The sequence below is a fragment of the Pipistrellus hanaki genome (assembly GCF_964339955.1).
Source record: "Pipistrellus hanaki genome assembly, chromosome: 5".
NCBI classification, from domain to species: Eukaryota; Metazoa; Chordata; class Mammalia; order Chiroptera; family Vespertilionidae; genus Pipistrellus; species Pipistrellus hanaki.
The window spans coordinates 98,312,109-98,456,287 of NC_140507.1; positions in this window are offsets into that span (position 1 = coordinate 98,312,109).

Sequence of the window (144,179 nt, forward strand, 5' to 3'; positions counted from 1 at the left end):
AGGAAACTACATGAAAACATGAATAATTCATTGAAAATGACTGTAAACAGAGGATAACTTGTTTAGAACAGCTGAAAGAGAATCTCCAAGTCAGTTCTTAGTATAGAAAAGGTAGCTCAGATAAGGGAAATCCTTAATTCGAGTTAAGATCACATGAAACACTGTATGAATCCTATATTCTTTACTTAAAGGAGACTAGAGTGGTAAATGTGTGTTATACAAGGCAGAATACCATTGAAATAGAGAAAGAAACACGTTCGGCAGCTTTGGAAAGCCTTACACTTCACTGAAATGTAGTACTACACTCTATCACACAGTTGAGAGACAATGTTCCCTAGCTGCCTCAGTTCATAACAGTGTGTAGGAAGTTGTTTGATAAAGTGGGCAAAGCTTATACTTGGACCAGAAGGCAGAATATAGGAAACTACATGAAAACATGAATAATTCAGTGAAAATGACTGTAAACAGATGAGAACTTGTTTAGAACAGCTGAAAGAGAATCTCCAAGTCAGTTCTTCGTGTAGAAAAGGTAGCTAAGATAAGGGAAATCCTTAATTCGAGTTAAGATAACATCAAACACTGTATGAATCCTATATTGTTTACTTAAAGGAGACTAGAGTGGTAAATGTGTGTTATACAAGGCAGAATACCATTGAAATAGAGAAAGAAACACGTTCGGCAGCTTTGGAAAGCCTTACACTTCACTGAAATGTAGTACTACACTCTATCACACAGTTGAGAGACAATGTTCCCTAGCTGCCTCAGTTCATAACAGTGTGTAGGAAGTTGTTTGATAAAGTGGGCAAAGCTTATACTTGGACCAGAAGGCAGAATATAGGAAACTACATGAAAACATGAATAATTCAGTGAAAATGACTGTAAACAGATGAGAACTTGTTTAGAACAGCTGAAAGAGAATCTCCAAGTCAGTTCTTAGTGTAGAAAAGGTAACTAAGATAAGGGAAATCCTTAATTCGAGTTAAGATAACATTAAACACTGTATGAATCCTATATTCATTACTTTAAGGAGACTAGAGTGGTAAATGTGTGTTATACAAGGCAGAATACCATTGAAATAGAGAAAGAAACACGTTCGGCAGCTTTGGAAAGCCTTACACTTCACTGAAATGTAGTACTACACTCTATCACACAGTTGAGAGACAATGTTCCCGAGCTGCCTCAGTTCATAACAGTGTGTAGGAAGTTGTTTGATAAAGTGGGCAAAGCTTATACTTGGACCAGAAGGCAGAATATAGGAAATTACATGAAAACATGAATAATTCAGTGAAAATGACTGTAAACAGATGATAACTTGTTTAGAACAGCTGAAAGAGATTCTCCAAGTCAGTTCTTAGTGTAGAAAAGGTAGCTAAGATAAGGGAAATCCGTAATTCCAGTTAAATTCACATGAAACACTGTATGAATCCTATATTCTTTACTTAAAGGAGACTAGAGTGGTAAATGTGTGTTATACAAGGCAGAATACCATTGAAATAGAGAAAGAAACACGTTCGGCAGCTTTGGAAAGCCTTACACCTCACTGAAATGTAGTACTACACTCTATAACACAGTTGAGAGACAATGTTCCCTAGCTGCCTCAGTACATAACAGTGTGTAGGAAGTTGTTTGATAAAGTGGGCAAAGCTTATACTTGGACCAGAAGGCAGAATATAGGAAACTACATGAAAACATGAATAATTCATTGAAAATGACTGTAAACAGATGAGAACTTGTTTAGAACAGCTGAAAGAGAATCTCCAAGTCAGTTCTTAGTATAGAAAAGGTAGCTAAGATAAGGGAAATCCTTAATTCGAGTTAAGATCACATGAAACATTGTATGAATCCTATATTCATTACTTAAAGGAGACTAGAGTGGTAAATGTGTGTTATACAAGGCAGAATACCATTGAAATAGAGAAAGAAACACGTTCGGCAGCTTTGGAAAGCCTTACACTTCACTGAAATGTAGTACTACACTCTATCACACAGTTGAGAGACAATGTTCCCGAGCTGCCTCAGTTCATAACAGTGTGTAGAAAGTTGTTTGATAAAGTGGGCAAAGCTTATACTTGGGCCAGAAGGCAGAATATAGGAAACTACATGAAAACATGAATAATTCAGTGAAAATGACTGTAAACAGATGAGAACTTGTTTAGAACAGCTGAAAGAGATTCTCCAAGTCTGTTCTTAATGTAGAAAAGGTAGCTAAGATCCGGGAAATCCTTAATTCGAGTTAAGATCACATGAAACACTGTATGAATCCTATATTCTTTACTTAAAGGAGACTAGAGTGGTAAATGTGTGTTATACAACGCAGAATACCATTGAAATAGAGAAAGAAACACGTTCGGCAGCTTTGGAAAGCCTTACACTTCACTGAAATGTAGTACTACACTCTATAACACAGTTGAGAGACAATGTTCCCTAGCTGCCTCAGTTCATAACAGTGTGTAGGAAGTTGTTTGATAAAGTGGGCAAAGCTTATACTTGGACCAGAAGGCAGAATATAGGAAACTACATGAAAACATGAATAATTCATTGAAAATGACTGTAAACAGATGATAACTTGTTTAGAACAGCTGAAAGAGAATCTCCAAGTCAGTTCTTAGTATAGAAAAGGTAGCTCAGATAAGGGAAATCCTTAATTCGAGTTAAGATCACATGAAACACTGTATGAATCCTATATTCTTTACTTAAAGGAGACTAGAGTGGTAAATGTGTGTTATACAAGGCAGAATACCATTGAAATAGAGAAAGAAACACGTTCGGCAGCTTTGGAAAGCCTTACACTTCACTGAAATGTAGTACTACACTCTATCACACAGTTGAGAGACAATGTTCCCGAGCTGCCTCAGTTCATAACAGTGTGTAGGAAGTTGTTTGATAAAGTGGGCAAAGCTTATACTTGGACCAGAAGGCAGAATATAGGAAACTACATGAAAACATGAATAATTCAGTGAAAATGACTGTAAACAGATGAGAACTTGTTTAGAACAGCTGAAAGAGATTCTCCAAGTCAGTTCTTAGTGTAGAAAAGGTAGCTAAGATAAGGGAAATCCGTAATTCCAGTTAAATTCACATGAAACACTGTATGAATCCTATATTCTTTACTTAAAGGAGACTAGAGTGGTAAATGTGTGTTATACAAGGCAGAATACCATTGAAATAGAGAAAGAAACACGTTCGGCAGCTTTGGAAAGCCTTACACCTCACTGAAATGTAGTACTACACTCTATAACACAGTTGAGAGACAATGTTCCCTAGCTGCCTCAGTACATAACAGTGTGTAGGAAGTTGTTTGATAAAGTGGGCAAAGCTTATACTTGGACCAGAAGGCAGAATATAGGAAACTACATGAAAACATGAATAATTCATTGAAAATGACTGTAAACAGATGAGAACTTGTTTAGAACAGCTGAAAGAGAATCTCCAAGTCAGTTCTTAGTATAGAAAAGGTAGCTAAAATAAGGGAAATCCTTAATTCGAGTTAAGATCACATGAAACACTGTATGAATCCTATATTCTTTACTTAAAGGAGACTAGAGTGGTAAATGTGTGTTATACAAGGCAGAATACCATTGAAATAGAGAAAGAAACACGTTCGGCAGCTTTGGAAAGCCTTACACTTCACTGAAATGTAGTACTACACTCTATCACACAGTTGAGAGACAATGTTCCCTAGCTGCCTCAGTTCATAACAGTGTGTAGGAAGTTGTTTGATAAAGTGGGCAAAGCTTATACTTGGACCAGAAGGCAGAATATAGGAAACTACATGAAAACATGAATAATTCAGTGAAAATGACTGTAAACAGATGAGAACTTGTTTAGAACAGCTGAAAGAGAATCTCCAAGTCAGTTCTTCGTGTAGAAAAGGTAGCTAAGATAAGGGAAATCCTTAATTCGAGTTAAGATAACATCAAACACTGTATGAATCCTATATTGTTTACTTAAAGGAGACTAGAGTGGTAAATGTGTGTTATACAAGGCAGAATACCATTGAAATAGAGAAAGAAACACGTTCGGCAGCTTTGGAAAGCCTTACACTTCACTGAAATGTAGTACTACACTCTATCACACAGTTGAGAGACAATGTTCCCTAGCTGCCTCAGTTCATAACAGTGTGTAGGAAGTTGTTTGATAAAGTGGGCAAAGCTTATACTTGGACCAGAAGGCAGAATATAGGAAACTACATGAAAACATGAATAATTCAGTGAAAATGACTGTAAACAGATGAGAACTTGTTTAGAACAGCTGAAAGAGTATCTCCAAGTCAGTTCTTAGTGTAGAAAAGGTAACTAAGATAAGGGAAATCCTTAATTCGAGTTAAGATAACATTAAACACTGTATGAATCCTATATTCATTACTTTAAGGAGACTAGAGTGGTAAATGTGTGTTATACAAGGCAGAATACCATTGAAATAGAGAAAGAAACACGTTCGGCAGCTTTGGAAAGCCTTACACTTCACTGAAATGTAGTACTACACTCTATCACACAGTTGAGAGACAATGTTCCCGAGCTGCCTCAGTTCATAACAGTGTGTAGGAAGTTGTTTGATAAAGTGGGCAAAGCTTATACTTGGACCAGAAGGCAGAATATAGGAAATTACATGAAAACATGAATAATTCAGTGAAAATGACTGTAAACAGATGATAACTTGTTTAGAACAGCTGAAAGAGATTCTCCAAGTCAGTTCTTAGTGTAGAAAAGGTAGCTAAGATAAGGGAAATCCGTAATTCCAGTTAAATTCACATGAAACACTGTATGAATCCTATATTCTTTACTTAAAGGAGACTAGAGTGGTAAATGTGTGTTATACAAGGCAGAATACCATTGAAATAGAGAAAGAAACACGTTCGGCAGCTTTGGAAAGCCTTACACCTCACTGAAATGTAGTACTACACTCTATAACACAGTTGAGAGACAATGTTCCCTAGCTGCCTCAGTACATAACAGTGTGTAGGAAGTTGTTTGATAAAGTGGGCAAAGCTTATACTTGGACCAGAAGGCAGAATATAGGAAACTACATGAAAACATGAATAATTCATTGAAAATGACTGTAAACAGATGAGAACTTGTTTAGAACAGCTGAAAGAGAATCTCCAAGTCAGTTCTTAGTATAGAAAAGGTAGCTAAGATAAGGGAAATCCTTAATTCGAGTTAAGATCACATGAAACATTGTATGAATCCTATATTCATTACTTAAAGGAGACTAGAGTGGTAAATGTGTGTTATACAAGGCAGAATACCATTGAAATAGAGAAAGAAACACGTTCGGCAGCTTTGGAAAGCCTTACACTTCACTGAAATGTAGTACTACACTCTATCGCACAGTTGAGAGACAATGTTCCCGAGCTGCCTCAGTTCATAACAGTGTGTAGAAAGTTGTTTGATAAAGTGGGCAAAGCTTATACTTGGGCCAGAAGGCAGAATATAGGAAACTACATGAAAACATGAATAATTCAGTGAAAATGACTGTAAACAGATGAGAACTTGTTTAGAACAGCTGAAAGAGATTCTCCAAGTCTGTTCTTAATGTAGAAAAGGTAGCTAAGATCCGGGAAATCCTTAATTCGAGTTAAGATCACATGAAACACTGTATGAATCCTATATTCTTTACTTAAAGGAGACTAGAGTGGTAAATGTGTGTTATACAACGCAGAATACCATTGAAATAGAGAAAGAAACACGTTCGGCAGCTTTGGAAAGCCTTACACTTCACTGAAATGTAGTACTACACTCTATAACACAGTTGAGAGACAATGTTCCCTAGCTGCCTCAGTTCATAACAGTGTGTAGGAAGTTGTTTGATAAAGTGGGCAAAGCTTATACTTGGACCAGAAGGCAGAATATAGGAAACTACATGAAAACATGAATAATTCATTGAAAATGACTGTAAACAGATGATAACTTGTTTAGAACAGCTGAAAGAGAATCTCCAAGTCAGTTCTTAGTATAGAAAAGGTAGCTCAGATAAGGGAAATCCTTAATTCGAGTTAAGATCACATGAAACACTGTATGAATCCTATATTCTTTACTTAAAGGAGACTAGAGTGGTAAATGTGTGTTATACAAGGCAGAATACCATTGAAATAGAGAAAGAAACACGTTCGGCAGCTTTGGAAAGCCTTACACTTCACTGAAATGTAGTACTACACTCTATCACACAGTTGAGAGACAATGTTCCCGAGCTGCCTCAGTTCATAACAGTGTGTAGGAAGTTGTTTGATAAAGTGGGCAAAGCTTATACTTGGACCAGAAGGCAGAATATAGGAAACTACATGAAAACATGAATAATTCAGTGAAAATGACTGTAAACAGATGAGAACTTGTTTAGAACAGCTGAAAGAGATTCTCCAAGTCAGTTCTTAGTGTAGAAAAGGTAGCTAAGATAAGGGAAATCCGTAATTCCAGTTAAATTCACATGAAACACTGTATGAATCCTATATTCTTTACTTAAAGGAGACTAGAGTGGTAAATGTGTGTTATACAAGGCAGAATACCATTGAAATAGAGAAAGAAACACGTTCGGCAGCTTTGGAAAGCCTTACACCTCACTGAAATGTAGTACTACACTCTATAACACAGTTGAGAGACAATGTTCCCTAGCTGCCTCAGTACATAACAGTGTGTAGGAAGTTGTTTGATAAAGTGGGCAAAGCTTATACTTGGACCAGAAGGCAGAATATAGGAAACTACATGAAAACATGAATAATTCATTGAAAATGACTGTAAACAGATGAGAACTTGTTTAGAACAGCTGAAAGAGAATCTCCAAGTCAGTTCTTAGTATAGAAAAGGTAGCTAAAATAAGGGAAATCCTTAATTCGAGTTAAGATCACATGAAACACTGTATGAATCCTATATTCTTTACTTAAAGGAGACTAGAGTGGTAAATGTGTGTTATACAAGGCAGAATACCATTGAAATAGAGAAAGAAACACGTTCGGCAGCTTTGGAAAGCCTTACACTTCACTGAAATGTAGTACTACACTCTATCACACAGTTGAGAGACAATGTTCCCTAGCTGCCTCAGTTCATAACAGTGTGTAGGAAGTTGTTTGATAAAGTGGGCAAAGCTTATACTTGGACCAGAAGGCAGAATATAGGAAACTACATGAAAACATGAATAATTCAGTGAAAATGACTGTAAACAGATGAGAACTTGTTTAGAACAGCTGAAAGAGAATCTCCAAGTCAGTTCTTCGTGTAGAAAAGGTAGCTAAGATAAGGGAAATCCTTAATTCGAGTTAAGATAACATCAAACACTGTATGAATCCTATATTGTTTACTTAAAGGAGACTAGAGTGGTAAATGTGTGTTATACAAGGCAGAATACCATTGAAATAGAGAAAGAAACACGTTCGGCAGCTTTGGAAAGCCTTACACTTCACTGAAATGTAGTACTACACTCTATCACACAGTTGAGAGACAATGTTCCCTAGCTGCCTCAGTTCATAACAGTGTGTAGGAAGTTGTTTGATAAAGTGGGCAAAGCTTATACTTGGACCAGAAGGCAGAATATAGGAAACTACATGAAAACATGAATAATTCAGTGAAAATGACTGTAAACAGATGAGAACTTGTTTAGAACAGCTGAAAGAGTATCTCCAAGTCAGTTCTTAGTGTAGAAAAGGTAACTAAGATAAGGGAAATCCTTAATTCGAGTTAAGATAACATTAAACACTGTATGAATCCTATATTCATTACTTTAAGGAGACTAGAGTGGTAAATGTGTGTTATACAAGGCAGAATACCATTGAAATAGAGAAAGAAACACGTTCGGCAGCTTTGGAAAGCCTTACACTTCACTGAAATGTAGTACTACACTCTATCACACAGTTGAGAGACAATGTTCCCGAGCTGCCTCAGTTCATAACAGTGTGTAGGAAGTTGTTTGATAAAGTGGGCAAAGCTTATACTTGGACCAGAAGGCAGAATATAGGAAATTACATGAAAACATGAATAATTCAGTGAAAATGACTGTAAACAGATGATAACTTGTTTAGAACAGCTGAAAGAGATTCTCCAAGTCAGTTCTTAGTGTAGAAAAGGTAGCTAAGATAAGGGAAATCCGTAATTCCAGTTAAATTCACATGAAACACTGTATGAATCCTATATTCTTTACTTAAAGGAGACTAGAGTGGTAAATGTGTGTTATACAAGGCAGAATACCATTGAAATAGAGAAAGAAACACGTTCGGCAGCTTTGGAAAGCCTTACACCTCACTGAAATGTAGTACTACACTCTATAACACAGTTGAGAGACAATGTTCCCTAGCTGCCTCAGTACATAACAGTGTGTAGGAAGTTGTTTGATAAAGTGGGCAAAGCTTATACTTGGACCAGAAGGCAGAATATAGGAAACTACATGAAAACATGAATAATTCATTGAAAATGACTGTAAACAGATGAGAACTTGTTTAGAACAGCTGAAAGAGAATCTCCAAGTCAGTTCTTAGTATAGAAAAGGTAGCTAAGATAAGGGAAATCCTTAATTCGAGTTAAGATCACATGAAACATTGTATGAATCCTATATTCATTACTTAAAGGAGACTAGAGTGGTAAATGTGTGTTATACAAGGCAGAATACCATTGAAATAGAGAAAGAAACACGTTCGGCAGCTTTGGAAAGCCTTACACTTCACTGAAATGTAGTACTACACTCTATCACACAGTTGAGAGACAATGTTCCCGAGCTGCCTCAGTTCATAACAGTGTGTAGAAAGTTGTTTGATAAAGTGGGCAAAGCTTATACTTGGGCCAGAAGGCAGAATATAGGAAACTACATGAAAACATGAATAATTCAGTGAAAATGACTGTAAACAGATGAGAACTTGTTTAGAACAGCTGAAAGAGATTCTCCAAGTCTGTTCTTAATGTAGAAAAGGTAGCTAAGATCCGGGAAATCCTTAATTCGAGTTAAGATCACATGAAACACTGTATGAATCCTATATTCTTTACTTAAAGGAGACTAGAGTGGTAAATGTGTGTTATACAACGCAGAATACCATTGAAATAGAGAAAGAAACACGTTCGGCAGCTTTGGAAAGCCTTACACTTCACTGAAATGTAGTACTACACTCTATAACACAGTTGAGAGACAATGTTCCCTAGCTGCCTCAGTTCATAACAGTGTGTAGGAAGTTGTTTGATAAAGTGGGCAAAGCTTATACTTGGACCAGAAGGCAGAATATAGGAAACTACATGAAAACATGAATAATTCATTGAAAATGACTGTAAACAGATGATAACTTGTTTAGAACAGCTGAAAGAGAATCTCCAAGTCAGTTCTTAGTATAGAAAAGGTAGCTCAGATAAGGGAAATCCTTAATTCGAGTTAAGATCACATGAAACACTGTATGAATCCTATATTCTTTACTTAAAGGAGACTAGAGTGGTAAATGTGTGTTATACAAGGCAGAATACCATTGAAATAGAGAAAGAAACACGTTCGGCAGCTTTGGAAAGCCTTACACTTCACTGAAATGTAGTACTACACTCTATCACACAGTTGAGAGACAATGTTCCCGAGCTGCCTCAGTTCATAACAGTGTGTAGGAAGTTGTTTGATAAAGTGGGCAAAGCTTATACTTGGACCAGAAGGCAGAATATAGGAAACTACATGAAAACATGAATAATTCAGTGAAAATGACTGTAAACAGATGAGAACTTGTTTAGAACAGCTGAAAGAGATTCTCCAAGTCAGTTCTTAGTGTAGAAAAGGTAGCTAAGATAAGGGAAATCCGTAATTCCAGTTAAATTCACATGAAACACTGTATGAATCCTATATTCTTTACTTAAAGGAGACTAGAGTGGTAAATGTGTGTTATACAAGGCAGAATACCATTGAAATAGAGAAAGAAACACGTTCGGCAGCTTTGGAAAGCCTTACACCTCACTGAAATGTAGTACTACACTCTATAACACAGTTGAGAGACAATGTTCCCTAGCTGCCTCAGTACATAACAGTGTGTAGGAAGTTGTTTGATAAAGTGGGCAAAGCTTATACTTGGACCAGAAGGCAGAATATAGGAAACTACATGAAAACATGAATAATTCATTGAAAATGACTGTAAACAGATGAGAACTTGTTTAGAACAGCTGAAAGAGAATCTCCAAGTCAGTTCTTAGTATAGAAAAGGTAGCTAAAATAAGGGAAATCCTTAATTCGAGTTAAGATCACATGAAACACTGTATGAATCCTATATTCTTTACTTAAAGGAGACTAGAGTGGTAAATGTGTGTTATACAAGGCAGAATACCATTGAAATAGAGAAAGAAACACGTTCGGCAGCTTTGGAAAGCCTTACACTTCACTGAAATGTAGTACTACACTCTATCACACAGTTGAGAGACAATGTTCCCTAGCTGCCTCAGTTCATAACAGTGTGTAGGAAGTTGTTTGATAAAGTGGGCAAAGCTTATACTTGGACCAGAAGGCAGAATATAGGAAACTACATGAAAACATGAATAATTCAGTGAAAATGACTGTAAACAGATGAGAACTTGTTTAGAACAGCTGAAAGAGAATCTCCAAGTCAGTTCTTCGTGTAGAAAAGGTAGCTAAGATAAGGGAAATCCTTAATTCGAGTTAAGATAACATCAAACACTGTATGAATCCTATATTGTTTACTTAAAGGAGACTAGAGTGGTAAATGTGTGTTATACAAGGCAGAATACCATTGAAATAGAGAAAGAAACACGTTCGGCAGCTTTGGAAAGCCTTACACTTCACTGAAATGTAGTACTACACTCTATCACACAGTTGAGAGACAATGTTCCCTAGCTGCCTCAGTTCATAACAGTGTGTAGGAAGTTGTTTGATAAAGTGGGCAAAGCTTATACTTGGACCAGAAGGCAGAATATAGGAAATTACATGAAAACATGAATAATTCAGTGAAAATGACTGTAAACAGATGATAACTTGTTTAGAACAGCTGAAAGAGATTCTCCAAGTCAGTTCTTAGTGTAGAAAAGGTAGCTAAGATAAGGGAAATCCGTAATTCCAGTTAAATTCACATGAAACACTGTATGAATCCTATATTCTTTACTTAAAGGAGACTAGAGTGGTAAATGTGTGTTATACAAGGCAGAATACCATTGAAATAGAGAAAGAAACACGTTCGGCAGCTTTGGAAAGCCTTACACCTCACTGAAATGTAGTACTACACTCTATAACACAGTTGAGAGACAATGTTCCCTAGCTGCCTCAGTACATAACAGTGTGTAGGAAGTTGTTTGATAAAGTGGGCAAAGCTTATACTTGGACCAGAAGGCAGAATATAGGAAACTACATGAAAACATGAATAATTCATTGAAAATGACTGTAAACAGATGAGAACTTGTTTAGAACAGCTGAAAGAGAATCTCCAAGTCAGTTCTTAGTATAGAAAAGGTAGCTAAGATAAGGGAAATCCTTAATTCGAGTTAAGATCACATGAAACATTGTATGAATCCTATATTCATTACTTAAAGGAGACTAGAGTGGTAAATGTGTGTTATACAAGGCAGAATACCATTGAAATAGAGAAAGAAACACGTTCGGCAGCTTTGGAAAGCCTTACACTTCACTGAAATGTAGTACTACACTCTATTACACAGTTGAGAGACAATGTTCCCGAGCTGCCTCAGTTCATAACAGTGTGTAGAAAGTTGTTTGATAAAGTGGGCAAAGCTTATACTTGGGCCAGAAGGCAGAATATAGGAAACTACATGAAAACATGAATAATTCAGTGAAAATGACTGTAAACAGATGAGAACTTGTTTAGAACAGCTGAAAGAGATTCTCCAAGTCTGTTCTTAATGTAGAAAAGGTAGCTAAGATCCGGGAAATCCTTAATTCGAGTTAAGATCACATGAAACACTGTATGAATCCTATATTCTTTACTTAAAGGAGACTAGAGTGGTAAATGTGTGTTATACAACGCAGAATACCATTGAAATAGAGAAAGAAACACGTTCGGCAGCTTTGGAAAGCCTTACACTTCACTGAAATGTAGTACTACACTCTATAACACAGTTGAGAGACAATGTTCCCTAGCTGCCTCAGTTCATAACAGTGTGTAGGAAGTTGTTTGATAAAGTGGGCAAAGCTTATACTTGGACCAGAAGGCAGAATATAGGAAACTACATGAAAACATGAATAATTCATTGAAAATGACTGTAAACAGATGATAACTTGTTTAGAACAGCTGAAAGAGAATCTCCAAGTCAGTTCTTAGTATAGAAAAGGTAGCTCAGATAAGGGAAATCCTTAATTCGAGTTAAGATCACATGAAACACTGTATGAATCCTATATTCTTTACTTAAAGGAGACTAGAGTGGTAAATGTGTGTTATACAAGGCAGAATACCATTGAAATAGAGAAAGAAACACGTTCGGCAGCTTTGGAAAGCCTTACACTTCACTGAAATGTAGTACTACACTCTATCACACAGTTGAGAGACAATGTTCCCGAGCTGCCTCAGTTCATAACAGTGTGTAGGAAGTTGTTTGATAAAGTGGGCAAAGCTTATACTTGGACCAGAAGGCAGAATATAGGAAACTACATGAAAACATGAATAATTCAGTGAAAATGACTGTAAACAGATGAGAACTTGTTTAGAACAGCTGAAAGAGATTCTCCAAGTCAGTTCTTAGTGTAGAAAAGGTAGCTAAGATAAGGGAAATCCGTAATTCCAGTTAAATTCACATGAAACACTGTATGAATCCTATATTCTTTACTTAAAGGAGACTAGAGTGGTAAATGTGTGTTATACAAGGCAGAATACCATTGAAATAGAGAAAGAAACACGTTCGGCAGCTTTGGAAAGCCTTACACCTCACTGAAATGTAGTACTACACTCTATAACACAGTTGAGAGACAATGTTCCCTAGCTGCCTCAGTACATAACAGTGTGTAGGAAGTTGTTTGATAAAGTGGGCAAAGCTTATACTTGGACCAGAAGGCAGAATATAGGAAACTACATGAAAACATGAATAATTCATTGAAAATGACTGTAAACAGATGAGAACTTGTTTAGAACAGCTGAAAGAGAATCTCCAAGTCAGTTCTTAGTATAGAAAAGGTAGCTAAAATAAGGGAAATCCTTAATTCGAGTTAAGATCACATGAAACACTGTATGAATCCTATATTCTTTACTTAAAGGAGACTAGAGTGGTAAATGTGTGTTATACAAGGCAGAATACCATTGAAATAGAGAAAGAAACACGTTCGGCAGCTTTGGAAAGCCTTACACTTCACTGAAATGTAGTACTACACTCTATCACACAGTTGAGAGACAATGTTCCCTAGCTGCCTCAGTTCATAACAGTGTGTAGGAAGTTGTTTGATAAAGTGGGCAAAGCTTATACTTGGACCAGAAGGCAGAATATAGGAAACTACATGAAAACATGAATAATTCAGTGAAAATGACTGTAAACAGATGAGAACTTGTTTAGAACAGCTGAAAGAGAATCTCCAAGTCAGTTCTTCGTGTAGAAAAGGTAGCTAAGATAAGGGAAATCCTTAATTCGAGTTAAGATAACATCAAACACTGTATGAATCCTATATTGTTTACTTAAAGGAGACTAGAGTGGTAAATGTGTGTTATACAAGGCAGAATACCATTGAAATAGAGAAAGAAACACGTTCGGCAGCTTTGGAAAGCCTTACACTTCACTGAAATGTAGTACTACACTCTATCACACAGTTGAGAGACAATGTTCCCTAGCTGCCTCAGTTCATAACAGTGTGTAGGAAGTTGTTTGATAAAGTGGGCAAAGCTTATACTTGGACCAGAAGGCAGAATATAGGAAACTACATGAAAACATGAATAATTCAGTGAAAATGACTGTAAACAGATGAGAACTTGTTTAGAACAGCTGAAAGAGAATCTCCAAGTCAGTTCTTAGTGTAGAAAAGGTAACTAAGATAAGGGAAATCCTTAATTCGAGTTAAGATAACATTAAACACTGTATGAATCCTATATTCATTACTTTAAGGAGACTAGAGTGGTAAATGTGTGTTATACAAGGCAGAATACCATTGAAATAGAGAAAGAAACACGTTCGGCAGCTTTGGAAAGCCTTACACTTCACTGAAATGTAGTACTACACTCTATCACACAGTTGAGAGACAATGTTCCCGAGCTGCCTCAGTTCATAACAGTGTGTAGGAAGTTGTTTGATAAAGTGGGCAAAGCTTATACTTGGACCAGAAGGCAGAATATAGGAAATTACATGAAAACATGAATAATTCAGTGAAAATGACTGTAAACAGATGATAACTTGTTTAGAACAGCTGAAAGAGATTCTCCAAGTCAGTTCTTAGTGTAGAAAAGGTAGCTAAGATAAGGGAAATCCGTAATTCCAGTTAAATTCACATGAAATACTGTATGAATCCTATATTCTTTACTTAAAGGAGACTAGAGAGGTAAATGTGTGTTATACAAGGCAGAATACCATTGAAATAGAGAAAGAAACACGTTCGGCAGCTTTGGAAAGCCTTACACTTCACTGAAATGTAGTACTACACTCTATCACACAGTTGAGAGACAATGTTCCCTAGCTGCCTCAGTTCATAACAGTGTGTAGGAAGTTGTTTGATAAAGTGGGCAAAGCTTCTACTTGGACCAGAAGGCAGAATATAGGAAACTACATGAAAACATGAATAATTCAGTGAAAATGACTGTAAACAGATGAGAACTTGTTTAGAACAGCTGAAAGAGATTCTCCAAGTCTGTTCTTAATGTAGAAAAGGTAGCTAAGATCCGGGAAATCCTTAATTCAAGTTAAGATCACATGAAACACTGTATGAATCCTATATTCTTTACTTAAAGGGGACTAGAGTGGTAAATGTGTGTTATACAAGGCAGAATACCATTGAAATAGAGAAAGAAACACGTTCGGCAGCTTTGGAAAGCCTTACACTTCACTGAAATGTAGTACTACACTCTATAACACAGTTGAGAGACAATGTTCCCTAGCTGCCTCAGTACATAACAGTGTGTAGGAAGTTGTTTGATAAAGTGGGCAAAGCTTATACTTGGACCAGAAGGCAGAATATAGGAAACTACATGAAAACATGAATAATTCATTGAAAATGACTGTAAACAGATGAGAACTTGTTTAGAACAGCTGAAAGAGAATCTCCAAGTCAGTTCTTAGTGTAGAAAAGGTAGCTAAGATAAGAGAAATCCTTAATTCGAGTTAAGATAACATCAAACACTGTATGAATCCTATATTGTTTATTTAAAGGAGACTAGAGTGGTAAATGTGTGTTATATAAGGCAGAATACCATTGAAATAGAGAAAGAAACACGTTCGGCAGCTTTGGAAAGCCTTACACCTCACTGAAATGTAGTACTACACTCTATAACACAGTTGAGAGACAATGTTCCCTAGCTGCCTCAGTTCATAACAATGTGTAGGAAGTTGTTTGATAAAGTGGGCAAAGCTTATACTTGGACCAGAAGGCAGAATATAGGAAACTACATGAAAACATGAATAATTCATTGAAAATGACTGTAAACAGATGAGAACTTGTTTAGAACAGCTGAAAGAGAATCTCCAAGTCAGTTCTTAGTATAGAAAAGGTAGCTAAGATAAGGGAAATCCTTAATTCGAGTTAAGATCACATGAAACACTGTATGAATCCTATATTCTTTACTTAAAGGTGACTAGAGTGGTAAATGTGTGTTATACAAGGCAGAATACCATTGAAATAGAGAAAGAAACACGTTCGGCAGCTTTGGAAAGCCTTACACCTCACTGAAATGTAGTACTACACTCTATAACACAGTTGAGAGACAATGTTCCCTAGCTGCCTCAGTACATAACAGTGTGTAGGAAGTTGTTTGATAAAGTGGGCAAAGCTTATACTTGGACCAGAAGGCAGAATATAGGAAACTACATGAAAACATGAATAATTCATTGAAAATGACTGTAAACAGATGAGAACTTGTTTTGAACAGCTGAAAGAGAATCTCCAAGTCAGTTCTTAGTATAGAAAAGGTAGCTAAGATAAGGGAAATCCTTAATTCGAGTTAAGATCACATGAAACACTGTATGAATCCTATATTCTTTACTTAAAGGAGACTAGAGTGGTAAATGTGTGTTATACAAGGCAGAATACCATTGAAATAGAGAAAGAAACACGTTCGGCAGCTTTGGAAAGCCTTAGACTTCACTGAAATGTAGTACTACACTCTATCACACAGTTGAGAGACAATGTTCCCTAGCTGCCTCAGTTCATAACAGTGTGTAGGAAGTTGTTTGATAAAGTGGGCAAAGCTTATACTTGGACCAGAAGGCAGAATATAGGAAACTACATGAAAACATGAATAATTCAGTGAAAATGACTGTAAACAGATGAGAACTTGTTTAGAACAGCTGAAAGAGAATCTCCAAGTCAGTTCTTAGTGTAGAAAAGGTAGCTAAGATAAGGGAAATCCTTAATTCGAGTTAAGATGACATTAAACACTGTATGAATCCTATATTCATTACTTAAAGGAGACTAGAGTGGTAAATGTGTGTTATACAAGGCAGAATACCATTGAAATAGAGAAAGAAACACGTTCGGCAGCTTTGGAAAGCCTTACACTTCACTGAAATGTAGTACTACACTCTATCACACAGTTGAGAGACAATGTTCCCGAGCTGCCTCAGTTCATAACAGTGTGTAGGAAGTTGTTTGATAAAGTGGGCAAAGCTTATAATTGGACCAGAAGGCAGAATATAGGAAATTACATTAAAACATGAATAATTCAGTGAAAATGACTGTAAACAGATGAGAACTTGTTTAGAACAGCTGAAAGAGATTCTCCAAGTCAGTTCTTAGTGTAGAAAAGGTAGCTAAGATAAGGGAAATCCGTAATTCCAGTTAAATTCACATGAAACACTGTATGAATCCTATATTCTTTACTTAAAGGAGACTAGAGAGGTAAATGTGTGTTATACAAGGCAGAATACCATTGAAATAGAGAAAGAAACACGTTTGGCAGCTTTGGAAAGCCTTACACTTCACTGAAATGTAGTACTACACTCTATCACACAGTTGAGAGACAATGTTCCCTAGCTGCCTCAGTTCATAACAGTGTGTAGGAAGTTGTTTGATAAAGTGGGCAAAGCTTATACTTGGACCAGAAGGCAGAATATAGGAAACTACATGAAAACATGAATAATTCAGTGAAAATGACTGTAAACAGATGAGAACTTGTTTAGAACAGCTGAAAGAGAATCTCCAAGTCAGTTCTTAGTGTAGAAAAGGTAGCTAAGATAAGGGAAATCCTTAATTCGAGTTAAGATAACATCAAACACTGTATGAATCCTATATTCATTACTTAAAGGAGACTAGAGTGGTAAATGTGTGTTATACAAGGCAGAATACCATTGAAATAAAGAAAGAAACACGTTCGGCAGCTTTGGAAAGCCTTACAATTCACTGAAATGTAGTACTACACTCGATAACACAGTTGAGAGACAATGTTCCCGAGCTGCCTCAGTTCATAACATTGTGTAGGAAATTGTTTGATAAAGTGGGCAAAGCTTATACTTGGGCCAGAAGGCAGAATATAGGAAACTACATGAAAACATGAATAATTCAGTGAAAATGACTGTAAACAGATGAGAACTTGTTTAGAACAGCTGAAAGAGATTCTCCAAGTCTGTTCTTAATGTAGAAAAGGTAGCTAAGATCCGGGAAATCCTTAATTCGAGTTAAGATCACATGAAACACTGTATGAATCCTATATTCTTTACTTAAAGGAGACTAGAGTGGTAAATGTGTGTTATACAAGGCAGAATACCATTGAAATAGAGAAAGAAACACGTTCGGCAGCTTTGGAAAGCCTTACACTTCACTGAAATGTAGTACTGCACTCTATAACACAGTTTAGAGACAATGTTCCCTAGCTGCCTCAGTACATAACAGTGTGTAGGAAGTTGTTTGATAAAGTGGGCAAAGCTTATACTTGGACCAGAAGGCAGAATATAGGAAACTACATGAAAACATGAATAATTCATTGAAAATGACTGTAAACAGATGAGAACTTGTTTAGAACAGCTGAAAGAGATTCTCCAAGTCTGTTCTTAATGTAGAAAAGGTAGCTAAGATCCGGGAAATCCTTAATTCGAGTTAAGATCACATGAAACACTGTATGAATCCTATATTCTTTACTTAAAGGAGACTAGAGTGGTAAATGTGTGTTATACAAGGCAGAATACCATTGAAATAGAGAAAGAAACACGTTCGGCAGATTTGGAAAGCCTTACACTTCACTGAAATGTAGTACTACACTCTATAACACAGTTGAGAGACAATGTTCCCTAGCTGCCTCAGTACATAACAGTGTGTAGGAAGTTGTTTGATAAAGTGGGCAAAGCTTATACTTGGACCAGAAGGCAGAATATAGGAAACTACATGAAAACATGAATAATTCATTGAAAATGACTGTAAACAGATGAGAACTTGTTTAGAACAGCTGAAAGAGAATCTCCAAGTCAGTTCTTAGTGTAGAAAAGGTAGCTAAGATAAGAGAAATCCTTAATTCGAGTTAAGATAACATCAAACACTGTATGAATCCTATATTGTTTACTTAAAGGAGACTAGAGTGGTAAATGTGTGTTATATAAGGCAGAATACCATTGAAATAGAGAAAGAAACACGTTCGGCAGCTTTGGAAAGCCTTACACCTCACTGAAATGTAGTACTACACTCTATAACACAGTTGAGAGACAATGTTCCCTAGCTGCCTCAGTTCATAACAGTGTGTAGGAAGTTGTTTGATAAAGTGGGCAAAGCTTATACTTGGACCAGAAGGCAGAATATAGGAAACTACATGAAAACATGAATAATTCATTGAAAATGACTGTAAACAGATGAGAACTTGTTTAGAACAGCTGAAAGAGAATCTCCAAGTCAGTTCTTAGTATAGAAAAGGTAGCTAAGATAAGGGAAATCCTTAATTCGAGTTAAGATCACATGAAACACTGTATGAATCCTATATTCTTTACTTAAAGGTGACTAGAGTGGTAAATGTGTGTTATACAAGGCAGAATACCATTGAAATAGAGAAAGAAACACGTTCGGCAGCTTTGGAAAGCCTTACACCTCACTGAAATGTAGTACTACACTCTATAACACAGTTGAGAGACAATGTTCCCTAGCTGCCTCAGTACATAACAGTGTGTAAGAAGTTGTTTGATAAAGTGGGCAAAGCTTATACTTGGACCAGAAGGCAGAATATAGGAAACTACATGAAAACATGAATAATTCATTGAAAATGACTGTAAACAGATGAGAACTTGTTTTGAACAGCTGAAAGAGAATCTCCAAGTCAGTTCTTAGTATAGAAAAGGTAGCTAAGATAAGGGAAATCCTTAATTCGAGTTAAGATCACATGAAACACTGTATGAATCCTATATTCTTTACTTAAAGGAGACTAGAGTGGTAAATGTGTGTTATACAAGGCAGAATACCATTGAAATAGAGAAAGAAACACGTTCGGCAGCTTTGGAAAGCCTTACACTTCACTGAAATGTAGTACTACACTCTATCACACAGTTGAGAGACAATGTTCCCTAGCTGCCTCAGTTCATAACAGTGTGTAGGAAGTTGTTTGATAAAGTGGGCAAAGCTTATACTTGGACCAGAAGGCAGAATATAGGAAACTACATGAAAACATGAATAATTCAGTGAAAATGACTGTAAACAGATGAGAACTTGTTTAGAACAGCTGAAAGAGAATCTCCAAGTCAGTTCTTAGTGTAGAAAAGGTAGCTAAGATAAGGGAAATCCTTAATTCGAGTTAAGATAACATCAAACACTGTATGAATCCTATATTCATTACTTAAAGGAGACTAGAGTGGTAAATGTGTGTTATACAAGGCAGAATACCATTGAAATAAAGAAAGAAACACGTTCGGCAGCTTTGGAAAGCCTTACAATTCACTGAAATGTAGTACTACACTCGATAACACAGTTGAGAGACAATGTTCCCGAGCTGCCTCAGTTCATAACATTGTGTAGGAAATTGTTTGATAAAGTGGGCAAAGCTTATACTTGGGCCAGAAGGCAGAATATAGGAAACTACATGAAAACATGAATAATTCAGTGAAAATGACTGTAAACAGATGAGAACTTGTTTAGAACAGCTGAAAGAGATTCTCCAAGTCTGTTCTTAATGTAGAAAAGGTAGCTAAGATCCGGGAAATCCTTAATTCGAGTTAAGATCACATGAAACACTGTATGAATCCTATATTCTTTACTTAAAGGAGACTAGAGTGGTAAATGTGTGTTATACAAGGCAGAATACCATTGAAATAGAGAAAGAAACACGTTCGGCAGCTTTGGAAAGCCTTACACTTCACTGAAATGTAGTACTGCACTCTATAACACAGTTTAGAGACAATGTTCCCTAGCTGCCTCAGTACATAACAGTGTGTAGGAAGTTGTTTGATAAAGTGGGCAAAGCTTATACTTGGACCAGAAGGCAGAATATAGGAAACTACATGAAAACATGAATAATTCATTGAAAATGACTGTAAACAGATGAGAACTTGTTTAGAACAGCTGAAAGAGATTCTCCAAGTCTGTTCTTAATGTAGAAAAGGTAGCTAAGATCCGGGAAATCCTTAATTCGAGTTAAGATCACATGAAACACTGTATGAATCCTATATTCTTTACTTAAAGGAGACTAGAGTGGTAAATGTGTGTTATACAAGGCAGAATACCATTGAAATAGAGAAAGAAACACGTTCGGCAGATTTGGAAAGCCTTACACTTCACTGAAATGTAGTACTACACTCTATAACACAGTTGAGAGACAATGTTCCCTAGCTGCCTCAGTTCATAACAGTGTGTAGGAAGTTGTTTGATAAAGTGGGCAAAGCTTATACTTGGACCAGAAGGCAGAATATAGGAAACTACATGAAAACATGAATAATTCATTGAAAATGACTGTAAACAGATGAGAACTTGTTTAGAACAGCTGAAAGAGAATCTCCAAGTCAGTTCTTAGTATAGAAAAGGTAGCTAAGATAAGGGAAATCCTTAATTCGAGTTAAGATCACATGAAACACTGTATGAATCCTATATTCTTTACTTAAAGGTGACTAGAGTGGTAAATGTGTGTTATACAAGGCAGAATACCATTGAAATAGAGAAAGAAACACGTTCGGCAGCTTTGGAAAGCCTTACACCTCACTGAAATGTAGTACTACACTCTATAACACAGTTGAGAGACAATGTTCCCTAGCTGCCTCAGTACATAACAGTGTGTAAGAAGTTGTTTGATAAAGTGGGCAAAGCTTATACTTGGACCAGAAGGCAGAATATAGGAAACTACATGAAAACATGAATAATTCATTGAAAATGACTGTAAACAGATGAGAACTTGTTTTGAACAGCTGAAAGAGAATCTCCAAGTCAGTTCTTAGTATAGAAAAGGTAGCTAAGATAAGGGAAATCCTTAATTCGAGTTAAGATCACATGAAACACTGTATGAATCCTATATTCTTTACTTAAAGGAGACTAGAGTGGTAAATGTGTGTTATACAAGGCAGAATACCATTGAAATAGAGAAAGAAACACGTTCGGCAGCTTTGGAAAGCCTTACACTTCACTGAAATGTAGTACTACACTCTATCACACAGTTGAGAGACAATGTTCCCTAGCTGCCTCAGTTCATAACAGTGTGTAGGAAGTTGTTTGATAAAGTGGGCAAAGCTTATACTTGGACCAGAAGGCAGAATATAGGAAACTACATGAAAACATGAATAATTCAGTGAAAATGACTGTAAACAGATGAGAACTTGTTTAGAACAGCTGAAAGAGAATCTCCAAGTCAGTTCTTAGTGTAGAAAAGGTAGCTAAGATAAGGGAAATCCTTAATTCGAGTTAAGATGACATTAAACACTGTATGAATCCTATATTCATTACTTAAAGGAGACTAGAGTGGTAAATGTGTGTTATACAAGGCAGAATACCATTGAAATAGAGAAAGAAACACGTTCGGCAGCTTTGGAAAGCCTTACACTTCACTGAAATGTAGTACTACACTCTATCACACAGTTGAGAGACAATGCTCCCGAGCTGCCTCAGTTCATAACAGTGTGTAGGAAGTTGTTTGATAAAGTGGGCAAAGCTTATACTTGGACCAGAAGGCAGAATATAGGAAATTACATTAAAACATGAATAATTCAGTGAAAATGACTGTAAACAGATGAGAACTTGTTTAGAACAGCTGAAAGAGATTCTCCAAGTCAGTTCTTAGTGTAGAAAAGGTAGCTAAGATAAGGGAAATCCGTAATTCCAGTTAAATTCACATGAAACACTGTATGAATCCTATATTCTTTACTTAAAGGAGACTAGAGAGGTAAATGTGTGTTATACAAGGCAGAATACCATTGAAATAGAGAAAGAAACACGTTCGGCAGCTTTGGAAAGCCTTACACTTCACTGAAATGTAGTACTACACTCTATCACACAGTTGAGAGACAATGTTCCCTAGCTGCCTCAGTTCATAACAGTGTGTAGGAAGTTGTTTGATAAAGTGGGCAAAGCTTATACTTGGACCAGAAGGCAGAATATAGGAAACTACATGAAAACATGAATAATTCAGTGAAAATGACTGTAAACAGATGAGAACTTGTTTAGAACAGCTGAAAGAGAATCTCCAAGTCAGTTCTTAGTGTAGAAAAGGTAGCTAAGATAAGGGAAATCCTTAATTCGAGTTAAGATAACATCAAACACTGTATGAATCCTATATTCATTACTTAAAGGAGACTAGAGTGGTAAATGTGTGTTATACAAGGCAGAATACCATTGAAATAAAGAAAGAAACACGTTCGGCAGCTTTGGAAAGCCTTACAATTCACTGAAATGTAGTACTACACTCGATAACACAGTTGAGAGACAATGTTCCCGAGCTGCCTCAGTTCATAACATTGTGTAGGAAATTGTTTGATAAAGTGGGCAAAGCTTATACTTGGGCCAGAAGGCAGAATATAGGAAACTACATGAAAACATGAATAATTCAGTGAAAATGACTGTAAACAGATGAGAACTTGTTTAGAACAGCTGAAAGAGATTCTCCAAGTCTGTTCTTAATGTAGAAAAGGTAGCTAAGATCCGGGAAATCCTTAATTCGAGTTAAGATCACATGAAACACTGTATGAATCCTATATTCTTTACTTAAAGGAGACTAGAGTGGTAAATGTGTGTTATACAAGGCAGAATACCATTGAAATAGAGAAAGAAACACGTTCGGCAGCTTTGGAAAGCCTTACACTTCACTGAAATGTAGTACTGCACTCTATAACACAGTTTAGAGACAATGTTCCCTAGCTGCCTCAGTACATAACAGTGTGTAGGAAGTTGTTTGATAAAGTGGGCAAAGCTTATACTTGGACCAGAAGGCAGAATATAGGAAACTACATGAAAACATGAATAATTCATTGAAAATGACTGTAAACAGATGAGAACTTGTTTAGAACAGCTGAAAGAGAATCTCCAAGTCCGTTCTTAGTATAGAAAAGGTAGCTAAGATAAGGGAAATCCTTAATTCGAGTTAAGATCACATGAAACACTGTATGAATCCTATATTCTTTACTTAAAGGTGACTAGAGTGGTAAATGTGTGTTATACAAGGCAGAATACCATTGAAATAGAGAAAGAAACACGTTAGGCAGCTTTGGAAAGCCTTACACCTCACTGAAATGTAGTACTACACTCTATAACACAGCTGAGAGACAATGTTCCCTAGCTGCCTCAGTACATAACAGTGTGTAGGAAGTTGTTTGATAAAGTGGGCAAAGCTTATACTTGGACCAGAAGGCAGAATATAGGAAACTACATGAAAACATGAATAATTCATTGAAAATGACTGTAAACAGATGAGAACTTGTTTAGAACAGCTGAAAGAGAATCTCCAAGTCAGTTCTTAGTATAGAAAAGGTAGCTAAGATAAGGGAAATCCTTAATTCGAGTTAAGATCACATGAAACACTGTATGAATCCTATATTCTTTACTTAAAGGAGACTAGAGTGGTAAATGTGTGTTATACAAGGCAGAATACCATTGAAATAGAGAAAGAAACACGTTCGGCAGCTTTGGAAAGCCTTACACTTCACTGAAATGTAGTACTACACTCTATCACACAGTTGAGAGACAATGTTCCCTAGCTGCCTCAGTTCATAACAGTGTGTAGGAAGTTGTTTGATAAAGTGGGCAAAGCTTATACTTGGACCAGAAGGCAGAATATAGGAAACTACATGAAAACATGAATAATTCAGTGAAAATGACTGTAAACAGATGAGAACTTGTTTAGAACAGCTGAAAGAGAATCTCCAAGTCAGTTCTTAGTGTAGAAAAGGTAGCTAAGATAAGGGAAATCCTTAATTCGAGTTAAGATAACATTAAACACTGTATGAATCCTATATTCATTACTTAAAGGAGACTAGAGTGGTAAATGTGTGTTATACAAGGCAGAATACCATTGAAATAGAGAAAGAAACAGGTTAGGCAGCTTTGGAAAGCCTTACACCTCACTGAAATGTAGTACTACACTCTATAACACAGTTGAGAGACAATGTTCCCTAGCTGCCTCAGTACATAACAGTGTGTAGGAAGTTGTTTGATAAAGTGGGCAAAGCTTATACTTGGACCAGAAGGCAGAATATAGGAAACTACATGAAAACATGAATAATTCATTGAAAATGACTGTAAACAGATGAGAACTTGTTTAGAACAGCTGAAAGAGAATCTCCAAGTCAGTTCTTAGTATAGAAAAGGTAGCTAAGATAAGGGAAATCCTTAATTCGAGTTAAGATCACATGAAACACTGTATGAATCCTATATTCTTTACTTAAAGGAGACTAGAGTGGTAAATGTGTGTTATACAAGGCAGAATACCATTGAAATAGAGAAAGAAACACGTTCGGCAGCTTTGGAAAGCCTTACACTTCACTGAAATGTAGTACTACACTCTATCACACAGTTGAGAGACAATGTTCCCTAGCTGCCTCAGTTCATAACAGTGTGTAGGAAGTTGTTTGATAAAGTGGGCAAAGCTTATACTTGGACCAGAAGGCAGAATATAGGAAACTACATGAAAACATGAATAATTCAGTGAAAATGACTGTAAACAGATGAGAACTTGTTTAGAACAGCTGAAAGAGAATCTCCAAGTCAGTTCTTAGTGTAGAAAAGGTAGCTAAGATAAGGGAAATCCTTAATTCGAGTTAAGATAACATTAAACACTGTATGAATCCTATATTCATTACTTAAAGGAGACTAGAGTGGTAAATGTGTGTTATACAAGGCAGAATACCATTGAAATAGAGAAAGAAACACGTTCGGCAGCTTTGGAAAGCCTTACACTTCACTGAAATGTAGTACTACACTCTATCACACAGTTGAGAGACAATGTTCCCGAGCTGCCTCAGTTCATAACAGTGTGTAGGAAGTTGTTTGATAAAGTGGGCAAAGCTTATACTTGGACCAGAAGGCAGAATATAGGAAATTACATGAAAACATGAATAATTCAGTGAAAATGACTGTAAACAGATGAGAACTTGTTTAGAACAGCTGAAAGAGATTCTCCAAGTCAGTTCTTAGTGTAGAAAAGGTAGCTAAGATAAGGGAAATCCTTAATTCGAGTTAAGATAACATCAAACACTGTATGAATCCTATATTCATTACTTTAAGTAGACTAGAGTGGTAAATGTGTGTTATACAAGGCAGAATACCATTGAAATAGAGAAAGAAACACGTTCGGCAGCTTTGGAAAGCCTTACCCTTCACTGAAATGTAGTACTACACTCTATAACACAGTTGAGAGACAATGTTCCCGAGCTGCCTCAGTTCATAACAGTGTGTAGGAAGTTGTTTGATAAAGTGGGCAAAGCTTATACTTGGGCCAGAAGGCAGAATATAGGAAACTACATGAAAACATGAATAATTCAGTGAAAATGACTGTAAACAGATGAGAACTTGTTTAGAATAGCTGAAAGAGATTCTCCAAGTCTGTTCTTAATGTAGAAAAGGTAGCTAAGATCCGGGAAATCCTTAATTCGAGTTAAGATCACATGAAACACTGTATGAATCCTATATTCTTTACTTAAGGGAGACTAGAGTGGTAAATGTGTGTTATACAAGGCAGAATACCATTGAAATAGAGAAAGAAACACGTTCGGCAGCTTTGGAAAGCCTTACACTTCACTGAAATGTAGTACTACACTCTATAACACAGTTGAGAGACAATGTTCCCTAGCTGCCTCAGTTCATAACAGTGTGTAGGAAGTTGTTTGATAAAGTGGGCAAAGCTTATACTTGGACCAGAAGGCAGAATATAGGAAACTACATGAAAACATGAATAATTCAGTGAAAATGACTGTAAACAGATGAGAACTTGTTTAGAACAGCTGAAAGAGAATCTCCAAGTCAGTTCTTAGTGTAGAAAAGGTAGCTAAGATAAGGGAAATCCTTAATTCGAGTTAAGATAACATCAAACACTGTATGAATCCTATATTCATTACTTAAAGGAGACTAGAGTGGTAAATGTGTGTTATACAAGGCAGAATACCATTGAAATAGAGAAAGAAACACGTTCGGCAGCTTTGGAAAGCCTTATACTTCACTGAAATGTAGTACTACACTCTATAACACAGTTGAGAGACAATGTTCCCTAGCTGCCTCAGTTCATAACAGTGTGTAGGAAGTTGTTTGATAAAGTGGGCAAAGCTTATACTTGGACCAGAAGGCAGAATATAGGAAACTACATGAAAACATGAATAATTCATTGAAAATGACTGTAAACAGATGAGAACTTGTTTAGAACAGCTGAAAGAGAATCTCCAAGTCAGTTCTTAGTATAGAAAAGGTAGCTAAGATAAGGGAAATCCTTAATTCGAGTTAAGATCACATGAAACACTGTATGAATCCTATATTCTTTACTTAAAGGAGACTAGAGTGGTAAATGTGTGTTATACAAGGCAGAATACCATTGAAATAGAGAAAGAAACACGTTCGGCAGCTTTGGAAAGCCTTACACTTCACTGAAATGTAGTACTACACTCTATCACACAGTTGAGAGACAATGTTCCCTAGCTGCCTCAGTTCATAACAGTGTGTAGGAAGTTGTTTGATAAAGTGGGCAAAGCTTATACTTGGACCAGAAGGCAGAATATAGGAAACTACATGAAAACATGAATAATTCAGTGAAAATGACTGTAAACAGATGAGAACTTGTTTAGAACAGCTGAAAGAGAATCTCCAAGTCAGTTCTTAGTGTAGAAAAGGTAGCTAAGATAAGGGAAATCCTTAATTCGAGTTAAGATAACATTAAACACTGTATGAATCCTATATTCATTACTTAAAGGAGACTAGAGTGGTAAATGTGTGTTATACAAGGCAGAATACCATTGAAATAGAGAAAGAAACACGTTCGGCAGCTTTGGAAAGCCTTACACTTCACTGAAATGTAGTACTACACTCTATCACACAGTTGAGAGACAATGTTCCCGAGCTGCCTCAGTTCATAACAGTGTGTAGGAAGTTGTTTGATAAAGTGGGCAAAGCTTATACTTGGACCAGAAGGCAGAATATAGGAAATTACATGAAAACATGAATAATTCAGTGAAAATGACTGTAAACAGATGAGAACTTGTTTAGAACAGCTGAAAGAGATTCTCCAAGTCAGTTCTTAGTGTAGAAAAGGTAGCTAAGATAAGGGAAATCCTTAATTCGAGTTAAGATAACATCAAACACTGTATGAATCCTATATTCATTACTTTAAGTAGACTAGAGTGGTAAATGTGTGTTATACAAGGCAGAATACCATTGAAATAGAGAAAGAAACACGTTCGGCAGCTTTGGAAAGCCTTACCCTTCACTGAAATGTAGTACTACACTCTATAACACAGATGAGAGACAATGTTCCCGAGCTGCCTCAGTTCATAACAGTGTGTAGGAAGTTGTTTGATAAAGTGGGCAAAGCTTATACTTGGGCCAGAAGGCAGAATATAGGAAACTACATGAAAACATGAATAATTCAGTGAAAATGACTGTAAACAGATGAGAACTTGTTTAGAATAGCTGAAAGAGATTCTCCAAGTCTGTTCTTAATGTAGAAAAGGTAGCTAAGATCCGGGAAATCCTTAATTCGAGTTAAGATCACATGAAACACTGTATGAATCCTATATTCTTTACTTAAGGGAGACTAGAGTGGTAAATGTGTGTTATACAAGGCAGAATACCATTGAAATAGAGAAAGAAACACGTTCGGCAGCTTTGGAAAGCCTTACACTTCACTGAAATGTAGTACTACACTCTATAACACAGTTGAGAGACAATGTTCCCTAGCTGCCTCAGTTCATAACAGTGTGTAGGAAGTTGTTTGATAAAGTGGGCAAAGCTTATACTTGGACCAGAAGGCAGAATATAGGAAACTACATGAAAACATGAATAATTCAGTGAAAATGACTGTAAACAGATGAGAACTTGTTTAGAACAGCTGAAAGAGAATCTCCAAGTCAGTTCTTAGTGTAGAAAAGGTAGCTAAGATAAGGGAAATCCTTAATTCGAGTTAAGATAACATCAAACACTGTATGAATCCTATATTCATTACTTAAAGGAGACTAGAGTGGTAAATGTGTGTTATACAAGGCAGAATACCATTGAAATAGAGAAAGAAACACGTTCGGCAGCTTTGGAAAGCCTTATACTTCACTGAAATGTAGTACTACACTGTATAACACAGTTGAGAGACAATGTTCCCTAGCTGCCTCAGTTCATAACAGTGTGTAGGAAGTTGTTTGATAAAGTGGGCAAAGCTTATACTTGGACCAGAAGGCAGAATATAGGAAACTACATGAAAACATGAATAATTCATTGAAAATGACTGTAAACAGATGAGAACTTGTTTAGAACAGCTGAAAGAGAATCTCCAAGTCAGTTCTTAGTATAGAAAAGGTAGCTAAGATAAGGGAAATCCTTAATTCGAGTTAAGATCACATGAAACACTGTATGAATCCTATATTCTTTACTTAAAGGAGACTAGAGTGGTAAATGTGTGTTATACAAGGCAGAATACCATTGAAATAGAGAAAGAAACACGTTCGGCAGCTTTGGAAAGCCTTACACTTCACTGAAATGTAGTACTACACTCTATCACACAGTTGAGAGACAATGTTCCCTAGCTGCCTCAGTTCATAACAGTGTGTAGGAAGTTGTTTGATAAAGTGGGCAAAGCTTATACTTGGACCAGAAGGCAGAATATAGGAAACTACATGAAAACATGAATAATTCAGTGAAAATGACTGTAAACAGATGAGAACTTGTTTAGAACAGCTGAAAGAGAATCTCCAAGTCAGTTCTTAGTGTAGAAAAGGTAGCTAAGATAAGGGAAATCCTTAATTCGAGTTAAGATAACATTAAACACTGTATGAATCCTATATTCATTACTTAAAGGAGACTAGAGTGGTAAATGTGTGTTATACAAGGCAGAATACCATTGAAATAGAGAAAGAAACACGTTCGGCAGCTTTGGAAAGCCTTACACTTCACTGAAATGTAGTACTACACTCTATCACACAGTTGAGAGACAATGTTCCCGAGCTGCCTCAGTTCATAACAGTGTGTAGGAAGTTGTTTGATAAAGTGGGCAAAGCTTATACTTGGACCAGAAGGCAGAATATAGGAAATTACATGAAAACATGAATAATTCAGTGAAAATGACTGTAAACAGATGAGAACTTGTTTAGAACAGCTGAAAGAGATTCTCCAAGTCAGTTCTTAGTGTAGAAAAGGTAGCTAAGATAAGGGAAATCCTTAATTCGAGTTAAGATAACATCAAACACTGTATGAATCCTATATTCATTACTTTAAGTAGACTAGAGTGGTAAATGTGTGTTATACAAGGCAGAATACCATTGAAATAGAGAAAGAAACACGTTCGGCAGCTTTGGAAAGCCTTACCCTTCACTGAAATGTAGTACTACACTCTATAACACAGTTGAGAGGCAATGTTCCCCAGCTCCCTCAGTTCATAACAGTGTGTAGGAAGTTGTTTGATAAAGTGGGCAAAGCTTATACTTGGACTAGAAGGCAGAATATAGGAAACTACATGAAAACATGAATAATTCATTGAAAATGACTGTAAACAGATGAGAACTTGTTTAGAACAGCTGAAAGAGAATCTCCAACTCAGTTCTTAGTATAGAAAAGGTAGCTAAGATAAGGGAAATCCTTAATTCGAGTTAAGATCACATGAAACACTGTATGAATCCTATATTCTTTACTTAAAGGTGACTAGAGTGGTAAATGTGTGTTATACAAGGCAGAATACCATTGAAATAGAGAAAGAAACACGTTAGGCAGCTTTGGAAAGCCTTACACCTCACTGAAATGTAGTACTACACTCTATAACACAGTTGAGAGACAATGTTCCCTAGCTGCCTCAGTACATAACAGTGTGTAGGAAGTTGTTTGATAAAGTGGGCAAAGCTTATACTTGGACCAGAAGGCAGAATATAGGAAACTACATGAAAACATGAATAATTCAGTGAAAATGACTGTAAACAGATGAGAACTTGTTTAGAACAGCTGAAAGAGAATCTCCAAGTCAGTTCTTAGTGTAGAAAAGGTAGCTAAGATAAGGGAAATCCTTAATTCGAGTTAAGATAACATCAAACACTGTATGAATCCTATATTCATTACTTAAAGGAGACTAGAGTGGTAAATGTGTGTTATACAAGGCAGAATACCATTGAAATAGAGAAAGAAACACGTTCGGCAGCTTTGGAAAGCCTTATACTTCACTGAAATGTAGTACTACACTCGATAACACAGTTGAGAGACAATGTTCCCGAGCTGCCTCAGTTCATAACAGTGTGTAGGAAGTTGTTTGATAAAGTGGGCAAAGCTTATACTTGGGCCAGAAGGCAGAATATAGGAAACTACATGAAAACATGAATAATTCAGTGAAAATGACTGTAAACAGATGAGAACTTGTTTAGAACAGCTGAAAGAGATTCTCCAAGTCTGTTCTTAATGTAGAAAAGGTAGCTAAGATCCGGGAAATCCTTAATTCGAGTTAAGATCACATGAAACACTGTATGAATCCTATATTCTTTACTTAAAGGAGACTAGAGTGGTAAATGTGTGTTATACAAGGCAGAATACCATTGAAATAGAGAAAGAAACACGTTCGGCAGCTTTGGAAAGCCTTACACTTCACTGAAATGTAGTACTACACTCTATCACACAGTTGAGAGACAATGTTCCCTAGCTGCCTCAGTTCATAACAGTGTGTAGGAAGTTGTTTGATAAAGTGGGCAAAGCTTATACTTGGACCAGAAGGCAGAATATAGGAAACTACATGAAAACATGAATAATTCAGTGAAAATGACTGTAAACAGATGAGAACTTGTTTAGAGCAGCTGAAAGAGAATCTCCAAGTCAGTTCTTAGTGTAGAAAAGGTAGCTAAGATAAGGGAAATCCTTAATTCGAGTTAAGATAACATTAAACACTGTATGAATCCTATATTCATTACTTAAAGGAGACTAGAGTGGTAAATGTGTGTTATACAAGGCAGAATACCATTGAAATAGAGAAAGAAACACGTTCGGCAGCTTTGGAAAGCCTTACACTTCACTGAAATGTAGTACTACACTCTATCACACAGTTGAGAGACAATGTTCCCGAGCTGCCTCAGTTCATAACAGTGTGTAGGAAGTTGTTTGATAAAGTGGGCAAAGCTTATATTTGAACCAGAAGGCAGAATATAGGAAAATACATGAAAACATGAATAATTCAGTGAAAATGACTGTAAACAGATGAGAACTTGTTTAGAACAGCTGAAAGAGAATCTCCAAGTCAGTTCTTAGTGTAGAAAAGGTAGCTAAGATAAGGGAAATCCTTAATTCGAGTTAAGATAACATCAAACACTGTATGAATCCTATATTGTTTACTTAAAGGAGACTAGAGTGGTAAATGTGTGTTATATAAGGAGAATACCATTGAAATAGAGAAAGAAACACTTTCGGCAGCTTTGGAAAGCCTTACACTTCACTGAAATGTAGTACTACACTCTATAACACAGTTGAGAGGCAATGTTCCCCAGCTCCCTCAGTTCATAACAGTGTGTAGGAAGTTGTTTGATAAAGTGGGCAAAGCTTATACTTGGACTAGAAGGCAGAATATAGGAAACTACATGAAAACATGAATAATTCAGTGAAAATGACTGTAAACAGATGAGAACTTGTTTAGAACAGCTGAAAGAGAATCTCCAAGTCAGTTCTTAGTGTAGAAAAGGTAGCTAAGATAAGGGAAATCCTTAATTCGAGTTAAGATAACATCAAACACTGTATGAATCCTATATTCATTACTTAAAGGAGACTAGAGTGGTAAATGTGTGTTATACAAGGCAGAATACCATTGAAATAGAGAAAGAAACACGTTCGGCAGCTTTGGAAAGCCTTATACTTCACTGAAATGTAGTACTACACTCGATAACACAGTTGAGAGACAATGTTCCCGAGCTGCCTCAGTTCATAACAGTGTGTAGGAAGTTGTTTGATAAAGTGGGCAAAGCTTATACTTGGGCCAGAAGGCAGAATATAGGAAACTACATGAAAACATGAATAATTCAGTGAAAATGACTGTAAACAGATGAGAACTTGTTTAGAACAGCTGAAAGAGAATCTCCAAGTCAGTTCTTAGTGTAGAAAAGGTAGCTAAGATAAGGGAAATCCTTAATTCGAGTTAAGATAACATCAAACACTGTATGAATCCTATATTCATTACTTAAAGGAGACTAGAGTGGTAAATGTGTGTTATACAAGGCAGAATACCATTGAAATAGAGAAAGAAACACGTTCGGTAGCTTTGGAAAGCCTTATACTTCACTGAAATGTAGTACTACACTCGATAACACAGTTGAGAGACAATGTTCCCGAGCTGCCTCAGTTCATAACAGTGTGTAGGAAGTTGTTTGATAAAGTGGGCAAAGCTTATACTTGGGCCAGAAGGCAGAATATAGGAAACTACATGAAAACATGAATAATTCAGTGAAAATGACTGTAAACAGATGAGAACTTGTTTAGAACAGCTGAAAGAGATTCTCCAAGTCTGTTCTTAATGTAGAAAAGGTAGCTAAGATCCGGGAAATCCTTAATTCGAGTTAAGATCACATGAAACACTGTATGAATCCTATATTCTTTACTTAAAGGAGACTAGAGTGGTAAATGTGTGTTATACAAGGCAGAATACCATTGAAATAGAGAAAGAAACACGTTCGGCAGCTTTGGAAAGCCTTACACTTCACTGAAATGTAGTACTACACTCTATCACACAGTTGAGAGACAATGTTCCCTAGCTGCCTCAGTTCATAACAGTGTGTAGGAAGTTGTTTGATAAAGTGGGCAAAGCTTATACTTGGACCAGAAGGCAGAATATAGGAAACTACATGAAAACATGAATAATTCAGTGAAAATGACTGTAAACAGATGAGAACTTGTTTAGAACAGCTGAAAGAGAATCTCCAAGTCAGTTCTTAGTGTAGAAAAGGTAGCTAAGATAAGGGAAATCCTTAATTCGAGTTAAGATAACATTAAACACTGTATGAATCCTATATTCATTACTTAAAGGAGACTAGAGTGGTAAATGTGTGTTATACAAGGCAGAATACCATTGAAATAGAGAAAGAAACACGTTCGGCAGCTTTGGAAAGCCTTACACTTCACTGAAATGTAGTACTACATTCTATCACACAGTTGAGAGACAATGTTCCTGAGCTGCCTCAGTTCATAACAGTGTGTAGGAAGTTGTTTGATAAAGTGGGCAAAGCTTATACTTGGACCAGAAGGCAGAATATAGGAAAATACATGAAAACATGAATAATTCAGTGAAAATGACTGTAAACAAATGAGAACTTGTTTAGAACAGCTGAAAGAGAATCTCCAAGTCAGTTTTTAGTGTAGAAAAGGTAGCTAAGATAAGGGAAATCCTTAATTCGAGTTAAGATAACATCAAACACTGTATGAATCCTATATTGTTTACTTAAAGGAGACTAGAGTGGTAAATGTGTGTTATATAAGGAGAATACCATTGAAATAGAGAAAGAAACACTTTCGGCAGCTTTGGAAAGCCTTACACTTCACTGAAATGTAGTACTACACTCTATAACACAGTTGAGAGGCAATGTTCCCCAGCTCCCTCAGTTCATAACAGTGTGTAGGAAGTTGTTTGATAAAGTGGGCAAAGCTTATACTTGGACTAGAAGGCAGAATATAGGAAACTACATGAAAACATGAATAATTCAGTGAAAATGACTGTAAACAGATGAGAACTTGTTTAGAACAGCTGAAAGAGAATCTCCAAGTCAGTTCTTAGTGTAGAAAAGGTAGCTAAGATAAGGGAAATCCTTAATTCGAGTTAAGATAACATCAAACACTGTATGAATCCTATATTCATTACTTAAAGGAGACTAGAGTGGTAAATGTGTGTTATACAAGGCAGAATACCATTGAAATAGAGAAAGAAACACGTTCGGCAGCTTTGGAAAGCCTTATACTTCACTGAAATGTAGTACTACACTCGATAACACAGTTGAGAGACAATGTTCCCGAGCTGCCTCAGTTCATAACAGTGTGTAGGAAGTTGTTTGATAAAGTGGGCAAAGCTTATACTTGGGCCAGAAGGCAGAATATAGGAAACTACATGAAAACATGAATAATTCAGTGAAAATGACTGTAAACAGATGAGAACTTGTTTAGAACAGCTGAAAGAGATTCTCCAAGTCTGTTCTTAATGTAGAAAAGGTAGCTAAGATCCGGGAAATCCTTAATTCGAGTTAAGATCACATGAAACACTGTATGAATCCTATATTCTTTACTTAAAGGAGACTAGAGTGGTAAATGTGTGTTATACAAGGCAGAATACCATTGAAATAGAGAAAGAAACACGTTCGGCAGCTTTGGAAAGCCTTACACTTCACTGAAATGTAGTACTACACTCTATCACACAGTTGAGAGACAATGTTCCCTAGCTGCCTCAGTTCATAACAGTGTGTAGGAAGTTGTTTGATAAAGTGGGCAAAGCTTATACTTGGACCAGAAGGCAGAATATAGGAAACTACATGAAAACATGAATAATTCAGTGAAAATGACTGTAAACAGATGAGAACTTGTTTAGAGCAGCTGAAAGAGAATCTCCAAGTCAGTTCTTAGTGTAGAAAAGGTAGCTAAGATAAGGGAAATCCTTAATTCGAGTTAAGATAACATTAAACACTGTATGAATCCTATATTCATTACTTAAAGGAGACTAGAGTGGTAAATGTGTGTTATACAAGGCAGAATACCATTGAAATAGAGAAAGAAACACGTTCGGCAGCTTTGGAAAGCCTTACACTTCACTGAAATGTAGTACTACACTCTATCACACAGTTGAGAGACAATGTTCCCGAGCTGCCTCAGTTCATAACAGTGTGTAGGAAGTTGTTTGATAAAGTGGGCAAAGCTTATATTTGAACCAGAAGGCAGAATATAGGAAAATACATGAAAACATGAATAATTCAGTGAAAATGACTGTAAACAGATGAGAACTTGTTTAGAACAGCTGAAAGAGAATCTCCAAGTCAGTTCTTAGTGTAGAAAAGGTAGCTAAGATAAGGGAAATCCTTAATTCGAGTTAAGATAACATCAAACACTGTATGAATCCTATATTGTTTACTTAAAGGAGACTAGAGTGGTAAATGTGTGTTATATAAGGAGAATACCATTGAAATAGAGAAAGAAACACTTTCGGCAGCTTTGGAAAGCCTTACACTTCACTGAAATGTAGTACTACACTCTATAACACAGTTGAGAGGCAATGTTCCCCAGCTCCCTCAGTTCATAACAGTGTGTAGGAAGTTGTTTGATAAAGTGGGCAAAGCTTATACTTGGACTAGAAGGCAGAATATAGGAAACTACATGAAAACATGAATAATTCAGTGAAAATGACTGTAAACAGATGAGAACTTGTTTAGAACAGCTGAAAGAGAATCTCCAAGTCAGTTCTTAGTGTAGAAAAGGTAGCTAAGATAAGGGAAATCCTTAATTCGAGTTAAGATAACATCAAACACTGTATGAATCCTATATTCATTACTTAAAGGAGACTAGAGTGGTAAATGTGTGTTATACAAGGCAGAATACCATTGAAATAGAGAAAGAAACACGTTCGGCAGCTTTGGAAAGCCTTATACTTCACTGAAATGTAGTACTACACTCGATAACACAGTTGAGAGACAATGTTCCCGAGCTGCCTCAGTTCATAACAGTGTGTAGGAAGTTGTTTGATAAAGTGGGCAAAGCTTATACTTGGGCCAGAAGGCAGAATATAGGAAACTACATGAAAACATGAATAATTCAGTGAAAATGACTGTAAACAGATGAGAACTTGTTTAGAACAGCTGAAAGAGAATCTCCAAGTCAGTTCTTAGTGTAGAAAAGGTAGCTAAGATAAGGGAAATCCTTAATTCGAGTTAAGATAACATCAAACACTGTATGAATCCTATATTCATTACTTAAAGGAGACTAGAGTGGTAAATGTGTGTTATACAAGGCAGAATACCATTGAAATAGAGAAAGAAACACGTTCGGCAGCTTTGGAAAGCCTTATACTTCACTGAAATGTAGTACTACACTCGATAACACAGTTGAGAGACAATGTTCCCGAGCTGCCTCAGTTCATAACAGTGTGTAGGAAGTTGTTTGATAAAGTGGGCAAAGCTTATACTTGGGCCAGAAGGCAGAATATAGGAAACTACATGAAAACATGAATAATTCAGTGAAAATGACTGTAAACAGATGAGAACTTGTTTAGAACAGCTGAAAGAGATTCTCCAAGTCTGTTCTTAATGTAGAAAAGGTAGCTAAGATCCGGGAAATCCTTAATTCGAGTTAAGATCACATGAAACACTGTATGAATCCTATATTCTTTACTTAAAGGAGACTAGAGTGGTAAATGTGTGTTATACAAGGCAGAATACCATTGAAATAGAGAAAGAAACACGTTCGGCAGCTTTGGAAAGCCTTACACTTCACTGAAATGTAGTACTACACTCTATCACACAGTTGAGAGACAATGTTCCCTAGCTGCCTCAGTTCATAACAGTGTGTAGGAAGTTGTTTGATAAAGTGGGCAAAGCTTATACTTGGACCAGAAGGCAGAATATAGGAAACTACATGAAAACATGAATAATTCAGTGAAAATGACTGTAAACAGATGAGAACTTGTTTAGAACAGCTGAAAGAGAATCTCCAAGTCAGTTCTTAGTGTAGAAAAGGTAGCTAAGATAAGGGAAATCCTTAATTCGAGTTAAGATAACATTAAACACTGTATGAATCCTATATTCATTACTTAAAGGAGACTAGAGTGGTAAATGTGTGTTATACAAGGCAGAATACCATTGAAATAGAGAAAGAAACACGTTCGGCAGCTTTGGAAAGCCTTACACTTCACTGAAATGTAGTACTACACTCTATCACACAGTTGAGAGACAATGTTCCTGAGCTGCCTCAGTTCATAACAGTGTGTAGGAAGTTGTTTGATAAAGTGGGCAAAGCTTATACTTGGACCAGAAGGCAGAATATAGGAAAATACATGAAAACATGAATAATTCAGTGAAAATGACTGTAAACAAATGAGAACTTGTTTAGAACAGCTGAAAGAGAATCTCCAAGTCAGTTCTTAGTGTAGAAAAGGTAGCTAAGATAAGGGAAATCCTTAATTCGAGTTAAGATAACATCAAACACTGTATGAATCCTATATTGTTTACTTAAAGGAGACTAGAGTGGTAAATGTGTGTTATATAAGGAGAATACCATTGAAATAGAGAAAGAAACACTTTCGGCAGCTTTGGAAAGCCTTACACTTCACTGAAATGTAGTACTACACTCTATAACACAGTTGAGAGGCAATGTTCCCCAGCTCCCTCAGTTCATAACAGTGTGTAGGAAGTTGTTTGATAAAGTGGGCAAAGCTTATACTTGGACTAGAAGGCAGAATATAGGAAACTACATGAAAACATGAATAATTCAGTGAAAATGACTGTAAACAGATGAGAACTTGTTTAGAACAGCTGAAAGAGAATCTCCAAGTCAGTTCTTAGTGTAGAAAAGGTAGCTAAGATAAGGGAAATCCTTAATTCGAGTTAAGATAACATCAAACACTGTATGAATCCTATATTCATTACTTAAAGGAGACTAGAGTGGTAAATGTGTGTTATACAAGGCAGAATACCATTGAAATAGAGAAAGAAACACGTTCGGCAGCTTTGGAAAGCCTTATACTTCACTGAAATGTAGTACTACACTCGATAACACAGTTGAGAGACAATGTTCCCGAGCTGCCTCAGTTCATAACAGTGTGTAGGAAGTTGTTTGATAAAGTGGGCAAAGCTTATACTTGGGCCAGAAGGCAGAATATAGGAAACTACATGAAAACATGAATAATTCAGTGAAAATGACTGTAAACAGATGAGAACTTGTTTAGAACAGCTGAAAGAGATTCTCCAAGTCTGTTCTTAATGTAGAAAAGGTAGCTAAGATCCGGGAAATCCTTAATTCGAGTTAAGATCATATGAAACACTGTATGAATCCTATATTCTTTACTTAAAGGAGACTAGAGTGGTAAATGTGTGTTATACAAGGCAGAATACCATTGAAATAGAGAAAGAAACACGTTCGGCAGCTTTGGAAAGCCTTACACTTCACTGAAATGTAGTACTACACTCTATCACACAGTTGAGAGACAATGTTCCCTAGCTGCCTCAGTTCATAACAGTGTGTAGGAAGTTGTTTGATAAAGTGGGCAAAGCTTATACTTGGACCAGAAGGCAGAATATAGGAAACTACATGAAAACATGAATAATTCAGTGAAAATGACTGTAAACAGATGAGAACTTGTTTAGAGCAGCTGAAAGAGAATCTCCAAGTCAGTTCTTAGTGTAGAAAAGGTAGCTAAGATAAGGGAAATCCTTAATTCGAGTTAAGATAACATTAAACACTGTATGAATCCTATATTCATTACTTAAAGGAGACTAGAGTGGTAAATGTGTGTTATACAAGGCAGAATACCATTGAAATAGAGAAAGAAACACGTTCGGCAGCTTTGGAAAGCCTTACACTTCACTGAAATGTAGTACTACACTCTATCACACAGTTGAGAGACAATGTTCCCGAGCTGCCTCAGTTCATAACAGTGTGTAGGAAGTTGTTTGATAAAGTGGGCAAAGCTTATATTTGAACCAGAAGGCAGAATATAGGAAAATACATGAAAACATGAATAATTCAGTGAAAATGACTGTAAACAGATGAGAACTTGTTTAGAACAGCTGAAAGAGAATCTCCAAGTCAGTTCTTAGTGTAGAAAAGGTAGCTAAGATAAGGGAAATCCTTAATTCGAGTTAAGATAACATCAAACACTGTATGAATCCTATATTGTTTACTTAAAGGAGACTAGAGTGGTAAATGTGTGTTATATAAGGAGAATACCATTGAAATAGAGAAAGAAACACTTTCGGCAGCTTTGGAAAGCCTTACACTTCACTGAAATGTAGTACTACACTCTATAACACAGTTGAGAGGCAATGTTCCCCAGCTCCCTCAGTTCATAACAGTGTGTAGGAAGTTGTTTGATAAAGTGGGCAAAGCTTATACTTGGACTAGAAGGCAGAATATAGGAAACTACATGAAAACATGAATAATTCAGTGAAAATGACTGTAAACAGATGAGAACTTGTTTAGAACAGCTGAAAGAGAATCTCCAAGTCAGTTCTTAGTGTAGAAAAGGTAGCTAAGATAAGGGAAATCCTTAATTCGAGTTAAGATAACATCAAACACTGTATGAATCCTATATTCATTACTTAAAGGAGACTAGAGTGGTAAATGTGTGTTATACAAGGCAGAATACCATTGAAATAGAGAAAGAAACACGTTCGGCAGCTTTGGAAAGCCTTATACTTCACTGAAATGTAGTACTACACTCGATAACACAGTTGAGAGACAATGTTCCCGAGCTGCCTCAGTTCATAACAGTGTGTAGGAAGTTGTTTGATAAAGTGGGCAAAGCTTATACTTGGGCCAGAAGGCAGAATATAGGAAACTACATGAAAACATGAATAATTCAGTGAAAATGACTGTAAACAGATGAGAACTTGTTTAGAACAGCTGAAAGAGAATCTCCAAGTCAGTTCTTAGTGTAGAAAAGGTAGCTAAGATAAGGGAAATCCTTAATTCGAGTTAAGATAACATCAAACACTGTATGAATCCTATATTCATTACTTAAAGGAGACTAGAGTGGTAAATGTGTGTTATACAAGGCAGAATACCATTGAAATAGAGAAAGAAACACGTTCGGCAGCTTTGGAAAGCCTTATACTTCACTGAAATGTAGTACTACACTCGATAACACAGTTGAGAGACAATGTTCCCGAGCTGCCTCAGTTCATAACAGTGTGTAGGAAGTTGTTTGATAAAGTGGGCAAAGCTTATACTTGGGCCAGAAGGCAGAATATAGGAAACTACATGAAAATATGAATAATTCAGTGAAAATGACTGTAAACAGATGAGAACTTGTTTAGAACAGCTGAAAGAGATTCTCCAAGTCTGTTCTTAATGTAGAAAAGGTAGCTAAGATCCGGGAAATCCTTAATTCGAGTTAAGATCACATGAAACACTGTATGAATCCTATATTCTTTACTTAAAGGAGACTAGAGTGGTAAATGTGTGTTATACAAGGCAGAATACCATTGAAATAGAGAAAGAAACACGTTCGGCAGCTTTGGAAAGCCTTACACTTCACTGAAATGTAGTACTACACTCTATCACACAGTTGAGAGACAATGTTCCCTAGCTGCCTCAGTTCATAACAGTGTGTAGGAAGTTGTTTGATAAAGTGGGCAAAGCTTATACTTGGACCAGAAGGCAGAATATAGGAAACTACATGAAAACATGAATAATTCAGTGAAAATGACTGTAAACAGATGAGAACTTGTTTAGAGCAGCTGAAAGAGAATCTCCAAGTCAGTTCTTAGTGTAGAAAAGGTAGCTAAGATAAGGGAAATCCTTAATTCGAGTTAAGATAACATTAAACACTGTATGAATCCTATATTCATTACTTAAAGGAGACTAGAGTGGTAAATGTGTGTTATACAAGGCAGAATACCATTGAAATAGAGAAAGAAACACGTTCGGCAGCTTTGGAAAGCCTTACACTTCACTGAAATGTAGTACTACACTCTATCACACAGTTGAGAGACAATGTTCCCGAGCTGCCTCAGTTCATAACAGTGTGTAGGAAGTTGTTTGATAAAGTGGGCAAAGCTTATATTTGGACCAGAAGGCAGAATATAGGAAAATACATGAAAACATGAATAATTCAGTGAAAATGACTGTAAACAGATGAGAACTTGTTTAGAACAGCTGAAAGAGAATCTCCAAGTCAGTTCTTAGTGTAGAAAAGGTAGCTAAGATAAGGGAAATCCTTAATTCGAGTTAAGATAACATCAAACACTGTATGAATCCTATATTGTTTACTTAAAGGAGACTAGAGTGGTAAATGTGTGTTATATAAGGAGAATACCATTGAAATAGAGAAAGAAACACTTTCGGCAGCTTTGGAAAGCCTTACACTTCACTGAAATGTAGTACTACACTCTATAACACAGTTGAGAGGCAATGTTCCCCAGCTCCCTCAGTTCATAACAGTGTGTAGGAAGTTGTTTGATAAAGTGGGCAAAGCTTATACTTGGACCAGAAGGCAGAATATAGGAAACTACATGAAAACATGAATAATTCAGTGAAAATGACTGTAAACAGATGAGAACTTGTTTAGAACAGCTGAAAGAGAATCTCCAAGTCAGTTCTTAGTGTAGAAAAGGTAGCTAAGATAAGGGAAATCCTTAATTCGAGTTAAGATAACATCAAACACTGTATGAATCCTATATTCATTACTTAAAGTAGACTAGAGTGGTAAATGTGTGTTATACAAGGCAGAATACCATTGAAATAGAGAAAGAAACACGTTCGGCAGATTTGGAAAGCCTTACCCTTCACTGAAATGTAGTACTACACTCTATAACACAGTTGAGAGACAATGTTCCCGAGCTGCCTCAGTTCATAACAGTGTGTAGGAAGTTGTTTGATAAAGTGGGCAAAGCTTATACTTGGGCCAGAAGGCAGAATATAGGAAACTACATGAAAACATGAATAATTCAGTGAAAATGACTGTAAACAGATGAGAACTTGTTTAGAATAGCTGAAAGAGATTCTCCAAGTCTGTTCTTAATGTAGAAAAGGTAGCTAAGATCCGGGAAATCCTTAATTCGAGTTAAGATCACATGAAACACTGTATGAATCCTATATTCTTTACTTAAGGGAGACTAGAGTGGTAAATGTGTGTTATACAAGGCAGAATACCATTGAAATAGAGAAAGAAACACGTTAGGCAGCTTTGGAAAGCCTTACACCTCACTGAAATGTAGTACTACACTCTATAACACAGTTGAGAGACAATGTTCCCTAGCTGCCTCAGTACATAACAGTGTGTAGGAAGTTGTTTGATAAAGTGGGCAAAGCTTATACTTGGACCAGAAGGCAGAATATAGGAAACTACATGAAAACATGAATAATTCATTGAAAATGACTGTAAACAGATGAGAACTTGTTTAGAACAGCTGAAAGAGAATCTCCAAGTCAGTTCTTAGTATAGAAAAGGTAGCTAAGATAAGGGAAATCCTTAATTCGAGTTAAGATCACATGAAACACTGTATGAATCCTATATTCTTTACTTACAGGAGACTAGAGTGGTAAATGTGTGTTATACAAGGCAGAATACCATTGAAATAGAGAAAGAAACACGTTCGGCAGCTTTGGAAAGCCTTACACTTCACTGAAATGTAGTACTACACTCTATCACACAGTTGAGAGACAATGTTCCCTAGCTGCCTCAGTTCATAACAGTGTGTAGGAAGTTGTTTGATAAAGTGGGCAAAGCTTATACTTGGACCAGAAGGCAGAATATAGGAAACTACATGAAAACATGAATAATTCAGTGAAAATGACTGTAAACAGATGAGAACTTGTTTAGAACAGCTGAAAGAGAATCTCCAAGTCAGTTCTTAGTGTAGAAAAGGTAGCTAAGATAAGGGAAATCCTTAATTCGAGTTAAGATAACATTAAACACTGTATGAATCCTATATTCATTACTTAAAGGAGACTAGAGTGGTAAATGTGTGTTATACAAGGCAGAATACCATTGAAATAGAGAAAGAAACACGTTCGGCAGCTTTGGAAAGCCTTACACTTCACTGAAATGTAGTACTACACTCTATCACACAGTTGAGAGACAATGTTCCCGAGCTGCCTCAGTTCATAACAGTGTGTAGGAAGTTGTTTGATAAAGTGGGCAAAGCTTATACTTGGACCAGAAGGCAGAATATAGGAAATTACATGAAAACATGAATAATTCAGTGAAAATGACTGTAAACAGATGAGAACTTGTTTAGAACAGCTGAAAGAGATTCTCCAAGTCAGTTCTTAGTGTAGAAAAGGTAGCTAAGATAAGGGAAATCCTTAATTCGAGTTAAGATAACATCAAACACTGTATGAATCCTATATTCATTACTTTAAGTAGACTAGAGTGGTAAATGTGTGTTATACAAGGCAGAATACCATTGAAATAGAGAAAGAAACACGTTCGGCAGCTTTGGAAAGCCTTACCCTTCACTGAAATGTAGTACTACACTCTATAACACAGATGAGAGACAATGTTCCCGAGCTGCCTCAGTTCATAACAGTGTGTAGGAAGTTGTTTGATAAAGTGGGCAAAGCTTATACTTGGGCCAGAAGGCAGAATATAGGAAACTACATGAAAACATGAATAATTCAGTGAAAATGACTGTAAACAGATGAGAACTTGTTTAGAATAGCTGAAAGAGATTCTCCAAGTCTGTTCTTAATGTAGAAAAGGTAGCTAAGATCCGGGAAATCCTTAATTCGAGTTAAGATCACATGAAACACTGTATGAATCCTATATTCTTTACTTAAGGGAGACTAGAGTGGTAAATGTGTGTTATACAAGGCAGAATACCATTGAAATAGAGAAAGAAACACGTTCGGCAGCTTTGGAAAGCCTTACACTTCACTGAAATGTAGTACTACACTCTATAACACAGTTGAGAGACAATGTTCCCTAGCTGCCTCAGTTCATAACAGTGTGTAGGAAGTTGTTTGATAAAGTGGGCAAAGCTTATACTTGGACCAGAAGGCAGAATATAGGAAACTACATGAAAACATGAATAATTCAGTGAAAATGACTGTAAACAGATGAGAACTTGTTTAGAACAGCTGAAAGAGAATCTCCAAGTCAGTTCTTAGTGTAGAAAAGGTAGCTAAGATAAGGGAAATCCTTAATTCGAGTTAAGATAACATCAAACACTGTATGAATCCTATATTCATTACTTAAAGGAGACTAGAGTGGTAAATGTGTGTTATACAAGGCAGAATACCATTGAAATAGAGAAAGAAACACGTTCGGCAGCTTTGGAAAGCCTTATACTTCACTGAAATGTAGTACTACACTCTATAACACAGTTGAGAGACAATGTTCCCTAGCTGCCTCAGTTCATAACAGTGTGTAGGAAGTTGTTTGATAAAGTGGGCAAAGCTTATACTTGGACCAGAAGGCAGAATATAGGAAACTACATGAAAACATGAATAATTCATTGAAAATGACGGTAAACAGATGAGAACTTGTTTAGAACAGCTGAAAGAGAATCTCCAAGTCAGTTCTTAGTATAGAAAAGGTAGCTAAGATAAGGGAAATCCTTAATTCGAGTTAAGATCACATGAAACACTGTATGAATCCTATATTCTTTACTTAAAGGAGACTAGAGTGGTAAATGTGTGTTATACAAGGCAGAATACCATTGAAATAGAGAAAGAAACACGTTCGGCAGCTTTGGAAAGCCTTACACTTCACTGAAATGTAGTACTACACTCTATCACACAGTTGAGAGACAATGTTCCCTAGCTGCCTCAGTTCATAACAGTGTGTAGGAAGTTGTTTGATAAAGTGGGCAAAGCTTATACTTGGACCAGAAGGCAGAATATATGAAACTACATGAAAACATGAATAATTCAGTGAAAATGACTGTAAACAGATGAGAACTTGTTTAGAACAGCTGAAAGAGAATCTCCAAGTCAGTTCTTAGTGTAGAAAAGGTAGCTAAGATAAGGGAAATCCTTAATTCGAGTTAAGATAACATTAAACACTGTATGAATCCTATATTCATTACTTAAAGGAGACTAGAGTGGTAAATGTGTGTTATACAAGGCAGAATACCATTGAAATAGAGAAAGAAACACGTTCGGCAGCTTTGGAAAGCCTTACACTTCACTGAAATGTAGTACTACACTCTATCACACAGTTGAGAGACAATGTTCCCGAGCTGCCTCAGTTCATAACAGTGTGTAGGAAGTTGTTTGATAAAGTGGGCAAAGCTTATACTTGGACCAGAAGGCAGAATATAGGAAAATACATGAAAACATGAATAATTCAGTGAAAATGACTGTAAACAAATGAGAACTTGTTTAGAACAGCTGAAAGAGAATCTCCAAGTCAGTTCTTAGTGTAGAAAAGATAGCTAAGATAAGGGAAATCCTTAATTCGAGTTAAGATAACATCAAACACTGTATGAATCCTATATTGTTTACTTAAAGGAGACTAGAGTGGTAAATGTGTGTTATATAAGGAGAATACCATTGAAATAGAGAAAGAAACACTTTCGGCAGCTTTGGAAAGCCTTACACTTCACTGAAATGTAGTACTACACTCTATAACACAGTTGAGAGGCAATGTTCCCCAGCTCCCTCAGTTCATAACAGTGTGTAGGAAGTTGTTTGATAAAGTGGGCAAAGCTTATACTTGGACTAGAAGGCAGAATATAGGAAACTACATGAAAACATGAATAATTCAGTGAAAATGACTGTAAACAGATGAGAACTTGTTTAGAACAGCTGAAAGAGAATCTCCAAGTCAGTTCTTAGTGTAGAAAAGGTAGCTAAGATAAGGGAAATCCTTAATTCGAGTTAAGATAACATCAAACACTGTATGAATCCTATATTTATTACTTAAAGGAGACTAGAGTGGTAAATGTGTGTTATACAAGGCAGAATACCATTGAAATAGAGAAAGAAACACGTTCGGCAGCTTTGGAAAGCCTTATACTTCACTGAAATGTAGTACTACACTCGATAACACAGTTGAGAGACAATGTTCCCGAGCTGCCTCAGTTCATAACAGTGTGTAGGAAGTTGTTTGATAAAGTGGGCAAAGCTTATACTTGGGCCAGAAGGCAGAATATAGGAAACTACATGAAAACATGAATAATTCAGTGAAAATGACTGTAAACAGATGAGAACTTGTTTAGAACAGCTGAAAGAGATTCTCCAAGTCTGTTCTTAATGTAGAAAAGGTAGCTAAGATCCGGGAAATCCTTAATTCGAGTTAAGATCACATGAAACACTGTATGAATCCTATATTCTTTACTTAAAGGAGACTAGAGTGGTAAATGTGTGTTATACAAGGCAGAATACCATTGAAATAGAGAAAGAAACACGTTCGGCAGCTTTGGAAAGCCTTACACTTCACTGAAATGTAGTACTACACTCTATAACACAGTTGAGAGACAATGTTCCCTAGCTGCCTCAGTTCATAACAGTGTGTAGGAAGTTGTTTGATAAAGTGGGCAAAGCTTATACTTGGACCAGAAGGCAGAATATAGGAAACTACATGAAAACATGAATAATTCATTGAAAATGACTGTAAACAGATGAGAACTTGTTTAGAACAGCTGAAAGAGAATCTCCAAGTCAGTTCTTAGTATAGAAAAGGTAGCTAAGATAAGGGAAATCCTTAATTCGAGTTAAGATCACATGAAACACTGTATGAATCCTATATTCTTTACTTAAAGGAGACTAGAGTGGTAAATGTGTGTTATACAAGGCAGAATACCATTGAAATAGAGAAAGAAACACGTTCGGCAGCTTTGGAAAGCCTTACACTTCACTGAAATGTAGTACTACACTCTATCACACAGTTGAGAGACAATGTTCCCTAGCTGCCTCAGTTCATAACAGTGTGTAGGAAGTTGTTTGATAAAGTGGGCAAAGCTTATACTTGGACCAGAAGGCAGAATATAGGAAACTACATGAAAACATGAATAATTCAGTGAAAATGACTGTAAACAGATGAGAACTTGTTTAGAGCAGCTGAAAGAGAATCTCCAAGTCAGTTCTTAGTGTAGAAAAGGTAGCTAAGATAAGGGAAATCCGTAATTCCAGTTAAATTCACATGAAACACTGTATGAATCCTATATTCTTTACTTAAAGGAGACTAGAGAGGTAAATGTGTGTTATACAAGGCAGAATACCATTGAAATAGAGAAAGAAACACGTTCGGCAGCTTTGGAAAGCCTTACACTTCACTGAAATGTAGTACTACACTCTATCACACAGTTGAGAGACAATGTTCCCTAGCTGCCTCAGTTCATAACAGTGTGTAGGAAGTTGTTTGATAAAGTGGGCAAAGCTTATACTTGGACCAGAAGGCAGAATATAGGAAACTACATGAAAACATGAATAATTCAGTGAAAATGACTGTAAACAGATGAGAACTTGTTTAGAACAGCTGAAAGAGAATCTCCAAGTCAGTTCTTAGTGTAGAAAAGGTAGCTAAGATAAGGGAAATCCTTAATTCGAGTTAAGATAACATCAAACACTGTATGAATCCTATATTCATTACTTAAAGGAGACTAGAGTGGTAAATGTGTGTTATACAAGGCAGAATACCATTGAAATAAAGAAAGAAACACGTTCGGCAGCTTTGGAAAGCCTTACAATTCACTGAAATGTAGTACTACACTCGATAACACAGTTGAGAGACAATGTTCCCGAGCTGCCTCAGTTCATAACATTGTGTAGGAAGTTGTTTGATAAAGTGGGCAAAGCTTATACTTGGACCAGAAGGCAGAATATAGGAAACTACATGAAAACATGAATAATTCAGTGAAAATGACTGTAAACAGATGAGAACTTGTTTAGAACAGCTGAAAGAGATTCTCCAAGTCAGTTCTTAGTGTAGAAAAGGTAGCTAAGATAAGGGAAATCCGTAATTCCAGTTAAATTCACATGAAACACTGTATGAATCCTATATTCTTTACTTAAAGGAGACTAGAGAGGTAAATGTGTGTTATACAAGGCAGAATACCATTGAAATAGAGAAAGAAACACGTTCGGCAGCTTTGGAAAGCCTTACACTTCACTGAAATGTAGTACTACACTCTATCACACAGTTGAGAGACAATGTTCCCTAGCTGCCTCAGTTCATAACAGTGTGTAGGAAGTTGTTTGATAAAGTGGGCAAAGCTTATACTTGGACCAGAAGGCAGAATATAGGAAACTACATGAAAACATGAATAATTCAGTGAAAATGACTGTAAACAGATGAGAACTTGTTTAGAACAGCTGAAAGAGAATCTCCAAGTCAGTTCTTAGTGTAGAAAAGGTAGCTAAGATAAGGGAAATCCTTAATTCGAGTTAAGATAACATCAAACACTGTATGAATCCTATATTCATTACTTAAAGGAGACTAGAGTGGTAAATGTGTGTTATACAAGGCAGAATACCATTGAAATAAAGAAAGAAACACGTTCGGCAGCTTTGGAAAGCCTTACAATTCACTGAAATGTAGTACTACACTCGATAACACAGTTGAGAGACAATGTTCCCGAGCTGCCTCAGTTCATAACATTGTGTAGGAAGTTGTTTGATAAAGTGGGCAAAGCTTATACTTGGACCAGAAGGCAGAATATAGGAAACTACATGAAAACATGAATAATTCAGTGAAAATGACTGTAAACAGATGAGAACTTGTTTAGAACAGCTGAAAGAGAATCTCCAAGTCAGTTCTTAGTGTAGAAAAGGTAGCTAAGATAAGGGAAATCCTTAATTCGAGTTAAGATAACATCAAACACTGTATGAATCCTATATTCATTACTTAAAGGAGACTAGAGTGGTAAATGTGTGTTATACAAGGCAGAATACCATTGAAATAGAGAAAGAAACACGTTCGGCAGCTTTGGAAAGCCTTACACTTCACTGAAATGTAGTACTACACTCTATAACACAGTTGAGAGACAATGTTCCCTAGCTGCCTCAGTTCATAACAGTGTGTAGGAAGTTGTTTGATAAAGTGGGCAAAGCTTATACTTGGACCAGAAGGCAGAATATAGGAAACTACATGAAAACATGAATAATTCAGTGAAAATGACTGTAAACAGATGAGAACTTGTTTAGAACAGCTGAAAGAGAATCTCCAAGTCAGTTCTTAGTGTAGAAAAGGTAGCTAAGATAAGGGAAATCCTTAATTCGAGTTAAGATAACATCAAACACTGTATGAATCCTATATTCATTACTTAAAGTAGACTAGAGTGGTAAATGTGTGTTATACAAGGCAGAATACCATTGAAATAGAGAAAGAAACACGTTCGGCAGATTTGGAAAGCCTTACCCTTCACTGAAATGTAGTACTACACTCTATAACACAGTTGAGAGACAATGTTCCCGAGCTGCCTCAGTTCATAACAGTGTGTAGGAAGTTGTTTGATAAAGTGGGCAAAGCTTATACTTGGGCCAGAAGGCAGAATATAGGAAACTACATGAAAACATGAATAATTCAGTGAAAATGACTGTAAACAGATGAGAACTTGTTTAGAATAGCTGAAAGAGATTCTCCAAGTCTGTTCTTAATGTAGAAAAGGTAGCTAAGATCCGGGAAATCCTTAATTCGAGTTAAGATCACATGAAACACTGTATGAATCCTATATTCTTTACTTAAGGGAGACTAGAGTGGTAAATGTGTGTTATACAAGGCAGAATACCATTGAAATAGAGAAAGAAACACGTTAGGCAGCTTTGGAAAGCCTTACACCTCACTGAAATGTAGTACTACACTCTATAACACAGTTGAGAGACAATGTTCCCTAGCTGCCTCAGTACATAACAGTGTGTAGGAAGTTGTTTGATAAAGTGGGCAAAGCTTATACTTGGACCAGAAGGCAGAATATAGGAAACTACATGAAAACATGAATAATTCATTGAAAATGACTGTAAACAGATGAGAACTTGTTTAGAACAGCTGAAAGAGAATCTCCAAGTCAGTTCTTAGTATAGAAAAGGTAGCTAAGATAAGGGAAATCCTTAATTCGAGTTAAGATCACATGAAACACTGTATGAATCCTATATTCTTTACTTACAGGAGACTAGAGTGGTAAATGTGTGTTATACAAGGCAGAATACCATTGAAATAGAGAAAGAAACACGTTCGGCAGCTTTGGAAAGCCTTACACTTCACTGAAATGTAGTACTACACTCTATCACACAGTTGAGAGACAATGTTCCCTAGCTGCCTCAGTTCATAACAGTGTGTAGGAAGTTGTTTGATAAAGTGGGCAAAGCTTATACTTGGACCAGAAGGCAGAATATAGGAAACTACATGAAAACATGAATAATTCAGTGAAAATGACTGTAAACAGATGAGAACTTGTTTAGAACAGCTGAAAGAGAATCTCCAAGTCAGTTCTTAGTGTAGAAAAGGTAGCTAAGATAAGGGAAATCCTTAATTCGAGTTAAGATAACATTAAACACTGTATGAATCCTATATTCATTACTTAAAGGAGACTAGAGTGGTAAATGTGTGTTATACAAGGCAGAATACCATTGAAATAGAGAAAGAAACACGTTCGGCAGCTTTGGAAAGCCTTACACTTCACTGAAATGTAGTACTACACTCTATCACACAGTTGAGAGACAATGTTCCCGAGCTGCCTCAGTTCATAACAGTGTGTAGGAAGTTGTTTGATAAAGTGGGCAAAGCTTATACTTGGACCAGAAGGCAGAATATAGGAAATTACATGAAAACATGAATAATTCAGTGAAAATGACTGTAAACAGATGAGAACTTGTTTAGAACAGCTGAAAGAGATTCTCCAAGTCAGTTCTTAGTGTAGAAAAGGTAGCTAAGATAAGGGAAATCCTTAATTCGAGTTAAGATAACATCAAACACTGTATGAATCCTATATTCATTACTTTAAGTAGACTAGAGTGGTAAATGTGTGTTATACAAGGCAGAATACCATTGAAATAGAGAAAGAAACACGTTCGGCAGCTTTGGAAAGCCTTACCCTTCACTGAAATGTAGTACTACACTCTATAACACAGATGAGAGACAATGTTCCCGAGCTGCCTCAGTTCATAACAGTGTGTAGGAAGTTGTTTGATAAAGTGGGCAAAGCTTATACTTGGGCCAGAAGGCAGAATATAGGAAACTACATGAAAACATGAATAATTCAGTGAAAATGACTGTAAACAGATGAGAACTTGTTTAGAATAGCTGAAAGAGATTCTCCAAGTCTGTTCTTAATGTAGAAAAGGTAGCTAAGATCCGGGAAATCCTTAATTCGAGTTAAGATCACATGAAACACTGTATGAATCCTATATTCTTTACTTAAGGGAGACTAGAGTGGTAAATGTGTGTTATACAAGGCAGAATACCATTGAAATAGAGAAAGAAACACGTTCGGCAGCTTTGGAAAGCCTTACACTTCACTGAAATGTAGTACTACACTCTATAACACAGTTGAGAGACAATGTTCCCTAGCTGCCTCAGTTCATAACAGTGTGTAGGAAGTTGTTTGATAAAGTGGGCAAAGCTTATACTTGGACCAGAAGGCAGAATATAGGAAACTACATGAAAACATGAATAATTCAGTGAAAATGACTGTAAACAGATGAGAACTTGTTTAGAACAGCTGAAAGAGAATCTCCAAGTCAGTTCTTAGTGTAGAAAAGGTAGCTAAGATAAGGGAAATCCTTAATTCGAGTTAAGATAACATCAAACACTGTATGAATCCTATATTCATTACTTAAAGGAGACTAGAGTGGTAAATGTGTGTTATACAAGGCAGAATACCATTGAAATAGAGAAAGAAACACGTTCGGCAGCTTTGGAAAGCCTTATACTTCACTGAAATGTAGTACTACACTCTATAACACAGTTGAGAGACAATGTTCCCTAGCTGCCTCAGTTCATAACAGTGTGTAGGAAGTTGTTTGATAAAGTGGGCAAAGCTTATACTTGGACCAGAAGGCAGAATATAGGAAACTACATGAAAACATGAATAATTCATTGAAAATGACTGTAAACAGATGAGAACTTGTTTAGAACAGCTGAAAGAGAATCTCCAAGTCAGTTCTTAGTATAGAAAAGGTAGCTAAGATAAGGGAAATCCTTAATTCGAGTTAAGATCACATGAAACACTGTATGAATCCTATATTCTTTACTTAAAGGAGACTAGAGTGGTAAATGTGTGTTATACAAGGCAGAATACCATTGAAATAGAGAAAGAAACACGTTCGGCAGCTTTGGAAAGCCTTACACTTCACTGAAATGTAGTACTACACTCTATCACACAGTTGAGAGACAATGTTCCCTAGCTGCCTCAGTTCATAACAGTGTGTAGGAAGTTGTTTGATAAAGTGGGCAAAGCTTATACTTGGACCAGAAGGCAGAATATAGGAAACTACATGAAAACATGAATAATTCAGTGAAAATGACTGTAAACAGATGAGAACTTGTTTAGAACAGCTGAAAGAGAATCTCCAAGTCAGTTCTTAGTGTAGAAAAGGTAGCTAAGATAAGGGAAATCCTTAATTCGAGTTAAGATAACATTAAACACTGTATGAATCCTATATTCATTACTTAAAGGAGACTAGAGTGGTAAATGTGTGTTATACAAGGCAGAATACCATTGAAATAGAGAAAGAAACACGTTCGGCAGCTTTGGAAAGCCTTACACTTCACTGAAATGTAGTACTACACTCTATCACACAGTTGAGAGACAATGTTCCCGAGCTGCCTCAGTTCATAACAGTGTGTAGGAAGTTGTTTGATAAAGTGGGCAAAGCTTATACTTGGACCAGAAGGCAGAATATAGGAAAATACATGAAAACATGAATAATTCAGTGAAAATGACTGTAAACAAATGAGAACTTGTTTAGAACAGCTGAAAGAGAATCTCCAAGTCAGTTCTTAGTGTAGAAAAGATAGCTAAGATAAGGGAAATCCTTAATTCGAGTTAAGATAACATCAAACACTGTATGAATCCTATATTGTTTACTTAAAGGAGACTAGAGTGGTAAATGTGTGTTATATAAGGAGAATACCATTGAAATAGAGAAAGAAACACTTTCGGCAGCTTTGGAAAGCCTTACACTTCACTGAAATGTAGTACTACACTCTATAACACAGTTGAGAGGCAATGTTCCCCAGCTCCCTCAGTTCATAACAGTGTGTAGGAAGTTGTTTGATAAAGTGGGCAAAGCTTATACTTGGACTAGAAGGCAGAATATAGGAAACTACATGAAAACATGAATAATTCAGTGAAAATGACTGTAAACAGATGAGAACTTGTTTAGAACAGCTGAAAGAGAATCTCCAAGTCAGTTCTTAGTGTAGAAAAGGTAGCTAAGATAAGGGAAATCCTTAATTCGAGTTAAGATAACATCAAACACTGTATGAATCCTATATTTATTACTTAAAGGAGACTAGAGTGGTAAATGTGTGTTATACAAGGCAGAATACCATTGAAATAGAGAAAGAAACACGTTCGGCAGCTTTGGAAAGCCTTATACTTCACTGAAATGTAGTACTACACTCGATAACACAGTTGAGAGACAATGTTCCCGAGCTGCCTCAGTTCATAACAGTGTGTAGGAAGTTGTTTGATAAAGTGGGCAAAGCTTATACTTGGGCCAGAAGGCAGAATATAGGAAACTACATGAAAACATGAATAATTCAGTGAAAATGACTGTAAACAGATGAGAACTTGTTTAGAACAGCTGAAAGAGATTCTCCAAGTCTGTTCTTAATGTAGAAAAGGTAGCTAAGATCCGGGAAATCCTTAATTCGAGTTAAGATCACATGAAACACTGTATGAATCCTATATTCTTTACTTAAAGGAGACTAGAGTGGTAAATGTGTGTTATACAAGGCAGAATACCATTGAAATAGAGAAAGAAACACGTTCGGCAGCTTTGGAAAGCCTTACACTTCACTGAAATGTAGTACTACACTCTATAACACAGTTGAGAGACAATGTTCCCTAGCTGCCTCAGTTCATAACAGTGTGTAGGAAGTTGTTTGATAAAGTGGGCAAAGCTTATACTTGGACCAGAAGGCAGAATATAGGAAACTACATGAAAACATGAATAATTCATTGAAAATGACTGTAAACAGATGAGAACTTGTTTAGAACAGCTGAAAGAGAATCTCCAAGTCAGTTCTTAGTATAGAAAAGGTAGCTAAGATAAGGGAAATCCTTAATTCGAGTTAAGATCACATGAAACACTGTATGAATCCTATATTCTTTACTTAAAGGAGACTAGAGTGGTAAATGTGTGTTATACAAGGCAGAATACCATTGAAATAGAGAAAGAAACACGTTCGGCAGCTTTGGAAAGCCTTACACTTCACTGAAATGTAGTACTACACTCTATCACACAGTTGAGAGACAATGTTCCCTAGCTGCCTCAGTTCATAACAGTGTGTAGGAAGTTGTTTGATAAAGTGGGCAAAGCTTATACTTGGACCAGAAGGCAGAATATAGGAAACTACATGAAAACATGAATAATTCAGTGAAAATGACTGTAAACAGATGAGAACTTGTTTAGAGCAGCTGAAAGAGAATCTCCAAGTCAGTTCTTAGTGTAGAAAAGGTAGCTAAGATAAGGGAAATCCGTAATTCCAGTTAAATTCACATGAAACACTGTATGAATCCTATATTCTTTACTTAAAGGAGACTAGAGAGGTAAATGTGTGTTATACAAGGCAGAATACCATTGAAATAGAGAAAGAAACACGTTCGGCAGCTTTGGAAAGCCTTACACTTCACTGAAATGTAGTACTACACTCTATCACACAGTTGAGAGACAATGTTCCCTAGCTGCCTCAGTTCATAACAGTGTGTAGGAAGTTGTTTGATAAAGTGGGCAAAGCTTATACTTGGACCAGAAGGCAGAATATAGGAAACTACATGAAAACATGAATAATTCAGTGAAAATGACTGTAAACAGATGAGAACTTGTTTAGAACAGCTGAAAGAGAATCTCCAAGTCAGTTCTTAGTGTAGAAAAGGTAGCTAAGATAAGGGAAATCCTTAATTCGAGTTAAGATAACATCAAACACTGTATGAATCCTATATTCATTACTTAAAGGAGACTAGAGTGGTAAATGTGTGTTATACAAGGCAGAATACCATTGAAATAAAGAAAGAAACACGTTCGGCAGCTTTGGAAAGCCTTACAATTCACTGAAATGTAGTACTACACTCGATAACACAGTTGAGAGACAATGTTCCCGAGCTGCCTCAGTTCATAACATTGTGTAGGAAGTTGTTTGATAAAGTGGGCAAAGCTTATACTTGGACCAGAAGGCAGAATATAGGAAACTACATGAAAACATGAATAATTCAGTGAAAATGACTGTAAACAGATGAGAACTTGTTTAGAACAGCTGAAAGAGATTCTCCAAGTCAGTTCTTAGTGTAGAAAAGGTAGCTAAGATAAGGGAAATCCGTAATTCCAGTTAAATTCACATGAAACACTGTATGAATCCTATATTCTTTACTTAAAGGAGACTAGAGAGGTAAATGTGTGTTATACAAGGCAGAATACCATTGAAATAGAGAAAGAAACACGTTCGGCAGCTTTGGAAAGCCTTACACTTCACTGAAATGTAGTACTACACTCTATCACACAGTTGAGAGACAATGTTCCCTAGCTGCCTCAGTTCATAACAGTGTGTAGGAAGTTGTTTGATAAAGTGGGCAAAGCTTATACTTGGACCAGAAGGCAGAATATAGGAAACTACATGAAAACATGAATAATTCAGTGAAAATGACTGTAAACAGATGAGAACTTGTTTAGAACAGCTGAAAGAGAATCTCCAAGTCAGTTCTTAGTGTAGAAAAGGTAGCTAAGATAAGGGAAATCCTTAATTCGAGTTAAGATAACATCAAACACTGTATGAATCCTATATTCATTACTTAAAGGAGACTAGAGTGGTAAATGTGTGTTATACAAGGCAGAATACCATTGAAATAAAGAAAGAAACACGTTCGGCAGCTTTGGAAAGCCTTACAATTCACTGAAATGTAGTACTACACTCGATAACACAGTTGAGAGACAATGTTCCCGAGCTGCCTCAGTTCATAACATTGTGTAGGAAGTTGTTTGATAAAGTGGGCAAAGCTTATACTTGGACCAGAAGGCAGAATATAGGAAACTACATGAAAACATGAATAATTCAGTGAAAATGACTGTAAACAGATGAGAACTTGTTTAGAACAGCTGAAAGAGAATCTCCAAGTCAGTTCTTAGTGTAGAAAAGGTAGCTAAGATAAGGGAAATCCTTAATTCGAGTTAAGATAACATCAAACACTGTATGAATCCTATATTCATTACTTAAAGGAGACTAGAGTGGTAAATGTGTGTTATACAAGGCAGAATACCATTGAAATAGAGAAAGAAACACGTTCGGCAGCTTTGGAAAGCCTTACACTTCACTGAAATGTAGTACTACACTCTATAACACAGTTGAGAGACAATGTTCCCTAGCTGCCTCAGTTCATAACAGTGTGTAGGAAGTTGTTTGATAAAGTGGGCAAAGCTTATACTTGGACCAGAAGGCAGAATATAGGAAACTACATGAAAACATGAATAATTCAGTGAAAATGACTGTAAACAGATGAGAACTTGTTTAGAACAGCTGAAAGAGAATCTCCAAGTCAGTTCTTAGTGTAGAAAAGGTAGCTAAGATAAGGGAAATCCTTAATTCGAGTTAAGATAACATCAAACACTGTATGAATCCTATATTCATTACTTAAAGTAGACTAGAGTGGTAAATGTGTGTTATACAAGGCAGAATACCATTGAAATAGAGAAAGAAACACGTTCGGCAGATTTGGAAAGCCTTACCCTTCACTGAAATGTAGTACTACACTCTATAACACAGTTGAGAGACAATGTTCCCGAGCTGCCTCAGTTCATAACAGTGTGTAGGAAGTTGTTTGATAAAGTGGGCAAAGCTTATACTTGGGCCAGAAGGCAGAATATAGGAAACTACATGAAAACATGAATAATTCAGTGAAAATGACTGTAAACAGATGAGAACTTGTTTAGAATAGCTGAAAGAGATTCTCCAAGTCTGTTCTTAATGTAGAAAAGGTAGCTAAGATCCGGGAAATCCTTAATTCGAGTTAAGATCACATGAAACACTGTATGAATCCTATATTCTTTACTTAAGGGAGACTAGAGTGGTAAATGTGTGTTATACAAGGCAGAATACCATTGAAATAGAGAAAGAAACACGTTAGGCAGCTTTGGAAAGCCTTACACCTCACTGAAATGTAGTACTACACTCTATAACACAGTTGAGAGACAATGTTCCCTAGCTGCCTCAGTACATAACAGTGTGTAGGAAGTTGTTTGATAAAGTGGGCAAAGCTTATACTTGGACCAGAAGGCAGAATATAGGAAACTACATGAAAACATGAATAATTCATTGAAAATGACTGTAAACAGATGAGAACTTGTTTAGAACAGCTGAAAGAGAATCTCCAAGTCAGTTCTTAGTATAGAAAAGGTAGCTAAGATAAGGGAAATCCTTAATTCGAGTTAAGATCACATGAAACACTGTATGAATCCTATATTCTTTACTTACAGGAGACTAGAGTGGTAAATGTGTGTTATACAAGGCAGAATACCATTGAAATAGAGAAAGAAACACGTTCGGCAGCTTTGGAAAGCCTTACACTTCACTGAAATGTAGTACTACACTCTATCACACAGTTGAGAGACAATGTTCCCTAGCTGCCTCAGTTCATAACAGTGTGTAGGAAGTTGTTTGATAAAGTGGGCAAAGCTTATACTTGGACCAGAAGGCAGAATATAGGAAACTACATGAAAACATGAATAATTCAGTGAAAATGACTGTAAACAGATGAGAACTTGTTTAGAACAGCTGAAAGAGAATCTCCAAGTCAGTTCTTAGTGTAGAAAAGGTAGCTAAGATAAGGGAAATCCTTAATTCGAGTTAAGATAACATTAAACACTGTATGAATCCTATATTCATTACTTAAAGGAGACTAGAGTGGTAAATGTGTGTTATACAAGGCAGAATACCATTGAAATAGAGAAAGAAACACGTTCGGCAGCTTTGGAAAGCCTTACACTTCACTGAAATGTAGTACTACACTCTATCACACAGTTGAGAGACAATGTTCCCGAGCTGCCTCAGTTCATAACAGTGTGTAGGAAGTTGTTTGATAAAGTGGGCAAAGCTTATACTTGGACCAGAAGGCAGAATATAGGAAATTACATGAAAACATGAATAATTCAGTGAAAATGACTGTAAACAGATGAGAACTTGTTTAGAACAGCTGAAAGAGATTCTCCAAGTCAGTTCTTAGTGTAGAAAAGGTAGCTAAGATAAGGGAAATCCTTAATTCGAGTTAAGATAACATCAAACACTGTATGAATCCTATATTCATTACTTTAAGTAGACTAGAGTGGTAAATGTGTGTTATACAAGGCAGAATACCATTGAAATAGAGAAAGAAACACGTTCGGCAGCTTTGGAAAGCCTTACCCTTCACTGAAATGTAGTACTACACTCTATAACACAGATGAGAGACAATGTTCCCGAGCTGCCTCAGTTCATAACAGTGTGTAGGAAGTTGTTTGATAAAGTGGGCAAAGCTTATACTTGGGCCAGAAGGCAGAATATAGGAAACTACATGAAAACATGAATAATTCAGTGAAAATGACTGTAAACAGATGAGAACTTGTTTAGAATAGCTGAAAGAGATTCTCCAAGTCTGTTCTTAATGTAGAAAAGGTAGCTAAGATCCGGGAAATCCTTAATTCGAGTTAAGATCACATGAAACACTGTATGAATCCTATATTCTTTACTTAAGGGAGACTAGAGTGGTAAATGTGTGTTATACAAGGCAGAATACCATTGAAATAGAGAAAGAAACACGTTCGGCAGCTTTGGAAAGCCTTACACTTCACTGAAATGTAGTACTACACTCTATAACACAGTTGAGAGACAATGTTCCCTAGCTGCCTCAGTTCATAACAGTGTGTAGGAAGTTGTTTGATAAAGTGGGCAAAGCTTATACTTGGACCAGAAGGCAGAATATAGGAAACTACATGAAAACATGAATAATTCAGTGAAAATGACTGTAAACAGATGAGAACTTGTTTAGAACAGCTGAAAGAGAATCTCCAAGTCAGTTCTTAGTGTAGAAAAGGTAGCTAAGATAAGGGAAATCCTTAATTCGAGTTAAGATAACATCAAACACTGTATGAATCCTATATTCATTACTTAAAGGAGACTAGAGTGGTAAATGTGTGTTATACAAGGCAGAATACCATTGAAATAGAGAAAGAAACACGTTCGGCAGCTTTGGAAAGCCTTATACTTCACTGAAATGTAGTACTACACTCTATAACACAGTTGAGAGACAATGTTCCCTAGCTGCCTCAGTTCATAACAGTGTGTAGGAAGTTGTTTGATAAAGTGGGCAAAGCTTATACTTGGACCAGAAGGCAGAATATAGGAAACTACATGAAAACATGAATAATTCATTGAAAATGACTGTAAACAGATGAGAACTTGTTTAGAACAGCTGAAAGAGAATCTCCAAGTCAGTTCTTAGTATAGAAAAGGTAGCTAAGATAAGGGAAATCCTTAATTCGAGTTAAGATCACATGAAACACTGTATGAATCCTATATTCTTTACTTAAAGGAGACTAGAGTGGTAAATGTGTGTTATACAAGGCAGAATACCATTGAAATAGAGAAAGAAACACGTTCGGCAGCTTTGGAAAGCCTTACACTTCACTGAAATGTAGTACTACACTCTATCACACAGTTGAGAGACAATGTTCCCGAGCTGCCTCAGTTCATAACAGTGTGTAGGAAGTTGTTTGATAAAGTGGGCAAAGCTTATACTTGGACCAGAAGGCAGAATATAGGAAAATACATGAAAACATGAATAATTCAGTGAAAATGACTGTAAACAAATGAGAACTTGTTTAGAACAGCTGAAAGAGAATCTCCAAGTCAGTTCTTAGTGTAGAAAAGGTAGCTAAGATAAGGGAAATCCTTAATTCGAGTTAAGATAACATCAAACACTGTATGAATCCTATATTGTTTACTTAAAGGAGACTAGAGTGGTAAATGTGTGTTATATAAGGAGAATACCATTGAAATAGAGAAAGAAACACTTTCGGCAGCTTTGGAAAGCCTTACACTTCACTGAAATGTAGTACTACACTCTATAACACAGTTGAGAGGCAATGTTCCCCAGCTCCCTCAGTTCATAACAGTGTGTAGGAAGTTGTTTGATAAAGTGGGCAAAGCTTATACTTGGACTAGAAGGCAGAATATAGGAAACTACATGAAAACATGAATAATTCAGTGAAAATGACTGTAAACAGATGAGAACTTGTTTAGAACAGCTGAAAGAGAATCTCCAAGTCAGTTCTTAGTGTAGAAAAGGTAGCTAAGATAAGGGAAATCCTTAATTCGAGTTAAGATAACATCAAACACTGTATGAATCCTATATTCATTACTTAAAGGAGACTAGAGTGGTAAATGTGTGTTATACAAGGCAGAATACCATTGAAATAGAGAAAGAAACACGTTCGGCAGCTTTGGAAAGCCTTATACTTCACTGAAATGTAGTACTACACTCGATAACACAGTTGAGAGACAATGTTCCCGAGCTGCCTCAGTTCATAACAGTGTGTAGGAAGTTGTTTGATAAAGTGGGCAAAGCTTATACTTGGGCCAGAAGGCAGAATATAGGAAACTACATGAAAACATGAATAATTCAGTGAAAATGACTGTAAACAGATGAGAACTTGTTTAGAACAGCTGAAAGAGATTCTCCAAGTCTGTTCTTAATGTAGAAAAGGTAGCTAAGATCCGGGAAATCCTTAATTCGAGTTAAGATCACATGAAACACTGTATGAATCCTATATTCTTTACTTAAAGGAGACTAGAGTGGTAAATGTGTGTTATACAAGGCAGAATACCATTGAAATAGAGAAAGAAACACGTTCGGCAGCTTTGGAAAGCCTTACACTTCACTGAAATGTAGTACTACACTCTATAACACAGTTGAGAGACAATGTTCCCTAGCTGCCTCAGTTCATAACAGTGTGTAGGAAGTTGTTTGATAAAGTGGGCAAAGCTTATACTTGGACCAGAAGGCAGAATATAGGAAACTACATGAAAACATGAATAATTCAGTGAAAATGACTGTAAACAGATGAGAACTTGTTTAGAGCAGCTGAAAGAGAATCTCCAAGTCAGTTCTTAGTGTAGAAAAGGTAGCTAAGATAAGGGAAATCCTTAATTCGAGTTAAGATAACATTAAACACTGTATGAATCCTATATTCATTACTTAAAGGAGACTAGAGTGGTAAATGTGTGTTATACAAGGCAGAATACCATTGAAATAGAGAAAGAAACACGTTCGGCAGCTTTGGAAAGCCTTACACTTCACTGAAATGTAGTACTACACTCTATCACACAGTTGAGAGACAATGTTCCCGAGCTGCCTCAGTTCATAACAGTGTGTAGGAAGTTGTTTGATAAAGTGGGCAAAGCTTATATTTGGACCAGAAGGCAGAATATAGGAAAATACATGAAAACATGAATAATTCAGTGAAAATGACTGTAAACAGATGAGAACTTGTTTAGAACAGCTGAAAGAGAATCTCCAAGTCAGTTCTTAGTGTAGAAAAGGTAGCTAAGATAAGGGAAATCCTTAATTCGAGTTAAGATAACATCAAACACTGTATGAATCCTATATTGTTTACTTAAAGGAGACTAGAGTGGTAAATGTGTGTTATATAAGGAGAATACCATTGAAATAGAGAAAGAAACACTTTCGGCAGCTTTGGAAAGCCTTACACTTCACTGAAATGTAGTACTACACTCTATAACACAGTTGAGAGGCAATGTTCCCCAGCTCCCTCAGTTCATAACAGTGTGTAGGAAGTTGTTTGATAAAGTGGGCAAAGCTTATACTTGGACCAGAAGGCAGAATATAGGAAACTACATGAAAACATGAATAATTCAGTGAAAATGACTGTAAACAGATGAGAACTTGTTTAGAACAGCTGAAAGAGAATCTCCAAGTCAGTTCTTAGTGTAGAAAAGGTAGCTAAGATAAGGGAAATCCTTAATTCGAGTTAAGATAACATCAAACACTGTATGAATCCTATATTCATTACTTAAAGTAGACTAGAGTGGTAAATGTGTGTTATACAAGGCAGAATACCATTGAAATAGAGAAAGAAACACGTTCGGCAGATTTGGAAAGCCTTACCCTTCACTGAAATGTAGTACTACACTCTATAACACAGTTGAGAGACAATGTTCCCGAGCTGCCTCAGTTCATAACAGTGTGTAGGAAGTTGTTTGATAAAGTGGGCAAAGCTTATACTTGGGCCAGAAGGCAGAATATAGGAAACTATATGAAAACATGAATAATTCAGTGAAAATGACTGTAAACAGATGAGAACTTGTTTAGAATAGCTGAAAGAGATTCTCCAAGTCTGTTCTTAATGTAGAAAAGGTAGCTAAGATCCGGGAAATCCTTAATTCGAGTTAAGATCACATGAAACACTGTATGAATCCTATATTCTTTACTTAAGGGAGACTAGAGTGGTAAATGTGTGTTATACAAGGCAGAATACCATTGAAATAGAGAAAGAAACACGTTCGGCAGCTTTGGAAAGCCTTACACTTCACTGAAATGTAGTACTACACTCTATAACACAGTTGAGAGACAATGTTCCCTAGCTGCCTCAGTTCATAACAGTGTGTAGGAAGTTGTTTGATAAAGTGGGCAAAGCTTATACTTGGACCAGAAGGCAGAATATAGGAAACTACATGAAAACATGAATAATTCAGTGAAAATGACTGTAAACAGATGAGAACTTGTTTAGAACAGCTGAAAGAGAATCTCCAAGTCAGTTCTTAGTATAGAAAAGGTAGCTAAGATAAGGGAAATCCTTAATTCGAGTTAAGATCACATGAAACACTGTATGAATCCTATATTCTTTACTTAAAGGAGACTAGAGTGGTAAATGTGTGTTATACAAGGCAGAATACCATTGAAATAGAGAAAGAAACACGTTCGGCAGCTTTGGAAAGCCTTACACTTCACTGAAATGTAGTACTACACTCTATCACACAGTTGAGAGACAATGTTCCCTAGCTGCCTCAGTTCATAACAGTGTGTAGGAAGTTGTTTGATAAAGTGGGCAAAGCTTATACTTGGACCAGAAGGCAGAATATAGGAAACTACATGAAAACATGAATAATTCAGTGAAAATGACTGTAAACAGATGAGAACTTGTTTAGAGCAGCTGAAAGAGAATCTCCAAGTCAGTTCTTAGTGTAGAAAAGGTAGCTAAGATAAGGGAAATCCTTAATTCGAGTTAAGATAACATCAAACACTGTATGAATCCTATATTGTTTACTTAAAGGAGACTAGAGTGGTAAATGTGTGTTATATAAGGAGAATACCATTGAAATAGAGAAAGAAACACTTTCGGCAGCTTTGGAAAGCCTTACACTTCACTGAAATGTAGTACTACACTCTATAACACAGTTGAGAGGCAATGTTCCCCAGCTCCCTCAGTTCATAACAGTGTGTAGGAAGTTGTTTGATAAAGTGGGCAAAGCTTATACTTGGACCAGAAGGCAGAATATAGGAAACTACATGAAAACATGAATAATTCAGTGAAAATGACTGTAAACAGATGAGAACTTGTTTAGAACAGCTGAAAGAGAATCTCCAAGTCAGTTCTTAGTGTAGAAAAGGTAGCTAAGATAAGGGAAATCCTTAATTCGAGTTAAGATAACATCAAACACTGTATGAATCCTATATTCATTACTTAAAGTAGACTAGAGTGGTAAATGTGTGTTATACAAGGCAGAATACCATTGAAATAGAGAAAGAAACACGTTCGGCAGATTTGGAAAGCCTTACCCTTCACTGAAATGTAGTACTACACTCTATAACACAGTTGAGAGACAATGTTCCCGAGCTGCCTCAGTTCATAACAGTGTGTAGGAAGTTGTTTGATAAAGTGGGCAAAGCTTATACTTGGGCCAGAAGGCAGAATATAGGAAACTACATGAAAACATGAATAATTCAGTGAAAATGACTGTAAACAGATGAGAACTTGTTTAGAATAGCTGAAAGAGATTCTCCAAGTCTGTTCTTAATGTAGAAAAGGTAGCTAAGATCCGGGAAATCCTTAATTCGAGTTAAGATCACATGAAACACTGTATGAATCCTATATTCTTTACTTAAGGGAGACTAGAGTGGTAAATGTGTGTTATACAAGGCAGAATACCATTGAAATAGAGAAAGAAACACGTTCGGCAGCTTTGGAAAGCCTTACACTTCACTGAAATGTAGTACTACACTCTATAACACAGTTGAGAGACAATGTTCCCTAGCTGCCTCAGTTCATAACAGTGTGTAGGAAGTTGTTTGATAAAGTGGGCAAAGCTTATACTTGGACCAGAAGGCAGAATATAGGAAACTACATAAAAACATGAATAATTCAGTGAAAATGACTGTAAACAGATGAGAACTTGTTTAGAACAGCTGAAAGAGAATCTCCAAGTCAGTTCTTAGTGTAGAAAAGGTAGCTAAGATAAGGGAAATCCTTAATTCGAGTTAAGATAACATCAAACACTGTATGAATCCTATATTCATTACTTAAAGGAGACTAGAGTGGTAAATGTGTGTTATACAAGGCAGAATACCATTGAAATAGAGAAAGAAACACGTTCGGCAGCTTTGGAAAGCCTTATACTTCACTGAAATGTAGAACTACACTCGATAACACAGTTGAGAGACAATGTTCCCGAGCTGCCTCAGTTCATAACAGTGTGTAGGAAGTTGTTTGATAAAGTGGGCAAAGCTTATACTTGGGCCAGAAGGCAGAATATAGGAAACTACATGAAAACATGAATAATTCATTGAAAATGACTGTAAACAGATGATAACTTGTTTAGAACAGCTGAAAGAGAATCTCCAAGTCAGTTCTTAGTATAGAAAAGGTAGCTCAGATAAGGGAAATCCTTAATTCGAGTTAAGATCACATGAAACACTGTATGAATCCTATATTCTTTACTTAAAGGAGACTAGAGTGGTAAATGTGTGTTATACAAGGCAGAATACCATTGAAATAGAGAAAGAAACACGTTCGGCAGCTTTGGAAAGCCTTACACTTCACTGAAATGTAGTACTACACTCTATCACACAGTTGAGAGACAATGTTCCCGAGCTGCCTCAGTTCATAACAGTGTGTAGGAAGTTGTTTGATAAAGTGGGCAAAGCTTATACTTGGACCAGAAGGCAGAATATAGGAAACTACATGAAAACATGAATAATTCAGTGAAAATGACTGTAAACAGATGAGAACTTGTTTAGAACAGCTGAAAGAGATTCTCCAAGTCAGTACTTAGTGTAGAAAAGGTAGCTAAGATAAGGGAAATCCTTAATTCGAGTTAAGATAACATCAAACACTGTATGAATCCTATATTCATTACTTAAAGTAGACTAGAGTGGTAAATGTGTGTTATACAAGGCAGAATACCATTGAAATAGAGAAAGAAACACGTTTGGCAGATTTGGAAAGCCTTACCCTTCACTGAAATGTAGTACTACACTCTATAACACAGTTGAGAGACAATGTTCCCGAGCTGCCTCAGTTCATAACAGTGTGTAGGAAGTTGTTTGATAAAGTGGGCAAAGCTTATACTTGGGCCAGAAGGCAGAATATAGGAAACTACATGAAAACATGAATAATTCAGTGAAAATGACTGTAAACAGATGAGAACTTGTTTAGAACAGCTGAAAGAGAATCTCCAAGTCAGTTCTTAGTATAGAAAAGGTAGCTAAGATAAGGGAAATCCTTAATTCGAGTTAAGATCAGATGAAACACTGTATGAATCCTATATTCTTTACTTAAAGGAGACTAGAGTGGTAAATGTGTGTTATACAAGGCAAAATACCATTGAAATAGAGAAAGAAACACGTTCGGCAGCTTTGGAAAGCCTTACACTTCACTGAAATGTAGTACTACACTCTATAACACAGTTGAGAGACAATGTTCCCTAGCTGCCTCAGTTCATAACACTGTGTAGGAAGTTGTTTGATAAAGTGGGCAAAGCTTATACTTGGACCAGAAGGCAGAATATAGGAAACTACATGAAAACATGAATAATTCATTGAAAATGACTGTAAACAGATGATAACTTGTTTAGAACAGCTGAAAGAGAATCTCCAAGTCAGTTCTTAGTATAGAAAAGGTAGCTCAGATAAGGGAAATCCTTAATTCGAGTTAAGATCACATGAAACACTGTATGAATCCTATATTCTTTACTTAAAGGAGACTAGAGTGGTAAATGTGTGTTATACAAGGCAGAATACCATTGAAATAGAGAAAGAAACACGTTCGGCAGCTTTGGAAAGCCTTACACTTCACTGAAATGTAGTACTACACTCTATCACACAGTTGAGAGACAATGTTCCCGAGCTGCCTCAGTTCATAACAGTGTGTAGGAAGTTGTTTGATAAAGTGGGCAAAGCTTATACTTGGACCAGAAGGCAGAATATAGGAAATTACATCAAAACATGAATAATTCAGTGAAAATGACTGTAAACAGATGAGAACTTGTTTAGAACAGCTGAAAGAGATTCTCCAAGTCAGTTCTTAGTGTAGAAAAGGTAGCTAAGATAAGGGAAATCCGTAATTCCAGTTAAATTCACATGAAACACTGTATGAATCCTATATTCTTTACTTAAAGGAGACTAGAGAGGTAAATGTGTGTTATACAAGGCAGAATACCATTGAAATAGAGAAAGAAACACGTTCGGCAGCTTTGGAAAGCCTTACACTTCACTGAAATGTAGTACTACACTCTATCACACAGTTGAGAGACAATGTTCCCTAGCTGCCTCAGTTCATAACAGTGTGTAGGAAGTTGTTTGATAAAGTGGGCAAAGCTTATACTTGGACCAGAAGGCAGAACATAGGAAACTACATGAAAACATGAATAATTCAGTGAAAATGACTGTAAACAGATGAGAACTTGTTTAGAACAGCTGAAAGAGAATCTCCAAGTCAGTTCTTAGTGTAGAAAAGGTAGCTAAGATAAGGGAAATCCTTAATTCGAGTTAAGATAACATCAAACACTGTATGAATCCTATATTCATTACTTAAAGGAGACTAGAGTGGTAAATGTGTGTTATACAAGGCAGAATACCATTGAAATAAAGAAAGAAACACGTTCGGCAGCTTTGGAAAGCCTTACAATTCACTGAAATGTAGTACTACACTCGATAACACAGTTGAGAGACAATGTTCCCGAGCTGCCTCAGTTCATAACATTGTGTAGGAAGTTGTTTGATAAAGTGGGCAAAGCTTATACTTGGACCAGAAGGCAGAATATAGGAAACTACATGAAAACATGAATAATTCAGTGAAAATGACTGTAAACAGATGAGAACTTGTTTAGAACAGCTGAAAGAGAATCTCCAAGTCAGTTCTTAGTGTAGAAAAGGTAGCTAAGATAAGGGAAATCCTTAATTCGAGTTAAGATAACATCAAACACTGTATGAATCCTATATTCATTACTTAAAGGAGACTAGAGTGGTAAATGTGTGTTATACAAGGCAGAATACCATTGAAATAGAGAAAGAAACACGTTCGGCAGCTTTGGAAAGCCTTACACTTCACTGAAATGTAGTACTACACTCTATAACACAGTTGAGAGACAATGTTCCCTAGCTGCCTCAGTTCATAACAGTGTGTAGGAAGTTGTTTGATAAAGTGGGCAAAGCTTATACTTGGACCAGAAGGCAGAATATAGGAAACTACATGAAAACATGAATAATTCAGTGAAAATGACTGTAAACAGATGAGAACTTGTTTAGAACAGCTGAAAGAGAATCTCCAAGTCAGTTCTTAGTGTAGAAAAGGTAGCTAAGATAAGGGAAATCCTTAATTCGAGTTAAGATAACATCAAACACTGTATGAATCCTATATTCATTACTTAAAGGAGACTAGAGTGGTAAATGTGTGTTATACAAGGCAGAATACCATTGAAATAGAGAAAGAAACACGTTCGGCAGCTTTGGAAAGCCTTATACTTCACTGAAATGTAGTACTACACTCTATAACACAGTTGAGAGACAATGTTCCCTAGCTGCCTCAGTTCATAACAGTGTGTAGGAAGTTGTTTGATAAAGTGGGCAAAGCTTATACTTGGACCAGAAGGCAGAATATAGGAAACTACATGAAAACATGAATAATTCATTGAAAATGTCTGTAAACAGATGAGAACTTGTTTAGAAGAGCTGAAAGAGAATCTCCAAGTCAGTTCTTAGTGTAGAAAAGGTAGCTAAGATAAGGGAAATCCTTGATTCGAGTTAAGATAACATCAAACACTGTATGAATCCTATATTGTTTACTTAAAGGAGACTAGAGTGGTAAATGTGTGTTATATAAGGAGAATACCATTGAAATAGAGAAAGAAACACTTTCGGCAGCTTTGGAAAGCCTTACACTTCACTGAAATGTAGTACTACACTCTATAACACAGTTGAGAGGCAATGTTCCCCAGCTCCCTCTGTTCATAACAGTGTGTAGGAAGTTGTTTGATAAAGTGGGCAAAGCTTATACTTGGACCAGAAGGCAGAATATAGGAAACTACATGAAAACATGAATAATTCAGTGAAAATGACTGTAAACAGATGAGAACTTGTTTAGAACAGCTGAAAGAGAATCTCCAAGTCAGTTCTTAGTGTAGAAAAGGTAGCTAAGATAAGGGAAATCCTTAATTCGAGTTAAGATAACATCAAACACTGTATGAATCCTATATTCATTACTTAAAGTAGACTAGAGTGGTAAATGTGTGTTATACAAGGCAGAATACCATTGAAATAGAGAAAGAAACACGTTCGGCAGCTTTGGAAAGCCTTACCCTTCACTGAAATGTAGTACTAAACTCTATAACACAGTTGAGAGACAATGTTCCCGAGCTGCCTCAGTTCATAACAGTGTGTAGGAAGTTGTTTGATAAAGTGGGCAAAGCTTATACTTGGGCCAGAAGGCAGAATATAGGAAACTACATGAAAACATGAATAATTCAGTGAAAATGACTGTAAACAGATGAGAACTTGTTTAGAATAGCTGAAAGAGATTCTCCAAGTCTGTTCTTAATGTAGAAAAGGTAGCTAAGATCCGGGAAATCCTTAATTCGAGTTAAGATCACATGAAACACTGTATGAATCCTATATTCTTTACTTAAGGGAGACTAGAGTGGTAAATGTGTGTTATACAAGGCAGAATACCATTGAAATAGAGAAAGAAACACGTTCGGCAGCTTTGGAAAGCCTTACACTTCACTGAAATGTAGTACTACACTCTATAACACAGTTGAGAGACAATGTTCCCTAGCTGCCTCAGTTCATAACAGTGTGTAGGAAGTTGTTTGATAAAGTGGGCAAAGCTTATACTTGGACCAGAAGGCAGAATATAGGAAACTACATGAAAACATGAATAATTCAGTGAAAATGACTGTAAACAGATGAGAACTTGTTTAGAACAGCTGAAAGAGAATCTCCAAGTCAGTTCTTAGTGTAGAAAAGGTAGCTAAGATAAGGGAAATCCTTAATTCGAGTTAAGATAACATCAAACACTGTATGAATCCTATATTCATTACTTAAAGGAGACTAGAGTGGTAAATGTGTGTTATACAAGGCAGAATACCATTGAAATAGAGAAAGAAACACGTTCGGCAGCTTTGGAAAGCCTTATACTTCACTGAAATGTAGTACTACACTCGATAACACAGTTGAGAGACAATGTTCCCGAGCTGCCTCAGTTCATAACAGTGTGTAGGAAGTTGTTTGATAAAGTGGGCAAAGCTTATACTTGGGCCAGAAGGCAGAATATAGGAAACTACATGAAAACATGAATAATTCAGTGAAAATGACTGTAAACAGATGAGAACTTGTTTAGAACAGCTGAAAGAGATTCTCCAACTCTGTTCTTAATGTAGAAAAGGTAGCTAAGATCCGGGAAATCCTTAATTCGAGTTAAGATCACATGAAACACTGTATGAATCCTATATTCTTTACTTAAGGGAGACTAGAGTGGTAAATGTGTGTTATACAAGGCAGAATACCATTGAAATAGAGAAAGAAACACGTTCGGCAGCTTTGGAAAGCCTTATACTTCACTGAAATGTAGTACTACACTCTATAACACAGTTGAGAGACAATGTTCCCTAGCTGCCTCAGTTCATAACAGTGTGTAGGAAGTTGTTTGATAAAGTGGGCAAAGCTTATACTTGGACCAGAAGGCAGAATATAGGAAACTACATGAAAACATGAATAATTCAGTGAAAATGACTGTAAACAGATGAGAACTTGTTTAGAACAGCTGAAAGAGAATCTCCAAGTCAGTTCTTAGTGTAGAAAAGGTAGCTAAGATAAGGGAAATCCTTAATTCGAGTTAAGATAACATCAAACACTGTATGAATCCTATATTCATTACTTAAAGGAGACTAGAGTGGTAAATGTGTGTTATACAAGGCAGAATACCATTGAAATAGAGAAAGAAACACGTTCGGCAGCTTTGGAAAGCCTTATACTTCACTGAAATGTAGTACTACACTCTATAACACAGTTGAGAGACAATGTTCCCTAGCTGCCTCAGTTCATAACAGTGTGTAGGAAGTTGTTTGATAAAGTGGGCAAAGCTTATACTTGGACCAGAAGGCAGAATATAGGAAACTACATGAAAACATGAATAATTCATTGAAAATGTCTGTAAACAGATGAGAACTTGTTTAGAAGAGCTGAAAGAGAATCTCCAAGTCAGTTCTTAGTGTAGAAAAGGTAGCTAAGATAAGGGAAATCCTTGATTCGAGTTAAGATAACATCAAACACTGTATGAATCCTATATTGTTTACTTAAAGGAGACTAGAGTGGTAAATGTGTGTTATATAAGGAGAATACCATTGAAATAGAGAAAGAAACACGTTCGGCAGCTTTGGAAAGCCTTACCCTTCACTGAAATGTAGTACTAAACTCTATAACACAGTTGAGAGATAATGTTCCCGAGCTGCCTCAGTTCATAACAGTGTGTAGGAAGTTGTTTGATAAAGTGGGCAAAGCTTATACTTGGGCCAGAAGGCAGAATATAGGAAACTACATGAAAACATGAATAATTCAGTGAAAATGACTGTAAACAGATGAGAACTTGTTTAGAATAGCTGAAAGAGATTCTCCAAGTCTGTTCTTAATGTAGAAAAGGTAGCTAAGATCCGGGAAATCCTTAATTCGAGTTAAGATCACATGAAACACTGTATGAATCCTATATTCTTTACTTAAGTGAGACTAGAGTGGTAAATGTGTGTTATACAAGGCAGAATACCATTGAAATAGAGAAAGAAACACGTTCGGCAGCTTTGGAAAGCCTTACACTTCACTGAAATGTAGTACTACACTCTATAACACAGTTGAGAGACAATGTTCCCTAGCTGCCTCAGTTCATAACAGTGTGTAGGAAGTTGTTTGATAAAGTGGGCAAAGCTTATACTTGGACCAGAAGGCAGAATATAGGAAACTACATGAAAACATGAATAATTCAGTGAAAATGACTGTAAACAGATGAGAACTTGTTTAGAACAGCTGAAAGAGAATCTCCAAGTCAGTTCTTAGTGTAGAAAAGGTAGCTAAGATAAGGGAAATCCTTAATTCGAGTTAAGATAACATCAAACACTGTATGAATCCTATATTCATTACTTAAAGGAGACTAGAGTGGTAAATGTGTGTTATACAAGGCAGAATACCATTGAAATAGAGAAAGAAACACGTTCGGCAGCTTTGGAAAGCCTTATACTTCACTGAAATGTAGTACTACACTCGATAACACAGTTGAGAGACAATGTTCCCGAGCTGCCTCAGTTCATAACAGTGTGTAGGAAGTTGTTTGATAAAGTGGGCAAAGCTTATACTTGGGCCAGAAGGCAGAATATAGGAAACTACATGAAAACATGAATAATTCAGTGAAAATGACTGTAAACAGATGAGAACTTGTTTAGAACAGCTGAAAGAGATTCTCCAAGTCTGTTCTTAATGTAGAAAAGGTAGCTAAGATCCGGGAAATCCTTAATTCGAGTTAAGATCACATGAAACACTGTATGAATCCTATATTCTTTACTTAAGGGAGACTAGAGTGGTAAATGTGTGTTATACAAGGCAGAATACCATTGAAATAGAGAAAGAAACACGTTCGGCAGCTTTGGAAAGCCTTACACTTCACTGAAATGTAGTACTACACTCTATAACACAGTTGAGAGACAATGTTCCCTAGCTGCCTCAGTTCATAACAGTGTGTAGGAAGTTGTTTGATAAAGTGGGCAAAGCTTATACTTGGACCAGAAGGCAGAATATAGGAAACTACATGAAAACATGAATAATTCATTGAAAATGACTGTAAACAGATGAGAACTTGTTTAGAACAGCTGAAAGAGAATCTCCAAGTCAGTTCTTAGTGTAGAAAAGGTAGCTAAGATAAGAGAAATCCTTAATTCGAGTTAAGATAACATCAAACACTGTATGAATCCTATATTGTTTACTTAAAGGAGACTAGAGTGGTAATTGTGTGTTATATAAGGCAGAATACCATTGAAATAGAGAAAGAAACACGTTCGGCAGCTTTGGAAAGCCTTACACTTCACTGAAATGTAGTACTACACTCTATCACACAGTTGAGAGACAATGTTCCCTAGCTGCCTCAGTTCATAACAGTGTGTAGGAAGTTGTTTGATAAAGTGGGCAATGCTTATACTTGGACCAGAAGGCAGAATATAGGAAACTACATGAAAACATGAATAATTCATTGAAAATGACTGTAAACAGATGAGAACTTGTTTAGAACAGCTGAAAGAGAATCTCCAAGTCAGTTCTTAGTATAGAAAAGGTAGCTAAGATAAGGGAAATCCTTAATTCGAGTTAAGATCAGATGAAACACTGTATGAATCCTATATTCTTTACTTAAAGGAGACTAGATTGGTAAATGTGTGTTATACAAGGCAAAATACCATTGAAATAGAGAAAGAAACACGTTCGGCAGCTTTGGAAAGCCTTACACTTCACTGAAATGTAGTACTACACTCTATAACACAGTTGAGAGACAATGTTCCCTAGCTGCCTCAGTTCATAACAGTGTGTAGGAAGTTGTTTGATAAAGTGGGCAAAGCTTATACTTGGACCAGAAGGCAGAATATAGGAAACTACATGAAAACATGAATAATTCATTGAAAATGACTGTAAACAGATGATAACTTGTTTAGAACAGCTGAAAGAGAATCTCCAAGTCAGTTCTTAGTATAGAAAAGGTAGCTCAGATAAGGGAAATCCTTAATTCGAGTTAAGATCAGATGAAACACTGTATGAATCCTATATTCTTTACTTAAAGGAGACTAGAGTGGTAAATGTGTGTTATACAAGGCAGAATACCATTGAAATAGAGAAAGAAACACGTTCGGCAGCTTTGGAAAGCCTTACACTTCACTGAAATGTAGTACTACACTCTATCACACAGTTGAGAGACAATGTTCCCGAGCTGCCTCAGTTCATAACAGTGTGTAGGAAGTTGTTTGATAAAGTGGGCAAAGCTTATACTTAGACCAGAAGGCAGAATATAGGAAACTACATGAAAACATGAATAATTCAGTGAAAATGACTGTAAACAGATGAGAACTTGTTTAGAACAGCTGAAAGAGATTCTCCAAGTCAGTACTTAGTGTAGAAAAGGTAGCTAAGATAAGGGAAATCCGTAATTCCAGTTAAATTCACATGAAACACTGTATGAATCCTATATTCTTTACTTAAAGGAGACTAGAGTGGTAAATGTGTGTTATACAAGGCAGAATACCATTGAAATAGAGAAAGAAACACGTTCGGCAGCTTTGGAAAGCCTTATACTTCACTGAAATGTAGTACTACACTCGATAACACAGTTGAGAGACAATGTTCCCGAGCTGCCTCAGTTCATAACAGTGTGTAGGAAGTTGTTTGATAAAGTGGGCAAAGCTTATACTTGGGCCAGAAGGCAGAATATAGGAAACTACATGAAAACATGAATAATTCAGTGAAAATGACTGTAAACAGATGAGAACTTGTTTAGAACAGCTGAAAGAGATTCTCCAAGTCTGTTCTTAATGTAGAAAAGGTAGCTAAGATCCGGGAAATCCTTAATTTGAGTTAAGATCACATGAAACACTGTATGAATCCTATATTCTTTACTTAAGGGAGACTAGAGTGGTAAATGTGTGTTATACAAGGCAGAATACCATTGAAATAGAGAAAGAAACACGTTCGGCAGCTTTGGAAAGCCTTACACTTCACTGAAATGTAGTACTACACTCTATAACACAGTTGAGAGACAATGTTCCCTAGCTGCCTCAGTTCATAACAGTGTGTAGGAAGTTGTTTGATAAAGTGGGCAAAGCTTATACTTGGACCAGAAGGCAGAATATAGGAAACTACATGAAAACATGAATAATTCATTGAAAATGACTGTAAACAGATGAGAACTTGTTTAGAACAGCTGAAAGAGAATCTCCAAGTCAGTTCTTAGTGTAGAAAAGGTAGCTAAGATAAGAGAAATCCTTAATTCGAGTTAAGATAACATCAAACACTGTATGAATCCTATATTGTTTACTTAAAGGAGACTAGAGTGGTAATTGTGTGTTATATAAGGCAGAATACCATTGAAATAGAGAAAGAAACACGTTCGGCAGCTTTGGAAAGCCTTACACTTCACTGAAATGTAGTACTACACTCTATCACACAGTTGAGAGACAATGTTCCCTAGCTGCCTCAGTTCATAACAGTGTGTAGGAAGTTGTTTGATAAAGTGGGCAATGCTTATACTTGGACCAGAAGGCAGAATATAGGAAACTACATGAAAACATGAATAATTCATTGAAAATGACTGTAAACAGATGAGAACTTGTTTAGAACAGCTGAAAGAGAATCTCCAAGTCAGTTCTTAGTATAGAAAAGGTAGCTAAGATAAGGGAAATCCTTAATTCGAGTTAAGATCAGATGAAACACTGTATGAATCCTATATTCTTTACTTAAAGGAGACTAGAGTGGTAAATGTGTGTTATACAAGGCAAAATACCATTGAAATAGAGAAAGAAACACGTTCGGCAGCTTTGGAAAGCCTTACACTTCACTGAAATGTAGTACTACACTCTATAACACAGTTGAGAGACAATGTTCCCTAGCTGCCTCAGTTCATAACAGTGTGTAGGAAGTTGTTTGATAAAGTGGGCAAAGCTTATACTTGGACCAGAAGGCAGAATATAGGAAACTACATGAAAACATGAATAATTCATTGAAAATGACTGTAAACAGATGATAACTTGTTTAGAACAGCTGAAAGAGAATCTCCAAGTCAGTTCTTAGTATAGAAAAGGTAGCTCAGATAAGGGAAATCCTTAATTCGAGTTAAGATCACATGAAACACTGTATGAATCCTATATTCTTTACTTAAAGGAGACTAGAGTGGTAAATGTGTGTTATACAAGGCAGAATACCATTGAAATAGAGAAAGAAACACGTTCGGCAGCTTTGGAAAGCCTTACACTTCACTGAAATGTAGTACTACACTCTATCACACAGTTGAGAGACAATGTTCCCGAGCTGCCTCAGTTCATAACAGTGTGTAGGAAGTTGTTTGATAAAGTGGGCAAAGCTTATACTTGGACCAGAAGGCAGAATATAGGAAACTACATGAAAACATGAATAATTCAGTGAAAATGACTGTAAACAGATGAGAACTTGTTTAGAACAGCTGAAAGAGATTCTCCAAGTCAGTACTTAGTGTAGAAAAGGTAGCTAAGATAAGGGAAATCCGTAATTCCAGTTAAATTCACATGAAACACTGTATGAATCCTATATTCTTTACTTAAAGGAGACTAGAGTGGTAAATGTGTGTTATACAAGGCAGAATACCATTGAAATAGAGAAAGAAACACGTTCGGCAGCTTTGGAAAGCCTTACACCTCACTGAAATGTAGTACTACACTCTATAACACAGTTGAGAGACAATGTTCCCTAGCTGCCTCAGTACATAACAGTGTGTAGGAAGTTATTTGATAAAGTGGGCAAAGCTTATACTTGGACCAGAAGGCAGAATATAGGAAACTACATGAAAACATGAATAATTCATTGAAAATGACTGTAAACAGATGAGAACTTGTTTAGAACAGCTGAAAGAGAATCTCCAAGTCAGTTCTTAGTGTAGAAAAGGTAGCTAAGATAAGAGAAATCCTTAATTCGAGTTAAGATAACATCAAACACTGTATGAATCCTACATTGTTTACTTAAAGGAGACTAGAGTGGTAAATGTGTGTTATATAAGGCAGAATACCATTGAAATAGAGAAAGAAACACGTTCGGCAGCTTTGGAAAGCCTTACACCTCACTGAAATGTAGTACTACACTCTATAACACAGTTGAGAGACAATGTTCCCTAGCTGCCTCAGTTCATAACAGTGTGTAGGAAGTTGTTTGATAAAGTGGGCAAAGCTTATACTTGGACCAGAAGGCAGAATATAGGAAACTACATGAAAACATGAATAATTCATTGAAAATGACTGTAAACAGATGAGAACTTGTTTAGAACAGCTGAAAGAGAATCTCCAAGTCAGTTCTTAGTATAGAAAAGGTAGCTAAGATAAGGGAAATCCTTAATTCGAGTTAAGATCAGATGAAACACTGTATGAATCCTATATTCTTTACTTAAAGGAGACTAGAGTGGTAAATGTGTGTTATACAAGGCAGAATACCATTGAAATAGAGAAAGAAACACGTTCGGCAGCTTTGGAAAGCCTTACACTTCACTGAAATGTAGTACTACACTCTATCACACAGTTGAGAGACAATGTTCCCGAGCTGCCTCAGTTCATAACAGTGTGTAGGAAGTTGTTTGATAAAGTGGGCAAAGCTTATACTTGGACCAGAAGGCAGAATATAGGAAACTACATGAAAACATGAATAATTCAGTGAAAATGACTGTAAACAGATGAGAACTTGTTTAGAACAGCTGAAAGAGATTCTCCAAGTCAGTACTTAGTGTAGAAAAGGTAGATAAGATAAGGGAAATCCGTAATTCCAGTTAAATTCACATGAAACACTGTATGAATCCTATATTCTTTACTTAAAGGAGACTAGAGTGGTAAATGTGTGTTATACAAGGCAGAATACCATTGAAATAGAGAAAGAAACACGTTCGGCAGCTTTGGAAAGCCTTACACTTCACTGAAATGTAGTACTACACTCTATAACACAGTTGAGAGACAATGTTCCCTAGCTGCCTCAGTTCATAACAGTGTGTAGGAAGTTGTTTGATAAAGTGGGCAAAGCTTATACTTGGACCAGAAGGCAGAATATAGGAAACTACATGAAAACATGAATAATTCATTGAAAATGACTGTAAACAGATGAGAACTTGTTTAGAACAGCTGAAAGAGAATCTCCAAGTCAGTTCTTAGTGTAGAAAAGGTAGCTAAGATAAGAGAAATCCTTAATTCGAGTTAAGATAACATCAAACACTGTATGAATCCTATATTGTTTACTTAAAGGAGACTAGAGTGGTAATTGTGTGTTATATAAGGCAGAATACCATTGAAATAGAGAAAGAAACACGTTCGGCAGCTTTGGAAAGCCTTACACTTCACTGAAATGTAGTACTACACTCTATCACACAGTTGAGAGACAATGTTCCCTAGCTGCCTCAGTTCATAACAGTGTGTAGGAAGTTGTTTGATAAAGTGGGCAATGCTTATACTTGGACCAGAAGGCAGAATATAGGAAACTACATGAAAACATGAATAATTCATTGAAAATGACTGTAAACAGATGAGAACTTGTTTAGAACAGCTGAAAGAGAATCTCCAAGTCAGTTCTTAGTATAGAAAAGGTAGCTAAGATAAGGGAAATCCTTAATTCGAGTTAAGATCAGATGAAACACTGTATGAATCCTATATTCTTTACTTAAAGGAGACTAGAGTGGTAAATGTGTGTTATACAAGGCAAAATACCATTGAAATAGAGAAAGAAACACGTTCGGCAGCTTTGGAAAGCCTTACACTTCACTGAAATGTAGTACTACACTCTATAACACAGTTGAGAGACAATGTTCCCTAGCTGCCTCAGTTCATAACAGTGTGTAGGAAGTTGTTTGATAAAGTGGGCAAAGCTTATACTTGGACCAGAAGGCAGAATATAGGAAACTACATGAAAACATGAATAATTCATTGAAAATGACTGTAAACAGATGATAACTTGTTTAGAACAGCTGAAAGAGAATCTCCAAGTCAGTTCTTAGTATAGAAAAGGTAGCTCAGATAAGGGAAATCCTTAATTCGAGTTAAGATCACATGAAACACTGTATGAATCCTATATTCTTTACTTAAAGGAGACTAGAGTGGTAAATGTGTGTTATACAAGGCAGAATACCATTGAAATAGAGAAAGAAACACGTTCGGCAGCTTTGGAAAGCCTTACACTTCACTGAAATGTAGTACTACACTCTATCACACAGTTGAGAGACAATGTTCCCGAGCTGCCTCAGTTCATAACAGTGTGTAGGAAGTTGTTTGATAAAGTGGGCAAAGCTTATACTTGGACCAGAAGGCAGAATATAGGAAACTACATGAAAACATGAATAATTCAGTGAAAATGACTGTAAACAGATGAGAACTTGTTTAGAACAGCTGAAAGAGATTCTCCAAGTCAGTACTTAGTGTAGAAAAGGTAGCTAAGATAAGGGAAATCCGTAATTCCAGTTAAATTCACATGAAACACTGTATGAATCCTATATTCTTTACTTAAAGGAGACTAGAGTGGTAAATGTGTGTTATACAAGGCAGAATACCATTGAAATAGAGAAAGAAACACGTTCGGCAGCTTTGGAAAGCCTTACACCTCACTGAAATGTAGTACTACACTCTATAACACAGTTGAGAGACAATGTTCCCTAGCTGCCTCAGTACATAACAGTGTGTAGGAAGTTGTTTGATAAAGTGGGCAAAGCTTATACTTGGACCAGAAGGCAGAATATAGGAAACTACATGAAAACATGAATAATTCATTGAAAATGACTGTAAACAGATGAGAACTTGTTTAGAACAGCTGAAAGAGAATCTCCAAGTCAGTTCTTAGTGTAGAAAAGGTAGCTAAGATAAGAGAAATCCTTAATTCGAGTTAAGATAACATCAAACACTGTATGAATCCTACATTGTTTACTTAAAGGAGACTAGAGTGGTAAATGTGTGTTATATAAGGCAGAATACCATTGAAATAGAGAAAGAAACACGTTCGGCAGCTTTGGAAAGCCTTACACCTCACTGAAATGTAGTACTACACTCTATAACACAGTTGAGAGACAATGTTCCCTAGCTGCCTCAGTTCATAACAGTGTGTAGGAAGTTGTTTGATAAAGTGGGCAAAGCTTATACTTGGACCAGAAGGCAGAATATAGGAAACTACATGAAAACATGAATAATTCATTGAAAATGACTGTAAACAGATGAGAACTTGTTTAGAACAGCTGAAAGAGAATCTCCAAGTCAGTTCTTAGTATAGAAAAGGTAGCTAAGATAAGGGAAATCCTTAATTCGAGTTAAGATCAGATGAAACACTGTATGAATCCTATATTCTTTACTTAAAGGAGACTAGAGTGGTAAATGTGTGTTATACAAGGCAGAATACCATTGAAATAGAGAAAGAAACACGTTCGGCAGCTTTGGAAAGCCTTACACTTCACTGAAATGTAGTACTACACTCTATCACACAGTTGAGAGACAATGTTCCCGAGCTGCCTCAGTTCATAACAGTGTGTAGGAAGTTGTTTGATAAAGTGGGCAAAGCTTATACTTGGACCAGAAGGCAGAATATAGGAAACTACATGAAAACATGAATAATTCAGTGAAAATGACTGTAAACAGATGAGAACTTGTTTAGAACAGCTGAAAGAGATTCTCCAAGTCAGTACTTAGTGTAGAAAAGGTAGATAAGATAAGGGAAATCCGTAATTCCAGTTAAATTCACATGAAACACTGTATGAATCCTATATTCTTTACTTAAAGGAGACTAGAGTGGTAAATGTGTGTTATACAAGGCAGAATACCATTGAAATAGAGAAAGAAACACGTTCGGCAGCTTTGGAAAGCCTTACACCTCACTGAAATGTAGTACTACACTCTATAACACAGTTGAGAGACAATGTTCCCTAGCTGCCTCAGTACATAACAGTGTGTAGGAAGTTGTTTGATAAAGTGGGCAAAGCTTATACTTGGACCAGAAGGCAGAATATAGGAAACTACATGAAAACATGAATAATTCATTGAAAATGACTCTAAACAGATGAGAACTTGTTTAGAACAGCTGAAAGAGAATCTCCAAGTCAGTTCTTAGTATAGAAAAGGTAGCTAAGATAAGGGAAATCCTTAATTCGAGTTAAGATCACATGAAACACTGTATGAATCCTATATTCTTTACTTAAAGGAGACTAGAGTGGTAAATGTGTGTTATACAAGGCAGAATACCATTGAAATAGAGAAAGAATCACGTTCGGCAGCTTTGGAAAGCCTTACACTTCACTGAAATGTAGTACTACACTCTATCACACAGTTGAGAGACAATGTTCCCGAGCTGCCTCAGTACATAACAGTGTGTAGGAAGTTGTTTGATAAAGTGGGCAAAGCTTATACTTCGGCCAGAAGGCAGAATATAGGAAACTACATGAAAACATGAATAATTCAGTGAAAATGACTGTAAACAGATGAGAACTTGTTTAGAACAGCTGAAAGAGATTCTCCAAGTCTGTTCTTAATGTAGAAAAGGTAGCTAAGATCCGGGAAATCCTTAATTCGAGTTAAGATCACATGAAACACTGTATGAATCCTATATTCTTTACTTAAGGGAGACTAGAGTGGTAAATGTGTGTTATACAAGGCAGAATACCATTGAAATAGAGAAAGAAACACGTTCGGCAGCTTTGGAAAGCCTTACACTTCACTGAAATGTAGTACTACACTCTATAACACAGTTGAGAGACAATGTTCCCTAGCTGCCTCAGTTCATAACAGTGTGTAGGAAGTTGTTTGATAAAGTGGGCAAAGCTTATACTTGGACCAGAAGGCAGAATATAGGAAACTACATGAAAACATGAATAATTCATTGAAAATGACTGTAAACAGATGAGAACTTGTTTAGAACAGCTGAAAGAGAATCTCCAAGTCAGTTCTTAGTATAGAAAAGGTAGCTAAGATAAGGGAAATCCTTAATTCGAGTTAAGATCAGATGAAACACTGTATGAATCCTATATTCTTTACTTAAAGGAGACTAGAGTGGTAAATGTGTGTTATACAAGGCAAAATACCATTGAAATAGAGAAAGAAACACGTTCGGCAGCTTTGGAAAGCCTTACACTTCACTGAAATGTAGTACTACACTCTATAACACAGTTGAGAGACAATGTTCCCTAGCTGCCTCAGTTCATAACAGTGTGTAGGAAGTTGTTTGATAAAGTGGGCAAAGCTTATACTTGGACCAGAAGGCAGAATATAGGAAACTACATGAAAACATGAATAATTCATTGAAAATGACTGTAAACAGATGATAACTTGTTTAGAACAGCTGAAAGAGAATCTCCAAGTCAGTTCTTAGTATAGAAAAGGTAGCTCAGATAAGGGAAATCCTTAATTCGAGTTAAGATCACATGAAACACTGTATGAATCCTATATTCTTTACTTAAAGGAGACTAGAGTGGTAAATGTGTGTTATACAAGGCAGAATACCATTGAAATAGAGAAAGAAACACGTTCGGCAGCTTTGGAAAGCCTTACACTTCACTGAAATGTAGTACTACACTCTATCACACAGTTGAGAGACAATGTTCCCGAGCTGCCTCAGTTCATAACAGTGTGTAGGAAGTTGTTTGATAAAGTGGGCAAAGCTTATACTTGGACCAGAAGGCAGAATATAGGAAACTACATGAAAACATGAATAATTCAGTGAAAATGACTGTAAACAGATGAGATCTTGTTTAGAACAGCTGAAAGAGATTCTCCAAGTCAGTACTTAGTGTAGAAAAGGTAGCTAAGATAAGGGAAATCCGTAATTCCAGTTAAATTCACATGAAACACTGTATGAATCCTATATTCTTTACTTAAAGGAGACTAGAGTGGTAAATGTGTGTTATACAAGGCAGAATACCATTGAAATAGAGAAAGAAACACGTTCGGCAGCTTTGGAAAGCCTTACACCTCACTGAAATGTAGTACTACACTCTATAACACAGTTGAGAGACAATGTTCCCTAGCTGCCTCAGTACATAACAGTGTGTAGGAAGTTGTTTGATAAAGTGGGCAAAGCTTATACTTGGACCAGAAGGCAGAATATAGGAAACTACATGAAAACATGAATAATTCATTGAAAATGACTGTAAACAGATGAGAACTTGTTTAGAACAGCTGAAAGAGAATCTCCAAGTCAGTTCTTAGTATAGAAAAGGTAGCTAAGATAAGGGAAATCCTTAATTCGAGTTAAGATCAGATGAAACACTGTATGAATCCTATATTCTTTACTTAAAGGAGACTAGAGTGGTAAATGTGTGTTATACAAGGCAAAATACCATTGAAATAGAGAAAGAAATACGTTCGGCAGCTTTGGAAAGCCTTACACTTCACTGAAAAGTAGTACTACACTCTATAACACAGTTGAGAGACAATGTTCCCTAGCTGCCTCAGTTCATAACAGTGTGTAGGAAGTTGTTTGATAAAGTGGGCAAAGCTTATACTTGGACCAGAAGGCAGAATATAGGAAACTACATGAAAACATGAATAATTCATTGAAAATGACTGTAAACAGATGATAACTTGTTTAGAACAGCTGAAAGAGAATCTCCAAGTCAGTTCTTAGTATAGAAAAGGTAGCTAAGATAAGGGAAATCCTTAATTCGAGTTAAGATCACATGAAACACTGTATGAATCCTATATTCTTTACTTAAAGGAGACTAGAGTGGTAAATGTGTGTTATACAAGGCAGAATACCATTGAAATAGAGAAAGAAACACGTTCGGCAGCTTTGGAAAGCCTTACACTTCACTGAAATGTAGTACTACACTCTATCACACAGTTGAGAGACAATGTTCCCGAGCTGCCTCAGTTCATAACAGTGTGTAGGAAGTTGTTTGATAAAGTGGGCAAAGCTTATACTTGGACCAGAAGGCAGAATATAGGAAACTACATGAAAACATGAATAATTCAGTGAAAATGACTGTAAACAGATGAGAACTTGTTTAGAACAGCTGAAAGAGATTCTCCAAGTCAGTACTTAGTGTAGAAAAGGTAGATAAGATAAGGGAAATCCGTAATTCCAGTTAAATTCACATGAAACACTGTATGAATCCTATATTCTTTACTTAAAGGAGACTAGAGTGGTAAATGTGTGTTATCCAAGGCAGAATACCATTGAAATAGAGAAAGAAACACGTTCGGCAGCTTTGGAAAGCCTTACACCTCACTGAAATGTAGTACTACACTCTATAACACAGTTGAGAGACAATGTTCCCTAGCTGCCTCAGTACATAACAGTGTGTAGGAAGTTGTTTGATAAAGTGGGCAAAGCTTATACTTGGACCAGAAGGCAGAATATAGGAAACTACATGAAAACATGAATAATTCATTGAAAATGACTGTAAACAGATGAGAACTTGTTTAGAACAGCTGAAAGAGAATCTCCAAGTCAGTTCTTAGTATAGAAAAGGTAGCTAAGATAAGGGAAATCCTTAATTCGAGTTAAGATCACATGAAACACTGTATGCATCCTATATTCTTTACTTAAAGGAGACTAGAGTGGTAAATGTGTGTTATACAAGGCAGAATACCATTGAAATAGAGAAAGAAACACGTTCGGCAGCTTTGGAAAGCCTTACACTTCACTGAAATGTAGTACTACACTCTATCACACAGTTGAGAGACAACGTTCCCTAGCTGCCTCAGTTCATAACAGTGTGTAGGAAGTTGTTTGATAAAGTGGGCAAAGCTTATACTTGGACCAGAAGGCAGAATATAGGAAACTACATGTAAACATGAATAATTCAGTGAAAATGACTGTAAACAGATGAGAACTTGTTTAGAACAGCTGAAAGAGAATCTCCAAGTTAGTTCTTAGTGTAGTAAAGGTAGCTAAGATAAGGGAAATCCTTAATTCGAGTTAAGATAACATCAAACACTGTATGAATCCTATATTGTTTACTTAAAGGAGACTAGAGTGGTAAATGTGTGTTATACAAGGCAGAATACCATTGAAATAAAGAAAGAAACACGTTCGGCAGCTTTGGAAAGCCTTACACTTCACTGCAATGTAGTACTACACTCTATCACACAGTTGAGAGACAATGTTCCCGAGCTGCCTCAGTTCATAACAGTGTGTAGGAAGTTGTTTGATAAAGTGGGCAAAGCTTATACTTGGACCAGAAGGCAGAATATAGGAAAATACATGAAAACATGAATAATTCATTGAAAATGACTGTAAACAGATGAGAACTTGTTTAGAACAGCTGAAAGAGAATCTCCAAGTCAGTTCTTAGTGTAGAAAAGGTAGCTAAGATAAGAGAAATCCTTAATTCGAGTTAAGATAACATCAAACACTGTATGAATCCTATATTGTTTACTTAAAGGAGACTAGAGTGGTAAATGTGTGTTATATAAGGCAGAATACCATTGAAATAGAGAAAGAAACACGTTCGGCAGCTTTGGAAAGCCTTACACCTCACTGAAATGTAGTACTACACTCTATAACACAGTTGAGAGACAATGTTCCCTAGCTGCCTCAGTTCATAACAGTGTGTAGGAAGTTGTTTGATAAAGTGGGCAAAGCTTATACTTGGACCAGAAGGCAGAATATAGGAAACTACATGAAAACATGAATAATTCATTGAAAATGACTGTAAACAGATGAGAACTTGTTTAGAACAGCTGAAAGAGAATCTCCAAGTCAGTTCTTAGTATAGAAAAGGTAGCTAAGATAAGGGAAATCCTTAATTCGAGTTAAGATTAGATGAAACACTGTATGAATCCTATATTCTTTACTTAAAGGAGACTAGAGTGGTAAATGTGTGTTATACAAGGCAAAATACCATTGAAATAGAGAAAGAAACACGTTCGGCAGCTTTGGAAAGCCTTACACTTCACTGAAATGTAGTACTACACTCTATAACACAGTTGAGAGACAATGTTCCCTAGCTGCCTCAGTTCATAACAGTGTGTAGGAAGTTGTTTGATAAAGTGGGCAAAGCTTATACTTGGACCAGAAGGCAGAATATAGGAAACTACATGAAAACATGAATAATTCATTGAAAATGACTGTAAACAGATGATAACTTGTTTAGAACAGCTGAAAGAGAATCTCCAAGTCAGTTCTTAGTATAGAAAAGGTAGCTCAGATAAGGGAAATCCTTAAATCGAGTTAAGATCACATGAAACACTGTATGAATCCTATATTCTTTACTTAAAGGAGACTAGAGTGGTAAATGTGTGTTATACAAGGCAGAATACCATTGAAATAGAGAAAGAAACACGTTCGGCAGCTTTGGAAAGCCTTACACTTCACTGAAATGTAGTACTACACTCTATCACACAGTTGAGAGACAATGTTCCCGAGCTGCCTCAGTTCATAACAGTGTGTAGGAAGTTGTTTGATAAAGTGGGCAAAGCTTATACTTGGACCAGAAGGCAGAATATAGGAAACTACATGAAAACATGAATAATTCAGTGAAAATGACTGTAAACAGATGAGAACTTGTTTAGAACAGCTGAAAGAGATTCTCCAAGTCAGTACTTAGTGTAGAAAAGGTAGATAAGATAAGGGAAATCCGTAATTCCAGTTAAATTCACATGAAACACTGTATGAATCCTATATTCTTTACTTAAAGGAGACTAGAGTGGTAAATGTGTGTTATACAAGGCAGAATACCATTGAAATAGAGAAAGAAACACGTTCGGCAGCTTTGGAAAGCCTTACACCTCACTGAAATGTAGTACTACACTCTATAACACAGTTGAGAGACAATGTTCCCTAGCTGCCTCAGTACATAACAGTGTGTAGGAAGTTGTTTGATAAAGTGGGCAAAGCTTATACTTGGACCAGAAGGCAGAATATAGGAAACTACATGAAAACATGAATAATTCATTGAAAATGACTGTAAACAGATGAGAACTTGTTTAGAACAGCTGAAAGAGAATCTCCAAGTCAGTTCTTAGTATAGAAAAGGTAGCTAAGATAAGGGAAATCCTTAATTCGAGTTAAGATCACATGAAACACTGTATGAATCCTATATTCTTTACTTAAAGGAGACTAGAGTGGTAAATGTGTGTTATACAAGGCAGAATACCATTGAAATAGAGAAAGAAACACGTTCGGCAGCTTTGGAAAGCCTTACACTTCACTGAAATGTAGTACTACACTCTATCACACAGTTGAGAGACAACGTTCCCTAGCTGCCTCAGTTCATAACAGTGTGTAGGAAGTTGTTTGATAAAGTGGGCAAAGCTTATACTTGGACCAGAAGGCAGAATATAGGAAACTACATGAAAACATGAATAATTCAGTGAAAATGACTGTAAACAGATGAGAACTTGTTTAGAACAGCTGAAAGAGAATCTCCAAGTCAGTTCTTAGTGTAGTAAAGGTAGCTAAGATAAGGGAAATCCTCAATTCGAGTTAAGATAACATCAAACACTGTATGAATCCTATATTGTTTACTTAAAGGAGACTAGAGTGGTAAATGTGTGTTATACAAGGCAGAATACCATTGAAATAAAGAAAGAAACACGTTCGGCAGCTTTGGAAAGCCTTACACTTCACTGCAATGTAGTACTACACTCTATCACACAGTTGAGAGACAATGTTCCCGAGCTGCCTCAGTTCATAACAGTGTGTAGGAAGTTGTTTGATAAAGTGGGCAAAGCTTATACTTGGACCAGAAGGCAGAATATAGGAAAATACATGAAAACATGAATAATTCAGTGAAAATGACTGTAAACAGATGAGAACTTGTTTAGAACAGCTGAAAGAGAATCTCCAAGTCAGTTCTTAGTGTAGAAAAGGTAGCTAAGATAAGGGAAATCCTTAATTCGAGTTAAGATAACATCAAACACTGTATGAATCCTATATTGTTTACTTAAAGGAGACTAGAGTGGTAAATGTGTGTTATATAAGGAGAATACCATTGAAATAGAGAAAGAAACACTTTCGGCAGCTTTGGAAAGCCTTACACTTCACTGAAATGTAGTACTACACTCTATAACACAGTTGAGAGACAATGTTCCCCAGCTCCCTCAGTTCATAACAGTGTGTAGGAAGTTGTTTGATAAAGTGGGCAAAGCTTATACTTGGACCAGAAGGCAGAATATAGGAAACTACATGAAAACATGAATAATTCATTGAAAATGACTGTAAACAGATGAGAACTTGTTTAGAACAGCTGAAAGAGAATCTCCAAGTCAGTTCTTAGTATAGAAAAGGTAGCTAAGATAAGGGAAATCCTTAATTCGAGTTAAGATCAGATGAAACACTGTATGAATCCTATATTCTTTACTTAAAGGAGACTAGAGTGGTAAATGTGTGTTATACAAGGCAAAATACCATTGAAATAGAGAAAGAAACACGTTCGGCAGCTTTGGAAAGCCTTACACTTCACTGAAATGTAGTACTACACTCTATAACACAGTTGAGAGACAATGTTCCCTAGCTGCCTCAGTTCATAACAGTGTGTAGGAAGTTGTTTGATAAAGTGGGCAAAGCTTATACTTGGACCAGAAGGCAGAATATAGGAAACTACATGAAAACATGAATAATTCATTGAAAATGACTGTAAACAGATGATAACTTGTTTAGAACAGCTGAAAGAGAATCTCCAAGTCAGTTCTTAGTATAGAAAAGGTAGCTCAGATAAGGGAAATCCTTAATTCGAGTTAAGATCACATGAAACACTGTATGAATCCTATATTCTTTACTTAAAGGAGACTAGAGTGGTAAATGTGTGTTATACAAGGCAGAATACCATTGAAATAGAGAAAGAAACACGTTCGGCAGCTTTGGAAAGCCTTACACTTCACTGAAATGTAGTACTACACTCTATCACACAGTTGAGAGACAATGTTCCCGAGCTGCCTCAGTTCATAACAGTGTGTAGGAAGTTGTTTGATAAAGTGGGCAAAGCTTATACTTAGACCAGAAGGCAGAATATAGGAAACTACATGAAAACATGAATAATTCAGTGAAAATGACTGTAAACAGATGAGAACTTGTTTAGAACAGCTGAAAGAGATTCTCCAAGTCAGTACTTAGTGTAGAAAAGGTAGCTAAGATAAGGGAAATCCGTAATTCCAGTTAAATTCACATGAAACACTGTATGAATCCTATATTCTTTACTTAAAGGAGACTAGAGTGGTAAATGTGTGTTATACAAGGCAGAATACCATTGAAATAGAGAAAGAAACACGTTCGGCAGCTTTGGAAAGCCTTACACCTCACTGAAATGTAGTACTACACTCTATAACACAGTTGAGAGACAATGTTCCCTAGCTGCCTCAGTACATAACAGTGTGTAGGAAGTTGTTTGATAAAGTGGGCAAAGCTTATACTTGGACCAGAAGGCAGAATATAGGAAACTACATGAAAACATGAATAATTCATTGAAAATGACTGTAAACAGATGAGAACTTGTTTAGAACAGCTGAAAGAGAATCTCCAAGTCAGTTCTTAGTGTAGAAAAGGTAGCTAAGATAAGAGAAATCCTTAATTCGAGTTAAGATAACATCAAACACTGTATGAATCCTACATTGTTTACTTAAAGGAGACTAGAGTGGTAAATGTGTGTTATATAAGGCAGAATACCATTGAAATAGAGAAAGAAACACGTTCGGCAGCTTTGGAAAGCCTTACACCTCACTGAAATGTAGTACTACACTCTATAACACAGTTGAGAGACAATGTTCCCTAGCTGCCTCAGTTCATAACAGTGTGTAGGAAGTTGTTTGATAAAGTGGGCAAAGCTTATACTTGGACCAGAAGGCAGAATATAGGAAACTACATGAAAACATGAATAATTCATTGAAAATGACTGTAAACAGATGAGAACTTGTTTAGAACAGCTGAAAGAGAATCTCCAAGTCAGTTCTTAGTATAGAAAAGGTAGATAAGATAAGGGAAATCCTTAATTCGAGTTAAGATCAGATGAAACACTGTATGAATCCTATATTCTTTACTTAAAGGAGACTAGAGTGGTAAATGTGTGTTATACAAGGCAGAATACCATTGAAATAGAGAAAGAAACACGTTCGGCAGCTTTGGAAAGCCTTACACTTCACTGAAATGTAGTACTACACTCTATCACACAGTTGAGAGACAATGTTCCCGAGCTGCCTCAGTTCATAACAGTGTGTAGGAAGTTGTTTGATAAAGTGGGCAAAGCTTATACTTGGACCAGAAGGCAGAATATAGGAAACTACATGAAAACATGAATAATTCAGTGAAAATGACTGTAAACAGATGAGAACTTGTTTAGAACAGCTGAAAGAGATTCTCCAAGTCAGTACTTAGTGTAGAAAAGGTAGATAAGATAAGGGAAATCCGTAATTCCAGTTAAATTCACATGAAACACTGTATGAATCCTATATTCTTTACTTAAAGGAGACTAGAGTGGTAAATGTGTGTTATACAAGGCAGAATACCATTGAAATAGAGAAAGAAACACGTTCGGCAGCTTTGGAAAGCCTTACACCTCACTGAAATGTAGTACTACACTCTATAACACAGTTGAGAGACAATGTTCCCTAGCTGCCTCAGTACATAACAGTGTGTAGGAAGTTGTTTGATAAAGTGGGCAAAGCTTATACTTGGACCAGAAGGCAGAATATAGGAAACTACATGAAAACATGAATAATTCATTGAAAATGACTGTAAACAGATGAGAACTTGTTTAGAACAGCTGAAAGAGAATCTCCAAGTCAGTTCTTAGTATAGAAAAGGTAGCTAAGATAAGGGAAATCCTTAATTCGAGTTAAGATCACATGAAACACTGTATGAATCCTATATTCTTTACTTAAAGGAGACTAGAGTGGTAAATGTGTGTTATACAAGGCAGAATACCATTGAAATAGAGAAAGAAACACGTTCGGCAGCTTTGGAAAGCCTTACACTTCACTGAAATGTAGTACTACACTCTATCACACAGTTGAGAGACAATGTTCCCGAGCTGCCTCAGTACATAACAGTGTGTAGGAAGTTGTTTGATAAAGTGGGCAAAGCTTATACTTGGGCCAGAAGGCAGAATATAGGAAACTACATGAAAACATGAATAATTCAGTGAAAATGACTGTAAACAGATGAGAACTTGTTTAGAACAGCTGAAAGAGATTCTCCAAGTCTGTTCTTAATGTAGAAAAGGTAGCTAAGATCCGGGAAATCCTTAATTCGAGTTAAGATCACATGAAACACTGTATGAATCCTATATTCTTTACTTAAGGGAGACTAGAGTGGTAAATGTGTGTTATACAAGGCAGAATACCATTGAAATAGAGAAAGAAACACGTTCGGCAGCTTTGGAAAGCCTTACACTTCACTGAAATGTAGTACTACACTCTATAACACAGTTGAGAGACAATGTTCCCTAGCTGCCTCAGTTCATAACAGTGTGTAGGAAGTTGTTTGATAAAGTGGGCAAAGCTTATACTTGGACCAGAAGGCAGAATATAGGAAACTACATGAAAACATGAATAATTCATTGAAAATGACTGTAAACAGATGAGAACTTGTTTAGAACAGCTGAAAGAGAATCTCCAAGTCAGTTCTTAGTATAGAAAAGGTAGCTAAGATAAGGGAAATCCTTAATTCGAGTTAAGATCAGATGAAACACTGTATGAATCCTATATTCTTTACTTAAAGGAGACTAGAGTGGTAAATGTGTGTTATACAAGGCAAAATACCATTGAAATAGAGAAAGAAACACGTTCGGCAGCTTTGGAAAGCCTTACACTTCACTGAAATGTAGTACTACACTCTATAACACAGTTGAGAGACAATGTTCCCTAGCTGCCTCAGTTCATAACAGTGTGTAGGAAGTTGTTTGATAAAGTGGGCAAAGCTTATACTTGGACCAGAAGGCAGAATATAGGAAACTACATGAAAACATGAATAATTCATTGAAAATGACTGTAAACAGATGATAACTTGTTTAGAACAGCTGAAAGAGAATCTCCAAGTCAGTTCTTAGTATAGAAAAGGTAGCTCAGATAAGGGAAATCCTTAATTCGAGTTAAGATCACATGAAACACTGTATGAATCCTATATTCTTTACTTAAAGGAGACTAGAGTGGTAAATGTGTGTTATACAAGGCAGAATACCATTGAAATAGAGAAAGAAACACGTTCGGCAGCTTTGGAAAGCCTTACACTTCACTGAAATGTAGTACTACACTCTATCACACAGTTGAGAGACAATGTTCCCGAGCTGCCTCAGTTCATAACAGTGTGTAGGAAGTTGTTTGATAAAGTGGGCAAAGCTTATACTTGGACCAGAAGGCAGAATATAGGAAACTACATGAAAACATGAATAATTCAGTGAAAATGACTGTAAACAGATGAGATCTTGTTTAGAACAGCTGAAAGAGATTCTCCAAGTCAGTACTTAGTGTAGAAAAGGTAGCTAAGATAAGGGAAATCCGTAATTCCAGTTAAATTCACATGAAACACTGTATGAATCCTATATTCTTTACTTAAAGGAGACTAGAGTGGTAAATGTGTGTTATACAAGGCAGAATACCATTGAAATAGAGAAAGAAACACGTTCGGCAGCTTTGGAAAGCCTTACACCTCACTGAAATGTAGTACTACACTCTATAACACAGTTGAGAGACAATGTTCCCTAGCTGCCTCAGTACATAACAGTGTGTAGGAAGTTGTTTGATAAAGTGGGCAAAGCTTATACTTGGACCAGAAGGCAGAATATAGGAAACTACATGAAAACATGAATAATTCATTGAAAATGACTGTAAACAGATGAGAACTTGTTTAGAACAGCTGAAAGAGAATCTCCAAGTCAGTTCTTAGTATAGAAAAGGTAGCTAAGATAAGGGAAATCCTTAATTCGAGTTAAGATCAGATGAAACACTGTATGAATCCTATATTCTTTACTTAAAGGAGACTAGAGTGGTAAATGTGTGTTATACAAGGCAAAATACCATTGAAATAGAGAAAGAAATACGTTCGGCAGCTTTGGAAAGCCTTACACTTCACTGAAAAGTAGTACTACACTCTATAACACAGTTGAGAGACAATGTTCCCTAGCTGCCTCAGTTCATAACAGTGTGTAGGAAGTTGTTTGATAAAGTGGGCAAAGCTTATACTTGGACCAGAAGGCAGAATATAGGAAACTACATGAAAACATGAATAATTCATTGAAAATGACTGTAAACAGATGATAACTTGTTTAGAACAGCTGAAAGAGAATCTCCAAGTCAGTTCTTAGTATAGAAAAGGTAGCTAAGATAAGGGAAATCCTTAATTCGAGTTAAGATCACATGAAACACTGTATGAATCCTATATTCTTTACTTAAAGGAGACTAGAGTGGTAAATGTGTGTTATACAAGGCAGAATACCATTGAAATAGAGAAAGAAACACGTTCGGCAGCTTTGGAAAGCCTTACACTTCACTGAAATGTAGTACTACACTCTATCACACAGTTGAGAGACAATGTTCCCGAGCTGCCTCAGTTCATAACAGTGTGTAGGAAGTTGTTTGATAAAGTGGGCAAAGCTTATACTTGGACCAGAAGGCAGAATATAGGAAACTACATGAAAACATGAATAATTCAGTGAAAATGACTGTAAACAGATGAGAACTTGTTTAGAACAGCTGAAAGAGATTCTCCAAGTCAGTACTTAGTGTAGAAAAGGTAGATAAGATAAGGGAAATCCGTAATTCCAGTTAAATTCACATGAAACACTGTATGAATCCTATATTCTTTACTTAAAGGAGACTAGAGTGGTAAATGTGTGTTATCCAAGGCAGAATACCATTGAAATAGAGAAAGAAACACGTTCGGCAGCTTTGGAAAGCCTTACACCTCACTGAAATGTAGTACTACACTCTATAACACAGTTGAGAGACAATGTTCCCTAGCTGCCTCAGTACATAACAGTGTGTAGGAAGTTGTTTGATAAAGTGGGCAAAGCTTATACTTGGACCAGAAGGCAGAATATAGGAAACTACATGAAAACATGAATAATTCATTGAAAATGACTGTAAACAGATGAGAACTTGTTTAGAACAGCTGAAAGAGAATCTCCAAGTCAGTTCTTAGTATAGAAAAGGTAGCTAAGATAAGGGAAATCCTTAATTCGAGTTAAGATCACATGAAACACTGTATGCATCCTATATTCTTTACTTAAAGGAGACTAGAGTGGTAAATGTGTGTTATACAAGGCAGAATACCATTGAAATAGAGAAAGAAACACGTTCGGCAGCTTTGGAAAGCCTTACACTTCACTGAAATGTAGTACTACACTCTATCACACAGTTGAGAGACAACGTTCCCTAGCTGCCTCAGTTCATAACAGTGTGTAGGAAGTTGTTTGATAAAGTGGGCAAAGCTTATACTTGGACCAGAAGGCAGAATATAGGAAACTACATGAAAACATGAATAATTCATTGAAAATGACTGTAAACAGATGATAACTTGTTTAGAACAGCTGAAAGAGAATCTCCAAGTCAGTTCTTAGTATAGAAAAGGTAGCTAAGATAAGGGAAATCCTTAATTCGAGTTAAGATCACATGAAACACTGTATGAATCCTATATTCTTTACTTAAAGGAGACTAGAGTGGTAAATGTGTGTTATACAAGGCAGAATACCATTGAAATAGAGAAAGAAACACGTTCGGCAGCTTTGGAAAGCCTTACACTTCACTGAAATGTAGTACTACACTCTATCACACAGTTGAGAGACAATGTTCCCGAGCTGCCTCAGTTCATAACAGTGTGTAGGAAGTTGTTTGATAAAGTGGGCAAAGCTTATACTTGGACCAGAAGGCAGAATATAGGAAACTACATGAAAACATGAATAATTCAGTGAAAATGACTGTAAACAGATGAGAACTTGTTTAGAACAGCTGAAAGAGATTCTCCAAGTCAGTACTTAGTGTAGAAAAGGTAGATAAGATAAGGGAAATCCGTAATTCCAGTTAAATTCACATGAAACACTGTATGAATCCTATATTCTTTACTTAAAGGAGACTAGAGTGGTAAATGTGTGTTATCCAAGGCAGAATACCATTGAAATAGAGAAAGAAACACGTTCGGCAGCTTTGGAAAGCCTTACACCTCACTGAAATGTAGTACTACACTCTATAACACAGTTGAGAGACAATGTTCCCTAGCTGCCTCAGTACATAACAGTGTGTAGGAAGTTGTTTGATAAAGTGGGCAAAGCTTATACTTGGACCAGAAGGCAGAATATAGGAAACTACATGAAAACATGAATAATTCATTGAAAATGACTGTAAACAGATGAGAACTTGTTTAGAACAGCTGAAAGAGAATCTCCAAGTCAGTTCTTAGTATAGAAAAGGTAGCTAAGATAAGGGAAATCCTTAATTCGAGTTAAGATCACATGAAACACTGTATGCATCCTATATTCTTTACTTAAAGGAGACTAGAGTGGTAAATGTGTGTTATACAAGGCAGAATACCATTGAAATAGAGAAAGAAACACGTTCGGCAGCTTTGGAAAGCCTTACACTTCACTGAAATGTAGTACTACACTCTATCACACAGTTGAGAGACAACGTTCCCTAGCTGCCTCAGTTCATAACAGTGTGTAGGAAGTTGTTTGATAAAGTGGGCAAAGCTTATACTTGGACCAGAAGGCAGAATATAGGAAACTACATGTAAACATGAATAATTCAGTGAAAATGACTGTAAACAGATGAGAACTTGTTTAGAACAGCTGAAAGAGAATCTCCAAGTTAGTTCTTAGTGTAGTAAAGGTAGCTAAGATAAGGGAAATCCTTAATTCGAGTTAAGATAACATCAAACACTGTATGAATCCTATATTGTTTACTTAAAGGAGACTAGAGTGGTAAATGTGTGTTATACAAGGCAGAATACCATTGAAATAAAGAAAGAAACACGTTCGGCAGCTTTGGAAAGCCTTACACTTCACTGCAATGTAGTACTACACTCTATCACACAGTTGAGAGACAATGTTCCCGAGCTGCCTCAGTTCATAACAGTGTGTAGGAAGTTGTTTGATAAAGTGGGCAAAGCTTATACTTGGACCAGAAGGCAGAATATAGGAAAATACATGAAAACATGAATAATTCATTGAAAATGACTGTAAACAGATGAGAACTTGTTTAGAACAGCTGAAAGAGAATCTCCAAGTCAGTTCTTAGTGTAGAAAAGGTAGCTAAGATAAGAGAAATCCTTAATTCGAGTTAAGATAACATCAAACACTGTATGAATCCTATATTGTTTACTTAAAGGAGACTAGAGTGGTAAATGTGTGTTATATAAGGCAGAATACCATTGAAATAGAGAAAGAAACACGTTCGGCAGCTTTGGAAAGCCTTACACCTCACTGAAATGTAGTACTACACTCTATAACACAGTTGAGAGACAATGTTCCCTAGCTGCCTCAGTTCATAACAGTGTGTAGGAAGTTGTTTGATAAAGTGGGCAAAGCTTATACTTGGACCAGAAGGCAGAATATAGGAAACTACATGAAAACATGAATAATTCATTGAAAATGACTGTAAACAGATGAGAACTTGTTTAGAACAGCTGAAAGAGAATCTCCAAGTCAGTTCTTAGTATAGAAAAGGTAGCTAAGATAAGGGAAATCCTTAATTCGAGTTAAGATTAGATGAAACACTGTATGAATCCTATATTCTTTACTTAAAGGAGACTAGAGTGGTAAATGTGTGTTATACAAGGCAAAATACCATTGAAATAGAGAAAGAAACACGTTCGGCAGCTTTGGAAAGCCTTACACTTTACTGAAATGTAGTACTACACTCTATAACACAGTTGAGAGACAATGTTCCCTAGCTGCCTCAGTTCATAACAGTGTGTAGGAAGTTGTTTGATAAAGTGGGCAAAGCTTATACTTGGACCAGAAGGCAGAATATAGGAAACTACATGAAAACATGAATAATTCATTGAAAATGACTGTAAACAGATGATAACTTGTTTAGAACAGCTGAAAGAGAATCTCCAAGTCAGTTCTTAGTATAGAAAAGGTAGCTCAGATAAGGGAAATCCTTAAATCGAGTTAAGATCACATGAAACACTGTATGAATCCTATATTCTTTACTTAAAGGAGACTAGAGTGGTAAATGTGTGTTATACAAGGCAGAATACCATTGAAATAGAGAAAGAAACACGTTCGGCAGCTTTGGAAAGCCTTACACTTCACTGAAATGTAGTACTACACTCTATCACACAGTTGAGAGACAATGTTCCCGAGCTGCCTCAGTTCATAACAGTGTGTAGGAAGTTGTTTGATAAAGTGGGCAAAGCTTATACTTGGACCAGAAGGCAGAATATAGGAAACTACATGAAAACATGAATAATTCAGTGAAAATGACTGTAAACAGATGAGAACTTGTTTAGAACAGCTGAAAGAGATTCTCCAAGTCAGTACTTAGTGTAGAAAAGGTAGATAAGATAAGGGAAATCCGTAATTCCAGTTAAATTCACATGAAACACTGTATGAATCCTATATTCTTTACTTAAAGGAGACTAGAGTGGTAAATGTGTGTTATACAAGGCAGAATACCATTGAAATAGAGAAAGAAACACGTTCGGCAGCTTTGGAAAGCCTTACACCTCACTGAAATGTAGTACTACACTCTATAACACAGTTGAGAGACAATGTTCCCTAGCTGCCTCAGTACATAACAGTGTGTAGGAAGTTGTTTGATAAAGTGGGCAAAGCTAATACTTGGACCAGAAGGCAGAATATAGGAAACTACATGAAAACATGAATAATTCATTGAAAATGACTGTAAACAGATGAGAACTTGTTTAGAACAGCTGAAAGAGAATCTCCAAGTCAGTTCTTAGTATAGAAAAGGTAGCTAAGATAAGGGAAATCCTTAATTCGAGTTAAGATCACATGAAACACTGTATGAATCCTATATTCTTTACTTAAAGGAGACTAGAGTGGTAAATGTGTGTTATACAAGGCAGAATACCATTGAAATAGAGAAAGAAACACGTTCGGCAGCTTTGGAAAGCCTTACACTTCACTGAAATGTAGTACTACACTCTATCACACAGTTGAGAGACAACGTTCCCTAGCTGCCTCAGTTCATAACAGTGTGTAGGAAGTTGTTTGATAAAGTGGGCAAAGCTTATACTTGGACCAGAAGGCAGAATATAGGAAACTACATGAAAACATGAATAATTCATTGAAAATGACTGTAAACAGATGAGAACTTGTTTAGAACAGCTGAAAGAGAATCTCCAAGTCAGTTCTTAGTGTAGTAAAGGTAGCTAAGATAAGGGAAATCCTCAATTCGAGTTAAGATAACATCAAACACTGTATGAATCCTATATTGTTTACTTAAAGGAGACTAGAGTGGTAAATGTGTGTTATACAAGGCAGAATACCATTGAAATAAAGAAAGAAACACGTTCGGCAGCTTTGGAAAGCCTTACACTTCACTGCAATGTAGTACTACACTCTATCACACAGTTGAGAGACAATGTTCCCGAGCTGCCTCAGTTCATAACAGTGTGTAGGAAGTTGTTTGATAAAGTGGGCAAAGCTTATACTTGGACCAGAAGGCAGAATATAGGAAAATACATGAAAACATGAATAATTCAGTGAAAATGACTGTAAACAGATGAGAACTTGTTTAGAACAGCTGAAAGAGAATCTCCAAGTCAGTTCTTAGTGTAGAAAAGGTAGCTAAGATAAGGGAAATCCTTAATTCGAGTTAAGATAACATCAAACACTGTATGAATCCTATATTGTTTACTTAAAGGAGACTAGAGTGGTAAATGTGTGTTATATAAGGAGAATACCATTGAAATAGAGAAAGAAACACTTTCGGCAGCTTTGGAAAGCCTTACACTTCACTGAAATGTAGTACTACACTCTATAACACAGTTGAGAGACAATGTTCCCCAGCTCCCTCAGTTCATAACAGTGTGTAGGAAGTTGTTTGATAAAGTGGGCAAAGCTTATACTTGGACCAGAAGGCAGAATATAGGAAACTACATGAAAACATGAATAATTCAGTGAAAATGACTGTAAACAGATGAGAACTTGTTTAGAACAGCTGAAAGAGAATCTCCAAGTCAGTTCTTAGTGTAGAAAAGGTAGCTAAGATAAGGGAAATCCTTAATTCGAGTTAAGATAACATCAAACACTGTATGAATCCTATATTCATTACTTAAAGTAGACTAGAGTGGTAAATGTGTGTTATACAAGGCAGAATACCATTGAAATAGAGAAAGAAACACGTTCGGCAGCTTTGGAAAGCCTTATACTTCACAGAAATGTAGTACTACACTCGATAACACAGTTGAGAGACAATGTTCCCGAGCTGCCTCAGTTCATAACAGTGTGTAGGAAGTTGTTTGATAAAGTGGGCAAAGCTTATACTTGGGCCAGAAGGCAGAATATAGGAAACTACATGAAAACATGAATAATTCAGTGAAAATGACTGTAAACAGATGAGAACTTGTTTAGAACAGCTGAAAGAGATTCTCCAAGTCTGTTCTTAATGTAGAAAAGGTAGCTAAGATCCGGGAAATCCTTAATTCGAGTTAAGATCACATGAAACACTGTATGAATCCTATATTGTTTACTTAAAGGAGACTAGAGTGGTAAATGTGTGTTATATAAGGCAGAATACCATTGAAATAGAGAAAGAAACACGTTCGGCAGCTTTGGAAAGCCTTACACCTCACTGAAATGTAGTACTACACTCTATAACACAGTTGAGAGACAATGTTCCCTAGCTGCCTCAGTTCATAACAGTGTGTAGGAAGTTGTTTGATAAAGTGGGCAAAGCTTATACTTGGACAAGAAGGCAGAATATAGGAAACTACATGAAAACATGAATAATTCATTGAAAATGACTGTAAACAGATGATAACTTGTTTAGAACAGCTGAAAGAGAATCTCCAAGTCAGTTCTTAGTATAGAAAAGGTAGCTCAGATAAGGGAAATCCTTAATTCGAGTTAAGATCACATGAAACAACGTATGAATCCTATATTCTTTACTTAAAGGAGACTAGAGTGGTAAATGTGTGTTATACAAGGCAGAATACCATTGAAATAGAGAAAGAAACACGTTCGGCAGCTTTGGAAAGCCTTACACTTCACTGAAATGTAGTACTACACTCTATCACACAGTTGAGAAACAATGTTCCCGAGCTGCCTCAGTTCATAACAGTGTGTAGGAAGTTGTTTGATAAAGTGGGCAAAGCTTATACTTGGACCAGAAGGCAGAATATAGGAAACTACATGAAAACATGAATAATTCAGTGAAAATGACTGTAAACAGATGAGAACTTGTTTAGAACAGCTGAAAGAGATTCTCCAAGTCAGTTCTTAGTGTAGAAAAGGTAGCTAAGATAAGGGAAATCCGTAATTCCAGTTAAATTCACATGAAACACTGTATGAATCCTATATTCTTTACTTAAAGGAGACTGGAGTGGTAAATGTGTGTTATACAAGGCAGAATACCATTGAAATAGAGAAAGAAACACGTTCGGCAGCTTTGGAAAGCCTTACACCTCACTGAAATGTAGTACTACACTCTATAACACAGTTGAGAGACAATGTTCCCTAGCTGCCTCAGTACATAACAGTGTGTAGGAAGTTGTTTGATAAAGTGGGCAAAGCTTATACTTGGAACAGAAGGCAGAATATAGGAAACTACATGAAAACATGAATAATTCATTGAAAATGACTGTAAACAGATGAGAACTTGTTTAGAACAGCTGAAAGAGAATCTCCAAGTCAGTTCTTAGTATAGAAAAGGTAGCTAAGATAAGGGAAATCCTTAATTCGTGTTAAGATCACATGAAACACTGTATGAATCCTATATTCTTTACTTAAAGGAGACTAGAGTGGTAAATGTGTGTTATACAAGGCAGAATACCATTGAAATAGAGAAAGAAACACGTTCGGCAGCTTTGGAAAGCCTTACACTTCACAGAAATGTAGTACTACACTCTATCACACAGTTGAGAGACAATGTTCCCGAGCTGCCTCAGTTCATAACAGTGTGTAGGAAGTTGTTTGATAAAGTGGGCAAAGCTTATACTTGGACCAGAAGGCAGAATATAGGAAACTACATGAAAACATGAATAATTCAGTGAAAATGACTGTAAACAGATGAGAACTTGTTTAGAACAGCTGAAAGAGAATCTCCAAGTCAGTTCTTAGTGTAGAAAAGGTAGCTAAGATAAGGGAAATCCTTAATTCGAGTTAAGATAACATCAAACACTGTATGAATCCTATATTGTTTACTTAAAGGAGACTAGAGTGGTAAATGTGTGTTATACAAGGCAGAATACCATTGAAATAGAGAAAGAAACACGTTCGGCAGCTTTGGAAAGCCTTACACTTCACTGAAATGTAGTACTACACTCTATCACACAGTTGAGAGACAATGTTCCCGAGCTGCCTCAGTTCATAACAGTGTGTAGGAAGTTGGTTGATAAAGTGGGCAAAGCTTATACTTGGACCAGAAGGCAGAATATAGGAAACTACATGAAAACATGAATAATTCAGTGAAAATGACTGTAAACAGATGAGAACTTGTTTAGAACAGCTGAAAGAGAATCTCCAAGTCAGTTCTTAGTGTAGAAAAGGTAGCTAAGATAAGGGAAATCCTTAATTCGTGTTAAGATAACATCAAACACTGTATGAATCCTATATTGTTTACTTAAAGGAGACTAGAGTGGTAAATGTGTGTTATATAAGGAGAATACCATTGAAATAGAGAAAGAAACACGTTCGGCAGCTTTGGAAATCCTTACACTTCACTGAAATGTAGTACTACACTCTATAACACAGTTGAGAGACAATGTTCCCGAGCTGCCTCAGTTCATAACAGTGTGTCGGAAGTTGTTTGATAAAGTGGGCAAAGCTTATACTTGGACCAGAAGGCAGAATATAGGAAACTACATGAAAACATGAATAATTCATTGAAAATGACTGTAAACAGATGAGAACTTGTTTAGAACAGCTGAAAGAGAATCTCCAAGTCAGTTCTTAGTGTAGAAAAGGTAGCTAAGATAAGGGAAATCCTTAATTCGAGTTAAGATAACATCAAACACTGTATGAATCCTATATTCATTACTTAAAGGAGACTAGAGTGGTAAATGTGTGTTATACAAGGCAGAATACCATTGAAATAGAGAAAGAAACACGTTCGGCAGCTTTGGAAAGCCTTATACTTCACTGAAATGTAGTACTACACTCGATAACACAGTTGAGAGACAATGTTCCCGAGCTGCCTCAGTTCATAACAGTGTGTAGGAAGTTGTTTGATAAAGTGGGCAAAGCTTATACTTGGGCCAGAAGGCAGAATATAGGAAACTACATGAAAACATGAATAATTCAGTGAAAATGACTGTAAACAGAAGAGAACTTGTTTTACAACAGCTGAAAGAGATTCTCCAAGTCATTTCTTAGTGTAGAAAAGGTAGCTAAGGTAAGGGAAATCCTAAATTGGAGTTAAGATAACATCAAACACTGTATGAATCCTATATTCATTACTTAAAGGAGACTAGAGTGGTAAATGTGTGTTATACAAGGCGGAATACCATTGAAATAGAGAAAGAAACACGTTCGGCAGCTTTGGAAAGCCTTACACTTCACTGAAATGTAGTACTACACTCTATAACACAGTTGAGAGACAATGTTCCCTAGCTGCCTCAGTACATAACAGTGTGTAGGAAGTTGTTTGATAAAGTGGGCAAAGCTTATACTTGGACCAGAAGGCAGAATATAGGAAACTACATGAAAACATGAATAATTCATTGAAAATGACTGTAAACAGATGATAACTTGTTTAGAACAGCTGAAAGAGAATCTCCAAGTCAGTTCTTAGTATAGAAAAGGTAGCTCAGATAAGGGAAATCCTTAATTCGAGTTAAGATCACATGAAACAACGTATGAATCCTATATTCTTTACTTAAAGGAGACTAGAGTGGTAAATGTGTGTTATACAAGGCAGAATACCATTGAAATAGAGAAAGAAACACGTTCGGCAGCTTTGGAAAGCCTTACACTTCACTGAAATGTAGTACTACACTCTATCACACAGTTGAGAAACAATGTTCCCGAGCTGCCTCAGTTCATAACAGTGTGTAGGAAGTTGTTTGATAAAGTGGGCAAAGCTTATACTTGGACCAGAAGGCAGAATATAGGAAACTACATGAAAACATGAATAATTCAGTGAAAATGACTGTAAACAGATGAGAACTTGTTTAGAACAGCTGAAAGAGATTCTCCAAGTCAGTTCTTAGTGTAGAAAAGGTAGCTAAGATAAGGGAAATCCGTAATTCCAGTTAAATTCACATGAAACACTGTATGAATCCTATATTCTTTACTTAAAGGAGACTGGAGTGGTAAATGTGTGTTATACAAGGCAGAATACCATTGAAATAGAGAAAGAAACACGTTCGGCAGCTTTGGAAAGCCTTACACCTCACTGAAATGTAGTACTACACTCTATAACACAGTTGAGAGACAATGTTCCCTAGCTGCCTCAGTACATAACAGTGTGTAGGAAGTTGTTTGATAAAGTGGGCAAAGCTTATACTTGGAACAGAAGGCAGAATATAGGAAACTACATGAAAACATGAATAATTCATTGAAAATGACTGTAAACAGATGAGAACTTGTTTAGAACAGCTGAAAGAGAATCTCCAAGTCAGTTCTTAGTATAGAAAAGGTAGCTAAGATAAGGGAAATCCTTAATTCGAGTTAAGATCACATGAAACACTGTATGAATCCTATATTCTTTACTTAAAGGAGACTAGAGTGGTAAATGTGTGTTATACAAGGCAGAATACCATTGAAATAGAGAAAGAAACACGTTCGGCAGCTTTGGAAAGCCTTACACTTCACAGAAATGTAGTACTACACTCTATCACACAGTTGAGAGACAATGTTCCCTAGCTGCCTCAGTTCATAACAGTGTGTAGGAAGTTGTTTGATAAAGTGGGCAAAGCTTATACTTGGACCAGAAGGCAGAATATAGGAAACTACATGAAAACATGAATAATTCAGTGAAAATGACTGTAAACAGATGAGAACTTGTTTAGAACAGCTGAAAGAGAATCTCCAAGTCAGTTCTTAGTGTAGAAAAGGTAGCTAAGATAAGGGAAATCCTTAATTCGAGTTAAGATAACATCAAACACTGTATGAATCCTATATTGTTTACTTAAAGGAGACTAGAGTGGTAAATGTGTGTTATACAAGGCAGAATACCATTGAAATAGAGAAAGAAACACGTTCGGCAGCTTTGGAAAGCCTTACACTTCACTGAAATGTAGTACTACACTCTATCACACAGTTGAGAGACAATGTTCCCGAGCTGCCTCAGTTCATAACAGTGTGTAGGAAGTTGGTTGATAAAGTGGGCAAAGCTTATACTTGGACCAGAAGGCAGAATATAGGAAACTACATGAAAACATGAATAATTCAGTGAAAATGACTGTAAACAGATGAGAACTTGTTTAGAACAGCTGAAAGAGAATCTCCAAGTCAGTTCTTAGTGTAGAAAAGGTAGCTAAGATAAGGGATATCCTTAATTCGTGTTAAGATAACATCAAACACTGTATGAATCCTATATTGTTTACTTAAAGGAGACTAGAGTGGTAAATGTGTGTTATATAAGGAGAATACCATTGAAATAGAGAAAGAAACACGTTCGGCAGCTTTGGAAATCCTTACACTTCACTGAAATGTAGTACTACACTCTATAACACAGTTGAGAGACAATGTTCCCGAGCTGCCTCAGTTCATAACAGTGTGGGAAGTTGTTTGATAAAGTGGGCAAAGCTTATACTTGGAACAGAAGGCAGAATATAGGAAACTACATGAAAACATGAATAATTCATTGAAAATGACTGTAAACAGATGAGAACTTGTTTAGAACAGCTGAAAGAGAATCTCCAAGTCAGTTCTTAGTGTAGAAAAGGTAGCTAAGATAAGGGAAATCCTTAATTCGAGTTAAGATAACATCAAACACTGTATGAATCCTATATTCATTACTTAAAGGAGACTAGAGTGGTAAATGTGTGTTATACAAGGCAGAATACCATTGAAATAGAGAAAGAAACACGTTCGGCAGCTTTGGAAAGCCTTATACTTCACTGAAATGTAGTACTACACTCGATAACACAGTTGAGAGACAATGTTCCCGAGCTGCCTCAGTTCATAACAGTGTGTAGGAAGTTGTTTGATAAAGTGGGCAAAGCTTATACTTGGGCCAGAAGGCAGAATATAGGAAACTACATGAAAACATGAATAATTCAGTGAAAATGACTGTAAACAGAAGAGAACTTGTTTTACAACAGCTGAAAGAGATTCTCCAAGTCATTTCTTAGTGTAGAAAAGGTAGCTAAGGTAAGGGAAATCCTAAATTGGAGTTAAGATAACATCAAACACTGTATGAATCCTATATTCATTACTTAAAGGAGACTAGAGTGGTAAATGTGTGTTATACAAGGCGGAATACCATTGAAATAGAGAAAGAAACACGTTCGGCAGCTTTGGAAAGCCTTACACTTCACTGAAATGTAGTACTACACTCTATAACACAGTTGAGAGACAATGTTCCCTAGCTGCCTCAGTACATAACAGTTTGTAGGAAGTTGTTTGATAAAGTGGGCAAAGCTTATACTTGGACCAGAAGGCAGAATATAGGAAACTACATGAAAACATGAATAATTCATTGAAAATGACTGTAAACAGATGATAACTTGTTTAGAACAGCTGAAAGAGAATCTCCAAGTCAGTTCTTAGTATAGAAAAGGTAGCTCAGATAAGTGAAATCCTTAATTCGAGTTAAGATCACATGAAACACTGTATGAATCCTATATTCTTTACTTAAAGGAGACTAGAGTGGTAAATGTGTGTTATACAACGCAGAATACCATTGAAATAGAGAAAGAAACACGTTCGGCAGCTTTGGAAAGCCTTACACTTCACTGAAATGTAGTACTACACTCTATCACACAGTTGAGAGACAATGTTCCCGAGCTGCCTCAGTTCATAACAGTGTGTAGGAAGTTGTTTGATAAAGTGGGCAAAGCTTATACTTGGACCAGAAGGCAGAATATAGGAAACTACATGAAAACATGAATAATTCAGTGAAAATGACTGTAAACAGATGAGAACTTGTTTAGAACAGCTGAAAGAGATTCTCCAAGTCAGTTCTTAGTGTAGAAAAGGTAGCTAAGATAAGGGAAATCCGTAATTCCAGTTAAATTCACATGAAACACTGTATGAATCCTATATTCTTTACTTAAAGGAGACTAGAGTGGTAAATGTGTGTTATACAAGGCAGAATACCATTGAAATAGAGAAAGAAACACGTTCGGCAGCTTTGGAAAGCCTTACACCTCACTGAAATGTAGTACTACACTCTATCACACAGTTGAGAGACAATGTTCCCTAGCTGCCTCAGTACATAACAGTGTGTAGGAAGTTGTTTGATAAAGTGGGCAAAGCTTATACTTGGACCAGAAGGCAGAATATAGGAAACTACATGAAAACATGAATAATTCAGTGAAAATGACTGTAAACAGATGAGAACTTGTTTAGAACAGCTGAAAGAGAATCTCCAAGTCAGTTCTTAGTGTAGAAAAGGTAGCTAAGATAAGGGAAATCCTTAATTCGAGTTAAGATAACATCAAACACTGTATGAATCCTATATTGTTTACTTAAAGGAGACTAGAGTGGTAAATGTGTGTTATACAAGGCAGAATACCATTGAAATAGAGAAAGAAACACGTTCGGCAGCTTTGGAAAGCCTTACACTTCACTGAAATGTAGTACTACACTCTATCACACAGTTGAGAGACAATGTTCCCGAGCTGCCTCAGTTCATAACAGTGTGTAGGAAGTTGTTTGATAAAGTGGGCAAAGCTTATACTTGGACCAGAAGGCAGAATGTAGGAAACTACATGAAAACATGAATAATTCAGTGAAAATGACTGTAAACAGATGAGAAATTGTTTAGAACAGCTGAAAGAGAATCTCCAAGTCAGTTCTTAGTGTAGAAAAGGTAGCTAAGATAAGGGAAATCCTTAATTCGTTTTAAGATAACATCAAACACTGTATGAATCCTATATTGTTAACTTAAAGGAGACTAGAGTGGTAAATGTGTGTTATATAAGGAGAATACCATTGAAATAGAGAAAGAAACACGTTCGGCAGCTTTGGAAAGCCTTACACTTCACTGAAATGTAGTACTACACTCTATAACACAGTTGAGAGACAATGTTCCCGAGCTGCCTCAGTTCATAACAGTGTGTCGGAAGTTGTTTGATAAAGTGGGCAAAGCTTATACTTGGACCAGAAGGCAGAATATAGGAAACTACATGAAAACATGAATAATTCAGTGAAAATGACTGTAAACAGATGAGAACTTGTTTAGAACAGCTGAAAGAGAATCTCCAAGTCAGTTCTTAGTGTAGAAAAGGTAGCTAAGATAAGGGAAATCCTTAATTCGAGTTAAGATAACATCAAACACTGTATGAATCCTATATTCATTACTTAAAGGAGACTAGAGTGGTAAATGTGTGTTATACAAGGCAGAATACCATTGAAATAGAGAAAGAAACACGTTCGGCAGCTTTGGAAAGCCTTATACTTCACTGAAATGTAGTACTACACTCGATAACACAGTTGAGAGACAATGTTCCCGAGCTGCCTCAGTTCATAACAGTGTGTAGGAAGTTGTTTGATAAAGTGGGCAAAGCTTATACTTGGGCCAGAAGGCAGAATATAGGAAACTACATGAAAACATGAATAATTCAGTGAAAATGACTGTAAACAGAAGAGAACTTGTTTTACAACAGCTGAAAGAGATTCTCCAAGTCAGTTCTTAGTGTAGAAAAGGTAGCTAAGGTAAGGGAAATCCTAAATTGGAGTTAAGATAACATCAAACACTGTATGAATCCTATATTCATTACTTAAAGGAGACTAGAGTGGTAAATGTGTGTTATACAAGGCGGAATACCATTGAAATAGAGAAAGAAACACGTTCGGCAGCTTTGGAAAGCCTTACACTTCACTGAAATGTAGTACTACACTCTATAACACAGTTGAGAGACAATGTTCCCGAGCTGCCTCAGTACATAACAGTGTGTAGGAAGTTGTTTGATAAAGTGGGCAAAGCTTATACTTGGACCAGAAGGCAGAATATAGGAAACTACATGAAAACATGAATAATTCAGTGAAAATGACTGTAAACAGATGAGAACTTGTTTAGAACAGCTGAAAGAGAATCTCCAAGTCAGTTCTTAGTATAGAAAAGGTAGCTCAGATAAGGGAAATCCTTAATTCGAGTTAAGATCACATGAAACACTGTATGAATCCTATATTCTTTACTTAAAGGAGACTAGAGTGGTAAATGTGTGTTATACAACGCAGAATACCATTGAAATAGAGAAAGAAACACGTTCGGCAGCTTTGGAAAGCCTTACACTTCACTGAAATGTAGTACTACACTCTATCACACAGTTGAGAGACAATGTTCCCGAGCTGCCTCAGTTCATAACAGTGTGTAGGAAGTTGTTTGATAAAGTGGGCAAAGCTTATACTTGGACCAGAAGGCAGAATATAGGAAACTACATGAAAACATGAATAATTCAGTGAAAATGACTGTAAACAGATGAGAACTTGTTTAGAACAGCTGAAAGAGATTCTCCAAGTCAGTTCTTAGTGTAGAAAAGGTAGCTAAGATAAGGGAAATCCGTAATTCCAGTTAAATTCACATGAAACACTGTATGAATCCTATATTCTTTACTTAAAGGAGACTAGAGTGGTAAATGTGTGTTATACAAGGCAGAATACCATTGAAATAGAGAAAGAAACACGTTCGGCAGCTTTGGAAAGCCTTACACCTCACTGAAATGTAGTACTACACTCTATAACACAGTTGAGAGACAATGTTCCCTAGCTGCCTCAGTACATAACAGTGTGTAGGAAGTTGTTTGATAAAGTGGGCAAAGCTTATACTTGGACCAGAAGGCAGAATATAGGAAACTACATGAAAACATGAATAATTCAGTGAAAATGACTGTAAACAGATGAGAACTTGTTTAGAACAGCTGAAAGAGAATCTCCAAGTCAGTTCTTAGTGTAGAAAAGGTAGCTAAGATAAGGGAAATCCTTAATTCGAGTTAAGATAACATCAAACACTGTATGAATCCTATATTGTTTACTTAAAGGAGACTAGAGTGGTAAATGTGTGTTATACAAGGCAGAATACCATTGAAATAGAGAAAGAAACACGTTCGGCAGCTTTGGAAAGCCTTACACTTCACTGAAATGTAGTACTACACTCTATCACACAGTTGAGAGACAATGTTCCCGAGCTGCCTCAGTTCATAACAGTGTGTAGGAAGTTGTTTGATAAAGTGGGCAAAGCTTATACTTGGACCAGAAGGCAGAATATAGGAAACTACATGAAAACATGAATAATTCAGTGAAAATGACTGTAAACAGATGAGAACTTGTTTAGAACAGCTGAAAGAGAATCTCCAAGTCAGTTCTTAGTGTAGAAAAGGTAGCTAAGATAAGGGAAATCCTTAATTCGTTTTAAGATAACATCAAACACTGTATGAATCCTATATTGTTAACTTAAAGGAGACTAGAGTGGTAAATGTGTGTTATATAAGGAGAATACCATTGAAATAGAGAAAGAAACACGTTCGGCAGCTTTGGAAAGCCTTACACTTCACTGAAATGTAGTACTACACTCGATAACACAGTTGAGAGACAATGTTCCCGAGCTGCCTCAGTTCATAACAGTGTGTCGGAAGTTGTTTGATAAAGTGGGCAAAGCTTATACTTGGACCAGAAGGCAGAATATAGGAAACTACATGAAAACATGAATAATTCAGTGAAAATGACTGTAAACAGATGAGAACTTGTTTAGAACAGCTGAAAGAGAATCTCCAAGTCAGTTCTTAGTGTAGAAAAGGTAGCTAAGATAAGGGAAATCCTTAATTCGAGTTAAGATAACATCAAACACTGTATGAATCCTATATTCATTACTTAAAGGAGACTAGAGTGGTAAATGTGTGTTATACAAGGCGGAATACCATTGAAATAGAGAAAGAAACACGTTCGGCAGCTTTGGAAAGCCTTACACTTCACTGAAATTTAGTACTACACTCTATAACACAGTTGAGAGACAATGTTCCCTAGCTGCCTCAGTACATAACAGTGTGTAGGAAGTTGTTTGATAAAGTGGGCAAACCTTATACTTGGACCAGAAGGCAGAATATAGGAAACTACATGAAAACATGAATAATTCATTGAAAATGACTGTAAACAGATGATAACTTGTTTAGAACAGCTGAAAGAGAATCTCCAAGTCAGTTCTTAGTATAGAAAAGGTAGCTCAGATAAGGGAAATCCTTAATTCGAGTTAAGATCACATGAAACACTGTATGAATCCTATATTCTTTACTTAAAGGAGACTAGAGTGGTAAATGTGTGTTATACAACGCAGAATACCATTGAAATAGAGAAAGAAACACGTTCGGCAGCTTTGGAAAGCCTTACACTTCACTGAAATGTAGTACTACACTCTATCACACAGTTGAGAGACAATGTTCCCGAGCTGCCTCAGTTCATAACAGTGTGTAGGAAGTTGTTTGATAAAGTGGGCAAAGCTTATACTTGGACCAGAAGGCAGAATATAGGAAACTACATGAAAACATGAATAATTCAGTGAAAATGACTGTAAACAGATGAGAACTTGTTTAGAACAGCTGAAAGAGATTCTCCAAGTCAGTTCTTAGTGTAGAAAAGGTAGCTAAGGTAAGGGAAATCCTAAATTGGAGTTAAGATAACATCAAACACTGTATGAATCCTATATTCATTACTTAAAGGAGACTAGAGTGGTAAATGTGTGTTATACAAGGCGGAATACCATTGAAATAGAGAAAGAAACACGTTCGGCAGCTTTGGAAAGCCTTACACTTCACTGAAATGTAGTACTACACTCTATAACACAGTTGAGAGACAATGTTCCCGAGCTGCCTCAGTACATAACAGTGTGTAGGAAGTTGTTTGATAAAGTGGGCAAAGCTTATACTTGGACCAGAAGGCAGAATATAGGAAACTACATGAAAACATGAATAATTCAGTGAAAATGACTGTAAACAGATGAGAACTTGTTTAGAACAGCTGAAAGAGAATCTCCAAGTCAGTTCTTAGTATAGAAAAGGTAGCTCAGATAAGGGAAATCCTTAATTCGAGTTAAGATCACATGAAACACTGTATGAATCCTATATTCTTTACTTAAAGGAGACTAGAGTGGTAAATGTGTGTTATACAACGCAGAATACCATTGAAATAGAGAAAGAAACACGTTCGGCAGCTTTGGAAAGCCTTACACTTCACTGAAATGTAGTACTACACTCTATCACACAGTTGAGAGACAATGTTCCCGAGCTGCCTCAGTTCATAACAGTGTGTAGGAAGTTGTTTGATAAAGTGGGCAAAGCTTATACTTGGACCAGAAGGCAGAATATAGGAAACTACATGAAAACATGAATAATTCAGTGAAAATGACTGTAAACAGATGAGAACTTGTTTAGAACAGCTGAAAGAGATTCTCCAAGTCAGTTCTTAGTGTAGAAAAGGTAGCTAAGATAAGGGAAATCCGTAATTCCAGTTAAATTCACATGAAACACTGTATGAATCCTATATTCTTTACTTAAAGGAGACTAGAGTGGTAAATGTGTGTTATACAAGGCAGAATACCATTGAAATAGAGAAAGAAACACGTTCGGCAGCTTTGGAAAGCCTTACACCTCACTGAAATGTAGTACTACACTCTATAACACAGTTGAGAGACAATGTTCCCTAGCTGCCTCAGTACATAACAGTGTGTAGGAAGTTGTTTGATAAAGTGGGCAAAGCTTATACTTGGACCAGAAGGCAGAATATAGGAAACTACATGAAAACATGAATAATTCAGTGAAAATGACTGTAAACAGATGAGAACTTGTTTAGAACAGCTGAAAGAGAATCTCCAAGTCAGTTCTTAGTGTAGAAAAGGTAGCTAAGATAAGGGAAATCCTTAATTCGAGTTAAGATAACATCAAACACTGTATGAATCCTATATTGTTTACTTAAAGGAGACTAGAGTGGTAAATGTGTGTTATACAAGGCAGAATACCATTGAAATAGAGAAAGAAACACGTTCGGCAGCTTTGGAAAGCCTTACACTTCACTGAAATGTAGTACTACACTCTATCACACAGTTGAGAGACAATGTTCCCGAGCTGCCTCAGTTCATAACAGTGTGTAGGAAGTTGTTTGATAAAGTGGGCAAAGCTTATACTTGGACCAGAAGGCAGAATATAGGAAACTACATGAAAACATGAATAATTCAGTGAAAATGACTGTAAACAGATGAGAACTTGTTTAGAACAGCTGAAAGAGAATCTCCAAGTCAGTTCTTAGTGTAGAAAAGGTAGCTAAGATAAGGGAAATCCTTAATTCGTTTTAAGATAACATCAAACACTGTATGAATCCTATATTGTTAACTTAAAGGAGACTAGAGTGGTAAATGTGTGTTATATAAGGAGAATACCATTGAAATAGAGAAAGAAACACGTTCGGCAGCTTTGGAAAGCCTTACACTTCACTGAAATGTAGTACTACACTCGATAACACAGTTGAGAGACAATGTTCCCGAGCTGCCTCAGTTCATAACAGTGTGTCGGAAGTTGTTTGATAAAGTGGGCAAAGCTTATACTTGGACCAGAAGGCAGAATATAGGAAACTACATGAAAACATGAATAATTCAGTGAAAATGACTGTAAACAGATGAGAACTTGTTTAGAACAGCTGAAAGAGAATCTCCAAGTCAGTTCTTAGTGTAGAAAAGGTAGCTAAGATAAGGGAAATCCTTAATTCGAGTTAAGATAACATCAAACACTGTATGAATCCTATATTCATTACTTAAAGGAGACTAGAGTGGTAAATGTGTGTTATACAAGGCGGAATACCATTGAAATAGAGAAAGAAACACGTTCGGCAGCTTTGGAAAGCCTTACACTTCACTGAAATTTAGTACTACACTCTATAACACAGTTGAGAGACAATGTTCCCTAGCTGCCTCAGTACATAACAGTGTGTAGGAAGTTGTTTGATAAAGTGGGCAAACCTTATACTTGGACCAGAAGGCAGAATATAGGAAACTACATGAAAACATGAATAATTCATTGAAAATGACTGTAAACAGATGATAACTTGTTTAGAACAGCTGAAAGAGAATCTCCAAGTCAGTTCTTAGTATAGAAAAGGTAGCTCAGATAAGGGAAATCCTTAATTCGAGTTAAGATCACATGAAACACTGTATGAATCCTATATTCTTTACTTAAAGGAGACTAGAGTGGTAAATGTGTGTTATACAACGCAGAATACCATTGAAATAGAGAAAGAAACACGTTCGGCAGCTTTGGAAAGCCTTACACTTCACTGAAATGTAGTACTACACTCTATCACACAGTTGAGAGACAATGTTCCCGAGCTGCCTCAGTTCATAACAGTGTGTAGGAAGTTGTTTGATAAAGTGGGCAAAGCTTATACTTGGACCAGAAGGCAGAATATAGGAAACTACATGAAAACATGAATAATTCAGTGAAAATGACTGTAAACAGATGAGAACTTGTTTAGAACAGCTGAAAGAGATTCTCCAAGTCAGTTCTTAGTGTAGAAAAGGTAGCTAAGATAAGGGAAATCCGTAATTCCAGTTAAATTCACATGAAACACTGTATGAATCCTATATTCTTTACTTAAAGGAGACTAGAGTGGTAAATGTGTGTTATACAAGGCAGAATACCATTGAAATAGAGAAAGAAACACGTTCGGCAGCTTTGGAAAGCCTTACACCTCACTGAAATGTAGTACTACACTCTATAACACAGTTGAGAGACAATGTTCCCTAGCTGCCTCAGTACATAACAGTGTGTAGGAAGTTGTTTGATAAAGTGGGCAAAGCTTATACTTGGACCAGAAGGCAGAATATAGGAAACTACATGAAAACATGAATAATTCAGTGAAAATGACTGTAAACAGATGAGAACTTGTTTAGAACAGCTGAAAGAGAATCTCCAAGTCAGTTCTTAGTGTAGAAAAGGTAGCTAAGATAAGGGAAATCCTTAATTCGAGTTAAGATAACATCAAACACTGTATGAATCCTATATTGTTTACTTAAAGGAGACTAGAGTGGTAAATGTGTGTTATACAAGGCAGAATACCATTGAAATAGAGAAAGAAACACGTTCGGCAGCTTTGGAAAGCCTTACACTTCACTGAAATGTAGTACTACACTCTATCACACAGTTGAGAGACAATGTTCCCGAGCTGCCTCAGTTCATAACAGTGTGTAGGAAGTTGTTTGATAAAGTGGGCAAAGCTTATACTTGGACCAGAAGGCAGAATATAGGAAACTACATGAAAACATGAATAATTCAGTGAAAATGACTGTAAACAGATGAGAACTTGTTTAGAACAGCTGAAAGAGAATCTCCAAGTCAGTTCTTAGTGTAGAAAAGGTAGCTACGATAAGGGAAATCCTTAATTCGTGTTAAGATAACATCAAACACTGTATGAATCCTATATTGTTTACTTAAAGGAGACTAGAGTGGTAAATGTGTGTTATATAAGGAGAATACCATGGAAATAGAGAAAGAAACACGTTCGGCAGCTTTGGAAAGCCTTACACTTCACTGAAATGTAGTACTACACTCTATAACACAGTTGAGAGACAATGTTCCCGAGCTGCCTCAGTTCATAACAGTGTGTCGGAAGTTGTTTGATAAAGTGGGCAAAGCTTATACTTGGACCAGAAGGCAGAATATAGGAAACTACATGAAAACATGAATAATTCAGTGAAAATGACTGTAAACAGATGAGAACTTGTTTAGAACAGCTGAAAGAGAATCTCCAAGTCAGTTCTTAGTGTAGAAAAGGTAGCTAAGATAAGGGAAATCCTTAATTCGAGTTAAGATAACATCAAACACTGTATGAATCCTATATTCATTACTTAAAGGAGACTAGAGTGGTAAATGTGTGTTATACAAGGCAGAATACCATTGAAATAGAGAAAGAAACACGTTCGGCAGCTTTGGAATGCCTTACACTTCACTGAAATGTAGTACTACACTCTATCACACAGTTGAGAGACAATGTTCCCGAGCTGCCTCAGTTCATAACAGTGTGTAGGAAGTTGTTTGATAAAGTGGGCAAAGCTTATACTTGGACCAGAAGGCAGAATATAGGAAACTACATGAAAACATGAATAATTCAGTGAAAATGACTGTAAACAGATGAGAACTTGTTTAGAACAGCTGAAAGAGAATGTCCAAGTCAGTTCTTAGTGTAGAAAAGGTAGCTAAGATAAGGGAAATCCTTAATTCGAGTTAAGATAACATCAAACACTGTATGAATCCTATATTGTTTACTTAAAGGAGACTAGAGTGGTAAATGTGTGTTATATAAGGAGAATACCATTGAAATAGAGAAAGAAACACGTTCGGCAGCTTTGGAAAGCCTTACACTTCACTGAAATGTAGTACTACACTCGATAACACAGTTGAGAGACAATGTTCCCGAGCTGCCTCAGTTCATAACAGTGTGTAGGAAGTTGTTTGATAAAGTGGGCAAAGCTTATACTTGGGCCAGAAGGCAGAATATAGGAAACTACATGAAAACATGAATAATTCAGTGAAAATGACTGTAAACAGAAGAGAACTTGTTTTACAACAGCTGAAAGAGATTCTCCAAGTCAGTTCTTAGTGTAGAAAAGGTAGCTAAGATAAGGGAAATCCGTAATTCCAGTTAAATTCACATGAAACACTGTATGAATCCTATATTCTTTACTTAAAGGAGACTAGAGTGGTAAATGTGTGTTATACAAGGCAGAATACCATTGAAATAGAGAAAGAAACACGTTCGGCAGCTTTGGAAAGCCTTACACTTCACTGAAATGTAGTACTACACTCTATAACACAGTTGAGAGACAATGTTCCCTAGCTGCCTCAGTACATAACAGTGTGTAGGAAGTTGTTTGATAAAGTGGGCAAAGCTTATACTTGGACCAGAAGGCAGAATATAGGAAACTACATGAAAACATGAATAATTCATTGAAAATGACTGTAAACAGATGAGAACTTGTTTAGAACAGCTGAAAGAGAATCTCCAAGTCAGTTCTTAGTATAGAAAAAGTAGCTAAGATAAGGGAAATCCTTAATTCGAGTTAAGATCACATGAAACACTGTATGAATCCTATATTCTTTACTTAAAGGAGACTAGAGTGGTAAATGTGTGTTATACAAGGCAGAATACCATTGAAATAGAGAAAGAAACACGTTCGGCAGCTTTGGAAAGCCTTACACTTCACTGAAATGTAGTACTACACTCTATCACACAGTTGAGAGACAATGTTCCCTAGCTGCCTCAGTTCATAACAGTGTGTAGGAAGTTGTTTGATAAAGTGGGCAAAGCTTATACTTGGACCAGAAGGCAGAATATAGGAAACTACATGAAAACATGAATAATTCAGTGAAAATGACTGTAAACAGATGAGAACTTGTTTAGAACAGCTGAAAGTGATTCTCCAAGTCTGTTCTTAATGTAGAAAAAGTAGCTAAGATCCGTGAAATCCTTAATTCGAGTTAAGATCACATGAAACACTGTATGAATCCTATATTCTTTACTTAAAGGAGACTAGAGTGGTAAATGTGTGTTATACAAGGCAGAATACCATTGAAATATAGAAAGAAACACGTTCGGCAGCTTTGGAAAGCCTTACACTTCACTGAAATGTAGTACTACACTCTATAACACAGTTGAGAGACAATGTTCCCTAGCTGCCTCAGTTCATAACAGTGTGTAGGAAGTTGTTTGATAAAGTGGGAAAAGCTTATACTTGGACCAGAAGGCAGAATATAGGAAACTACATGAAAACATGAATAATTCAGTGAAAATGACTGTAAACCGAAGAGAACTTGTTTTAGAACAGCTGAAAGAGATTCTCCAAGTCAGTTCTTAGTGTAGAAAAGGTAGCTAAGATAAGTGAAATCCTTAATTCGAGTTAAGATTACATCAAACACTGTATGAATCCTATATTGTTTACTTACAGGAGACTAGAGTGGTAAATGTGTGTTATAAAAGGCAGAATACCATTGAAATAGAGAAAGAAACACGTTTGGCAGCTTTGGAAAGCCTTACACTTCACTGAAATGTAGTACTACACTCTATATCACAGTTGAGAGACAATGTTCCCCAGCTCCCTCAGTTCATAACAGTGTGTAGGAAGTTGTTTGATAAAGTGGGCAAAGCTTAATCTTGGACCAGAAGGAAGAATATAGGAAACTACATGAAAACATGAATAATTCATTGAAAATGACTGTAAACAGATGATAACTTGTTTAGAACAGCTGAAAGAGAATCTCCAAGTCAGTTCTTAGTATAGAAAAGGTAGCTCAGATAAGGGAAATCCTTAATTCGAGTTAAGATCACATGAAACACTGTATGAATCCTATATTCTTTACTTAAAGGAGACTAGAGTGGTAAATGTGTGTTATACAAGGCAGAATACCATTGAAATAGAGAAAGAAACACGTTCGGCAGCTTTGGAAAGCCTTACACTTCACTGAAATGTAGTACTACACTCTATCACACAGTTGAGAGACAATGTTCCCGAGCTGCCTCAGTTCATAACAGTGTGTAGGAAGTTGTTTGATAAAGTGGGCAAAGCTTATACTTGGACCAGAAGGCAGAATATAGGAAACTACATGAAAACATGAATAATTCAGTGAAAATGACTGTAAACAGATGAGAACTTGTTTAGAACAGCTGAAAGAGATTCTCCAAGTCAGTTCTTAGTGTAGAAAAGGTAGCTAAGATAAGGGAAATCCTTAATTCGAGTTAAGATAACATCAAACACTGTATGAATCCTATATTGTTTACTTAAAGGAGACTAGAGTGGTAAATGTGTGTTATACAAGGCAGAATACCATTGAAATAGAGAAAGAAACACGTTCGGCAGCTTTGGAAAGCCTTACACTTCACTGAAATGTAGTACTACACTCTATCACACAGTTGAGAGACAATGTTCCCTAGCTGCCTCAGTTCATAACAGTGTGTAGGAAGTTGTTTGATAAAGTGGGCAAAGCTTATACTTGGACGAGAAGGCAGAATATAGGAAACTACATGAAAACATGAATAATTCAGTGAAAATGACTGTAAACAGATGAGAACTTGTTTAGAACAGCTGAAAGAGAATCTCCAAGTCAGTTCTTAGTGTAGAAAAGGTAGCTAAGATAAGGGAAATCCTTAATTCGAGTTAAGATAACATCAAACACTGTATGAATCCTATATTGTTTACTTAAAGGAGACTAGAGTGGTAAATGTGTGTTATATAAGGAGAATACCATTGAAATAGAGAAAGAAACACGTTCGGCAGCTTTGGAAAGCCTTACACTTCACTGAAATGTAGTACTACACTCTATAACACAGTTGAGAGACAATGTTCCCCAGCTCCCTCAGTTCATAACAGTGTGTAGGAAGTTGTTTGATAAAGTGGGCAAAGCTTATACTTGGACCAGAAGGCAGAATATAGGAAACTACATGAAAACATGAATAATTCAGTGAAAATGACTGTAAACAGATGAGAAATTGTTTAGAACAGCTGAAAGAGAATCTCCAAGTCAGTTCTTAGTGTAGAAAAGGTAGCTAAGATAAGGGAAATCCTTAATTCGAGTTAAGATAACATCAAACACTGTATGAATCCTATATTCATTACTTAAAGCAGACTAGAGTGGTAAATGTGTGTTATACAAGGCAGAATACCATTGAAATAGAGAAAGAAACACGTTCGGCAGCTTTGGAAAGCCTTACCCTTCACTGAAATGTAGTACTACACTCTATAACACAGTTGAGAGACAATGTTCCCGAGCTGCCTCAGTGCATAACAGTGTGTAGGAAGTTGTTTGATAAAGTGGGCAAAGCTTATACTTGGGCCAGAAGGCAGAATATAGGAAACTACATGAAAACATGAATAATTCAGTGAAAATGACTGTAAACAGATGAGAACTTGTTTAGAATAGCTGAAAGAGATTCTCCAAGTCTGTTCTTAATGTAGAAAAGGTAGCTAAGATCCGGGAAATCCTTAATTCGAGTTAAGATCACATGAAACACTGTATGAATCCTATATTCTTTACTTAAAGGAGACTAGAGTGGTAAATGTGTGTTATACAAGGCAGAATACCATTGAAATAGAGAAAGAAACACGTTCGGCAGCTTTGGAAAGCCTTACACTTCACTGAAATGTAGTACTACACTCTATCACACAGTTGAGAGACAATGTTCCCGAGCTGCCTCAGTTCATAACAGTGTGTAGGAAGTTGTTTGATAAAGTGGGCAAAGCTTATACTTGGACCAGAAGGCAGAATATAGGAAACTACATGAAAACATGAATAATTCAGTGAAAATGACTGTAAACAGATGAGAACTTGTTTAGAACAGCTGAAAGAGAACCTCCAAGTCAGTTCTTAGTGTAGAAAAGGTAGCTAAGATAAGGGAAATCCGTAATTCCAGTTAAATTCACATGAAACACTGTATGAATCCTATATTCTTTACTTAAAGGAGACTAGAGTGGTAAATGTGTGTTATACAAGGAAGAATACCATTGAAATAGAGAAAGAAACACGTTCGGCAGCTTTGGAAAGCCTTACACCTCACTGAAATGTAGTACTACACTCTATAACACAGTTGAGAGACAATGTTCCCTAGCTGCCTCAGTACATAACAGTGTGTAGGAAGTTGTTTGATAAAGTGGGCAAAGCTTATACTTGGACCAGAAGGCAGAATAAAGGAAACTACATGAAAACATGAATAATTCATTGAAAATGACTGTAAACAGATGAGACCTTGTTTAGAACAGCTGAAAGAGAATCTCCAAGTCAGTTCTTAGTATAGAAAAAGTAGCTAAGATAAGGGAAATCCGTAATTCGAGTTAAGATCACATGAAACACTGTATGAATCCTATATTCTTTACTTAAAGGAGACTAGAGTGGTAAATGTGTGTTATACAAGGCAGAATACCATTGAAATAGAGAAAGAAACATGTTCGGCAGCTTTGGAAAGCCTTACACTTCACTGAAATGTAGTACTACACTCTATCACACAGTTGAGAGACAATGTTCCCTAGCTGCCTCAGTTCATAACAGTGTGTAGGAAGTTGTTTGATAAAGTGGGCAAAGCTTATACTTGGACCAGAAGGCAGAATATAGGAAACTACATGAAAACATGAATAATTCAGTGAAAATGACTGTAAACAGATGAGAACTTGTTTAGAACAGCTGAAAGAGAATCTCCAAGTCAGTTCTTAGTGTAGAAAAGGTAGCTAAGATAAGGGAAATCCTTAATTCGAGTTAAGATAACATCAAACACTGTATGAATCCCATATTGTTTACTTAAAGGAGACTAGAGTGGTAAATGTGTGTTATACAAGGCAGAATACCATTGAAATAGAGAAAGAAACACGTTCGGCAGCTTTGGAAATCCTTACACTTCACTGAAATGTAGTACTACACTCTATAACACAGTTGAGAGACAATGTTCCCTAGCTGCCTCAGTACATAACAGTGTGTAGAAAGTTGTTTGATAAAGTGGGCAAAGCTTATACTTGGACCAGAAGGCAGAATATAGGAAACTACATGAAAACATGAATAATTCATTGAAAATGACTGTAAACAGATGAGAACTTGTTTAGAACAGCTGAAAGAGAATCTCCAAGTCAGTTCTTAGTGTAGAAAAGGTAGCTAAGATAAGAGAAATCCTTAATTCGAGTTAAGATAACATCAAACACTGTATGAATCCTATATTGTTTACTTAAAGGAGACTAGAGTGGTAAATGTGTGTTATATAAGGCAGAATACCATTGAAATAGAGAAAGAAACACGTTCGGCAGCTTTGGAAAGCCTTACACCTCACTGAAATGTAGTACTACACTCTATAACACAGTTGAGAGACAATGTTCCCTAGCTGCCTCAGTTCATAACAGTGTGTAGGAAGTTGTTTGATAAAGTGGGCAAAGCTTATACTTGGACCAGAAGGCAGAATATAGGAAACTACATGAAAACATGAATAATTCATTGAAAATGACTGTAAACAGAGGAGAACTTGTTTAGAACAGCTGAAAGAGAATCTCCAAGTCAGTTCTTAGTATAGAAAAGGTAGCTAAGATAAGGGAAATCCTTAATTCGAGTTAAGATCACATGAAACACTGTATGAATCCTATATTCTTTACTTAAAGGAGTCTAGAGTGGTAAATGTGTGTTATATAAGGCAGAATACCATTGAAATAGAGAAAGAAACACGTTCGGCAGCTTTGGAAAGCCTTACACCTCACTGAAATGTAGTACTACACTCTATCACACAGTTGAGAGACAATGTTCCCGAGCTGCCTCAGTTCATAACAGTGTGTAGGAAGTTGTTTGATAAAGTGGGCAAAGCTTATACTTGGGCCAGAGGGCAGAATATAGGAAACTACATGAAAACATGAATAATTCATTGAAAATGACTGTAAACAGATGAGAACTGGTTTACAACAGCTGAAAGAGAATCCCCAAGTCAGTTCTTAGTGTAGAAAAAGTAGCTAAGATAAGGGAAATCCTTAATTCGAGTTTAGATAACATCAAACACTGTATGAATGCTATATTCATTACTTAAAAGGAGACTATAGTGGTAAAGGTGTGTTATACAAGGCAGAATACCATTGAAATAGAGAAAGAAACACGTTCGGCAGCTTTGGAAAGCCTTACACTTCACTGAAATGTAGTACTACACTCTATCACACAGTTGAGAGACAATGTTCCCTAGCTGCCTCAGTTCATAACAGTGTGTAGGAAGTTGTTTGATAAAGTGGGCAAAGCTTATACTTGGACGAGAAGGCAGAATATAGGAAACTACATGAAAACATGAATAATTCAGTGAAAATGACTGTAAACAGATGAGAACTTGTTTAGAACAGCTGAAAGAGAATCTCCAAGTCAGTTCTTAGTGTAGAAAAGGTAGCTAAGATAAGGGAAATCCTTAATTCGAGTTAAGATAACATCAAACACTGTATGAATCCTATATTGTTTACTTAAAGGAGACTAGAGTGGTAAATGTGTGTTATATAAGGCAGAATACCATTGAAATAGAGAAAGAAACACGTTCGGCAGCTTTGGAAAGCCTTACACTTCACTGAAATGTAGTACTACACTCTATAACACAGTTGAGAGACAATGTTCCCCAGCTCCCTCAGTTCATAACAGTGTGTAGGAAGTTGTTTGATAAAGTGGGCAAAGCTTATACTTGGACCAGAAGGCAGAATATAGGAAACTACATGAAAACATGAATAATTCAGTGAAAATGACTGTAAACAGATGAGAACTTGTTTAGAACAGCTGAAAGAGAATCTCCAAGTCAGTTCTTAGTGTAGAAAAGGTAGCTAAGATAAGGGAAATCCTTAATTCGAGTTAAGATAACATCAAACACTGTATGAATCCTATATTCATTACTTAAAGTAGACTAGAGTGGTAAATGTGTGTTATACAAGGCAGAATACCATTGAAATAGAGAAAGAAACACTTTCGGCAGCTTTGGAAAGCCTTACCCTTCACTGAAATGTAGTACTACACTCTATAACACAGTTGAGAGACAATGTTCCCGAGCTGCCTCAGTTCATAACAGTGTGTAGGAAGTTGTTTGATAAAGTGGGCAAAGCTTATACTTGGGCCAGAAGGCAGAATATAGGAAACTACATGAAAACATGAATAATTCAGTGAAAATGACTGTAAACAGATGAGAACTTGTTTAGAATAGCTGAAAGAGATTCTCCAAGTCTGTTCTTAATGTAGAAAAGGTAGCTAAGATCCGGGAAATCCTTAATTCGAGTGAAGATCACATGAAACACTGTATGAATCCTATATTCTTTACTTAAAGGAGACTAGAGTGGTAAATGTGTGTTATACAAGGCAGAATACCATTGAAATAGAGAAAGAAACACGTTCGGCAGCTTTGGAAATCCTTACACTTCACTGAAATGTAGTACTACACTCTATAACACAGTTGAGAGACAATGTTCCCTAGCTGCCTCAGTACATAACAGTGTGTAGAAAGTTGTTTGATAAAGTGGGCAAAGCTTATACTTGGACCAGAAGGCAGAATATAGGAAACTACATGAAAACATGAATAATTCATTGAAAATGACTGTAAACAGATGAGAACTTGTTTAGAACAGCTGAAAGAGAATCTCCAAGTCAGTTCTTAGTGTAGAAAAGGTAGCTAAGATAAGAGAAATCCTTAATTCGAGTTAAGATAACATCAAACACTGTATGAATCCTATATTGTTTACTTAAAGGAGACTAGAGTGGTAAATGTGTGTTATATAAGGCAGAATACCATTGAAATAGAGAAAGAAACACGTTCGGCAGCTTTGGAAAGCCTTACACCTCACTGAAATGTAGTACTACACTCTATAACACAGTTGAGAGACAATGTTCCCTAGCTGCCTCAGTTCATAACAGTGTGTAGGAAGTTGTTTGATAAAGTGGGCAAAGCTTATACTTGGACCAGAAGGCAGAATATAGGAAACTACATGAAAACATGAATAATTCATTGAAAATGACTGTAAACAGAGGAGAACTTGTTTAGAACAGCTGAAAGAGAATCTCCAAGTCAGTTCTTAGTATAGAAAAGGTAGCTAAGATAAGGGAAATCCTTAATTCGAGTTAAGATCACATGAAACACTGTATGAATCCTATATTCTTTACTTAAAGGAGTCTAGAGTGGTAAATGTGTGTTATATAAGGCAGAATACCATTGAAATAGAGAAAGAAACACGTTCGGCAGCTTTGGAAAGCCTTACACCTCACTGAAATGTAGTACTACACTCTATCACACAGTTGAGAGACAATGTTCCCGAGCTGCCTCAGTTCATAACAGTGTGTAGGAAGTTGTTTGATAAAGTGGGCAAAGCTTATACTTGGGCCAGAGGGCAGAATATAGGAAACTACATGAAAACATGAATAATTCATTGAAAATGACTGTAAACAGATGAGAACTGGTTTACAACAGCTGAAAGAGAATCCCCAAGTCAGTTCTTAGTGTAGAAAAAGTAGCTAAGATAAGGGAAATCCTTAATTCGAGTTTAGATAACATCAAACACTGTATGAATGCTATATTCATTACTTAAAAGGAGACTATAGTGGTAAAGGTGTGTTATACAAGGCAGAATACCATTGAAATAGAGAAAGAAACACGTTCGGCAGCTTTGGAAAGCCTTACACTTCACTGAAATGTAGTACTACACTCTATCACACAGTTGAGAGACAATGTTCCCTAGCTGCCTCAGTTCATAACAGTGTGTAGGAAGTTGTTTGATAAAGTGGGCAAAGCTTATACTTGGACGAGAAGGCAGAATATAGGAAACTACATGAAAACATGAATAATTCAGTGAAAATGACTGTAAACAGATGAGAACTTGTTTAGAACAGCTGAAAGAGAATCTCCAAGTCAGTTCTTAGTGTAGAAAAGGTAGCTAAGATAAGGGAAATCCTTAATTCGAGTTAAGATAACATCAAACACTGTATGAATCCTATATTGTTTACTTAAAGGAGACTAGAGTGGTAAATGTGTGTTATATAAGGCAGAATACCATTGAAATAGAGAAAGAAACACGTTCGGCAGCTTTGGAAAGCCTTACACTTCACTGAAATGTAGTACTACACTCTATAACACAGTTGAGAGACAATGTTCCCCAGCTCCCTCAGTTCATAACAGTGTGTAGGAAGTTGTTTGATAAAGTGGGCAAAGCTTATACTTGGACCAGAAGGCAGAATATAGGAAACTACATGAAAACATGAATAATTCAGTGAAAATGACTGTAAACAGATGAGAACTTGTTTAGAACAGCTGAAAGAGAATCTCCAAGTCAGTTCTTAGTGTAGAAAAGGTAGCTAAGATAAGGGAAATCCTTAATTCGAGTTAAGATAACATCAAACACTGTATGAATCCTATATTCATTACTTAAAGTAGACTAGAGTGGTAAATGTGTGTTATACAAGGCAGAATACCATTGAAATAGAGAAAGAAACACTTTCGGCAGCTTTGGAAAGCCTTACCCTTCACTGAAATGTAGTACTACACTCTATAACACAGTTGAGAGACAATGTTCCCGAGCTGCCTCAGTTCATAACAGTGTGTAGGAAGTTGTTTGATAAAGTGGGCAAAGCTTATACTTGGGCCAGAAGGCAGAATATAGGAAACTACATGAAAACATGAATAATTCAGTGAAAATGACTGTAAACAGATGAGAACTTGTTTAGAATAGCTGAAAGAGATTCTCCAAGTCTGTTCTTAATGTAGAAAAGGTAGCTAAGATCCGGGAAATCCTTAATTCGAGTGAAGATCACATGAAACACTGTATGAATCCTATATTCTTTACTTAAAGGAGACTAGAGTGGTAAATGTGTGTTATACAAGGCAGAATACCATTGAAATAGAGAAAGAAACACGTTCGGCAGCTTTGGAAATCCTTACACTTCACTGAAATGTAGTACTACACTCTATAACACAGTTGAGAGACAATGTTCCCTAGCTGCCTCAGTACATAACAGTGTGTAGAAAGTTGTTTGATAAAGTGGGCAAAGCTTATACTTGGACCAGAAGGCAGAATATAGGAAACTACATGAAAACATGAATAATTCATTGAAAATGACTGTAAACAGATGAGAACTTGTTTAGAACAGCTGAAAGAGAATCTCCAAGTCAGTTCTTAGTGTAGAAAAGGTAGCTAAGATAAGAGAAATCCTTAATTCGAGTTAAGATAACATCAAACACTGTATGAATCCTATATTGTTTACTTAAAGGAGACTAGAGTGGTAAATGTGTGTTATATAAGGCAGAATACCATTGAAATAGAGAAAGAAACACGTTCGGCAGCTTTGGAAAGCCTTACACCTCACTGAAATGTAGTACTACACTCTATAACACAGTTGAGAGACAATGTTCCCTAGCTGCCTCAGTTCATAACAGTGTGTAGGAAGTTGTTTGATAAAGTGGGCAAAGCTTATACTTGGACCAGAAGGCAGAATATAGGAAACTACATGAAAACATGAATAATTCATTGAAAATGACTGTAAACAGAGGAGAACTTGTTTAGAACAGCTGAAAGAGAATCTCCAAGTCAGTTCTTAGTATAGAAAAGGTAGCTAAGATAAGGGAAATCCTTAATTCGAGTTAAGATCACATGAAACACTGTATGAATCCTATATTCTTTACTTAAAGGAGTCTAGAGTGGTAAATGTGTGTTATACAAGGCAGAATACCATTGAAATAGAGAAAGAAACACGTTCGGCAGCTTTGGAAAGCCTTACACTTCACTGAAATGTAGTACTACACTCTATCACACAGTTGAGAGACAATGTTCCCGAGCTGCCTCAGTTCATAACAGTGTGTAGGAAGTTGTTTGATAAAGTGGGCAAAGCTTATACTTGGGCCAGAGGGCAGAATATAGGAAACTACATGAAAACATGAATAATTCATTGAAAATGACTGTAAACAGATGAGAACTGGTTTACAACAGCTGAAAGAGAATCCCCAAGTCAGTTCTTAGTGTAGAAAAAGTAGCTAAGATAAGGGAAATCCTTAATTCGAGTTTAGATAACATCAAACACTGTATGAATGCTATATTCATTACTTAAAAGGAGACTATAGTGGTAAAGGTGTGTTATACAAGGCAGAATACCATTGAAATAGAGAAAGAAACACGTTCGGCAGCTTTGGAAAGCCTTACACTTCACTGAAATGTAGTACTACACTCTATCACACAGTTGAGAGACAATGTTCCCTAGCTGCCTCAGTTCATAACAGTGTGTAGGAAGTTGTTTGATAAAGTGGGCAAAGCTTATACTTGGACGAGAAGGCAGAATATAGGAAACTACATGAAAACATGAATAATTCAGTGAAAATGACTGTAAACAGATGAGAACTTGTTTAGAACAGCTGAAAGAGAATCTCCAAGTCAGTTCTTAGTGTAGAAAAGGTAGCTAAGATAAGGGAAATCCTTAATTCGAGTTAAGATAACATCACACACTGTATGAATCCTATATTGTTTACTTAAAGGAGACTAGAGTGGTAAATGTGTGTTATATAAGGCAGAATACCATTGAAATAGAGAAAGAAACACGTTCGGCAGCTTTGGAAAGCCTTACACTTCACTGAAATGTAGTACTACACTCTATAACACAGTTGAGAGACAATGTTCCCCAGCTCCCTCAGTTCATAACAGTGTGTAGGAAGTTGTTTGATAAAGTGGGCAAAGCTTATACTTGGACCAGAAGGCAGAATATAGGAAACTACATGAAAACATGAATAATTCAGTGAAAATGACTGTAAACAGATGAGAACTTGTTTAGAACAGCTGAAAGAGAATCTCCAAGTCAGTTCTTAGTGTAGAAAAGGTAGCTAAGATAAGGGAAATCCTTAATTCGAGTTAAGATAACATCAAACACTGTATGAATCCTATATTCATTACTTAAAGTAGACTAGAGTGGTAAATGTGTGTTATACAAGGCAGAATACCATTGAAATAGAGAAAGAAACACTTTCGGCAGCTTTGGAAAGCCTTACCCTTCACTGAAATGTAGTACTACACTCTATAACACAGTTGAGAGACAATGTTCCCGAGCTGCCTCAGTTCATAACAGTGTGTAGGAAGTTGTTTGATAAAGTGGGCAAAGCTTATACTTGGGCCAGAAGGCAGAATATAGGAAACTACATGAAAACATGAATAATTCAGTGAAAATGACTGTAAACAGATGAGAACTTGTTTAGAATAGCTGAAAGAGATTCTCCAAGTCTGTTCTTAATGTAGAAAAGGTAGCTAAGATCCGGGAAATCCTTAATTCGAGTGAAGATCACATGAAACACTGTATGAATCCTATATTCTTTACTTAAAGGAGACTAGAGTGGTAAATGTGTGTTATACAAGGCAGAATACCATTGAAATAGAGAAAGAAACACGTTCGGCAGCTTTGGAAAGCCTTACACTTCACTGAAATGTAGTACTACACTCTATAACACAGTTGAGAGACAATGTTCCCTAGCTGCCTCAGTACATAACAGTGTGTAGAAAGTTGTTTGATAAAGTGGGCAAAGCTTATACTTGGACCAGAAGGCAGAATATAGGAAACTACATGAAAACATGAATAATTCATTGAAAATGACTGTAAACAGATGAGAACTTGTTTAGAACAGCTGAAAGAGAATCTCCAAGTCAGTTCTTAGTGTAGAAAAGGTAGCTAAGATAAGAAAAATCCTTAATTCGAGTTAAGATAACATCAAACACTGTATGAATCCTATATTGTTTACTTAAAGGAGACTAGAGTGGTAAATGTGTGTTATATAAGGCAGAATACCATTGAAATAGAGAAAGAAACACGTTCGGCAGCTTTGGAAAGCCTTACACCTCACTGAAATGTAGTACTACACTCTATAACACAGTTGAGAGACAATGTTCCCTAGCTGCCTCAGTTCATAACAGTGTGTAGGAAGTTGTTTGATAAAGTGGGCAAAGCTTATACTTGGACCAGAAGGCAGAATATAGGAAACTACATGAAAACATGAATAATTCATTGAAAATGACTGTAAACAGAGGAGAACTTGTTTAGAACAGCTGAAAGAGAATCTCCAAGTCAGTTCTTAGTATAGAAAAGGTAGCTAAGATAAGGGAAATCCTTAATTCGAGTTAAGATCACATGAAACACTGTATGAATCCTATATTCTTTACTTAAAGGAGTCTAGAGTGGTAAATGTGTGTTATACAAGGCAGAATACCATTGAAATAGAGAAAGAAACACGTTCGGCAGCTTTGGAAAGCCTTACACTTCACTGAAATGTAGTACTACACTCTATCACACAGTTGAGAGACAATGTTCCCGAGCTGCCTCAGTTCATAACAGTGTGTAGGAAGTTGTTTGATAAAGTGGGCAAAGCTTATACTTGGGCCAGAGGGCAGAATATAGGAAACTACATGAAAACATGAATAATTCATTGAAAATGACTGTAAACAGATGAGAACTGGTTTACAACAGCTGAAAGAGAATCCCCAAGTCAGTTCTTAGTGTAGAAAAAGTAGCTAAGATAAGGGAAATCCTTAATTCGAGTTTAGATAACATCAAACACTGTATGAATGCTATATTCATTACTTAAAAGGAGACTATAGTGGTAAATGTGTGTTATACAAGGCAGAATACCATTGAAATAGAGAAAGAAACACGTTCGGCAGCTTTGGAAAGCCTTACACTTCACTGAAATGTAGTACTACACTCTATAACACAGTTGAGAGACAATGTTCCCGAGCTGCCTCAGTTCATAACAGTGTGAAGGAAGTTGTTTGATAAAGTGGGCAAAGCTTATACTTGGGCCAGAAGGCAGAATATAGGAAACTACATGAAAACATGAATAATTCAGTGAAAATGACTGTAAACTGATGAGAACTTTTTAGAACAGCTGAAAGAGATTCTCCAAGTCTTTTCTTATGTAGAAAAGATAGCTAAGATCCGGGAAATCCTTAATTCGAGTTAAGATCACATGAAACACTGTATGAATCCTATATTCTTTACTTAAAGGAGACTAGAGTGGTAAATGTGTGTTATACAAGGCAGAATACCATTGAAATAGAGAAAGAAACACGTTCGGCAGCTTTGGCAAGCCTTACACTTCACTGAAATGTAGTACTACACTCTAAAACACAGTTGAGAGACAATGTTCCCTAGCTGCCTCAGTTCATAACAGTGTGTAGGAAGTTGTTTGATAAAGTGGACAAAGCTTATACTTGGACCAGAAGGCAGAATATAGGAAACTACATGAAAACATGAATAATTCAGTGAAAATGACTGTAAACAGATGAGAACTTGTTTAGAACAGCTGAAAGAGAATCTCCAAGTCAGTTCTTAGTGTAGAAAAGGTAGCTAAGATAAGGGAAATCCTTAATTCCAGTTAAGATCACATGAAACACTGTATGAATCCTATATTCTTTACTTAAAGGAGACTAGAGTGGTAAATGTGTGTATACAAGGCAGAATACCATTGAAATAGAGAAAGAAACACGTTCGGCTGCTTTGGAAAGCCTTACACTTCACTGAAATGTAGTACAACACTCTATAACACAGTTGAGAGACAATGTTCCCGAGCTGCCTCAGTTCATAACAGTGTGTAGGAAGTTGTTTGATAAAGTGGGCAAAGCTTATACTTGGACCAGAAGGCAGAATAGAGGAAACTACATGAAAATATGAATAATTCAGTGTAAATGACTGTAAACAGTTGAGAACTTGTTTAGAACAGCTGAAAGAGATTCTCCAAGTCAGTTATTAGTGTAGAAAAGTTAGCAAAGATCCGGGAAATCCTTAATTCGAGTTAAGATCACATGAAACACTGTATGAATCCTATATTCTTTACATAAAGGAGACTAGAGTGGTAAATGTGTGTTATACAAGGCAGAATACCATTGAAATAGAGAAAGAAACACGTTCGGCAGCTTTGGAAAGCCTTACACTTCACTGAAATGTAGTACTACACTCTATAACACAGTTGAGAGACAATGTTCCCTAGCTCCCTCAGTTCATAACAGTGTGTAGGAAGTTGTTTGATAAAGTGGGCAAAGCTTATACTTGGGCCACAAGGCAGAATATAGACAACTACATGAAAACATGAATAATGCACTGAAAATGACTGTAAACGGATGAGAACTAATTTAGAACAGAAAAAAGAGAATCTCCAAGTCAGTTCTTAGTGTAGAAAAGGTAGCTAAGATAAGGGAAATCCTTAATTCCAGTTAAGATCACATGTAACACTGTATGAATCCTATATTCTTTACTTAAAGGAGACTAGAGTGGTAAATGTTTGTTATACAAGGCAGAATACCATTGAAATAGAGAAAGAAACCCGTTCGGCAGCTCTGGAAAGCCTTACACTTCACTGAAATGTAGTACTACACTCTATAACACAGTAGAGAGACAATGTTCCCTAGCTCCCTCAGTTCATAACAGTGTGTAGGAAGTTGTTTGATAAAGTGGGCAAAGCTTATTCTTGGACCAGACGGCTGAATATAGGAAACTACATGAAAACATGAATAATTCAGTGAAAATGATTGTAAACAGATGAGAACTTGTTTAGAACAGCTGAAAGAGAATCTCCAAGTCAGTTCTTAGTGTAGAAAAGGTAGCTAAGATAAGGGAAATCCTTAATTCCAGTTAAGATCACATGAAACACTGTATGAATCCTATATTGTTTACTTAAACTAGACTAGAGTGGTAAATGTGTGTTATACAAGGCAGAATACCATTGAAATAGAGAAAGAAACACGTTCGGCAGCTTTGGAAAGCCTTACACTTCACTGAAATGTAGTACTACACTCTATAACACAGTTGAGAGACAATGTTCTCTAGCTGCCTCAGTTCATGACAGTGTGTAGGAAGTTGTTTGATAAAGTGGGCAAAGCATATTCTTGGACCAGAAGGCAGAATAGAGGAAACTACATGAAAATATGAATAATTCAGTGTAAATGACTGTAAACAGTTGAGAACTTGTTTAGAAAAGCTGAAAGAGAATCTCCAAATCAGTTCTTAGTGTAGAAAAGGTAGCTAACATAAGGGAAATCCTTAATTCCAGTTAAGATCACCTGAAACACTGTATGAATCCTATATTGTTTACTTAAAGGAGACTAGAGTGGTAAATGTGTGTCATATAAGGCAGAATACCATTGCAATAGAGAAAGAAACACCTTCGGCAGCTTTGGAAAGCCTTACACTTCACTGAAATGTAGTACTACACTCTATAACACATTTGAGACACAATGTTCCCTAGCTGCCTCAGTTCATAACAGTGTGTAGGTAGTTGTTTGATAAAGTGGGCAAAGCTTATACTTGGGCAAGAAGTCAGAATATAGGAAACTACATGAAAACATGAATAATTCAGAGAAAATGACTGTAAACAGATGAGAACCTGTTTTAGAACAGCTGTAAGAGATTCTCCAAGTCAGTTCTTAGTGTAGAAAATGTAGCTAAATCCGGGAAATCCTTAATTGGAGTTAAGATCACATGAAACACTGTATGAATCCTATATTGTTTACTTAAAGGAGACTAGAGTGGTAAATGTGTGTTATACAAGGCAGAATACCATTGAAATAGAGAAAGAAACACGTTCGGCAGCTTTGGAAAGCCTTACACTTCACTGAAATGTAGTACTACACTCTATAACACAGTTGAGAGACAATGTTCCCTAGCTCCCTCAGTTCATAACAGTGTGTAGGAAGTTGTTTGATAAAGTGGGCAAAGCTTATACTTGGACCAGAAGGCAGAATATAGGAAACTACATGAAAACATGAATAATTCAGTGAAAATGACTGTAAACAGTTGAGAACTTGTTTAGAACAGCTGAAAGAGATTTTCCAAGTCAGTTATTAGTGTAGAAAAGTTAGCAAAGATCCGGGAAATCCTTAATTCGAGTTAAGATCACATGAAACACAGTATAATTCCTATATTCTTTACATAAAGGAGACTAGAGTGGTAAATGTGTGTTATACAAGGCAGAATACCATTGAAATAGAGAAAGAAACACGTTCGGCAGCTTTGGAAAGGCTTACACTTCACTGAAATGTAGTACTACACTCTATAACACAGTTGAGAGACAATGTTCCCTAGCTCCCTCAGTTCATAACAGTGTGTAGGAAGTTGTTTGATAAAGTGGGCAAAGCTTATACTTGGGCCAGAAGGCAGAATATAGACAACTACATGAAAACATGAATAATTCACTGAAAATGACTGTAAACGGATGAGAACTAATTTAGAACAGAAAAAAGAGAATCTCCAAGTCAGTTCTTAGTGTAGAAAAGGTAGCTAAGATAAGGGAAATCCTTAATTCTAGTTTAGATCACATCAAACACTGTATGAATCCTATATTCATTACTTAAAGGAGACTAGAGTGGTAAATGTGTGTTATACAAGGCAGAATACCATTGAAATTGAGAAAGAAACACGTTCGGCAGCTTTGGAAAGCCTTACACTTCACTGAAATGTAGTACTACACTCTATAACACAGTTGAGAGACAATGTTCCCTAGCTCCCTCAGTTCATAACAGTGTGTAGGAAGTTGTTTGATAAAGTGGGCAAAGCTTATACTTGGGCCAGAAGGCAGAATATAGACAACTACATGAAAACATGAATAATTCAGTGAAAATGACTGTAAACAGATGAGAACTTGTTTAGAACAGCTGAAAGAGAATCTCCAAGTCAGTTCTTAGTGTAGAAAAGGTAGCTAAGATAAGGGAAATCCTTAATTCCAGTTAAGATCACATGAAACACTGTATGAATCCTATATTGTTTACTTAAACTAGACTAGAGTGGTAAATGTGTGTTATACAAGGCAGAATACCATTGAAATAGAGAAAGAAACACGTTCGGCAGCTTTGGAAAGCCTTACACTTCACTGAAATGTAGTACTACACTCTATAACACAGTTGAGAGACAATGTTTTCTAGCTGCCTCAGTTCATGACAGTGTGTAGGAAGTTGTTTGATAAAGTGGGCAAAGCATATTCTTGGACCAGAAGGCAGAATAGAGGAAACTACATGAAAATATGAATAATTCAGTGTAAATGACTGTAAACAGTTGAGAACTTGTTTAGAAAAGCTGAAAGAGAATCTCCAAATCAGTTCTTAGTGTAGAAAAGGTAGCTAACATAAGGGAAATCCTTAATTCCAGTTAAGATCACCTGAAACACTGTATGAATCCTATATTGTTTACTTAAAGGAGACTAGAGTGGTAAATGTGTGTCATATAAGGCAGAATACCATTGCAATAGAGAAAGAAACACGTTCGGCAGCTTTGGAAAGCCTGACACTTCACTGAAATGTAGTACTACACTCTATAACACATTTGAGACACAATGTTCCCTAGCTGCCTCAGTTCATAACAGTGTGTAGGAAGTTGTTTGATAAAGTGGGCAAAGCTTATACTTGGGCAAGAAGTCAGAATATAGGAAACTACATGAAAACATGAATAATTCAGAGAAAATGACTGTAAACAGATGAGAACCTGTTTTAGAACAGCTGTAAGAGATTCTCCAAGTCAGTTCTTAGTGTAGAAAATGTAGCTAAATCCGGGAAATCCTTAATTGGAGTTAAGATCACATGAAACACTGTATGAATCCTATATTGTTTACTTAAAGGAGACTAGAGTGGTAAATGTGTGTTATACAAGGCAGAATACCATTGAAATAGAGAAAGAAACACGTTCGGCAGCTTTGGAAAGCCTTACACTTCACTGAAATGTAGTACTACACTCTATAACACAGTTGAGAGACAATGTTCCCTAGCTCCCTCAGTTCATAACAGTGTGTAGGAAGTTGTTTGATAAAGTGGGCAAAGCTTATACTTGGACAAGAAGGCAGAATATAGGAAACTACATGAAAACATGAATAATTCAGTGAAAATGACTGTAAACAGTTGAGAACTTGTTTAGAACAGCTGAAAGAGATTTTCCAAGTCAGTTATTAGTGTAGAAAAGTTAGCAAAGATCCGGGAAATCCTTAATTCGAGTTAAGATCACATGAAACACAGTATAATTCCTATATTCTTTACATAAAGGAGACTAGAGTGGTAAATGTGTGTTATACAAGGCAGAATACCATTGAAATAGAGAAAGAAACACGTTCGGCAGCTTTGGAAAGGCTTACACTTCACTGAAATGTAGTACTACACTCTATAACACAGTTGAGAGACAATGTTCCCTAGCTCCCTCAGTTCATAACAGTGTGTAGGAAGTTGTTTGATAAAGTGGGCAAAGCTTATACTTGGGCCAGAAGGCAGAATATAGACAACTACATGAAAACATGAATAATTCACTGAAAATGACTGTAAACGGATGAGAACTAATTTAGAACAGAAAAAAGAGAATCTCCAAGTCAGTTCTTAGTGTAGAAAAGGTAGCTAAGATAAGGGAAATCCTTCATTCTAGTTTAGATCACATCAAACACTGTATGAATCCTATATTCATTACTTAAAGGAGACTAGAGTGGTAAATGTGTGTTATACAAGGCAGAATACCATTGAAATAGAGAAAGAAACACGTTCGGCAGCTTTGGAAAGGCTTACACTTCACTGAAATGTAGTACTACACTCTATAACACAGTTGAGAGACAATGTTCCCTAGCTCCCTCAGTTCATAACAGTGTGTAGGAAGTTGTTTGATAAAGTGGACAAAGCTTATACTTGGGCCAGAAGGCAGAATATAGACAACTACATGAAAACATGAATAATTCAGTGAAAATGACTGTAAACAGATGAGAACTTGTTTAGAACAGCTGAAAGAGAATCTCCAAGTCAGTTCTTAGTGTAGAAAAGGTAGGTAAGATAAGGGAAATCCTTAATTCCACTTAAGATCACATGAAACACTGTATGAATCCTATATTCTTTACTTAAAGGAGACTAGAGTGGTAAATGTGTGTTATACAAGGCAGAATACCATTGAAATAGAGAAAGAAACACGTTCGGCAGCTCTGGAAAGCCTTACACTTCACTGAAATGTAGTACTACACTCTATAACACAGTTGAGAGACAATGTTCCCTAGCTGCCTCAGTTCATAACAGTGTGTAGGAAGGTGTTTGATAAAGTGGGCAAAGCTTATACTTGGGCCAGAAGGCAGAATATAGGAAACTACATGAAAACATGAATAATTCAGTGAAAATCACTGTAAACAGATGAGAACTTGTTTAGAAAAGCTGAAAGAGAATCTCCAAGTCAGTTCTTTGTGTAGAAAAGGTAGCTAACATAAGGGAAATCCTTAATTCCAGTTAAGATCACATGAAACACTGTATGAATCCTATATGCTTAACTTAAAGGAGACTAGAGTGGTAAATGTGTGTTATACAAGGCAGAATACCATTGAAATAGAGAAAGAAACACGTTCGGCAGCTTTGGAAAGCCTTACACTTCACTGAAATGTAGTACTACACTCTATAACACAGTTGAGAGACAATGTTCCCTAGCTCCCTCAGTTCATAACAGTGTGTAGGAAGTTGTTTGATAAAGTGGGCAAAGCTTATACTTGGGCCAGAAGGCAGAATATAGACAACTACATGAAAACATGAGTAATTCACTGAAAATGACTGTAAACGGATGAGAACTAATTTAGATCAGAAAAAAGAGAATCTCCAAGTAAGTTCTTAGTGTAGAAAATGTAGCTAAGATAAGGGAAATCCTTAATTCTAGTTTAGATAACATCAAACACTGTATGAATCCTATATTCATTACTTAAAGGAGACTAGAGTGGTAAATGTGTGTTATACAAGGCAGAATACCATTGAAATAGAGAAAGAAACACGTTCGGCAGCTTTGGAAAGCCTTACACTTCACTGAAATGTAGTACTACACTCTATAATACAGTTGAGAGACAATGTTCCCTAGCTGCCTCAGTTCATAACAGTGTGTAGGAAGTTGTTTGATAAAGTGGGCAAAGCTTATACTTGGACCAGAAGGCAGAATATAGGAAACTACATGAAAACATGAATAATTCAGTGAAAATGACTGTAAACAGATGAGAACTTGTTTAGAACAGCTGAAAGAGAATCTCCAAGTCAGTTCTTAGTATAGAAAAAGTAGCTAAGATAAGGGAAATCCTTAATTCGAGTTAAGATCACATCAAACACTGTATGAATCCTATATTGTTTACTTAAAGGAGACTAGAGTGGTAAATGTGTGTTATACAAGGCAGAATACCATTGAAATAGAGAAAGAAACACGTTCGGCAGCTTTGGAAAGCCTTACACTTCACTGAAATGTAGTACTACACTCTATAACACAGTTGAGAGACAATGTTCCCGAGCTGCCTCAGTTCATAACAGTGTGTAGGAAGTTGTTTGATAAAGTGGGCAAAGCTTATACTTGGGCCAGAAGGCAGAATATAGGAAACTACATGAAAACATGAATAATTAATTAAAAATGACTGTAAACAGATGAAAACTTGTTTAGAACAGCTGAAAGAGAACCTCCAAGTCAGTTCTTAGTGTAGAAAAGGTAGGTAAGATAATGGAAATCCTTAATTCCAGTTAAGATCACATGAAACACTGTATGAATCCTATATTCTTTACTTAAAGGAGACTAGAGTGGTAAATGTGTGTTATACAAGGCAGAATACCATTGAAATAGAGAAAGAAACCCGTTCGGCAGCTCTGGAAAGCCTTACACTTCACTGAAATGTAGTACTACACTCTATAACACAGTTGAGAGACAATGTTCCCTAGCTCCCTCAGTTCATAACAGTGTGTAGGAAGTGTTTGATAAAGTGGGCAAAGCTTATTCTTGGACCAGAAGGCTGAATATAGGAAACTACATGAAAACATGAATAATTCAGTGAAAATGACTGTAAACAGATGAGAACTTGTTTAGAACAGCTGAAAGAGAATCTCCAAGTCAGTTCTTAGTGTAGAAAAGGTAGCTAAGATAAGGGAAATCCTTAATTCCAGTTAAGATCAATGAAACACTGTATGAATCCTATATTCTTTACTTAAAGGAGACTAGAGTGGTAAATGTGTGTATACAAGGCAGAATACCATTGAAATAGAGAAAGAAACACGTTCGGCAGCTTTGGAAAGCCTTACACTTCACTGAAATGTAGTACAACACTCTATAACACAGTTGAGAGACAATGTTCCCGAGCTGCCTCAGTTCATAACAGTGTGTAGGAAGTTGTTTGATAAAGTGGGCAAAGCTTATACTTGGACCAGAAGGCAGAATAGAGGAAACTACATGAAAATATGAATAATTCAGTGTAAATGACTGTAAACAGTTGAGAACTTGTTTAGAACAGCTGAAAGAGATTCTCCAAGTTAGTTATTAGTGTAGAAAAGTTAGCAAAGATCCGGGAAATCCTTAATTCGAGTTAAGATCACATGAAACACTGTATGAATCCTATATTCTTTACATAAAGGAGACTAGAGTGGTAAATGTGTGTTATACAAGGCAGAATACCATTGAAATAGAGAAAGAAACACGTTCGGCAGCTTTGGAAAGGCTTACTCTTCACTGAAATATAGTACTACACTCTATAACACAGTTGAGAGACAATGTTCCCTAGCTCCCTCAGTTCATAACAGTGTGTAGGAAGTTGTTTGATAAAGTGGGCAAAGCTTATACTTGGGCCACAAGGCAGAATATAGACAACTACATGAAAACATGAATAATGCACTGAAAATGACTGTAAACGGATGAGAACTAATTTAGAACAGAAAAAAGAGAATCTCCAAGTCAGTTCTTAGTGTAGAAAAGGTAGCTAAGATAAGGGAAATCCTTAATTCCAGTTAAGATCACATGTAACACTGTATGAATCCTATATTCTTTACTTAAAGGAGACTAGAGTGGTAAATGTGTGTTATACAAGGCAGAATACCATTGAAATAGAGAAAGAAACCCGTTCGGCAGCTCTGGAAAGCCTTACACTTCACTGAAATGTAGTACTACACTCTATAACACAGTTGAGAGACAATGTTCCCTAGCTCCCTCAGTTCATAACAGTGTGTAGGAAGTTGTTTGATAAAGTGGGCAAAGCTTATTCTTGGACCAGAAGGCTGAATATAGGAAACTACATGAAAACATGAATAATTCAGTGAAAATGACTGTAAACAGATGAGAACTTGTTTAGAACAGCTCAAAGAGAATCTCCAAGTCAGTTCTTAGTGTAGAAAAGGTTGCTAAGATAAGGGAAATCCTTAATTCCAGTTAAGATCACATGAAACACTGTATGAATCCTATATTGTTTACTTAAACTAGACTAGAGTGGTAAATGTGTGTTATACAAGGCAGAATACCATTGAAATAGAGAAAGAAACACGTTCGGCAGCTTTGGAAAGCCTTACACTTCACTGAAATGTAGTACTACACTCTATAACACAGTTGAGAGACAATGTTCTCTAGCTGCCTCAGTTCATGACAGTGTGTAGGAAGTTGTTTGATAAAGTGGGCAAAGCATATTCTTGGACCAGAAGGCAGAATAAGGAAACTACATGAAAATATGAATAATTCAGTGTAAATGACTGTAAACAGTTGAGAACTTGTTTAGAAAAGCTGAAATAGAATCTCCAAATCAGTTCTTAGTGTAGAAAAGGTAGCTAACATACGGGAAATCCTTAATTCCAGTTAAGATCACATGAAACACTGTATGAATCCTATATTGTTTACTTAAAGGAGACTAGAGTGGTAAATGTGTGTCATATAAGGCAGAATACCATTGCAATAGAGAAAGAAACACGTTCGGCAGCTTTGGAAAGCCTTACACTTCACTGAAATGTAGTACTACACTCTATAACACATTTGAGACACAATGTTCCCTAGCTGCCTCAGTTCATAACAGTGTGTAGGAAGTTGTTTGATAAAGTGGGCAAAGCTTATACTTGGGCCAGAAGTCAGAATATAGGAAACTACATGAAAACATGAATAATTCAGAGAAAATGACTGTAAACAGATGAGAACCTGTTTTAGAACAGCTGTAAGAGATTCTCCAAGTCAGTTCTTAGTGTAGAAAATGTAGCTAAATCCGGGAAATCCTTAATTGGAGTTAAGATCACATGAAACACTGTATGAATCCTATATTGTTTACTTAAAGGAGACTAGAATGGTAAATGTGTGTTATACAAGGCAGAATACCATTGAAATAGAGAAAGAAACACGTTCGGCAGCTTTGGAAAGCCTTACACTTCACTGAAATGTAGTACTACACTCTATAACACAGTTGAGAGACAATGTTCCCTAGCTGCCTCAGTTCATAACAGTGTGTAGGAAGTTGTTTGATAAAGTGGGCAAAGCTTATACTTGGGCCAGAAGGCAGAATATAGGAAACTACATGAAAACATGAATAATTCAGTGAAAATGACTGTAAACAGTTGAGAACTTGTTTAGAACAGCTGAAAGAGATTTTCCAAGTCAGTTATTAGTGTAGAAAAGTTAGCAAAGATCCGGGAAATCCTTAATTCGAGTTAAGATCACATGAAACACAGTATAATTCCTATATTCTTTACATAAAGGAGACTAGAGTGGTAAATGTGTGTTATACAAGGCAGAATACCATTGAAATAGAGAAAGAAACACGTTCGGCAGCTTTGGAAAGGCTTACACTTCACTGAAATGTAGTACTACACTCTATAACACAGTTGAGAGACAATGTTCCCTAGCTCCCTCAGTTCATAACAGTGTGTAGGAAGTTGTTTGATAAAGTGGGCAAAGCTTATACTTGGGCCAGAAGGCAGAATATAGACAACTACATGAAAAAATGAATAATTCACTGAAAATGACTGTAAACGGATGAGAACTAATTTACAACAGAAAAAAGAGAATCTCCAAGTCAGTTCTTAGTGTAGAAAAGGTAGCTAAGATAAGGGAAATCCTTAATTCTAGTTTAGATCACATCAAACACTGTATGAATCCTATATTCATTACTTAAAGGAGACTAGAGTGGTAAATGTGTGTTATACAACGCAGAATACCATTGAAATAGAGAAAGAAACACGTTCGGCAGCTTTGGAAAGCCTTACACTTCACTGAAATGTAGTACTACACTCTATAACACAGTTGAGAGACAATGTTCCCTAGCTCCCTCAGTTCATAACAGTGTGTAGGAAGTTGTTTGATAAAGTGGGCAAAGCTTATACTTGGGCCAGAAGGCAGAATATAGACAACTACATGAAAACATGAATAATTCACTGAAAATGACTGTAAACGGATGAGAACTAATTTAGATCAGAAAAAAGAGAATCTCCAAGTCAGTTCTTAGTGTAGAAAATGTAGCTAAGATAAGGGAAATCCTTAATTCTAGTTTAGATAACATCAAACACTGTATGAATCCTATATTCATTACTTAAAGGAGACTAGAGTGGTAAATGTGTGTTATACAAGGCAGAATACCATTGAAATAGAGAAAGAAACCCGTTCGGCAGCTCTGGAAAGCCTTACACTTCACTGAAATGTAGTACTACACTCTATAACACAGTTGAGAGACAATGTTCCCTAGCTCCCTCAGTTCATAACAGTGTGTAGGAAGTGTTTGATAAAGTGGGCAAAGCTTATTCTTGGACCAGAAGGCTGAATATAGGAAACTACATGAAAACATGAATAATTCAGTGAAAATGACTGTAAACAGATGAGAACTTGTTTAGAACAGCTGAAAGAGAATCTCCAAGTCATTTCTTAGTGTAGAAAAGGTAGCTAAGATAAGGGAAATCCTTAATTCCAGTTAAGATCAATGAAACACTGTATGAATCCTATATTCTTTACTTAAAGGAGACTAGAGTGGTAAATGTGTGTATACAAGGCAGAATACCATTGAAATAGAGAAAGAAACACGTTCGGCAGCTTTGGAAAGCCTTACACTTCACTGAAATGTAGTACAACACTCTATAACACAGTTGAGAGACAATGTTCCCGAGCTGCCTCAGTTCATAACAGTGTGTAGGAAGTTGTTTGATAAAGTGGGCAAAGCTTATACTTGGACCAGAAGGCAGAATAGAGGAAACTACATGAAAATATGAATAATTCAGTGTAAATGACTGTAAACAGTTGAGAACTTGTTTAGAACAGCTGAAAGAGATTCTCCAAGTTAGTTATTAGTGTAGAAAAGTTAGCAAAGATCCGGGAAATCCTTAATTCGAGTTAAGATCACATGAAACACTGTATGAATCCTATATTCTTTACATAAAGGAGACTAGAGTGGTAAATGTGTGTTATACAAGGCAGAATACCATTGAAATAGAGAAAGAAACACGTTCGGCAGCTTTGGAAAGGCTTACACTTCACTGAAATATAGTACTACACTCTATAACACAGTTGAGAGACAATGTTCCCTAGCTCCCTCAGTTCATAACAGTGTGTAGGAAGTTGTTTGATAAAGTGGGCAAAGCTTATACTTGGGCCACAAGGCAGAATATAGACAACTACATGAAAACATGAATAATGCACTGAAAATGACTGTAAACGGATGAGAACTAATTTAGAACAGAAAAAAGAGAATCTCCAAGTCAGTTCTTAGTGTAGAAAAGGTAGCTAAGATAAGGGAAATCCTTAATTCCAGTTAAGATCACATGTAACACTGTATGAATCCTATATTCTTTACTTAAAGGAGACTAGAGTGGTAAATGTGTGTTATACAAGGCAGAATACCATTGAAATAGAGAAAGAAACCCGTTCGGCAGCTCTGGAAAGCCTTACACTTCACTGAAATGTAGTACTACACTCTATAACACAGTTGAGAGACAATGTTCCCTAGCTCCCTCAGTTCATAACAGTGTGTAGGAAGTTGTTTGATAAAGTGGGCAAAGCTTATTCTTGGACCAGACGGCTGAATATAGGAAACTACATGAAAACATGAATAATTCAGTGAAAATGACTGTAAACAGATGAGAACTTGTTTAGAACAGCTGAAAGAGAATCTCCAAGTCAGTTCTTAGTGTAGAAAAGGTAGCTAAGATAAGGGAAATCCTTAATTCCAGTTAAGATCACATGAAACACTGTATGAATCCTATATTGTTTACTTAAACTAGACTAGAGTGGTAAATGTGTGTTATACAAGGCAGAATACCATTGAAATAGAGAAAGAAACACGTTCGGCAGCTTTGGAAAGCCTTACACTTCACTGAAATGTAGTACTACACTCTATAACACAGTTGAGAGACAATGTTCTCTAGCTGCCTCAGTTCATGACAGTGTGTAGGAAGTTGTTTGATAAAGTGGGCAAAGCATATTCTTGGACCAGAAGGCAGAATAGAGGAAACTACATGAAAATATGAATAATTCAGTGTAAATGACTGTAAACAGTTGAGAACTTGTTTAGAAAAGCTGAAAGAGAATCTCCAAATCAGTTCTTAGTGTAGAAAAGGTAGCTAACATACGGGAAATCCTTAATTCCAGTTAAGATCACATGAAACACTGTATGAATCCTATATTGTTTACTTAAAGGAGACTAGAGTGGTAAATGTGTGTCATATAAGGCAGAATACCATTGCAATAGAGAAAGAAACACGTTCGGCAGCTTTGGAAAGCCTTACACTTCACTGAAATGTAGTACTACACTCTATAACACATTTGAGACACAATGTTCCCTAGCTGCCTCAGTTCATAACAGTGTGTAGGAAGTTGTTTGATAAAGTGGGCAAAGCTTATACTTGGGCCAGAAGTCAGAATATAGGAAACTACATGAAACCATGAATAATTCAGAGAAAATGACTGTAAACAGATGAGAACCTGTTTTAGAACAGCTGTAAGAGATTCTCCAAGTCAGTTCTTAGTGTAGAAAATGTAGCTAAATCCGGGAAATCCTTAATTGGAGTTAAGATCACATGAAACACTGTATGAATCCTATATTGTTTACTTAAAGGAGACTAGAGTGGTAAATGTGTGTTATACAAGGCAGAATACCATTGAAATAGAGAAAGAAACACGTTCGGCAGCTTTGGAAAGCCTTACACTTCACTGAAATGTAGTACTACACTCTATAACACAGTTGAGAGACAATGTTCCCTAGCTCCCTCAGTTCATAACAGTGTGTAGGAAGTTGTTTGATAAAGTGGGCAAAGCTTATACTTGGACCAGAAGGCAGAATATAGGAAACTACATGAAAACATGAATAATTCAGTGAAAATGACTGTAAACAGTTGAGAACTTGTTTAGAACAGCTGAAAGAGATTTTCCAAGTCAGTTATTAGTGTAGAAAAGTTAGCAAAGATCCGGGAAATCCTTAATTCCAGTTAAGATCACATGAAACACAGTATAATTCCTATATTCTTTAGATAAAGGAGACTAGAGTGGTAAATGTGTGTTATACAAGGCAGAATACCATTGAAATAGAGAAAGAAACACGTTCGGCAGCTTTGGAAAGGCTTACACTTCACTGAAATGTAGTACTACACTCTATAAAACAGTTGAGAGACAATGTTCCCTAGCTCCCTCAGTTCATAACAGTGTGTAGGAAGTTGTTTGATAAAGTGGGCAAAGCTTATACTTGGGCCAGAAGGCAGAATATAGACAACTACATGAAAAAATGAATAATTCACTGAAAATGACTGTAAACGGATGAGAACTAATTTAGAACAGAAAAAAGAGAATCTCCAAGTCAGTTCTTAGTGTAGAAAAGGTAGCTAAGATAAGGGAAATCCTTAATTCTAGTTTAGATCACATCAAACACTGTATGAATCCTATATTCATTACTTAAAGGAGACTAGAGTGGTAAATGTGTGTTATACAAGGCACAATACCATTGAAATAGAGAAAGAAACACGTTCGGCAGCTTTGGAAAGGCTTACACTTCACTGAAATGTAGTACTACACTCTATAACACAGTTGAGAGACAATGTTCCCTAGCTCCCTCAGTTCATAACAGTGTGTAGGAAGCTGTTTGATAAAGTGGGCAAAGCTAACACTTTGACTAGAAGGCAG